The 140773-nt window shown below is 50.8% G+C and overlaps 5 protein-coding genes across 14 annotated transcripts in view; 3 read left to right on the forward strand and 2 right to left on the reverse strand.

Moving 5' to 3' along the window:
* Positions 1 to 11271: 11271 nt before the first annotated feature.
* Positions 11272 to 50501, reverse strand: LOC119567729. The gene is made up of 15 exons (XM_037914971.2): positions 50386 to 50501; positions 48826 to 49492; positions 46839 to 46934; positions 45087 to 45317; positions 44753 to 44775; positions 43919 to 44034; positions 42226 to 42285; positions 40806 to 41317; positions 22469 to 22939; positions 20321 to 20416; positions 17240 to 17470; positions 16900 to 16922; positions 16134 to 16249; positions 14102 to 14161; positions 11272 to 12596 (listed from the first exon to the last, which is right to left on the reverse strand). Exons 2-15 carry the CDS (start codon positions 49240 to 49242, stop codon positions 12082 to 12084), a joined length of 2967 nt encoding a protein of 988 aa, XP_037770899.2. The 5' UTR covers positions 49243 to 49492; positions 50386 to 50501; the 3' UTR covers positions 11272 to 12081.
* An 8954-nt stretch (positions 50502 to 59455) lies between these two features.
* On the forward strand, positions 59456 to 82244 carry LOC114021759 (zinc finger protein RFP). Its single transcript, XM_037914909.2, has 8 exons — positions 59456 to 59960; positions 61138 to 61661; positions 66174 to 66269; positions 69696 to 69926; positions 72792 to 72814; positions 73373 to 73488; positions 75762 to 75812; positions 80671 to 82244. Exons 2-8 carry the CDS (start codon positions 61239 to 61241, stop codon positions 81207 to 81209), a joined length of 1479 nt encoding a protein of 492 aa, XP_037770837.1. The 5' UTR covers positions 59456 to 59960; positions 61138 to 61238; the 3' UTR covers positions 81210 to 82244.
* Positions 82245 to 97532: 15288 nt separating this feature from the next.
* LOC119567704 (zinc finger protein 850) lies at positions 97533 to 112771 on the forward strand. Of its 6 annotated transcripts, none has more exons than XM_037914738.2 (5): positions 97533 to 97778; positions 107516 to 107603; positions 109107 to 109233; positions 109836 to 109949; positions 110275 to 112771. In XM_037914738.2, the coding sequence occupies exons 2-5, from the start codon at positions 107580 to 107582 to the stop codon at positions 112266 to 112268; spliced, it is 2259 nt and encodes a 752-aa protein (XP_037770666.1). In that variant the 5' UTR covers positions 97533 to 97778; positions 107516 to 107579; the 3' UTR covers positions 112269 to 112771. The 6 variants fall into 6 exon arrangements, with proteins under 6 accessions (XP_037770666.1, XP_037770667.1, XP_043384634.1 ...); XM_037914739.2 differs by lacking the exon at positions 97533 to 97778 and adding an exon at positions 98129 to 98552; XM_043528699.1 differs by lacking the exon at positions 97533 to 97778 and adding an exon at positions 105761 to 106038.
* On the reverse strand, positions 100181 to 126922 carry LOC102936998 (class I histocompatibility antigen, F10 alpha chain). Of its 4 annotated transcripts, none has more exons than XM_043528846.1 (7): positions 126516 to 126922; positions 123782 to 124042; positions 121752 to 122027; positions 119413 to 119691; positions 118843 to 118959; positions 118426 to 118501; positions 100181 to 100225 (listed from the first exon to the last, which is right to left on the reverse strand). In XM_043528846.1, exons 1-6 carry the CDS (start codon positions 126682 to 126684, stop codon positions 118461 to 118463), a joined length of 1143 nt encoding a protein of 380 aa, XP_043384781.1. In that variant the 5' UTR covers positions 126685 to 126922; the 3' UTR covers positions 100181 to 100225; positions 118426 to 118460. The 4 variants fall into 4 exon arrangements, with proteins under 4 accessions (XP_043384781.1, XP_037770865.1, XP_043384782.1 ...); XM_037914937.2 differs by lacking the exon at positions 100181 to 100225 and adding an exon at positions 117229 to 117921 and having other exon boundaries at positions 118469 to 118501; XM_043528847.1 differs by lacking the exon at positions 100181 to 100225 and adding an exon at positions 117229 to 117921 and having other exon boundaries at positions 118469 to 118501; positions 126506 to 126891.
* Positions 126923 to 133916: 6994 nt separating this feature from the next.
* Positions 133917 to 140773, forward strand: part of LOC102937225 (zinc finger protein RFP) — a 16947-nt gene continuing 10090 nt past the window's right edge. The window contains exons 1-2 of one of the 2 annotated variants that reach the window (XM_027832412.3): positions 133917 to 137887; positions 140370 to 140465. In XM_027832412.3, coding sequence (XP_027688213.2) covers positions 137471 to 137887; positions 140370 to 140465 — 513 coding nt within the window. In that variant the 5' untranslated portion in view covers positions 133917 to 137470. The remainder of the gene's footprint in view (positions 137888 to 140369; positions 140466 to 140773) is intronic. The other variant, XM_027832411.3, reaches the window with a different exon arrangement.

The raw sequence follows: 140773 nt of genomic DNA on the forward strand, positions 1-140773 counted from the left end.
AGTGCCCACAGCCCTGAGCAAATGCCCTGCAGAGAATCAGGCATCCTGCCAGAAGCCATGTTCTGGGCTTCTTTATCTTGCTAAATCTGTCACTCGTAAATGGGAGATTTCCTCTCACAGCAACCCCTTGGGAGCCTAATGAGTTTCCACATTGGGAACAGATTTCCATTGAGCGATTTCCTCAGTATCTACTTATCTTAATTTTAATACTTCCTAAGTCACACAATGTATGAGATCTGTACAGTGGAAGTGGGCTGCAAGCCAGGTTACTTGACGTACCTCTGATGGCAGGACGGTCAGAGACACTGGGGTCAATGAAATGCTCCACCTTTAGAGAGACAAGGTCCATGGGTGAGGTGGTATCTTTCGTTGGACCAAATTCTGTTGGTGAGAGAGACACGCTTTCCAGCTACACAGAGCTCGTTTTCAGGTCTGGGAAACTGAAGAAGAGCTCTGAGTAAGCTTGAAAGTTTGTCTCTCTCCCCAACAGAAGTTGGTCCAATAAAAGGTATCAAGGTGACCAGATAACAAGTATGAAAAATGGGGATGGGGTAATAGGCACCTATATAAGATAAAGCCCCGAATATTGGGACTGTCCCTACAAAATCGAGACATCTGGTCACCCTAATATCACCTCACCCACCTTGTCTCTCTAATATCCTGGGACCAACATGGCTACAACAATACAGCCTGCTGAGTCTTCGAAATGTGTTAACGAACACAGGAATCACTTGGTTACATTTTAAGTATTTAGCGAAATGTTTCGATGAAAATCAACGCCGGAGAAAGAAAAGGAGGATTCAAGGGGGACTTAAAAGGCTGCACGGGTCTTGTAGGGCCAAGTAGTTGCACAGAGACAGATTGAAGGATGGAAATATAGAACATGAAAGAGGAAGATGGGGACTGAGGCTGGAGAATCAGAACAAAGGATAATAGCAATATCTAGTTCTTATAGAGCATTTTTTGTCCATAGATCTCAAAATACTTTACAGGTGGGGAAGAAGAGTCATAAGGAGGGAAATTGACTTACCTGAAAGTCACGCAGTAGCCCACTGGCAGAACTAGGATTAGAACCTCTATAGCCCAGGGCAGCATGCTATGCCACGACACCATGCTTACACGCCTCTGGAGATGTAGACTAAAGGGTAAGGATAAGGAAGGGGCTGATGAACCTGACACACGCTCTGTACCAAGCATAATATGAGCACTTCAACAGCAACAACCGGAGAATCGCTCCCTTTTTCTCTATTGCAATAAAACGTGCATCTTACTTTGGTGGAGACGCCCTGGGCTGTCAGGCTGTTGGAAAGCAGAGCGCACTCAGCAGAATCCGCGCAGCGGAGAGCCAGACAGCAAGAGGAGAAGGAGAATTAAAGAAGAAGCTGGGTGTATACACTGAAGTCTGGGCTGCCTGCCAAGCCTGTTTATTACAAGACCCAAGCCTGCGGTAAGATGACTAGAACCCTGCGAGTCTTCGGATAGCCGGGGAGATCCACTTGGCAGCCACGGATGCGGAGGCAGATATCCATGGCCCATGTTTGTGGATGGCGGATCAGATGAGGATACAAAGTTTGTATCCACACTGGGTTCTAAAGATGACTCAAATCTCACCATGTTTACTTCGTCTGGCTGCAAACACAGCTCCAGGGCACAGTGGGATATTCCCATCACCCTTTCATTGAGTGAGACTTGAGTGACATGCAACCCCCACCCTGATCACTTTCCCTGTGCACCCTAAAAGCCTCCCCCCAGCTCCTTGCTTTGATGGGGCGCCTGCAGATGTCCCCAGCAGGGTGGACATGGGGGAGAATGAGCCCTGCACAGAGAGCAGAGTGACTGGGCAAAGTCACTTTGCAGACACTGCTGTGGGGAAGTGTCTCTTTAAAGGGCCTGGCACAAGCTGAGTGGAACCAGAGCTCAGACTGTGCAGAGCTGATCCGTAGAAGGTCATGGTCACTGAATAAAGCCAAAACAACGAGGAGTACTTGTGGCAACCTGATGAAGTGGGTTTTAGCCCATGAAAGCTTATGCTCAAATAAATGTGTTAGTCTCTAAGGTGCCACGAGGACTCCTCGTTGTTTTTGCTGATACAGACTAACATGGCGACCACTCTGAAACCTGCATAAAGCCAGTGTCCCGCAAGTGCTGGCTGAGTGTTTACTGAACACCACGGCTGCCCTCCCAATTGATGCAGGGGGAGAAGGGGGTGTAACCCTCAGGAGGAAGGACACCTGGAACTCATTGGGGGAAGAGAGGGGAGAAGTGGGGTAAATACATCCTGCATTTTCTTCTCTCCAGACACCCTGTGTAACCCGCTGCTCAGCCCCTCCAGCTGAGCCCAGCCGCAGAGTACTGAAGAGTATTACAGGTAGTGACCCATAAGCCTGACTCTAGCTCAAGGTGTGCTGGGTCGTACCTTTTAGCTCTGGAAGTACCCAGTTCAATCCCCGGCGTGTCAGCCAATCTGGGGCGGTCACACCTGTTTGCAGCGCTGGGGAATACCGTCCCTCAGAGCCAGTGCAAGCAAAGGGGCCAGTAACACACTTCCTGTGTCAGTCTACACATGTACATGGGTCGCTCCTGCTGGGGAAGGACAGTTTTGTGTTCAATGCACAGGACTGGCCTGTGGGAAACCTAGATTCAATCCCCAGCTCTGCCACAGATTACCTGGGCGATCGTGGGCTAGTCACTGCATCTCTTTGGGCCTCAAGTATCCATCTGTAAGGAATAATAATCCTTCCTGTTCGTAAGCTCTTCGGGGCAGGGACGGTCACTCGCTGTGTGTCTGTGCACAACTGGGGCCTCTAGGTGCTAAAGGAACACACACAAACACTAAGCCTGGTTTCCACACAAACAACCTGAATGATGTTCAGGAAGCGAGCGCCTGTACTTTGCAACATGTGACCGACAGTGGTGTGTGTGCTGAATGAACCCAGCCCTGCCAGTCATCACAGTTTGCTGCACAGCTGTAAGCTACAAGCTGGCAGCCAGCCCAGGAGAAACAGGCGATTCTGACATCGCAACCGTTCCAGCGGGTCTCACCGACAGCCGGTGGCTCTGCTGAGGGAGGGAGCAGTGGCCATGTGGAAGCTCAGTCTCTCCGCTTGACAGCCATGGACCCCAATGCTGCAGCCCTTGGGAAACCTGAGAAACCAGCCTGTGCAGCGATGGTCCTCCCAGCCCCGCATAACTAAGCAAACCCCAGACATTAACAATCACATTTTTCTGGTGAGGTTTTTCCACCTCTCCCTGCCTCCCTTATCGTTGGCTAGCCCTGGGACCAGCACAGGTGCAGATGGGGGAAGAGAGCACCCTATGCCGGACTCACCCTGGGCTCAGCGCAGGGACGGAGGAGTTGGAGGAGGAAGGGCACTGGACTTCCCTTCACTTCCCTCTGTTGGAGCAAAATCTTAATGCCCCACCCCCCTCACCACCACCCCACCCCTGCCATTGTGCAGAAGACCCAGGTCTTACCGGTCCAGAGGGAGACCTGGTGGGGCAGGAGGGAATTTCAGTGGCTGCTGCACTCAGAGAGAACCACCCGCGATGCCTGAGGCCCAGCAGAGCCTGCACTGAGGGCTCCTTGTCCACGACATGCTGGGAAGGCTGCCCTGGAGTGAACAGGAATAGGTTCCTCCCAATGCGGGAAAGTGAAGATCAGGGCCTTGTCACCAGCATCGATAAATGTCACCTGCCCCCAGTCACAGTCCAGACAAACCCGGATCCTGCTGTGGGGCCCGGCTCAGGGGAGGTGGGAGCTCGGAACTGACCCCACCACTACCCAACAGCCCAGATCCCCCCCTCAGGGCTATGACTGATCCCTCCCCATAGACTCTCTGGCCACCCCCAAAGCCCAGAATTGCCCATCCCCCACCTCCCAGCAATGTCTCCCCGAGGTGAATCCCTCACAGCCCAGCATGCAGGGATCAGAGCTGCCTCTGTCCTGGGCACCTGAGACTGAGCAGAGATGTCACTGCAGTTCTTCAGTCTGTGTAATAGGAGCCACTTCACTGGTTTCTCATTTTGTTGCAGAGGCTTCAGCTCCCCGTGCTGGAGCTGCTCCATTCCCAGCGTCAGAGACACAGCAAGGAAGGTATCAGATGTTTTGGTGAGAAAGGAGCAGAGGAGACAGGTACCAGCTTTAAAACCCAGAGCTAAGATAAGCTTCGTCTGCTAAATGCATCCTCCACTCCTTGGCCAAGTAACAGCGAGGAAGATGCAACATTGGGGAAGAGCCAATTAAGACCAGAATAGGAGGTGGCATTGGGTGGGGTAGCCCCATCCTCAACCCAGAGAGAAGGGAGGAGCTGCCAGCATCAGAGGAAGAGCATCTCCCCAGTCCAGGAAGCAGTGAGCAGCTGTAATGGGAGGGCCCAGCCCTGCCCAGAGGAAAGGCAGGATGTTGGAGAAGAGCGATGGGGAGACTCCCTGCCCTGGGGTGAAGCAGAGGAATGTGTCAGTCCTCAGGGCAGAGAGCTCTTTTCTGGCCCTGCTTGGTGGGAGTGTTTCTGTTCGTCAGCATAGGCATGAACTCAGCACCAAGGTAACTGTCAGGAGTGTTTGTGTGACTTCAGCTTGGGATCTCCTCACTTTGCAATAGGTTTATTTGTTGGGCTGTGTGTCATGGCTGCTGTTGCTTCGGTTGGTAACTTTAGCTACAATCTCATAAAGCTGTTTTTACTGGAATTTTCTCATAATTTAAAGACAATCTCCACCTGCAACCTCACCCTGTCTGAATGTTCCTAGAGATTCCCTTCTTTGTGTCACCAGTGCAGACGGCAGAGTGTCTGAAGGGGAAAGAATGAAAGAGACGCAGTTTCAGGCTTTCATATTTATAACATCTTTCCCACTCTGAACTCCTAGAATTGTGTTTCCATCATGACAGAGAAACAGAGAGGCCCAGAGACACACAGAGGTATTTAATATAAACTAATCTGAAACCTTCTCTTTCCTCCCTCATTCAGGCACCTCCCAGCAAAGGAACCAACACCCTTGCAGCCTCAGAACAATCCCAGGACCCACAATCTGTAAGTGAGATCTACTTTTCCCTCATCAATCCCTCCCGCCCTTCAGACTCCAGTTGGTTTGTCTCATTCACTTACAGCCTTTTGTCGTAACCTAGATTCAGATCATGCAAAGACTTTGACATAAAAGTAACTTTACGCACTTTGGGCCCTTGGACACTAATGGGATATTGAGAGTTTGTGAAATCCTGGCTCTAATTGTGAGCTGTTGGGTCTGTTTACTCAGCGTCTCTACAGAGAGCAGCACGATGGGGCCCTCGTCCTCCATAGACAGAAATAGGAATAATAACAAAATCATTTTATTCGTGTGAAAATTGAGGCAGGGGGAAGGTTGACTCCATGAGCCAGATTCACCCCTGTACCGGCAAAAGGAGAGAGGGGAGGGGCCATTTGTGACTCCGCTGTTCAGTGGCTGCAGGGGCCGGTGCAGACCTTGGCAGAGGCTGAGGAAGTTCTGAAGCCAGCCAGAGCTACCTCCCTCTGACAGTGGCCCCCGTGTGTCTTGCCCAGCGTGCAGAGTGTCAGAGGCCCAGCTTTACACTGCCCACGTCCCTCTGTCCCTGCTCCACTCCCCTGCCTCTTCCACCCGCCCTCACCACCCCCACCCCATTCCCAGCCCTGTCAGGAACCCGCCTTGTGCCTGCAGCTGCTGGGGAGGAGGGACAAGAGGCTGCTGTGCGGGAGGGATCCCTCACGTGGGGGAGGGGCTTTCTCCCTCCCTATGGCCCCTTTGGCCCAGACTAGCTGCCGTGCGGCACCAGAGCCCAGTGATGGGCTGGGGCCAGCTCTAACAAGTGGCTTTTCATGTAGAGTCTAGATTTTGAGTGTCAGCCTTTATATCCCTGGGCTTGGTTCTCAGAGGGGTTGGGCACCTGCAGCTCCCACTGACTCCCCCTGCAGCTGTGGTGGCTACACAGCTCTGGAGCACCTGCCCTGCAGTTCTCTAGTTGGGAGAGAGAAACTCAGGTGCCCCAAATTAGGCCATTTTGCTAAATTGGGGCCTTAATACTGTAAACTTTGGTAGGTCATGAATTGATGTGAGCCATCCTGATGCCTGGGCTCCTGCTACATCTGCTCCGTTTGTCTGCTTTCCATCCACTAGTTATTATGCTCAGTATTGAGAATTGGTACAAGGGTCATTTCTTATGCATAAGTTTGGAGAGACTGAGATTGTGTGTTTATACTGAATGACTTGGCTTTGGCCTGGTTATCAGTTTGCTTGACATAAGGGACATGTCGCTTTAAGAGACCTTCTTATTAAGTGATGGGTTCCTAAGTTGCTATGTTGAACAAAGAAAAGTTTTGACCACACAATGTGCTTAAGGACAACAGACACCCAAATTGTACTGCCCGGGAGCAGTTAGCGAAGTCCAAAAATCCCTATGAGGAGAAAGAAAAGGAGTACTTGTGGCACCTTAGAGACTAACCAATTTATTTGAGCATGAGCTTTCGTGAGCTACAGCTCACTTTATGAAGTGAGCTGTAGCTCACGAAAGTTCATGCTCAAATAAATTGGTTAGTCTCTAAGGTGCCACAAGTACTCCTTTTCTTTTTGCGAATACAGACTAACACGGCTGTTACTCTGAAACCTATGAGGAGAAAAGAGTCAAAGTGAGTTATGCATAATTAGCAGTAATAAACCAATCAGAAAAGAGAATAACATGAAAATATCTTGGACAGCAAAAGACCTGACAATAAAAAAGTTCATGAATGTGAATTGTATGAGTTATATAAGATACAAATATTAAATAACACTCAAAGGTGATTGGAAAAGAACTAACAAATATGTAATTTGGATGTGTATAATATGTCAGACATTGTAAGGGGTAATAAGAGCTTCATAGTAGAAATCCCCCATGACCCGCCTATGCCCCAGGAGAAGGGAACTGGCCAGCACTTCTTTCTATATGCAATGGCAAGTATCAAATGTCCCCATGGTTGGTGGTGGGGCACTAGACAGGAAGGCTCTGAGTTACAGAGAATTCTTTGCCGAGTGTCTGGCTGTTGGGTCTTGCCAAAATGCCCAGCGTTCAACTGACCACCATATTTGGGATCGGGAAGGAATTTTCCTCATGTCAGATTGGCAGAGAGACTGCGGTTTTCCTGCTTTCCTCTGTGGTATGGGGCACAGATCACTTGCAGATTTAAGCTAGAGTAAATTGTGGATTCTCTGTAAATTGAAATCTTTAAATCATGATTTGAGGACTTTAGTAACTCCGCCAGAGTTTAGGGGTGAATTGCAGGAGTGGGTGGGCGAGGTTCTGTGGCCTGCAATATGCAGGAGGTCAGACTAGATGATCATGATGGTCCCTTCTGTCCTTAAAGTCTATGAGTCTAAATTGTTTAAATAAGGAGTGGAGTCTTTCTAAAAGATTTGCTGTAGCTCAACAAGACTGTATGGGCTCAATGCAGGAATTATGAGGGGAAATTCTCTAATCTGTTATCCAGGTCAGACTAGATGGTCCACATGGTCCCTTCTGGCTTTTGTAGCCAATTAGTTCATTTTATTATCCATCTAGTGTTGTGCTGTGTGATGTTATGATTAACTCACATGCTATGTTACATATAATTAATGTAGGCTAAACAGATTTCAGTTGTAGGATAATAGAAGTATAAGGTTGATAAGTATTTAGGTGTGATAAGTATGCATTAGGTATATAAGTAAAGCACAGCAGAAATGCTTTCATACAGTGAAGGCTACACACAGATGAATGACACAGTGAAACCTGTGTCGGGCAACTTGTGATGCCGTTAATCTGTAATTAAAATCCAAAGTTATTACCCATTAGACTGGACAGCAACTCGGTACCTTGTACTCCTGGGCAGCTTCCTGTATGGGAACCACCGTGTGAGCACAGTGAGCCCAGGACTCTCTGCAGATCACACAGATGGGGGTTTGATCCTCTTCACAGATCAGTTTCAGAGCCTCCTGGTGTGTCTCACACACCCCGTCCCCTCCTGTTCCCTTTGCTGCCTGGAAACTCAGTTGCTTAGCGATTTCTACGACATTTGCCAGCTGCCTGGTTTCTCTGTTGCACAGTTTCTCTGCACTGAGGGCTCGGCAAAAATTGTGCCAGCACTCCAGAGTGACAGGTTCTGTGAAATACTCCAGACAGATGGGATGGCACATGTAGACAGGGGCGGCCCTAGACTAGCCGCCAGTGACTGGCGCCCTAGGTGAACCATGCAATCGGCGTTCCTACCCCCAAACCCCAAGGGCAGATCTAGGCTGAGGTTTTTGGTAAACTGGGAAACATTTTGCCCCTTTTTTCCTTTTAATGTTTTTAAGCATTTTTTTTTAAACAGAGGCTTAATTATTAAAAATGTTAATTATAATTTTTATTATTACAAATCCAAAAACATCCATTTACACTATCCTGCTTTAACTGCCATTGCCACCACATCCAATATAGAAAGAAATAAGAAAACTCTTCAATGAACTTTAACCTGTATTTACAAAACACTCCGAATAAAAAACACTCTGTGCTCTTAAAACATGACTTTTCTTGCTTTTAGTTTTGAAAATTCAGTCACTAATTGTTTTAGATCCAGTTTTCCAGCTATTTCATGCTCTATTGACATTGTGGCAAGTCCAAGAAGTCTCTCTTGCACCATTGTTGAACGCAGATATGTTTTTATCAATTTTAACTTTGAGAAGCTATGTTCTCCACTAGCTATGGAAATTGGCAAAGGTAAAAGAATGCGTAGAGCTATAAAAATGTTTGGAAAACTGTTATACCAATAAAATAAAAACCAGCGGGATCTTATTAAAGGGGAAAAGGCAAAATACCACATTTATTGTGAATACAGAAAGAATCATAGTAAGCAGTTAGTTATAGCTATAACATTCCATTCAATTTCATATTTATTCACACATTCATTCATACACACACACAGACACACACACACAGGTTCTGCAAGGTTGTTACCATAGTTACCAGCCTTAGAGTTGCTCATGCCAAGCCACTGGCCAGGTGGCCTGGACATGAGGAGGGAGCAGGGCCTCGTCAGATGCACATCGGATGCTCCTGGAAGTTGGTTTGCAGAATCAGACCCCAAAGTTCTCACTTTCTAGAGTCCATTTTTATAGGAGTTTCTTCCTATGCCAGTCTATGGGAATTGCTTCATCATGCTGTTGCTGAATCAATCAGCAGATGTCACATTCCTGACGGCTCCGTGCTGCCGGATGTTATCTTGTTCTTTGGTTCTCCCATCCTTGTGGCTGTTGGGTGGATTCCAGTCTGCCCTCCGGGGGTTCTCTGGTTATTTCCACTTGACGCCTTCTTCAGCTGATGGACACTGCATTCTTAGGCTGGCACCTCCCTGATCATTCAGTTATTATCCACACCAAGCATCCATCCACATACATCCTCTATCTCTATTTTAATCACAGTTGTTAACAAAGCGAGATGAATACAACAAAAGGGCGGGGAGTCTCTGGGTGCTGTTTCTATTGTTACAGAGTATTGCTTTGAGTCTCTCTCTGTGTGAGTGGTTGTTGATACAAAGAATTGCTTTGAGAACAGACTCTGTCTTAGAATGTACTAACACAATTAGCAGCTTGCAAGTTTCACACAGAGAGGGAGAGAAACAGTACCAAAAACCAAGAGACCTCTTAATTAGTAATACCCTGAAATTTAAACTATGGGGAATCAAACCATTTGTGATTTTAATACAGAACTTCTTTAATATTATTGAACGCAGATATGTTTTTATCAATTTTAACTTTGAGAAGCTACGTTCTCCACTAGCTATGGAAATTGGCAAAGTTAAAAGAATGTGTAGAGCTATAAAAATGTTTGGAAAACTATCTGTGAGTTTATTTTAACAGTCAAAGTTCACTACTTCTTCAGGAGCGGAATGTTTCTTAAGTTGTCTTGAAAAAGCCTGAAGCTCACTACACAAATCTGTAGCATCAACGTCTTTTGAATTTTCATGAGTCAATGCCAGCTCCAGTTTTATACAAAATTCTCTTCTCTGTTTTGCTGTTTTCTTTTGCAAGCTGTGGATATCATAAAGAAAGCCAAATACTGACTCTGCTGCATCTGTTGAAATCTTTCATCAACCGAGTGAACAGCAGTATCAAGGACTGTGAAGCAGAAATTCACTTTGAACCTTTGTTTTGGGTTCTGAATGGGTGTGTCTCGTCCTTCATATGAAAACTGCTGTTTCTTTTGCCAAATGTGAACTGGCTCTGGTTCAAATTCTGTTGGAAAGTCTATTTCTGCAGCAAGCTCGAGAGAATCTACCAGTGTTCTTTCGAACCCTCCATCACTTCTGAATTCCACCAGAATATTTTTAGTTTGCTGCAGTTTTTGAATAGCAAAATGTATGTTCAAGTTCTTTTCCTGAAGCTGCTTACTAGTGAGGTTAATCTTGAAAAGGATATTATACCACAAAATGAGTGAAGTCACAAATTTGAACTTGGAAAGGCCATTTGCAAGAGCTTTTGCATCTGAACGTGCCGTATTGCCAGATGATCCAATAAAAGTAAGTATCATCAGAAATTTCAATTAGGGCATCATAAATGTTTCCAAGTTCATAGTGAAGAGGCTTCAAAGCATCAGTGCGACTCTCCCATCTTGTCTGTGCTCTCTCCTTTTACAAGATTACGATAAATGTTGTGCAAAGTCCGCCCTGTGAGATATCATTTGAAATGAAGGTCTTGTCTACACCCCAGAGTTAGGTCAACACAAGGCAGCTCCAGGTGCCCAGCTCTCTCTGCTGAATTTATCCCCTACCCTCTCAGTGCCCACTGAGCATTTCGCTTCTGAGAATGGTTTTGCTTTCACTCATCTCATTTCAGCTTCCCTACTTTCCCCAGGCTTCTCTCCTTACTCTTGTATTACTTTATTTTCACTTTTTCCCATTTCATTTCTTCTCTCCCTTCTGGTTAAACCTGCCCTGTACCTGACTCTCCCCTCCACACAGCCACCTCTTCTTCATCCAGGTGACATCTCCCCACCCACAACTCCTTCCCTCCGCAGCATCCCTTCCCTGGTGGCCTGTAGGTCACACTCCCCAGTCCCTAGGGCTCCCTCTCCCAGGCTCCCTGCTGCTGTGGAACCTCCAGTTTCTCCCCAAACCCTCAAATCGTAATTAATTTAGTCTGTGTCCCTGCCACCCCTACCTTTGCCTGTCCCCAGCCTGGCTGTTAATTCTTCTCCCAACCCCACATAACTTCTGCCCTCAGCCCCTCCCTCAGTTCTGACCTTGCAGCCCCCACATCTGCCCCTCAGGGCCCCTCTGCTCCTCCTGCAGCTCCAGGGGTTCTCCCCCTCCTCCCCCCCATCCCTGGTTCTGCACAGAGGAAGGAGGAGAGGCTTCCAGGGGCCAAAGAGATGAGGTATGGCGGCGGGGGGGGGTTGGGTAGACAGGGGTCCACCAGGGGCATAGGGATGAGCTAGAACGCTGGGTAGATGGGAATCCCCCAGGCCATAGGGGAGCTAGGATAACTGTGGCTAGAGAAGCTCATTTTTTCATCCCATGTTTTATTCCCAGTGAGCTGTTCCCCCCATGTCTCAGTGCCACTGTCTGACCCAGGATCCCCAGAGTCCTCCTGGATCATAGAGGACAGTGGCAAAGAGGCTGCACAGTCCCTGGGGCAGTGATGACATTGGCTTCTCTACCTTGCTCACTCAATGCGCTCTATGGTTTGACAGGCCAGGGGCTGCACAGAGATGTAGGGTGACCAGATGAAACGGACAAAAGATCGGGACACGTGGGGGAAGCAAGCCGGGGTGGAGTTGCCGAAGCAAAAAAAAAAAAAAGAAGAAACGGCCGGTGGGGGCCAAAGCCGCAATATCGGGACAAATGGCGTCCCGACCGTGCATGGGTCGGGACGCGGGACAAAGAACTAAAAATCGGGACAGTCCCGATTTTATCGGGACATCTGGTCACCCTACAGAGATGAGACCAGAAGCAACCTCCAGGGACAGAGAGGCAGCATGTTAGACAGTCCACAGGGAGAGGTCATGGAGACTAGGGTGTGTGAGGCTAGAAAGGCTGATTTCAGGGCCCCAGTGGGATATTCACACACACACACCCCGCCCAACTCTCAGGGACACAGTCTGAGCTGGGATTTCCACCCCACCCGGAGCCAGGGGCGGATTCTCTCCCCAGGGACGGAGCCCAGCGGGAAAGTGAAAAGCGGGGCCTCGTCACCAGCATCGATAAATGTCACCTGCCCCCGGTCACAGTCCAGCCAAACCCGGATCCTGCTGGGGGCCCAGCTCAGGGGCAGGGGGGTCACAGGGGAGGTGAGAGCAAGGAACTGACCCGGCCACCGTGCCACAGCCCAGATCCCCCTGTCAGGTCTACGGTTGATCGCTCCCTTCCTCTCCACAGCCTCTCTGGCCACCCCTACAGCCCAGCCTGTCCCACCCCCCACCTCCACCTCCCAGCAATGTCTCCCGGACGTGAATCCCTCACAGCCCAGCACACAGGGCTCAGTGTCAAATCTCTCAGGGTTGTTGGGCAGTCGCTGGCGTGTGTCTCCCCGTCTCACGCTTTTCCGATCCTCAGACAGGACGAGCTGGGACTGAGCCGTGTCTGGATCCAGAGTCACATTCACTGGGGAGAGAGAGAATCCGAGCATTAGGGGCAGAGCTTGGCCCTGGGGGAGGCTGGGACCATTTCTCACACTCCCCAGCATCCCTGATCAGCCCTGGATCCCAGGGAGCTGCCTCTGTCCTGGGCACCTGAGACTGAGCAGAGATGTCACTGCAGTTCCTCACTGTTTGATAGGTTTCAGAGTAACAGCCGTGTTAGTCTGTATTCGCAAAAAGAAAAGGAGTACTTGTGGCACCTTAGAGACTAACCAATTTATTTGAGCATGAGCTTTCGTGAGCTACAGCTCACTTCATCGTAGGAACCATTTCACTGGTTTCTCATTTGTTTGCAGAGGCTTCAGCTCCCAGCTCCCCCTGCTGGGGCTGCTCCATTCCCAGCATCAGAGACACAACCAGGAAGGTATCAGAAGCTTTTAGTGAGGAGGGAGCAGAAGAGGAAGGTACCAGCTTTAAACCCCAGAGGCAACCTCCCTCCCCTAATGCAGCCTCCACCCCCAGGCCAGGGAAGAGAGAGGAAGGTGCAGCATTGGGGAAGAGCCACTTTAGACCAGAGAGTAGGAGGTGGCATTGGCTGGGGTAGCCCCATCCCCAGCCCAGAGAGAAGGGAGGGGGGCAGCATCAGCAGGACAGCACCTCCCCAATCCATGAAAGAGTGAGACGCTCCAATGGGAGAGCCAAGCCCTGCCCAAAGGAAAGGTAGGATGTTGGAGAAGAGCGATAGGGGAGACCAGAGACGCCTACTTTGTAATTTTCCACGGGGGTGCTTGACCCTCCGCTCCGCCCAAGTCCCTGCCCCGACTCCACCCCTTCCTCCAAGGCCTCACCCCACCCCATCTCTTCCTGCCCCCCATGCACCCTTGCCCCGCCTCTTCCCACCCCCTCTCTGCCCCGTCTCATCCCATTCTGCGCCCTCCCCTGAACACCCCCCGCCCTAGCTCCATCCCCTCCCTGCAGAGCCTCCTGCACACCGCTGAACAGCTGATTGCAGTGGGCGGGAAGTACTGGGAGGGAGGGGGAGGAGCTGATTGGAAGGGCCACAGGCGGGAGGGAGGCGCTAGAGGAGAGTGGGAGCAATGGCCGCCAGTGGGTGTTGAGCACCAACTCTTTTTCTGTGGGAGCTCCAGCCCCCGAGCACCCACGGAGTCGACGCCTATGGGGGCAACCCCCTCAGCCAGGATAAAGGACAGGGATGTGTCAGTCCTCAGGGGAGAGAGCTCTCCACTCATTCCTCTCAATATAATATTAAAAGTCCTGTCAACGTCTATGAAAACCCCAGGGTCAGAGTTAAGGGTGTTTGGATGCTGTTCAGGGAGAGTGTTTTTGTTCATCAGCGTGGGCATGAACTCAGCACCAAGGTAACTGTCAGGAGTATTTGTGTGACTTCAGCTTGGGATCTCCTCAATGTTCAACATGTTTATTTTTAGGGATCTGTGTGTCATGGTCTCTGTCAGTTTGGTTGGTAACTTTAGCTACAATCTCATGAAAATGTTTTCTCTGGTTTCTCACCCTGTCTGTTTGCTCGTACAGGTTCCCCTCTTCTTGTTTCCAGTGCAGACGGCAGAGTGTCTAGAGGGGGAAAGGAGAAAAGAGACGAGATTTCAGGCTTTCTTATTTATAGCAGCATTCCCACTCTGAACTCCTAGAACTGTGTTTCAGTTATGACAGAGAAACAGACAGAGAGGCACAGAGACACACTCAGGTATTTAATATAAACTAATCTGAAACTTTCTCTTTCCCCTCTCATTCAGGCATCTCACAGAAATGGAAGCCTCACAACCATCCCAGGACTTACAATCTCTACGGGATGTTGAGACTTTGTGAAATCCTGGCCCTAATTGTGAGCTGTTGGGTCTGTTTACTCAGCGTCTCTACAGAAAGCAGCACGATGGGGCCCTCGTCCTCCATAGGCAGAAATAGGAATAATAATAAAATCATTTTATCCATGTGGACATTGAGGCAGGGGGAAAGTTGGCTCCATGAGCCACATTCACCCCTGTACCGGCAAAAGCAGAGAGGGGAGGGACCATTTGTGACTCTGCTATTCAGTGGCTGCAGGGGCCGGTGCAGACCTTGGCAAAGGCTGAGGAAGTTCTGAAGCCAGACAGAGCTACCTCCCTCTGACAGTGGCCCCCGTGTGTCTTGGCCAGTGTGCAGAGTGTCAGAGGCCCAGCTTTACATGGCCCATGTCCCTCTGTCCCTGGTCCACCCCCTCCCTCGTCCACCCGCCCTCACCATCCCCACCCCATTCCCAGCCCTGTCAGGAACCCGCCTTGTGCCTGCAGCTGCTGGGGAGGAGGCACCAGAGGCTCCTGTGCTGGAGGGATCCCTCACCGTGGGGGAGGGGCTTTCTCCTTCCCTATGGCCCATTTGGCCCAGACTAGTTGCCATATGGGACCAGAGCCCAATGATGGGCTGGGTCCAGCTTTAACAATTTGCCTTTAATTTACAGGCCTGTCTTTTAGGCACCTGGGGCCTGGTTCTCATAGGGGTTGGGCACCTGCAGCTCCACTGACTCCACCTGCAGCTGTGGATGCTACACAGCTCTGGAGCACCTGCCCTGCAGCTCTCTAGTTGGGAGAGAGAAACTCAGGTGCCCCAAATTCGGCCATTTTTACTAAATACGGGCCTTAATATTGTGACTTTTGTTAACTCATGAATTAATGGGAAACATCCTGACACCTGGGCCCTGCTACATCTGCTCCATTTGTCTGCTTTTCACTAGTTATTATGTTCAGTATTGAGAATTGGTACAAGGGTCATGCATAAGTTTGGAGAGACTGAGATTGTGCGTTTGTACTGACTGACTTGGCTTTGGCCTGGTGAGCCGTTTGCTTGACATAAGGGAAAAGGTGCCTTAAGTGACCTTGTTATTAAGTGACATGTTCATAAGTTGCTCTGTAGGACAAAGAGATGTTTTGATCACACAAAGTGCTTAAAGACAACAGACACCTAAAATGTAGTGCCAAGGAGCAGTTAGCAAAGTCCAAAAACCCCCATGTGGAGACAAGGGTCAAAGTGACCTATGCATAATCGGTGGTAATAAACCAATCAGAAAAGAGAATAATAACATGGAAATTGCTTGGGCAGCAAAAGCACTGAAAATTTAAAAGTTCGTGCATATGTATTATATGAGCTATATAAGATACTTAATAGTCATAACACTCAAAGAGGATTGGAAAAAAACTAATAAATATTTTAGTTGGCTGTGTATAATATGTCAGACATTGTAAGTGTAATGAGAGCCTCATAGGAGAAATCTACCATGACACACCTATGTCCCAGAAGAAGGCAACTGGCCAGTACGTCTTTCAGTATGTCTGTCATTTCTTACTTTCATAGTAATTGCAATTGCAAGGCATGCCTTTGGTACAAAGGTTTCAGTTAATGAACCTGAGTGACTTGGACTCCGTGTGTGGCGTTCTCATCCAACAATTAAATAGAGGCATTATCTAATTATGAACCAATTGGCCAGAGTCATTCTCCTCCAACAGTCCCAGAGGCTTATCCCAATTTCCCATTCTAGATCCCTTCCAGGTACCTTTGAACTTTCTCAGAGTCTCCATTAGAGCAAGAGTTTTCTGGGAGAAATCACTGAGTCTCTTATCCTGTTTAGGAGAAATCTCCACTGGCTGCTGGAACTTCCCTTTCTCACACCTGGACAGAAACAATGTCACATGGTTATATTTCATTTAGTGACACATTATAAGTTCTTGGCATGGCAGTTAAACTTTCTCCTCAAAAATCCCATTAACATTCTTCAACTCTGGCCTGGAGAGATGAGCTCTGGGGATAAAAGGGGAATTGAGTCTCTATGGCCAATTCATTCCTTGGCCTCCATGCTCTGAGGGACAGGAGGTTCCCATGTGAAGTGCTGTAGAAATCGTCCACTAAGAACTAGACTGAGACACCAACTCCCCACTCCCCAACTTATTCCACACAGTCTCAAAACAGTCGTCAGGCGGGAAAGACTCTTGAGCTCTGCTGCCCTGGGCTGAATGGTGACCAGGGCCCCAGCAGTGACAGGCCCATATTCCATCCCCACAATGCTGAGGCAGACAGTCCCCCAGGGAGGTGACATCTCTAGGAAATATTTGAGGTCAGTCCTTCCCATTGAATGGATAATTCCAGAGTCTTCTATAAAATGGTGAGAACCTCAGAATAAAGTTTATCAAAGAGATTTGTATCCAAAATGTGACCTTCCCCACACATTTTGCTGTAGAGCTCTGGGGGGATGTGGTGCTAACATCATCTCCAAGGTCTTTCCTAGCATTGTGAAGTGTAAGGGGAATGAGAGAGCCATGTACCTGCTCAGGGTGCTTCTGATATCCTAGAGGAGAGAGAGAGAGAGAGAGTATTTCAGTCCCACCTGACACACACACAACATTCCAAAGAAGGGATATTGCAAGTATGGGGAAAAGAGGCTCTGCCCTGGCTCCAGGGCCATGTGTTCGCTGAGCTAATGGGGCTTTTCCATCTCTAATATCAAATTGTCTGTCACTCTGCAATCAACAATAGTAATTCACATTTCAGGAATGCACACGCTGAGTTACACTGAGATCTCTGACTGCTGGACCCCTGTGCGTATAATTTAGGAGCAGTCCTGTCCCTGTGTGGGGACCTGGGATGTTTCTCACTCAGTCTCACCTGCAGGAATTCACTCACTGGCTTCTGACACTTGCCCTCCATCTCACTGATCAGCTCACTGACACGCGAAATCTCTTCAGAGAGTTTAGTGACACTTTCCCTCCGTATCCTCGTAACCTCCTTTTCCAGCTTCTCAAGCTGGGCCAACAGGAGTCGCTCTTGTTCTTCCAGGAACTGCCGCAGTTGCTGAAATTCAGACACAATCTTCCGCCTCTCGGTTCTTGTCTTTCTCTGTAAACAAAAATAGGGCAAGGCTGGTCATGGACATGGCTGGAGCCTGGGGTCCTTTCACGGAGCGCTGAGTGTGCAGGAGGGAGAAAGTCTTTACAAATTCTAAATCATCTTACAGTGAACAATATCCTGTAGTTACTAGAGAGAGGATTTTCTCACCCCTTTCCACATTGCCATGTCTGACCTGGTTTGGATCATGCGTTATCGATGCCTCGGAGACACAGTTCCAAAGCAGCAGGAGGCAGGACTCAGCACTAGAGCTGGGTAACATTTTCTGCACTAAAATTTTTTTCCAGGGAAAATGCAGATTTGTCGACTTTGAAACGTTTTATTAATTCCTGTCACTGTCTCCCAGTTGTTTTGTTACAAAAAGAAATCAATGAAAAATCAAAACATTTTCTTGTTTTAATTTTTTCCCAGGGTTTTATATTTCAAATTACTTCATGTTTGAAAATGTCCTTGTTTTTATATAATTATGTATATGTGTTTTAAAATGGTCTAAACTGAAACAAAATATTTTGATTTTGTCAAAATGAAACATTTCATTTGACCAAGAAAAAGACAAATTTGTGATTTGCTGAAATTTTTATAAAAAAATAAGCTTTGATTCAACCCAATTCTTTTTAATAGTCAGCCTGTGAAACAGATCTGGTATTTGCTGAGCTCTACTCAGAACCACGTTGACAGAGACAGGTGGGGAGAAAAAAAACAAATGAAACCATGACACAAAAAACTGCAGACTCAGGCAGAGAGCTCTGCATTGGATACATTCAATTCACATTGGTAAAATGTTTATTACAGCCACTGTCCAGGCTAATTCCCCCTCTGGCACTTGGAGTGCAGAAGGTGGGAGCCCGCAAGGATTCTAAAAATTAATACTGGCCACTCCAGGCTTGTATTATTTCCAAGGTTACAACTTTTCTCTGACCTTGGATGGGTAGATGCTGCCACCACCCAAGTGCAGAACCCCTTTGAGAGCCCAGGAAGGTGCACTTGGGAATTCTTCCTGTGGGGCACCCTCAAGCCCTTTCACCCCACTCCGGGGAAGAGCTGAGAAAGAAAGGGGAAATCAGCTGTTGCCACCAGCTAATTAAACACCACATGCACAAACCTCTTAACACACAAAAATCCAATCCTGTTCTGAAAAAAGTAAATGTTATTAATAAAAAAAAGAAAGAAAATACATCTGGGAACTCAGGCTATTGCTAGATTTTAAAAGAGCCACTACAAGGATTAAGCACCAAGAACAGCTTTCTTCAGGTTCAGCTTAAAGGTGACAAGGAAAACAAAAGCACCTGGGGTTAGCAGAGTGGAGTCGACAAGCCATAAAGGAATAAAAGGTATAAACCTAATTGCATCTTCCTAGACATTTCCTGATCTACTTACATATCTGGGGTTTCAAATGAGTAGTTTCTAGGTATGAGACTAATGATTTTTTCATACCTGGCCCAAGCTTCTTACAGCAAAGCTGCTGCCCTGTCCGCCTCTCCCCGGGAGAACAACAACAGACAGACAAAAGGGGAGTCTTTTCTCCATTTTAAAAAGTTCTAGCCTTCCCATTGGCTCTTTTGTCCAGGTGCCCATTCACTTCCTGTTACCTGGGCATAGCAGTGAGACTTTTTAATCCTTTACAGGTAGAGCAATTAGAGAACAGCTACTAAGAAGGATTTTACAGCTACTGGCTGGCTGGGTGTCCATAAAATGGAGACCCCCCCCCCTTCATTTATCACAGCCACAAAAGCTGGAAATTAATTCATTAATAGAAATGAAAGCTTAGAATCCGAAGAGGATCATGTTGTCCTTTTCTAGGGAGAGGATTTTTCAGGCCCTCTACGGATGTGTGCACATGTACACACACACGCACACCACACAGTATCTCAGGATCATGAAGCAGCAGACAAAAGTCTGCATTCCCAAAGGCCACAAAGCAATCATTCACAAGAGTGAAATGTGAAGGAAATAACCTGGAATAAAAGAAAAACTGTATTTAAAGAGAAACTGACTTAAGAAATAAGGAGGATGTGAGCTGTTGTGAAAGTAAGAAAATCAACATCGCTGGACAGCACCCTCAGGCATACAAGTGAATGACAGAAATGGAGAAATTGTCAGAGCACAAAGAGACTGTAAGCCAGAAGAGAACGGAGGGATAGAACCCAAGACATCACAGCCAGGAATACGTGGCTTTATTTAAGCTGGAACTCAGAACAGTAAACAAAGATTGCACAAGAGGATTCATCAAGATATAACTAAACGTCCTCCAGACTCTGGGCTGACAGAGGCAGAGAACTGTGAAATAAGAAGTGAACGTGTAACAGTGGTGGTTTGTTCTGGGTTGGATTTTCTAATTCAAAATTCTGTTATTTCATTCGTGTTAATTGTTACCTATGAAGTGAGTTTAATTAAGGTAACAGTCGTTAATATACAGTAGATAAGAATAATAGTTTACAGTTGTTTATGGCAGTATTTTCAACCTGTGGTCCGCAGACCCAGACAATGTCTAAGAGGTCCGCAAAAGAAAACTGATTGCACAGAATTCAACTATACATACAGACAATTGATTTCCAAAGGAGTCCGTCCACACCTCCACACCTTCGAAATCTGCAAATGAAAAAAGGTTGATAACCACTCATTTATGGTGTAAGTCTAAGTAGTAATTCCTGCAAAAAACCCCTCAGTTTTGATTTATTTGTGATTATTCCCCACTGAACGAATTTCTGCTTTACCCCCAACTCATTGAGATAAAATATAATTTGGCCTCTAGATTGCCCCTGCCTCTCCTTATTGCTCTGATGCAGAACGCCCCTCCATCCGGCTCACTACACATACAGGTTAATAATGACAGGCACCTACCAGATATTCCTGGCTTCTCTTTTCTCCACTCATTTTACATCCCAGGAGCTTTTCTCTCTCTTCCCTCAGAGTATTCAAATGGGCCTGAATCATTTCCTGAAGAAACAGAAAATGATTTGAGTGGTGTTATTTTTAGTTTTAGGAGTGGGGGTGGCAGGCGGGCAGGTGCGGGGGGGCGGGGGAGGCTTTTCCAACACAAACAAACACTCTGCAGATGAGTGGAGAACTCAGTAGGTTTATGATATTAAGGAAGTGGAGTCATATTAATGAACTCTGGGAGTGTTTCATTTTCAGACTCTTTGAAGTTGTTTGACCTTGTTACTCCATTGATTTACGCCAACAGGAAACTGGAATCACATACTTGGACACAGTGAGTGGTGTGGGTGGGGGGAGAAGTTTGAGGGGGAGGAAGTCGGGGAGAGGAGGGACGCAGTGAGCGGTGAGGACCTATAGAGAGGGGGTGGAGTGGAGGAGAGGAGCGACTCACCAGGCAGTGGTGGGTGGAGGGGGTCTCGGGGAAGGGGCAGAGCATGGACAGGAAGAGGTGGAGCACAAGCAAGGCCACCACGGCCCAGGCATCCAGCAGCAGGTTGGCAGTGGCTGCGCCAGGGGAGACTAAAGCCTCCCCCGGCCTATTATACCCGCCGACTATGGGAGACTGGGCCATAGACTCCTCCTCCGCCTGCTGCCACTCAAGCACCTAAAACATTCCCCATAGAAAAGTACGGGCACCTAAGTCTGCACCAGAGAAAATGGACAGCTTTGAAATCTGGAATGGTGGCCACCCACGATGACCTAAGTATCGTGATTGCCAGTGTATGCAAACACAGCGCTCTTTACTTGTCCCGCACTCCAACCCCTGGTTGTTTCTTTAGCCACCTGCTGCATATCCTCTTCGTTAGACTGTGACTGTGAGCTCTCTTTGCCTGACTTCTCTGTACGGTGCCTGGGACAATGGGGCCCTAATCCCTCACTGGGGACCAGAGATGCTACTGCAATAGAAATCAGTACATTCTATTGATTATGAATTATTATTATTGTTATTTATGTCAACATGGAAACTTTAGGGGCACTGAAATCTACGGCTAAAATTTCCAAACAGAAATCTTCAGGACTGGGACTCTCTCCCTGTGCCCTCAGGAGACGTGGAAGAGGGACGATGCCGGTCAGAGGGTGGCTGGCCCTATTATGGGAGAGGGGTCTCTGCCCCACCTGTCACATGCCAGTTCTCCTCCCCAGGTGGGGAAAATGGCGAGTGGTGACCGGTGGGATCATGTGATTCAACCAGGCCTGAGGTAGGTAAAACAGAGGCCTATAGAGAGCCAGAGGGAGGAGGCTTGTGGAGAAGGCAGAGGAGGCCTTGGAGCTTCCTTGGGGTGATAAGGCCGAACTCCAGACTTGAAGTCCTGCGAGTCGCTGCTGAGAGAGCAGGGGTGTTACTAGCCCCAAAAAGCCTTTGTGGATTATTTCTGGAAACTGCAGAGGGAAACTGAGGCAGAGCCCCAGGCCAGGAGGGGGCACTCTGGAGGCAATGACCCTGCTACATGCCCCGTTGCTCTGCTGCCCCCTCCAACTCAGTCCCCGCTTCCTGCATCAGACAGATTTGCTAGGCTCTGCAGGATGGGAGCTCCACTCCAGTGCCCTCCTACGTCTCATGAGGGTGCAGCGCAGCTCCCTTGGTTCTCATCTGGGTGAGGAGCTCTGCAGGAAAATGATGAAGGGGATGTGGGCCAAGAGGACAGCCCCAGCTACACCTTCTGCTCCCTCAGCCCCAAGGACAGGAGCAGCATGGACATGGTGTTAATAGCTTTGGGAGATGGTAGAAGTGGGGAAGGGCAGAGAGGGGGGGTCCTTCACTGCCCAGGACTCCACATATAGGAAGCAGGAGGGGGTGGGGTGCAGGTTACTCACTCCCCCACACTCCAGCATGTTAGCCTTAGAATATTTATTTAGGGCCACACTTCTCACCTGCACAAGCCTTTGGAGGATTCCCAGTTGCTGGGAAACCTACTTAGGCCTGAAGTCCCTCTTTCCTCTCCAGTGGAGGCTCATTGAGTGGCTATCTGGGGCTCAAGGAAACCCTAATGCTGGGGGAAAGTGAGTTTCCCAAGGCTCTGGCTATAAAAATAACAGTTGGTCATTTCCTACCTTTAATTCTTCGGCAGCTTCTTCAGCAGGAATCACGGTGTGATCTCTGTGCTCCTTGGATCTGTCACACACCAGGCAGATGAGGATTTCGTCCTCTTTGCAGAAGAGTTTGAGAGGCTCCTTGTGTTTCTCACACAGTCTCTCTGGTCCTGGTTCCCTCCCTGTCTGCAACCTGAGTTCTCTGGCTGCTTCCACAATATTCCTGAGCTGCCTGTTCGGCCGGAGGTTCCTCTCGGGAAAGATCTCTCTGCACTGAGGGCAGGAGATGTCTGTAGCGAATCCCCACCAACACTGGGTGATGCAGGATCTGCAGAAACTGTGATCACAGTCTAGAGACACCGGATCTTTAAAATACTCCAGACAGATGGGACAGGTCATTTCGTCCTGGAGAGTTTTTGCTGGATTTGCAGCAGCCATGGCTTCTAGTGCAAGAAAGAGACCAGAGAGGTATTTAGTTTCGTTTCTTTCTTGTCAGGAATGGGCTGACTGAATTTGGCACAGTCATTAGGCATTTCTTTTCTGGGTGCGGTCTCATGCTGTTTGTTTTTTGTAGATTGAAAAGAATCATAGAATCATAGACTCATAGAATATCAGGGTTGGAAGGGACCTCAGGAGGTCATCTAGTCCAACCCCCTGCTCAAAGCAGGACCAATCCCCAATTAAATCATCCCAGCCAGGGCTTTGTCAAGCCTGACCTTAAAAACTTCTAAGGAAGGAGATTCCACCACCTCCCTAGGTAACACATTCCAGTGTTTCACCACCCTCTTGGTGAAAAAGTTTTTTCCTAATATCCAACCTAAACCTCCCCCACTGCAACTTGAGACCATTACTCCTTGTCCTGTCCTCTTCTACCACTGAGAATAGTCTAGAACCATCCTCTCTGGAACCACCTCTCAGGTAGTTGAAAGTAGCTATCAAATCCCCCCTCATTCTTCTCTTCTGCAGACTAAACAATCCCAGTTCCCTTAGCCTCTCCTCATAAGTCATGTGTTCCAGACCCCTAATCATTTTTGTTGCCCTTTGCTGGACTCTCTCCAATTTATCCACATCCTTCTTGTAGTGCGGGGCCCAAAACTGGACACAGTACTCCAGATGAGGCCTCACCAATGTCGAATAGAGGGAGACGATCACGTCCCTCGATCTGCTCGCTATGCCCCTACTTATACATCCCAAAATGCCATTGGCCTTCTTGGCAACAAGGGCACACTGCTGACTCATATCCAGCTTCTCGTCCACTGTCACCCCTAGGTCCTTTTCCGCAGAACTGCTGCCTAGCCATTCGGTCCCTAGTCTGTAGCGGTGCATTGGGTTCTTCCATCCTAAGTGCAGGACCCTGCACTTATCCTTATTGAACCTCATCAGATTTCTTTTGGCCCAATCCTCCAATTTGTCTAGGTCCCTCTGTATCCTATCCCTGCCCTCCAGCGTATCTACCACTCCTCCTAGTTTAGTATCATCCACAAATTTGCTGAGAGTGCAATCCACACCATCCTCCAGATCATTTATGAAGATATTGAACAAAACTGGCCCCAGGACCGACCGCTGGGGCACTCCACTTGACACCGGCTGCCAGCTAGACATGGAGCCATTGATCACTACCCGTTGAGCCCGACAATCTAGCCAACTTTCTACCCACCTTATAGTGCATTCATCCAGCCCATACTTCTTTAACTTGCTGACAAGAATACTGTGGGAGACCGTGTCAAAAGCTTTGCTAAAGTCAAGAAACAATACATCCACTGCTTTCCCTTCATCCACAGAACCAGTAATCTCATCATAGAAGGTGATTAGATTAGTCAGGCATGACCTTCCCTTGGTGAATCCATGCTGACTGTTCCTGATCACTTTCCTCTCATGTAAGTGCTTCAGGATTGATTCTTTGAGGACCTGCTCCATGATTTTTCCGGGGACTGAGGTGAGGCTGACTGGCCTGTAGTTCCCAGGATCCTCCTTCTTCCCTTTTTTTAAAGATTGGCACTACATTAGCCTTTTTCCAGTCATCTGGGACTTCCCCCAATCACCACGAGTTTTCAGAGATAATGGCCAATGGCTCTGCAATCACAGCCGCCAATTCCTTTAGCACTCTCGGATGCGACTCGTCCGGCCCCATGGACTTGTGCACGTCCAGCTTTTCTAAATAGTCCCTAACCACCTCTTTCTCCACTGAGGGATGGCCATCTACTCCCCATGCTGTGATGCCCAGCGCAGCAGTCTGGGAGCTGACCTTGTTCGTGAAGACAGAGGCAAAAAAAGCATTGAGTACATTAGCTTTTTCCACATCCTCTGTCAGTAGGTTGCCTCCCTCATTCAGTCAGGGGCCCACACTTTCCTTGGCTTTCTTCTTGTTGCCAACATACCTGAAGAAACCCTTCTTGTTACTCTTGACATCTCTTGCTAGCTGCAGCTCCAGGTGCGATTTGGCCCTCCTGATTTCATTCTTACATGCCTGAGCAATATTTTTATACTCTTCCCTGGTCATATGTCCAACCTTCCACTTCTTGTAAGCTTCTTTTTTATGTTTAAGATCCGCTAGGATTTCACCGTTAAGCCAAGCTGGTCGTCTGCCATATTTACTATTCTTTCGACTCATCGGGATGGTTTGTCCCTGTAACCTCAACAGGGATTCCTTAAAATACAGCCAGCTCTCCTGGACTCCTTTCCCCTTCATGTTAGTCCCCCAGGGGATCCTACCCATCCATTCCCTGAGGGAGTCGAAGTCTGCTTTCCTGAAGTCCAGGGTCCATATCCTGCTACTTACCTTTCTTCCCTGCGTCAGGATCCTGAACTCAACCAACTCGTGGTCACTGCCCCCCAGATTCCCATCCACTTTTGCTTCCCCCACTAATTCTTCCCGGTTTGTGAGCAGCAGGTCAAGAAAAGCTCCCCCCTTAGTTGGCTCCTCTAGCACTTGCACGAGGAAATTGTCCCCTATGCTTTCCAAAAACTTCCTGGATTGTCTATGCACCGCTGTATTGCTCTCCCAGCAGATATCAGGAAAATTAAAGTCACCCATGAGAACCAGGGCGTGCGATCTAGTAGCTTCTGCGAGTTGCTGGAAGAAAGACTCATCCACCTCATCCCCCTGGTCCGGTGGTCTATAGCAGACTCCCACCACTACATCACTCTTGTTGCTCACACTTCTAAACTTAATCCATAGACACTCAGGTTTTTCTGCAGTTTCGTACCGGAGCTCTGAGCATTCATACTGCTCCCTTACATACAGTGCTACTCCATCACCTTTTCTGCCCTGCCTGTCCTTCCTGAACAGTTTATAACCATCCATGACAGTACTCCAGTCATGTGAGTTATCCCACCAAGTCTCTGTTATTCCAATCACGTCATAATTCCTTGACATCACCAGGACCTCCCGTTCTCCCTGCTTGTTTCCAAGGCTTTGTGCATTCGTATATAAGCACTTGAGATAACCTGCTGATCGCCCCTCATTCTCAGTATGAGGCAGGAGCCCTTCCCTCACAGACGTTCCTGCCTGTGTTTCCTCCCGGTATCCCGCTTTCCCACTTACCTCAGGGCTTTGGGCTCCTTCCCCCGGTGAACCTAGTTTAAAGCCCTCCTCACTAGGTTAGCCAGCCTGCTAGCAAAGATGCTTTTCCCTCTCTTCGTAAGGTGGAGCCCGTCTCTGCCCAGCACTCCTCCTTCATGGAACACCATCCCATGGTCAAAGAATCCAAAGCCTTCTATCCGACACCACCTGCGTAGCCATTCATTGACTTCCACGATTCGATGGTCCCTACCCAGGCCTTTTCCTTCCACGGGGAGGATGGACGAGAACACCACTTGCGCCTCAAACTCCTTTATCCTTCTTCCCAGAGCCACGTAGTCCGCAGTGATCCGCTCAAGGTCATTCTTGGCAGTATCATTGGTGCCCACGTGGAGAAGCAGGAAGGGGTAGCGATCCAAGGGCTTGATGAGTCTCGGCAGACTCTCCGTCACATCGCGAATCTTAGCCCCTGGCAAGCAGCAGACTTCTCGGTTTTCCCGGTCAGGGCGGCAGATAGATGACTCAGTCCCCCGGAGGAGAGAGTCCCCGACCACCACCACCCGCCTCCTTCTCTTGGGAGTGGTGGTCGTGGAACCCCCAACCTCAGGACAGTGCATCTCATGCCTTCCAACCAGCGGAGTCTCCTTCTGCTTTCTCGCCCCAGATGTATCATCTGGTCCACTCTCCGCAATGGTACCTGTGGAGAGAACATGAAAGCATGAATCTTTGATTGAAGTGTGATGAGCAGGGCCCTACCAAATTCACCACTGTAAAAAATGGGTCAAGGAATGTGAAATCTGCTCTCCCCTGTTGGGGACACGGGGCATGGCCACTAGGTAACTCGAGGGGATGGAAGACCACGAGTGTTGATGAAGCCCCCTCCCACTAGGCCCAGGTGTCCTTGCCCCCCCCCCCACCCCCTCCGCCTGGAGGCACTCGCAGCAGCTCTGCGTACTAGGCCCAAGTGTCCTTGGCCCCCCCCGCCTGGAGGAACAGACAGCAGTTATGCTGAGAATCTGCAACAATATGCTGCAGAGTCAGATTGCCTGAAACTAAGCAAGGCCAAACAGGGCAGATATGGAAGAACAATGCGAAATAAAGCAGCTTTATGTATAGTTTAACAAATGATACAGAGAACCAGGGAACTAGCTGGGAACTGGATTGCCTGGCTATATGGATACTTAGGGCAGCTTGCTATTGGATAAGCATGCTGGGAAAAAGGATGTATAAAAGCCTGTGTAACTTCCTGCTCTGTGTGCAGGATTTGAGATTTTATTCTCCCTGTACCTTTTTGCAGCTGCAAATAAACTTTTCTGCTTCTCCACCCCATTGTGATTATTGGGTGTAGCACACCGGGTAATGAACTACTCAAGCTGTTGTTCAGCCTCTCGGCACTGGGTGCCAGCAACAGCTTTTGGCGTCCCTGGGTGGGCTCGAGGCTGCAATTTAGCCTTGCCCGGACTCCTCCTGGAGGTCGAGGATTGCGGCGAGAACCGACGCCCAGTGCGCACCGGTGAGTTCACCGGGGCCTCGGAGGAGACGCGATTTGATCGACCCCGGAGGGCACAATGGTGCAACGCACTCATATAGTGGAGAAGCAGTTGTGGTGGACAACGGTGAAGAACTGGTCCCTTGGATAAGGTAGGAACCTTTTGAAATCCGGATTGTATGCTCTGTTGGAACCTGGGGACGCCCAGAGTTACCCTGTAGGTATGGGACAGGGACAGAGCTCAGGCGTTAGGGCACGGTGTACGCCCCTAGAGTGCATTCTAGCAAACTGGAAGGTATTTGGTGCGGATCCGATGACTAAGAGCCAATTAAAACGATTCTGTACAGTTGACTGGCCTCAATATCAACTAGAGGACCAGGAGTGGTGGCCACCAGAAGGGTCAATTAATTACAACACAATCCTTCAGTTACTCCTGTTCTGTCAGAGAACAAGGAAATGGAATGAACATATGTATGCGCATTTGTTTCTGACTTTATGTACTCGACCAGATATTTTACAGCACTGTAATCTGACTCCGACTGGTTCGGTAGCAGCTAATGTTAGTCCCCAGACCCCCACCCCCACTGTAATGGCAGAGCCGGTGTCCCCTTCGGCCCCTACACCCACACCTTGTAAGTCCCCAATGGTTGGCCTATACCTCTTAATCACCGAAACGAAAGTCGCCTGGTCTGGATCGGACAGGCGTCCGGCCACGACTATGCAGGTTTATACTCATGTGCCCTTTAATCCTGTGGATTTGGCTGCTTTCAAAGCACAGGCAGGAGAGTTTTCCACCAACCCAAGCAGGTTTATATCAGTCTTTGAGGGGTGCCTCAGTAGTCACAAGCCAGACTGGGATGATTGTAACATCCTCCTGCGAACTCTATTGTCTGAGGTTGAAAGACAACAGATTGTGTCCAAGGAAAGGGAGGAGGCGCAGAGACGGTACGACTGGGATCATATTAATGTCCCTGACCCGGATGCACAAGTCCCCCGAGCAGACCGCAGGTGGGATCCAAATGATCATGGGGATATGACCCGCCTTACCTCCTATAAGGAGTTGCTTTTGCATGGACTCCGTCACTCGGCTGTCCGACATAATAATTGGGCAAAGCCATATGAAGTAATGCAGGATTTAAAAGAAAGCCCAGGGGCCTTTCTACAGCGTATTCGGGACACCACTCGACAGAACACTAATGCAGACCCCGATGATCAGGCAACTGAGTCAATTATTAAGGGAATTTTTACGAGCAGAGCAGCCCCTGATATTAAGAGAAAGTTACAAAAAAAGGAGGATTTAATGGGCATGACCATGGCACAAATCTTAGAGTCTGCAAACCGAGCTTAGAGTCTGAGAGACAGAGAAGGAGAGAAAGCAAATCAGATTGATGGTAACAGCGGTACAGGCCGGCACTAAGAGAAGTGGCCGTGGAGGAAGGGGCCGTGGACGCGACCGTCCAGGCCCGCAGGAGAGACGACTGGGTTGCAATCAGTGTGCCCTGTGTCGACAGGAGGGACACTGGAAAAATGAGTGCCCAAAGAGGAAAGAAAAGGGGGGTGCCCCTATGATGGCGATGGCGGAGCAGGAAAAGGGGTGTCAGGGGAGACGGACCACCCTACCCCCGGAACCCCGAGTAAAGATGTGGGTGGGAAGCTCAGAAATAGATTTTTTAGTGGACTCTGGAGCGGCCCGAACTGCCGTAAATCAGCCTCTTCAGTTGCCAGTAGCAGATTCCCTTACTGTGGTGGGAGCCACAGGCAGGGACACCAAGTGCCCAGTGTATGCCCCAGTGGAATGCGCTTTGGGAAACAGGACTATATCCCACAAGCTGGTATACCTCCCTGAGTGCCCAACACCTCTGCTGGGACGGGATCTACTTTGTCGCCTCGGTGCCACCCTGCATTTTACTGAGGACAAAATAACCCTTACTTTACCCCCTGAGAATGCATGGATCATGACCCTTGCAGTTGAGCCCTCAGCCCTGCAAGCCCCAGAATGGAGCCCTTTGGAAGACCAGGTGTACCCCCTCATGTGGGCATCAGGGATTCCAGGAAAGGCCACCCACCAGACCCCCATTACTATTCAGCTCATACCAGGGAAAGGCCCAGTGCAAGTAAAACAGTATCCAATCAAGAGGGAAGCCAGAGAAGGTTTACAGGAAACTATAGATCGATTCCTAATGTATGGTATTCTCTGGGAATGTCAGTCAGCCTGGAACACTCCCATTCTACCCGTACAGAAGCCTGATGGCACGTATCGGCTGGTACAGGACCTAAGGGCAGTCAATGAACGGGTTAAGACTCTGCACCCTCTTGTCCCTAACCTGTATACCTTATTGGCTTCTATAGGGGGACAGTATACCCATTTTTCAGTCCTTGATCTGAAAGATGCTTTCTTTACCATCCCAGTTGCCACCCCGTCACAGGAGATCATCTCCTTCGAGTGGGAGGACCGAAAAAGGGTTAAAAAGCAACTTTGCTGGACAGTGTTGGCCCAGGGATTTAAAAACTCCCCCACCCTCTTTGGCCAGGCTCTGGCCAGGGACCTAGAGGAGTGGGATAATGAGGAGGCCCTCCTTCTGCAGTATGTAGATGATTTGTTAATTGCCACTGTGGGCCAAACACCCTGCCTTAAAGCCACCATGAGCCTCCTGAATTTTATTGGACTCCGGGGATATCGGGTAGCATGGAGTAAGGCTCAAATTGCCCTCCCAGAGGTACGGTACCTCGGGTTTCACATACGGCAAGGGGAGCGTCAGCTTTCAAGTGAAAGAAAGGAAGCTATCTTTCAAGTTCCTACCCCAAGTAACCGTAAGAGGCTCAGGGCATTTCTGGGTATGGCAGGCTTTTGCAGGAAATGGATCCCAGAGTTTGGACTGTGGGCTAAACCCCTGTACGACTGTGTAAAAGGAGCAGATCATGACCCCTTCTATTGGACCCCAGAGGCTGACAGGGCATTTAAAATCCTGAAAAGAAAATTGATGGAAGCCCCAGCTCTGGGCCTGCTGGATCTCTCTAAGCCGTTTCAGTTGTATGTACATGAACGAAGGGGGGTGGCCCTAGGAGTGCTCACACAGCTGTTAGGAGCATGGAGACGTCCCGTGGCTTATTTTTCTAAGCAATTGGATCAGGTTGCAAAGGGTTGGCCGGCATGTTTACGGGCGGTCACAGCTACTGCCCTAGTGCTTGAGGAAGCGGAGAAGCTAACATTGGGAAGGGTTATGCAAATCTATACTCCCCATATGGTCCGAGCCGTATTGGATGCAAAGGGAGGGCTTTGGCTCACCCAGGCTCGGATTGCTCGGTACCAGGCTAAGCTGTTAGAGAACTCTGAAGTCACCTTACAGCCTTGCCCCTCCCTTAACCCAGCCACTCTCTTGCCAGAAACAGAGGAACAGAAACATGACTGTTTAGAGATCATAGATGTCCAGTACTCCAGCCGTCCGGATTTAAAGGATGTACCCCTCCCAAATGCAGATGATGAGTGGTACACTGATGGTAGCAGTACTGTAATAGATGGGCAAAGGAGGGCGGGTTATGCTGTTGTGATCCTGCATGACACTGTGGAAGCTGAAGGTTTGCCTGCTGGGACCTCTGCCCAGCTTGCCGAACTGACAGCCCTGACCCGTGCACTTGAACTGTCAAAAGGAAAGCGGGTCAACATTTTTACTGATTCAATGTTTGCTTTTGGGGTGCTGCATGCTCATGCTGGCCTATGGAAGCAAAGGGGAATGCTGACAGCCCAAGGCTCCCCAGTCAAGTACGGGCCCCAAATCTTCTGGCTCCTAGATGCCGTACAACTTCCCTCGGAAGTGGCGGTGGTACACTGTAAAGCCCATCAAAGGGAAGATCAAGATGTGGCCAAAGGTAACGCCCGGGCAGATAGAGAGGCTAAGCATACTGCCACCCTGCCATCCCCTCAGACTGAGAACGCCCATATGCATGCCCTTATCCCATCAGTAGGGGAGCTTCCAGCCCCTCAGTACTCTGGGGAGGAGAGACAGCTAACTGACAAACTCGGTCTCCGGGAAAAGGAGGGATGGCTCCATTCCCCGGAAGGGAAGGTCCTCTTACCAAAGGCCCTGATCCGGCCAGTGCTGCAGAAACTACATCAAACCACTCATGCTGGCAGGGAAGCACTTATCCAACTTATGGGAAAATACTTTATCACTTCCGGACTCCGACCCCTGGCTGCCCAGGAACAAGCGGACTGCTTAGTCTGCCAAAAGAATAACCCCCGACCGGGACATCCTGTGCCACCAGCTGCCCTAGAACCCACTCCGGGCCCTGGACAAGTGTGGCAAATAGACTTTACTGAGTTTCCCCAGACCCAAGGGTTCAAATATCTCCTTGTTATAGTGGATCGGTTCAGCGGATGGCCAGAAGCCTTCCTATGCCATAACTGCACTGCCAGAACAGTGGCCCTCAAGTTTGTTAAGGAGATCATTCCTCGCTTTGGACTCCGCCGGTGGATGGAATCTGACAACGGGACACACTTCACGTCAAAAATCATTCAAAGCATCTCACATGCCTTACAGATCCCCTGGAAACTCCATACGCCCTGGAGACTGCAAGCCAGTGGTGTAGTGGAGCGTACCAATCAGACCCTTAAACGGCATCTCTCAAAAGTGTGCCAAGAAGCCTCACTGCGATGGCCTGATGCTTTGCCCCTCGTCCTACGGAGTAGGGGAATGGGAGTTGGGTAATGGTTTTTTGTCACAGTATATGTGTTCCCTGTCTGCTGTTCTCTTGTCTCTTCACAGGTATACCAAGGATTCCCAGCCTCTCCCCTTGGACTCTCCCGTCCACTCCTTACAGCCCGGTGACTCCGTGCTTGTTCGTACCTGGAAAGATGGGCCTCCCCAGGAAAAGTGGAAAGGACCCTATACCGTCCTGCTGATCTCCCATACAGCGGCAAAGATCGAGGGACACAAGAACTGGATCCATCACTCTCGTCTGAAGGCAGTACCCGCCCCCTCGTCAGCAGAACAGTGGACCGTCCAACCTGCTGACTCCTCATCTAGTGACGATCTCGGGCTAAAGCTACTGTTTAAAAGACACAAATAGCGGGCATCTTAATGCTAAAATGGGCCCACCCAGGGTATTGGAGACCCTGGATTGGGAAGACTCTGGTGATAATTAATTGGGTAACATTGTTATTCTCTGTATTGTTATTTCCAAACTGTGCATATCGGGAGCATAACTCCTTTGTTTTGCTTGCGCACCATGTTGCTAATTTAACAAACCAGACTGATTGCTGGGTATGTGCTCCAACTCCACTGCTCCCCCCAAACGGGAATGCCCCTTGACATGCTTGACCCTAGCAGAATTAGCCACCACCAAAGAGCAGGAAAGAACGGACTCGCCGTTCTGGAATAAGACCTTTACAGCAGGCCACCTATCAGGACCAGGAGTATTCAGTTGCAGTACTCACTGAGGAAGTGTTATGTTTTACCCTAAACCAATCTGATCACTATGGGCGTCCTGTGGGAAAAAGCTCCTGTGTTATTACACAGTGGGCTGATGGGTATTGGATAAAGACCAACAGGGGAGGCCAACAGTGTGGGTGTAATGGTTCCTCCCCTTTTAGGGAAACTCTTACAAATAATCTTACCACAAAAAAGGGGTTTGGAAATGTAACTTGCCGTCCAGTTAACATCTCCAATGTAGCAAGCCAATGGTGGGTTTGTAGTGGTCCCTATGGCGAGTGTAATTTGAACGGCACAATTAGAAATGCCCCCACTTGTACCCAATCAGGAGGATGGGATACCCCCCTAGGGGCATATGAACTGTTTGGAAAAGCAGCCTTAAATATCCCAGGAATCCCCTTAAGAAACAGTACTTACTGGGCCCTACAGGGTCACTATTTTGTATGTGGCCGAAAGGCTTACAAGGTGCTGCCAGCCAACTGGACAGGTAGCTGTTATATAGCTCATGGAGTTCCTCATCTTTCCCTAACTGCCACACTGCCCAAAGGAAAGATTAGAAATGCCCGAGACACCTCTGTTGAGTCACGAGAAAAGACCCTGAGGCGACTGACTATGGCATTGGAGGGCAATATGAAGAATCCCCTCACAACCGAGAAGCTTGTAGGGTGCTCTGTACTGGGAATAGCGCCACTGGTTTCCGGACCAGCCATGGCATGCGTAGGCTGCTATACTATAAGGCTGCAGATGGTACTTGAGAAGGTGGCCTTAGAGTTAGAGGACTCGGTTAGTGATTTAGGGTCAGCAGTAAAAACATTAAATAAAGAGGTACAGCAGCTCAGGACGTTTTCCCTCCAAAACAGGCTGGCTTTGGACTATCTCTTGGCATCCCAAGGAGGGGTTTGTGCCCTTGTCGGGCCCCGATGTTGTGTATATGTAAATGATAGCAGTTATGAGATCTATGAAAAGGTGGTACAGGCTGAGGCCCATGCCCGAGCCGGAGCACAGGTTGCCTATACTGCCCCAGAGAACGATTGGTTGCAAACCTTGTTTTCAGGCTGGGGTTTGTCGTCTTGGCTTGGTGGTTTATTTAGCCTGCTATTGAAAATTCTCTTTCCTGTATTGCTTATATTACTGGTATTATGCTGTGCAATATCATGTGTTAGGGCCCTTTTGCAAAAGTTAATAAGTCATTCTCTTCAGGGCTATCACAAAGTGCTTATGCAAAGAAATTGTATTGTAAAGAAATAAGTAGCCCAAGTGAGAAAACTCAGAGCCAAGGTTGTTGAGTGTTCTCAAAGGGGGGAGTTGTTGGGGACACTGGGGCATGGCCACTAGGTAACTCGAGGGGATGGAAGACCACGAGTGTCGATGAAGCCCCCTCGCACTAGGCCCAAGTGTCCTTGCCCCCCCCCCCCCCCCCGCCTGGAGGCACTCGCAGCAGCTCTGCGTACTAGGCCCAAGTGTCCTTCCCCCCCCCGTCTGGAGGCACACACAGCAGTTATGCTGAGGATCTGCAACAATATGCTGCAGAGTCAGACTGCCTGAAACTAAGCAAGGCCACACAGGGCAGATATGGAAAAACAATGCTGAATAAAGCAGCTTTATGTATAGTTTAACAAATGATACAGAGAACCAGGGAACTAGCTGGGAACTGGATTGGCTGGCTATATGGATACTTGGGGCAGCTTGCTATTGGATAAGTATGCTGGGAAAAAGGATGTATAAAAGCCTGTGTAACTTCCTGCTCTGTGTGCAGGATTTGAGATTTTATTCTCCCTGCACCTTTTTGCAGCTGCAAATAAACTTTTCTGCTTCTCCACCCCGTTGTGACTATTGGGTGTAGCACACCGGGTAACGAACCACTCAAGCTGTAGTTCAGCCTCTCGGCACTGGGTGCCGGCAACAAAATGAAACATTTCAATTCACCCCAAATTATTAATTTTTGTTTACCATTGCAGGATGGGTTTTTTTCATTCTGATTCAGTACAAAAAATAAAAATGGAATTTCTCACAAAAAGGACATTATTGTTCCTGACCCACTCCAGTGCAAAGCACCAATTCCTTCTCCATGTTACTAGACATATCCAGCACACGAGCCACATAGACAGAAACATCTAAAGACCTGTGACTGAAGTTCCGAGCCCACATCTCTAGCTACTCCTTTGCACCTCCTTCAGTGAGACAGCCATGGAATCCTTTCCAGTAACTACACTGCGTGCAGATCTGGTCACCCCTTAGCAAAAAATATTTATTTGAATTGGAAAACGTACAGAAAAAAGCAACAAAAATTGGGCAAAAAAAGTGATTAGGGGTATGGAATGGCTTCCATATGCGGAGCGATTAATAAGACTGGGACTTTTCAGCTTGGAAAAGAGACAGCTAAGGGGGGATATGATAAAGGTCTGTAAAATCATGACTGGCATGGAGAAAGTAAATAAGGAAGTGTTATTTATTCCTTCTGGTAACACAAGACCTCGGAGTCACCCAATGAAAGCAGGTTTAAAACAATCAAAAGGAAGTATTTCTTCACACAACGCACAGTCAACCTGTGGAATTCTTTGCCAGAGGATGCTGTAAAGGTCAAGGCTATAATAGGGTTCAGAAAAGAACTAGATAAGTATGGGGAGAATACATCCATCAATGGCTATTAGCCAGGATGGGCTCGGATGGTGTCCCTAGCCTCTGTTTGCCAGAAGCTAAGCATAGTTCTTAATGAATTGATTTGGTTCCCCTGTGAAATAAATGGAAAGATTCCTAGTCACTTCCAAGGGTTTTGGATCAATCCCTAAGTGACTTGGTCAGTCACCCAGAGTGAAATTTACTTCACTCCAGCAACTGGGCTCTCTGTAGATAAAGCACGGGGATTAGGAAGGTGAAACACACTCCCATAGGACTGCAACGTTAGAAGGCTGAATGCAGCCCATTTGTACTTGTTGGCAGTGCTGGGTTCCCACATCCATGGTGCACTGAGGCCGCTTCCCCCCAGGTTTGGGGTTAAGTCAGGATGGGGGTTGCACTGGCTCTCCAGGGTGTGGGTGGGTTTCACCCAGGGGGGCAGAGCAGGAACCAGCACCCAGGGGATCCTTCGTCCTGTGCTCAGGTCGATACAGCAGAATTCCTCCTGAACAGAGCACAGACTCAGCTTACAAGCCCAAGGGACGGGAAGATGGAGAACTCGTTAGGTACTGTACTGCCTGAAAGTGCTAGAAACTCCACAGTAGTTACAAGCTCCCTAGAAGATCAAGTCGGTCCAGAAGTTATCATGTTAGTGAAGGTATCAGAGTAGCAGCCGTGTTAGTCTGTATCTGCAAAAAGAAAAGGCGTACCTGTGGCACCTTAGAGACGAACAAATTTATTTGAGCATAAGCTTTCGTGAGCTACAGCTCAGCTGTAGCTCACGATGAGCTGTAGCTCACGAAAGCTTATGCTCAAATAAATTTGTTCGTCTCTAAGGTGCCACAAGTACTCCTTTTCTTGTTAGTGCAGTCTTTCACTTTTATCCTGAGCTGTAAATTGTCTCAACTGAGCGTCCGGGTCCATCTGTGCTCAGGATTTTACCTCTAATGACTTTAATCAGCGGGTGAATGCCCCTTTTGTACTGCAGCTAGTGCGGTGAGTGTGAAACAGCAAAGATTGAAATCAGAGTTAGCCAGCGTTATCCTATGACAATCCTGGTAGGAAATACCAGCCTTTGTTATAGAAACACTAATGTTTGGATGTTTTTACCATATGTTCTGGTTACGAATGAACAGCTGCACTAGGGGACAGACGGATGTGGGGTGGCAGGAACACAGAATACAACAATTATTTCGATGTAGTTTGGGGAGAAGGTGGAGTCCCCCACACCTGCCCCTCAAGTCCCCTCCGCTCCTCCCGGATTGAATTGGCCTCGTTAGCACTGACCCCCACACTTGGTAAGGCAACTCCCATCCTTTCATGTGCTGTCTATTTATACGTGCCTACTGTATTTTTGACTCCATGCATCTGATGAAGTGGGTCATAACCCAACAGAAGCTTATGCCCAAATAAATGTGTTAGTCTCTAAGGTGCCACAAGGACTCCTCGGGTTTTTTGCTGATACAGACTAACACGGCTACCACTCTGAAATCTGCTCCTCCTGCAGCTCCAGGGGTTCTTCACACCTCCCCCTCCCATCTCTGGGGCTGCAAGAAGGGAGGGAGTGGGGCTTGCAGAGGTCATAGAGCTCAAAGGTTGGGTAGACAGGAGTCTTCCCGGGTCATAGAGATAAGCCAGAAGGCTGGGTAGATGGGAATGCTCCAGGTCACAGGGGCTAGGAGGACTGTGGCTGGAGAAGCCTATTTTTCCACTCCCAGTGGGCTGTTCTCCCCATGTCTCAGTGACACCGTCTGACCCAGGATCCCCAGAGTCCTCCTGGATCATAGAGGACAGTGGCGAACAGGCTGCACAATGCCTGGGGGGGACAATGAGATCAGCTTCTCTACCTCGCTCAATGAATGCTCTCTGTGGATTGACAGTGCACAGGCTGAGACCCAAAGCCATCTCCAGGGTCACAGAGACGGCGCTGTCTGAGAGTAGAGAGGCTGATCTCAGGGTTCGCAGTGGTATCTTCACCCCCCTCCCCCAGTACCAGGTTTACCATGGCTCCCAGCCCACGCTCCAAAGGGGCCCCGGCCCGACCTGCTCTTCTCCGCCTCCGCCCACCCCTGGGGCTTCTGCTGCAGGCCACGCACCGCTGGCAGCCAAGCTCCCCCCTTGGGGGAGGAGCCGGAGATGAGGTGTGGGCGGGGCCATGGCAAAGGGGGTGGAATCAGGGAGTACCCCCTCCAGCCCCCTGCTGTAAGCCGCTCAGGGCAGGGGGCTGGGAGCACCCCCATGACCCCAGCCCACACCCCCAGCCCTGACTCCTGCACCCCCCCTCACACACCCCCACGACCCCATCCCTGACTCCTGCACCCCCCACATCCCCACCCCCACCCTGAGCACCAAACAGGAGCTCCTGCACCCTCCCCCGACATTCCCATCTGCACCCCTCACACCAAACAAGAGCTGCCCCAGGTAAGCGCTCCACACCCCAACCTCCTGCCCCAGCCTGAGCCCCCTCCCTCACCCTAACTCCTGGCCAGACCCTGCACCCCAACCCCAGCCTGCTCCTGCACCCTAACCCCCTCCCAGACCCTGCACCCCAGCCCTGACTCCTGCATCCCCCCCCACATACCCAGCCCTCCCACACCCCATGCCCTGACTCCTGCACACACACCCCACATCCCCACACCTCGCACCAAATGGGAGCTCCTGCACTCCCCCACCCCCCGACATTCCCACCTGCACCCCTCACACCTAATGGGAGCTGCCCCAGGTAAGCGCTCCACACCCCAAGCCTGAGCCCCCTCCCTCATTCTAGTTCCTGGCCAGACCCTGAACCCCAACCCTGCACCCTAACTCCCTCCCAGATCCTGCACCCTGCGCTCTGATCCCCCTTCTGCACCCTAAGTCCTGGCCAGACCCCACACCCCAATGTTTTTTTACATTTTTTTTTATAAAGGGCTCTTATCCAAAGCGTTTTACACTAGTTAGCTAACGGTACAAACAATATTTGGAAAGATCATAAGTGGTCCGCCGAGGCCTGCAGCGATTTTCAAGTGGTCTGTGGAAAAATAAGTTAGCCTACAAAAACAATCGAGGTACCGCACTTTATTTTCATTGACTTGCTATTACTTTTAGGAGGAGGATGAAGAAAGAAAGAATGGAAAACGGGGGCAGGGAGGAGATAAGAGAGAATGTTCTTTTTCTTGGCAGGGTCCTAAGGAGGGAGCCCCCAAAATGAAGCTGAGCACAAGGCCGGGGGCCCCACTAACTCTAAATCCACCACTGGCTGTCACGCCACCTGGGCTGGGGATACTGTGTCAGCTGATCCCCACAGTCTTCAACCTACCTGGGCACTACAGCAGACATGGCCCTGCCCACTAGCGCCTCTCCACTCCCTAGCCCACCCACCACTTGCTTCCCCACCCCCACCCCCGGTTGACTGAGTGTCCGGTTAGCAGGGCTGACTGGAAACTAGGAGTCCGGTTATAGGAGTAACCACATTAGCCACCTGATCTCTTAGTTCTCTAACACCTTCAGTTGGCACCTTGCAGGGGAGGGGCCCAGGCCATCAGTTGCCAGGAGACAGGGTGTCAGCCATTCTCTGTGCAGACAGCATCACACCTGCCTAGGGCTCTGCAACAATCACACACCCTTATCCCACCACCTAGATACTTAAGAAATGCATAGGGGAAACTGAGGCACCCATACAGTATTCAGAGAAAACATTAAGAACTTTCCCACTTTGTCACACTGGAGGAGGGGCAGCTCAGGCAGAGAGAGACAAAGAGAATGGGCTAGAACCAGGGAGAAGGTAGGTACCCGTTCTATGTGGGCAGGGGCGGTGGGGTGGGATCCTGTTTACCTCCTCCCCAGCCCTGCTGTGCTTGCAGTTTACTCCCAGCCCCTCCCTTGCTCCAGGGACCAACCCTAGCTCCCACCCTGCTGAGCTTTTGCCTCCGGCCCCTGCCTTGCTCCAGTCAGCAGGGACTAATCCTCCCCCCATGACCCACTGTGCTCATCTTGCCCCTGACCCCTGCCTCGCTCCAGCTGGGGACCAATCCTTCCCCCCCTCCCATGCCCCTCTGTGCTCTTGCCCCTGGCCCCTGCCTCACTCCAGCTGGGGACCAATCCTCCCCCCCACCCCATGCCCCGCTCTCAGGGTGGATAAAAATCAATGATTGATTTTTTTATTTAAATCAGATTCTTTTGATAAAATGCTTTTTGAGGGGAAAAAAACCTATCTAAAGATAGTTTTAATTAAGATATCTTTGAGCCATAATGTATCTCATCATGGAATAGGGATGATAAATTCTAATTCTATCGTATGAGTATATTATTCATGTAATGTTTAAGAAAAGTTGTGTAAATGAGTTCTAATAGTTCAAGGATTAGGGACCCAAACGTATGGGGTTCCACAGGCTTCTGTATAGATTATTTAGGTTAATCTTTCTATCTATCTCAGTGCTCAGTCTAGAAGATACCATCAGAGATGCTTAGTTTTGCAGTTCTCAAAGTGTGGATTTGTGTCTCCAGAGGTAACATGCTTGTTAACAGCAAAAATGTTTTAAAATAAATAAATAATATATAGAGGTGAGAAATAACAGACCTCAACTCTATTGTCCCTCTGCAAATTTGTGTACACAAAGTCAATCCCTTACCGCTCTCTAAAAGTGAAAAGTTTAAAAAAGTTCAATGAATAGATGATTGTTGGGGGTGGAATAGATCTGGACCAGGACAAGAAGGCTGGAGATAAATGTGAGAAGTGAGGGATATATGCTTTTTTGTTAAAATATTATATGTTTTCTGTTGAAGAAAAAAAATCCAGAATACTTAACTTTGTTCTTTTAGTTAAATAAAATAATTTAAATGTCTGTCTGGTGATGTCCTCCTCCTAATACAGCCTTGCAAGAAAATCCTCCAAATATTAATGATTAACCTGTTGAACGGGAGATAGTTCACCTTCCAGTGACTTCACAAATATCTGCTTCAATTACCTTTGGAAAATGAAATAACCAAACAATCATTCATTGTCTGAGATAGCTGTAAAACTCACCTGAAAAGTTTTCAAAATAAATCACTGTTTACAAATGTATAGTGCGTGCCTTCTGAAAATGAAACCTGCATCTATCTCTGAGTTGTGAAGAATATGTATTAAGGTTGTAACAACCAACAAGAATGTACTTTTATGTAGAAACCATGATTAAATTGAGTCTTCCTGAGTAGTGATTTAAATCAAATCCACCCTGCACGCTGTGCTCTTGCCCCTGGCCCCTTCATTCCCAAGGGGGCCCCACAAATAGGTTTGGTGCTGGCACAAAAAGTCAAGCCGGCCCTGCCCACCCCATCTCAGGAACACAGTCTGAGCCGGGTGTCTGGGTCCCAGACCTGTAGCCAGGGTCGGATTCTCTCCCTATTGAATGAGGCTGGGGGGAAAGTGAAGATTGGGGCCCCATCACCAGCATCAATAAATATCACCTGCCCTCGGTCACAGTCCAGACAAACCCGGATCCTGCTGGGGACCTGGCTCAGGGGCAGGGGGGTCACAGGGGAGGTGAGAGCCCGGAACTGACCCCACCACCGCCGCACAGCCCAGATCCCCTCCTCGGGGCTACAGCTGATCCCTCCCTTCCTCCTCACAGATTCTCTGGCCACCCCCACAGCCCAGAATCGCCCATCCCCCACTTCCACCTCCCAGCAATGTCTCCCTGAGGTGAATCCCTCACAGCCCAGCACACAGGGATCAGAGTCAAATCTTCCAGGGTTTTTGGGCAGATGCTGGCGTGTGTCTCCCCATCTCACACTTTTCCCATCCTTAGACAGGATGAGGATGGGATGAGCCGTGTCCAGATCCAGAGTCACATTCACTGGGGAGAGAGAATCAGAGTGTTAGGGGCAGAGCTCAGCCCTGGGGGAGGCTGGAGCCATTTCTCACACTCCCCAGCAGCACCGTTCTGGTTGGGACAGGCCTGGATCCCAGGGAGCTGCCTCTGTCCTGTGCACCTGAGACTGAGCAGAGATGTCACTGCAGTTCTTCAGCCTGTTAATAGGAGCCACTTTATTGGTTTCTCATTTCCTTGCAGGGGTCCCCTGCTGGGGCTGCTCCACTCCCAGCATCAGAGACACAGCCAGGAAGGTGTCAAGAAGGTTTTAGCGAGAAAGGAGCAGAGGAGGCAAGTACCAGGCCAGCTATAAACCCCACAGCAGAGGGAAACTATAAACCCCTAATGCAGCCTCCACTCCCAGGCCAGGGAACAGCAGCATTGGGGAAGAGCCGCTTAACACCAGTGAGCAGAAGGTGGCATTGGGTGGGGGAGCCCCATCCCCAGCCCAGAGAGAAGGGAGGAGCTGACAGCCTCGGAGGGAGAGCGTCTCCCCAATCCAGGAAGCAGTGAGCAGCTCCAATGGGAGAGCCCTGCCCTGCCCAGAGGAAAGGCAGGATGTTGGAGAAGAGCGATGGGGAGACCCCCCTGCACCAGGGTAGAGCAGAGGGATGTGTCAGCCCTCAGGGCAAAGAGCTCTGTTCAGGTGCTGCTCCGTGCCACTGTTTCTATTCATCTGTTTGGGCATGAACGCAGCATCAAAGTCAGTGTCACAAGTGTTTGTGTGACTTCAGCATGGGATCTCCTCCCTGTTTAATGTGTTTATTTATGGGGCTGTGTGTGTCGTGGGCGGTGTCGGTTTGATTGGTAACTTTAGCTACAATCCCATGAAGATGTTTTCACTGGAATTTTCTCATAATTTAAAGACAGACAATCTCCACCTGCAAACTCACCCTGTCTGTGTGCTCTGAGGGGTTCCCCTCTTGGTGTCTCCAGTGCAGACAGCAGAGTGTCTGGTGGTGGAAAGGAGAAAAGAGACGAGATTTCAGGCTTTCATATTTCTAACAGCATTCCCACTCTGAACTCCTAGACAGTTTTCAACATGACAGAGAAACAGACAGAGAGGGCCAGAGACACACTCACATATTTAATATAAATTAATCTGAAACCTTCTCTTTCCTCTCTCATTCAGGTATCGCTCAGCAATGGAACCAACATCCTTGCAGCCTCACAACCATCCCAAGACACATAATCCATAAAACAGATTTACTTTCTCCTCATCAACCCCTCCCACCCTTCAGATTCCAGCTGGTTTGTCTCATTCACTTGCTTGCTGCCTTTTGTCGTAACCTAGACCCAGATCATGCAAAGACTTTGGCATAAAAGTAACTTTATTCCCTTTGACACTAACAGGATGTTGAGAGTTTGCAAAATGCTGGTTCTAATTGTGAGCTGTTGGGTCTGTTTACTCAGCGTTTGTACTGACTGACTTGGCTTTGGCCTGATGAGCAGTTTGCTTGACATAAGGGAATCGTTGCCTTAAGTGATCCTCTTATCAAGTGAAGTGTTCCTAAGTTACTATGTGGGACAAAGAGGAATTTGGACCACACCATATGCTTAAGGAGAACAGACACCCAAAATGTACTGCCCGGAGCGGAAAGCAAAGTCCAAAAATCCCTATGTGGAGGAAAGGGTCAAAGTGAGCTATGCATAATTAGCGATAATAAACCAATGAGAAAAGAGAACAACATGAATATATCTTGGAGCGCAAAGCCCTGCCAATAAAAAAGTTCATGGATGTGAATTGTGTGAGTTATATAAGATATGAATATTAAATAACACTCAAAGGTGATTGGAAAAGAACTAATAAATATGTAATTTGGATGTGTAGAATATGTCAGACATTTTAAGGGATAGTCAGAGTTTCATAGGAGAAATCCCCTGTGACCCGCCTATGCCCCAGGAGAAGGGAACTGGACAGCACTTCTTTCTATATGCGATGGCAAGTAGCAAATATCCCAAGGGCTGTTGATGGGGCAGTAGATGGGGAGGGCTCTGAGTTATAGAGAATTCTTTGCCGGGTGTGTCTGGCTGTTGGGTCCTACCAAAATGCTCAGTGTCTAACTGACCACCATATTTGGGTTCGGGAAGGAATTTTCCCTGATGTCAGATTGGCAGAGAGCCTGGGGGTTTCGCCTTCGTCTGCGGTGTGGGGCATGGATCGTTAGCAGATATTAAACTAGAATAAATGGTGCATTCTCTGTATCTTGCAGTTGTTAGACCATGATTTGAGGACTTCAGTAACTCAGCCAAAGGTTAGGGGTCAAGTGTAGGAGTGGGTGGGTGAAGTTCTATGGCCTGCAATGAGCAGGAGGTCAGACTAGATGATCATGATGGTCCCTTCTGGCCTTAAAGTCTATGAGTAATTTCTTACTTTAACAGTAATTATCATTGCCAGGCAGGCTTTTGGTAGAAATAAAGGTTTGAATTAATCAACTGAGTGTCTTGCACCCAAAGCGTGTGGCATTCTCACCCAACAATTAAATAGATCCATCATCTAATTATGAGCCAATTGGCCAGAGCCATTCTCCTCCCCCAGTCTCAGAGGCTCATCCCAATTTCCCCTCCTAGATCCCTTCTCGGTACCTTTGAACTTCCTCAGAGTCTCCATTACAGCAATAGTTTTCTGGGAGAAACCACTGAGTCTCACTTCCAGTTCAGTAGAAATCTCCATTGCCTGCTGGAACTTCCCCTTCTCACATCTAGACAGAAACAATGTCACATGGTTTTATTTCATGTAGTGACTCATAAGTTCTGACTATTGAGTCGCTGCTCTAATGGGCCTGGAGTTACAATTCATCTACATCTCCCAGCCTCGGAGCAGGTGCAACACATGCCATGGCCATGAAACATTCCCACTTAAGGTCCCATTAATATTCTTCAGCTCTTGCCTGGAGAGACCAGCTCTGGAGATAAGAAGGGAATTGAGTCTCCATGCCAATTCACTCCTTGGCCTCTATGCTCTGAGGGACAGGAGGTTCCCATGCAAAGCGCTGTAGAAATCTGTCCACTAGGAACTACACTGAGACACCAACTCCCCCTTCCCCCCGCATCATTCCATACAGATATCAGGGGGGAAAGTCTTGTGACCACTGCTGCCCTGGGCTGAAAGGTGACCAGTGCCCCAGCAGTGACAGGCCCATATTCCATCCCCACAATCCTGAGGCAGCCAGTCCCCCAGGGATGTGACATCGCTAGGAAATACTTGAGGTCAGACTTTCCCACTGAATGGAGAACTCCCGAGTCTTCTATAAAAGGGTGAGAACCTGAGGATGAAGTTGATCAGAGAGATTTGTACTCAAAATATGACCTTTCCTCACACATTTGGCTGCAGAGCCCTGTGGAGATGTGGCTCAGAGCTTGGAGCTGGTTATTCTCAGCATTGTGAAGTGTGAGGGGGAGTGAGGGAGAGCCACGTACCTGCTCAAGATGCTTCTGACATCCTAGAGGAGAGAGAGAAAAGAATCTCAGTCCCATCTGACACACACAGGGGATCCTAGGGAAGGGATTTAGCAAGTACGGGGAAAAGAGCCCCTGCCCTGACCCAGAGCCATGAATTAGCTGAGCTAATCGGGCTTTTCCATCTCTAATATCTCTGTGTCTGTAACTCTGTAAAGAACAATAGTCATTCACACGTCAGGAATGCACACGCCAAGTTACATCGAGATCTCTGACTGCTGGACCCCATTGCTTATGATTCAGGAGCCCTCCCTTCCCTGTGTGGGGATCTGGGATGTTTCTCACTCAGTCTCACCTGCAGGAATTCACTCGCTGGCTTCTGACCCTTCCCCTCCATCTCACTGATCAGATCACTGAGATGGGAAATCTGCTTGGAGAGCTTACTGACATTTTCATTCTGTATCTTCACAATCTCCTCATCCAGCTTGTCCAGCTGGGCCAGCAGGAGTCGTTCTTGTTCCTCCAGGAACCACCGCAGTTTCTGAAATTCAGACACAATCTTCTGCCTCTTTGTTTCTGTCTGTTTCTAGAATAAATAAGGAAAGGGCTGGTCAGGAACATGGATGAAGCCTGAGGGCCTTTCATACAGTCTTACAAGAGAGAGTTTCTTTACAATCACTAAGACATCGGTGTAGGGACCAGGACATGAGCCATCAGGCCTATTGCTCAGAGGTGCAGTTGGAAGTCAGGAACTACAGCCAAAGTCAGACCTGAGTCAAAGTCAGGATCTCACCAAGGGCTGATGATGGAGTCAAGACCAGGAGTCATGGCAAAGCCTGAGCCAGAATCAGCATCTGGAGTCACACGGGGGATCAGGACTGGAGTCAGAGTCAGGCACCCTCGCGAAGGGTCAAGCTGGAGTCAGATAGCAGTACTGCAGGTCAGACCTGAGTCAGGAACAATGCCAGGGCCAAGCCAGAGTCAGGGGCCAGTCCAGCAGCAGATCAGGAGTTCACTCAGTTGTTTGGACAACTTTCCATGACTCCTGCTGGCGTAATTCATGCATCCGAACGTCTGCTCCAATCAGGAGCTTCGTAGGCAGATCTTCTGGTGGGCCAGAGTTCCACTAGCCCCTCCCCTGCTGGCTCTGGAGAGCAGACGGGTTGTGGTGACCATCTGGGACCTGTGGACTGGGGTTCAAAATCGGGGGTTCAAAATCTTTCACATCGTGGCACTGGACTCTACATTCTCATCACACGGGAGAGGATTTTCTTACAGCTTCCCATTTGACCCCAATGTCTCTTAAAGGGATGTCTCCATATCTGATGTGGTTTGGACACTGTGTCTGATGGCCTCAGAGGGTACATCTACACAGCAGCCGGCCTCCAAGCCCAGGGCAACACTCAGGCTCTTGCAGCTCACGCTACCGCACCAACAACAGCTGTGTAGACATTGGGCCTCCGGCTGGAGTGCAGTGTGGGAGAAGTTTTGTAAACGTCACAAGGAACAGTAATTACCTCATTAATTAAAACACATCTTAGATGCTGCAGAAGATGCTGTTGTCTTTCTCTGGGGAGAGAACATTTGTGATACACACACTTGTTTACACACACACACACTTAGAGTATCCCATGATCATGGAGAAACACACACAAGACCACATTCACCAAGGCCACAGAGAAATCGACCAACAAACAACCCTCCCATCTCCGTGTCCCGGCAGGTGAAGAATTGAAGGGTTCATGCACTAGGAAAGATTCAGGGCACACCCTGAATGTTGTGTAGGAGCAGTGCACACGCTGCTCCTTCCAAGGACATGAACCATGGGAAGTCGCCCAGAGGACATGAACCGTGGGAAGCCTCCCCGGACTGGGCTCAAGGCCCGAGAGCAAGGAATGTAGTAGATAGAAGCTGGTAAATAAGAATATTAATCAAAGTCATTATTCCTTTTGCTGTTTTCCTTTTGCTGTTGGAGTATGTAATGCGCATGAGTAGAAGGAGAATAAAAGAGAGGGTGGAAAGCCGACACGGCAGACCAGCCTGTTTGCTTGCTAAAAGCTTTGTTTGTCTTGCATTTGAACCACAACAAAGAATAACTGGCACCTACCAGATACTCCTGGCCTCTCTTCTCTCCAGCCTCTTTAAATCCCAGCAGCTTTTCTCTCTCTTCCCTCAGAGTCTGCAAATGGGCCTGGATTTTGTCCTGACAAACAGAAATGATTTGGTGGGTTCATTTTGAGGCTGACTGTCCCTTTGTAGGGGGCGTTTTTCCACCTAAAACGCAAGATACGTCCGTCTTCCTAGCTAGGCTAGGTGGGGGAGGTAACATCTTCTATTGGCCGAACTCCTGTTGGTGAGAGAGGCAAGCCTTCGAGCTTACACAGAGCTCAGCTCTGGGGAACATACTCTTTCCTAGACCTGAGCTCTGCCAAGCTCGAAGGCTTGTCATTCACCCACAGAAGCTGGCCATGAGCGGATATTACTTCACCTACCTTGTCTTTCTAATATCCCAGGACCAACATGGTTACAACAACACTGTGTACAACAGTGGGTTCTTCTAGATGTAGAACATCAGCGACACCAAGGAAATGAAACTTTATTTGTGGAAACTGGGAGTGTTTTATATTCAGAGTTGAGTTATTACGTCCACTTTTGCCATCGATTTAAACCGGCAGGAAACTGGTATCACATGGTGGTAAATCTATAAAGCTGTTTTTGAGCAGATCTAAGAAACAGTGATATCAATCCCAGAAGCCTCCGGGGCAGCCATATAAGCTGGGATGCTCAAAGGAACCCAACTCCATTGGCTTTCAGCCCTGAAGCCTGGGGATTGGACTGGTTGGACAGCACTGATCTAAGGCCTAGGGCAAACCCCATTAGATGTGTTGATTTGTGTTAGGAATAGCTGGGGTTTGCTCTAGTGCTGTCCTAGCCCCTTTCCCTGGCAATGGCCTCTGGGTAGCTACCCCACCGTCCGCAGCAAAGGTCCCGGAAGCGGTGGATTCTGAGAGATTTGCATAAACTGCAGCATGGGACTAACAGAACTACTCTGGCTAGTCCTTGCCCACATACACAACAGAACAGGTCAGACTGACACCGGTCAGCTCCAGCCTGGGGTTAGTTTTGCTGCAACCCAGTGTAATCCCAGTGGTACTTGGCATGGACCTGAGCTGTTTGGAGCCCTTTTGTGTGTGGACTGAAAGTGCTCGGGGTCCACACGGTGTTTAGCCCAGTGATCTGCTTTAGTGCAGGTTGGCAGCATCTGAGTTTAACCCCTCATGGAGCAACACGGGAGTTCAGAATCCCAGTGGGAAATCTCCTCTCCCTGCTGGACCTGGGGCCTTTATCAAGGAGTCTTTCCCTGCTAATGGCCGCACTTCATCACTGCTCAGTGCTGCTGGGGGGGCACTGTAGCCTAGTGGTTAGGACGCTGGACTGGGCCTTGGAAAAGCGGGATTTATACCCAGCTCTGCCACTGACCTACTGAGTGATCTTGGACAAGGCACTTCCCCTCACTCTGCCTCGGTTTCCCCTCCCACCCTTTGTCTCTCTTGTCCAGCTAGACTGTAAATGGCTCGGGGCAGGGATTGTCCCACACTGGGGTTTGTGCAGGGACTCCCACAATCGAGGTCAGCGCTCATCTGGGGTCTGTAGGGGCTGATGGGATGCAAATAACAATAATAAACTCTGTGATAAATCAGTAATAACAGCCACAGCTTGTAACTCCCGCTTCTCCAGCCTGAATGCAGCACTGTCACATAGACCGACCGGCAGCTCTTGTGAGTCAAACCTCACTGATCATTTAACAGCTTCCAGGCTACAGAAAGTTCCCTTAGTTCACTGGTGGGAGCCGGGTTTGAAAAGATTCAGCTGCTTAAAGAAAACTTTCCCACATCAGACAAATTTAAAATCCTCCTCTGTTGCCTTTCTCGTCAGGCTGGAGTCTCATTAATTTGTACAGCCTCTTTCATGCAGTGAAGGTCTACACACAGCTGAATAACACAATTACACCTGTCTCAGGCAACTTGTGATGCCAGTAACCTGTAATTAAAAGCCTAAGTTATTACACATTAGACTGGACAGCAACTCGGTACCTTGTACTCCTGGGCAGCTTCCTGTATGGGGACCGCCGTGTGAGCGCGGTGAGCCCGGGACTCTCTGCAGATCACACAGATGGGGGTTTGATCCTCTTCACAGAACAGTTTCAGAGCCTCCTGGTGTTCCCCACACACCCCGTCCCCTCTTACTCCTTTCGCTGCCTGTAAACTCAGCCGTTTGGCGATTTCTACGACATTTGCCAGCTGCCTGTTGGGCCTGAGGTTTCTCTGTTGCACAGTTTCTCTGCACTGAGGGCAGGAGGCGGCTGTATCAGATCCCACCCAGCACTGGGCGATGCAGGCTCGGCAGAAATTGTGCCCACACTCCAGAGTGACAGGTTCTCTGAAATACTCTAGACAGACGGGACATGTCGCTTCCTCCTGGAGACTTTCCACAGGGTTCTCTGCAGCCATGGCTCCCTCTGGGCAGTGGAACAGGGTAACTTATGTTTCAATTTCCTGAGTTCACACTATGCCTCACCTGCAGCAACAACTGGGTGTTTCCCTTCCTGGAACTGACTTGTGCTGTTGGCTAAGCAGGAATGAGCCCATTGTGAATTTCAGCCCTGGAGGCTTCAGTGAAAAATGTGCCACTAGGGCTTTGGTCCTGCAATCAGTCCTTTAGCTTGTGTGGGACTTGACAGGGGCATCCGTGGTGCTGAGCCTGCAGAAGCAGGGGAAAAGATCTTACTCTTTATCGAAAAAGATAAAGGAGAATGTTTGTTTTTATATTTAGGTTCTTAGACCTTAGCTGGAGAACTCAGGCCAGAAAACATAAACTGTTCCTTTTGTTTCTGAGTGACGAGGTTTCACTCTGGTCACGTTCTCGACCTTTTCTACTCTGCCATGTGACCAAGAAGCTTCCCATTTTATTCAAACGGGAGCTGAGATTCTCATGGTATCACAGGATTCTAGGAGCTGGGGATTTTTAGGAAACACACCGCGTACTGAAAGACTCAAGATGAAATCATGAGAATTTGTGGCAACCCCAGAGTGATTTGATGTGGAAAAGAAATGACTCTATTTCTGACTATTGAAGGTCCTTCTCTGCCTCCCATCCCTGTACCATATGTTTAGCCTCACAAGACTGCTGTGAGGTGGGGAAGTGCTGTGACCCCATTTCAAAGAGAGGAACATCCGGCGCAGAGCAGAGAAGTGACTGCCTGGAGCCACGCAGGAAGACTGTTACAGAGCAGGGAATTGAACCTGGGTCTTCCAAGTGAAGAGTTAAACCACCGGACCAGACTTTCTGTCTGCATTAGGAGCCTGGGAAAGGAAGTGTTACGGTGTATGGAAACCCCTTTTGGGGCAGGGTGTGGTTGTGATGCTACAATCTACCCAACTATCCCTAGGCTGAGAGCTGCATGACCAGTGGCCGGGGGAGGTGACTGCCGGGATAGGGGGCCCTGAGCCCCCCCTGCTCCCCCGGGTCCTGGCCCAGGGCCCAGTCAGCGGTGAGTGTGGTCACCCCCCAGTCAGCAGGGGTCCCACCGCAACATGCTGACCTTCCTCGGGTGGGAGATACCACTCGCACCACCTCCCTGGGCCACTTCCTACCGTGTCCCCTGAAGCCGGCGTCCATATGTCATCGGGGTCTCTGAGCTCTTCAGTGAGGATAGCTCCCTAGGCTTCCGAGTCCACTCCTGGGCAGGATCCTCAGCCACATGTCCTCCCTCCTCGGTGGTCAGCCTCGGATGAGCTGGGCTGCTCCCTTTTATACTGAGGCAGCACTTGGCACATGCCCAGCATGGTCTGAGGGGTGAGACTTCCACCATCCATAGTGTTGGGTTAACTCTTTCTTGCCTAGTGGGGGGTATGCACGCCCCATCACAGGAGGATAAAGACAAAGATACACGCAGGGAAAATATATCAACAAAGTTTGTCTAATAAACCTCTCACTGACCCTCCCACAATCACTGGGCCAGCCCTGTGCAAAGTCAGGGGATCACAGTGGACAGGAATCGAGTACATGGTGAGATTGAAAATAGATGATTTTCTTAGGCCTGCTGTACAATGCTCAGGCTGCCTCTGAATGCAGTCACAGTCTGTGTTCAGGGCCCAGCTGACCACAGCCCTTCCCCTCTCCTGGTCTGTTTGTGTTCCCAAGAGAAACTTCTCCACCTGTGACCGCTGCTTCTAATCAGATCCCTTGGGAGGACGAGATGAGAAACAGAGAAACAAACATCTCTCCCTCGCCCACAATCTCTGCCAGTCCCTGCTCCTCATCTGGTGGGGAAATACAGTAAAAAAGAGTCTGTTTGGATTCTAAGCTGGTGACATTGCTTCCTCCCCAGCAGCTCCCCCAGCTGGTTGGCTCAAGTTTAATAACCGAAACCCCACCTATGTGGGCAGTGGCTGAAAGTCCCTGTGTGGCTGTTCAGGCCCCTGTGGGGAATGTGCTGGGATCTCGGCCTGGTCCCTAGCAGGGCAGGTCTCCCTGTCACACATAAACGTAACCAGCAACTTCTGCGCTGATTGGCCCCTTTGTCAGCTGTGTCAGGGGAGAAGCCAAGGGCTCAATGGAGTGAGGAGCTCCTCTCGCCCCCAGGCAGGGGTGGCAGGGTTGTATAATTTTTGGTGAGGCCCAGAACGGGTCGAGTTTCCTTCCCCGCCCCCACCCGCCTAAGGCTCTGGGAGGGAGTTTGGGTACTCGGTGTGGGCACGGGGCTGGGACAAAGAGTTGGGGTGTGGGAGGGAGCGTGGGGCTGGGCCATGGATGAGGAGTTTGGGGTGCAGCAGGCAGGCTGCCCCAGGGCTGGGGGCCAGAGAGGACTCCCCACAGCCCTCTTCCCACCAGCAGCAGCGAGCTCTGGGGAGCGGTCCCCCTCCTCTCCCGTCCTGGCACGACACTCACCCAAGGCCCCAGGCTGCTGCTCAGGAGGTCCAGCCAGGATAAGCCCCCCACCCACAGTCAACTTGGAATCACCTGCCGGGCGGATGGAGCTGCCATGCGCCTTCTCCCTCCGCAGGTGTAGCAGCCACCTCAGCCTGGCCCTGGCGCTGCTCCCTTGTAGCCAGCAGCAGCAGTGGCCGGCCAGGGAGCGCAGCCTGGAGCTGCAGGGGGCAAGCACCCGCTGCCCGGGGAAGGCAGTGACGCTTGGGGGAAGTACGCAGGGATGGCAGGCAGGACCGGGGGAGAGACCTGGCCCCGAATGAGGGTGAAGCCGCTCCGCCCCGGCTCTGAATTTGCTGGAGCCCGGGCACCACGGGCCCCAATAACTCGCACCTCTGCCCCCAGGCCAGGCTGGGGCCTTTTGGCTGAGGGCAGCATATGTGAGGGCAGCTGGCATTGGGTCTCCTGCGTTGCCCAGGTAAACAGAGAACTGCAGACCCCAAGGGGCTCAGGCCACTTGTCCATTGCGGCTGCAGGGGAGGGCGGGGTGCGTCTGGGAGCCTGGAAGAAGCCACCTGAGAAGAGGAAATTCAAGTGTGGTGGAGAAGCCGTGATAGCTAGTGAAGCTTCTGGGGATGTAGCCAGTTCCCTGGAAACGATGTGGCAGGAACTGAACAACGTGGCTCACGGAGATCGTGTAGCAACTGAGGTGAGTAAAGCAGAGCCACACCTGTGACTACCCCAGCCCAGCTGTTCTCTGGCTGCTGTTGGCTGAAGTATTTTCTTTAAGGGGAAGGAAATCGCTGCTGCTCTGTTGCTGCTGAATGTATTTCTTCAGCTGTGTAGTGAGCCATCAAACACGTTCACCCTGCTGCTGGGTCAGGTACCTGGATCTTTCTCTCCGTATTTCAAAGCAGAGCAGAGTTATAATAGTGATAAAAAAAATCACAAATGTCAGGATACAATATATAACTCCTCTGACTGTAGGATGCAGAGTGCCCAGCTGGTTAGAGAAGTGCCATAGCAGCATGGTGTAATTTTGTAAATTTGTAGCGTAGAGCTGCCCTGAGATAGGCAGTTGGGGATGGCCCCTTTGCACCTTTCTGAGTAAATGGTGGCTCTGTTGATGGCTGTCAGATCTTATGTCACTCCACAAATGTAGGCTAAAGATTAATACAAAGTCTAGGTGAAATGTTACTCTTTATTTAGCTTCTTTAATCAGGTGGATTTTTACATGTCCACAAAACTGGAGCCCAGCTGTGGGACTTGTCACTAAAATTTCACCGCAACATTAATCAATATATTGAAATAGCTACATAGAACCACAACTCTGTATGGAGCTTTTCAGGATTGATGCTGCAGTGATCGATCCACCGGGGGACCCATCAAATCAACCCCTTGTCACTCTACCAGAATGAGATGAGTCAGGGGAGTCGACCGGAGAGTTTCTCCTGTCAACCCAGTGTGGTGTGGACCCCACGGTAAGTAGATCGAAGCTACTTCCACTTAACAACTTGCGTAGCTTAGGTTGACTTTTCCTTGTGATGTAAACCTGACCTCAGAGACAAGATCTTGTCTCCATCCCCCGTTGATACACAGATTGCTGGATTCTGCTGCTCGCCCACAACGCGTGGGCATTCTGACACCTCCTTCAGATCCTTGCTTGAAACACTCCTCTGCCAGGATGCCTACAAAAAACCTTTGCAGTGGTGAGGCAGCTGGTGTGCTGAGAGCACGGCTGATCATGCTGCCCAGGGCTGTCTCACTGTGTTCCTTGGTTCCCGCCATGTCTGTGTGATGGGCTGTACCTCTGTGTTCTCCCCTTTTGCAGGATTATGATAAAGGTTGTACAAAGTCTGCCTTGTGAGATATCATTTGAAATGAAGGTCTGGTCTACACCACAGAGTTAGGTGAACACAAGGCAGCTTACAGTGCTGTGTTGACACAACCAATTTGGGGCGGGATGTGGGGCGGGGGGGAAATCCCATGTCTGCCCTCAAAAGTCACAGGTGGGAAATTAAAGGGATATAGACAAGAAGCATGTTTTATATGTTTCATTGACCTTAAGTAAATGCAGGCTTACAAGGAGCAGAGAGGGAACTTTCATAACCAGACCACACGGCAAAAACATCCACAAATTTGAAGTGTTGTTCTGAAACGGACTAAAGTGGAGACACTGTCCATGAATTAAGGGGTGGAATTACGGTCTCACTTTCAGAAACATTTTATACACCTCTATCTCCATCTCCCTCTCACGTTCCCTTTCCTGTTCTCTTTTCTTTCATTTCATCCAGTTTTCCACAGCGTTTTCTCTAGCACTCGTTCTCCATCGGTTTAGTTCTCTGAGGGTATGTCTACACTACCCGCCGGATCGGTGGGCAGCGATCGATCCAGCAAGGATCGATTTATCGCATTTAGTGTAGACGCGATAAATCAACCCCCAGCGCTCTCCCGTCGACTCCTATACTCCAATCCCACGAGAGTCACAGGCGGAGTAGACGGGGGAGCGGCAGCAATCGACTCACCACCGTGAAGATGCCGCAGTAAGTGGATCTAAGTACGTCGACTTCAGCTACGTTATTCTCGTAGCTGAAGTTGCATATCTTAGATCGATCCCCCCTCAAGTGTAGACCAGGCCTGTGTCTCCCTAACTCTTGTCTAATCCGTGTCACAGATCATTCCAACGCAGGTGCCCTGTTCTCTCTGCTGAATGTATCCCCTCCCCTCTCGGTGCCTCATGAGATTTTCCCTTCTCAGGATTGTTTCGCCTTCACTCTTCTCATTTCAGTCTCCCCACTCTTTCCCTGGGCTTCTCTCCTTACTCCCATTTTACTTTATCTTCACCTTTTCCCACTTCATTTCTTCTCTCCCTTCTGGTGAAACCTGCCCTGTACCTGACTCTCCCCTCTCCACAGCCACCTCTTCTTCATCCAGCTGACATCTCCACACCCCCAACTCCCCAGTCCCTTGGTCTCCGTCCCCCAGGCTCCCTGCTGGTGCAGAGCCTCCAGCTTCTCCCCAAACACTAATTAATTAATTAATTCTGTGTCCCTGCCACCCCACATCTGCCTGTCCCCAGCCCAGCTGTTAATTCTGCCCCCCAACCCCCATAGCACTTCTGTCCCCAGCTCAATGTTCCTATTTTGCTCTGTTTAGGTATTTGGATGCTGTAGATTCAGATGAGTAAATTCACAGAATAAAGTTTATTTCTATCTTCTGGTCTTGGACTTTGTCACAAGGGTACTAGACCTGTACGGCTCTGCCCTGAAAGGCTAGACAGACCCACCAGCAAATGCCTTGAGGGGGCTTGAAGAAAAGCAGCTGTCAGAGTAACAGCCGTGTTAGTCTGTATTCGCAACTCAAATAAATTGGTTAGTCTCTAAGGTGCCACAAGTACTCCTTTTCTAAAAGCAGCTGGGTAACTCTAATCGAAAGCTCTAAAGGCAAAGTTTGAGGAATGAGTAAATAAAATCAAAGCATCAAGCGATGCTTTCCCCTGGCCACACTATTCTCCTTCCGAAAGAAATCTGTTAGCAACCTCCAGCTGCCAGGGAAGAGAGAGAAATGTGCCCGAAGGTAGCCAGCTCACATCATCAACTGCAGTAATATTATGGGCTGGCACCTGGCTGCACCATGGTGCTGCAGCAGCGTTTCTTTCCCAAACCAAATTATCCCTTTTTCTTTAAGTTCACATTCACAGTCTGAGTGCCTAGAAACCTGTTACACCTGCAGAGGGTAGGGTCAGGGGTACAAATCTGGAGTCATTTGGTCAAGGGGTGTGTGACATACAGCCCCTCTCAACACGAGCTGTTTCTAAAACGCTGTGAACTAGGTGTGGAATACCAGCAAAATCCTGTCCATGGCCGGTTGAGGGTTTGAGGACCTTGATAGCTCAGTCACAGGTGAGAGGTTTATCGCAGGAGTGGGTGGGTGAGATTCTGTGGCCTGCGTTGTGCAGGAGGTCAGACTAGATGATCATAATGGTCCCTTCTGACCCTAAAGTCTATGAGTCTATGAGACTCGCCCAACACACCCTGGAGACTGCCCTGGGCTGGGAGGCAGAAAAACACAAATTAATCTAACAGATTTATTTGAGCATAAGCTTTCGTGAGCTACAGCTCACTACTGTCGCTCACGAAAGCTTATGCGCAAATAAATTTGTTAGTCTCTAAGGTGCCACAAGTACTCCTTTTCTTTTTGCGGATACAGACTAACACGGCTACCACTCTGAAACCACAAATTAATCTGTTCTGTTGCGGCTGACCCCTGTTAATATGTCTGTATTTCTCAATCACTGAACCCCACGGCCTTTTGAAACGAACCTACCCGATCAGTTAGCTACACCTGCTAGAATTTTAGGCTTGGTGCATGGCCGAGCCGCACAACACTGATATTAGGGTGAGTTGATTCAAGCTTGGAGCATGGCATAGACACCCAGCCCTGAGACTGGCTTGACTGCTGAGAGCAGGTGAGTTCAGTGCATGGAACAAGCACAGCCCTGAGACTGGGGGCAGGGGAGGTAGCTGAGAATAGGTCGGCTCCGTGTGTGTCACAGGCACACAGCACTGCGAGCAGGCAGGGAAAGCTGACAGCAGGCCAGCTGAGCGTGCACACAGCTGGGGCATGACACGGAGGTAGCACTGACTGGGGCTGAGGAGATGCAAACATGTCTAGTATACAGCAGTGTGGGGACTGGGGTGGGAGCTGGCACACTGCGCATGGCACAGACACACAGAGCTGGCAAAAGGAGAATCAGGTGAGATTGGGGCGTCTGATGAGAATGGGCAGGCTCGGTGCATGACACAGATTGTGCCTTGGTTTCCCCATCTAAACTATGTGGGCTCTTCTAGGGTAGAGCCAACTTACCTTTGGCTTGCTTGGAGGTCAATAAATAAGTTTGTCCTGTACAGGGCTCTGGCAGGGGTTGCACAATTGCCCCCCGTGAGGGGCAGACGCTGTGAGGTGCATCAGAAAGGAGGACACTGCAGGGTTGTGCTTGGCGAGACGAATTTTGATTGATCTTCATGGGGCCTTGATTCCCGGTGGCGAGGAAGGGAAGTGAAGTCGTGTTGGAACATTGTATCCTGCTGCAAAGCCAGCCTCGTAACCAGCCACATCCCCAGCAGAGTTCCAGTCTCTGTGCTTTTCCCACCACGGTTAAGTTCCCTGTTCTGGTCCCAGGTGGCTGCTTCTCCCTCAGTCTGTGCCCAGATCACCCTCCTGCAGCCAGGATAGACAAGGGCCTTGGAGACTCTGTGTAACCCTTTACTAGGGTGACCAGATGTCCTGATTTTATAAGGACAGTCCCGATATTTGGGGCTTTTTCTTATATAGGCACCTATTACCCCCCACCCCCTGTCCTGATTTTTCATTTGCTATCTGGTCACCCTACCCTTTACCCTGAACAGGACAGGGGACCCCAGTGCCAGCTCCCTTCACATGCTGTCCTGGGCCACTGGCCCTCTGCCCTGACCTGGGATGAATCTCTCTAAAGGGGAGAGAGAAGCTCCATCTGCACGCTCCATTGATCTCCTGGCCTCTCATGAGCCTCACGTGGAGGGGGACGACCAGTGCAGACTTTGCTGGTTACCTCAGTGTGTGATGGAGATGCCTACGCCCCAGGAACCAGGGTGAGATCCCAGCACATTCCATGCAGGCCCCAGAGCAGCCGCCCAATGGACTTTCAGCCACTGGCCCCATGGACAGAATGTGGGTTATTAAACTGAAACAGACCAGCCGGAGAGAAGCATCTTTACTTGACCCCAACCCCCAGGGCTTTGATGCTCACTTTGTTCGCGAATGCCCCGGAGCTGCGACAGGCGTACCAGGAGGCCAGGGAGGCAAGCAGTCACTCTGATGGTGTGCCACGGACGTGCTGCTTTTACGAGGAGCTGCACGCTATCCTCTGCAGCGACCCATCCCTCCCCCCCCCCCGCCCCATGGAGACATCAGAGGAGTCTGAGTCATGGGCCGAGGAAGAGGTGGATGAGAATGGGAGACAGGCGAGCGGGGATCCATTGTTGGATTCAGGGTTTAAATTCAGCTGGAGCTGTCCGGAGCAGAGCTCTAGTCAATATTTTCAGCCACCCTGGAGGTTTCATAGCATGTTGGAGGGGGCCATGGGAGGCTCCAGGAAATAATCGACAGGAATTTAAACCCTGATCAGATTAAACTCTGTGGCCTAATCTACAATGGAACGAGACGAAGAAAGAAATAACGCTGCCTTCATTCTGGGGTTTACATACCCTACCCCTGAGGTTTAAAGACGCTTTCCCCGATCACAAAGGTACGTCCTTTATTTGTGTCCAAATTTAAAATAGAAATGTTACACTCCTAGCAAATGGCGACAGGAATGCCCCCGTCTGTCATAATGCGCTGCCCCTGGACCAGAGCATGAGGAAAGGTAGAGAGGTAGGACAACAACTGGGCTAGGTGAACCCGTCATCACAATTTGCTACTCCTGGGCCAGGAGATGGGGAAAGGTGGAGGATGGGGAAAAGGGGACAGGTAGCACATTGTGCAAGCAGCAGTTTGTAATGTTACACTGGCCAGGAGTGGGGCGGCAGGTAGCCCTCGTGACAAGGGGGATGGTGGATATGAGGGGGAGTTGCCTAGGTGGGTTAATTCAGCCCTACAAATAACCAGAGGAACCTAGGATTACCCAGGAAGTGTGTGGCAGATCCAGGTCTCCTGGGCTAGCACCCTACCCACCGGACCCACCCTTTCACTCTACAGGGATACTTGGGACAAGTAGCTATACACAGGGATTCAAAGATATAACAGATTTAAATCCCCTAGCATCAGGGCATGAGCCAGTGACTAACTGAGGGGGTCAGAGGTGTGAGGAGTAGAGATTTATTAAGGGGGGACTAGTCGGCTTTGACTTGACCACCCCAGGCCCCCCAATGCTGAAGGAAATAAATGATCAACGCATAGGTCATCTTTCCCTCGAAAGCCAGCAGGTTCCAGGTCTGGTGCCCGTCCCTGGAGGACTCTGGGGCAGTTCTAGAGACCAGCCTTCGGTGGGGCTTGGAGTCTCCTCCAGTCCCCTGACATCTGGGGGAACAAACAGCCAAACTGCCCACAGTACATATTTAACCAGCTCAATAACCGAAACACGGAAAATGAAAGAACGTTAGTAACCTGGGTGAGTACTGTAACTGGTGATTTAAACCACCCCAAATAAATTAACAGCACCTTCTAAGTGCTACATAACACTCCAGGAAGGTGGCAGAACTCTGTAGCCAGCAATATCACCGTAATATGGCATCCTTAACCTTAAATACTAAGTGATGTGTTTTTGTTCCAGCCCAAGAGCTGATAGAGGGAGGGTCAGATCGCACCCTGATTGAAGTGAATATCGCCATTAGAGCCGTCGGTTCCATGAAGGCAGCCTGCCCAAATGATGGCTGATTAGGTAATCTCCCACGTCACACAGTAAGTTCCAATAAGGATGGTGGTCGTAGGACTGTTCAGTGCAAACACAGGTGAAAACAACAGGATTTCTCAAGGTTCAATGTACAGACCCTAACCTCTGAAATCCCGGCACGCGTGATAGCAAGGTTGTTTGACATAGGAACTTGAGCAACGACTTGATAGGCGCTACGCTCGTGAGCTCACATGCGTGGGCGCCAACGCTGTCATTTCCAGCAGGGGGCTCGCCCTTGCCCCATGCTGCCTCCTCCCCTGAGCACTCGCCACCCTCGCTCTGCCCTCTCCCTCCCTGCGCACTGTGGAACAGCTGATCATGCAGGCGCTGGGAGGGAGGGGGAGGAGCTGATCCAGCCCCAGAGGGAGCACCCACAGAGTTAGCACCTAGCTCACATGTAGAGCAGTGGTTATCAAACCGTGGGTCGCGACCCAGAACTGAGTCACGGAATGGAAAGGACTGGTTCACGGTGGCTCTGGTCAGCACCGCCAACCGGGCTGTTAAAAGTCCCATCGGCGGTGCTGCCCAGCTAAGGCAGGCTCGTCCCTCCCTGTTCCGAGACCGCCCTGCGCCCTGGAAGCGACCAGCAGCAGGTCCGGCTCCTCCGTTGGGGGGGGGCGCCAGGGGGCTCCATGCACCGCCCTGCCCTGAGCACCGGCTCCGCACTCCCATTGGCTGGTTCCCGGCCAATGGGAGCTGGGGAGGGCGATGCCTGCAGGCAAGAACCGTGCGGAGCCGCTTGCATACCTCCGCCTTGGAGCTGAACCTGCTGCGGGCCGCTTCTGGGGCGCAGCACGGTCCGAGGTGCCAGGACAGGTGGGAAACCTGCCTCCCCACTCCGGCTGTGCCGCTGACCGGGAGCCACCGGAGGTAAGCCTGAGGCACGCCCCAACCCCGTGCCCCAATCCTCTGCCCCAGCCCTAAGCCCCCCCAAATCCGGAGCCCCCTCCTGCACCCCAAACCCTTCATCCCTGGCCCCATTCCAGAGCCTGAATCCTCAGCCCAGAGCCCTGACCCCCCCTGCACCCCAACCCGCTGCCCCAGCCCAGAGCCCCCTCCCACATCCTGAACCCCGCATTCCCAGCCCACAGCCCTCACCCCCGCACCTCAACCCTCCCCCAGCCCTGAGCCCCTCCTACATCCCAAACCGCTCATCCCCAGCTCCGTTGGGTCATGGGCATCAACAATTTTCTTCAACTGGGTCGCCAGAAAAAAAGTTTGAAAACCACCGACCTAGAGTAGCGTGTGCAGTCCTGGTCACACCATTTGAAAAAGGCTATTGCAATATTAGAGAGGGTTCAGAGAAGGGCAATGAGAATGATGAAGGGCCTGGAAAGACTCTTTTGGTAAGAAAGATTCAAAAGAATGGGACTGTTTACCTTAGAAAGGAGATGAATAAGAGGGGATAGGATAAAAGGATATAAAATAATGAATGGGACAGAGAAGACTGGAAACTTCTTTTCTGCCTGTCTCATAACGCAAGAACAAGAGGACAGTCAATGAAATGGAAAGGGATCAAATTCAAAACCCATAAGAAATACTTTTACACAAAACATGTAATTAAACTGTGGAACCCATTGCCACATGGAGTTTTTGTGGCCACTAACTTAGCAAGATTCAAAAAAGGGATGGGATATTGATGATATGAATAACTAGAAACCCCAGAGTTATAATAGTTAAGTTAATGCAAATAAAATTTTTTGGAAGGAATAAATTGGTCAAGGCTTAAAATGATCTCTAACTATTAGGGATTAGTAACACTCTTATATAGTGTTTTCCCTCAAAGCGCTTTACAAAGGAGGTACAGGAAGGGTCTTGACCTTAAACCTGAATCTGAGCCTGGGTTTATTCTGTGGTGTAGAAAGAAAGCTGCCAAGCCCGCTCCCAGCAAGCTTCTATTGGCTTCTTTGTGTATGTAATTGCCTATTCATTTCTTTAAGTTGCTTGTTTGGGGGCTCTGCTGGGGGGTGGGGATGCGTGGCTTCTGGGGTGTTGTGTGTGTGTTGATGGTTTTTTGTTTGTTTGTGTGTTTTTAAATTCCCGCCAGACAGCGTGATTGGCTCCCGGTTGGGCAATCTGCTTTACAAGGCTGCTTGCTGGGTCCGGCAGGAAACGAAACTTTTCCTGTTACGGTGTCTGCAGGGAGCCATGGCTGCAGCCGTGAATCCTTTGAAGAGCCTCCGAGAGGAAGCTACTTGCTCCATCTGCCTGAGTTTTTTTAAGGATCCAGTGTCCTTAGATTGCGGGCACAATTTCTGCCAAGCCTGCATCACCCAGTGCTGGGAGGGACCAGATACAGACATCTCCTGCCCTCAGTGCAGAGAGACCTTTCCCCAGAGGACCCTCAGGCCGAACAGACAACTGGGGAACTTTGTAGAAATCGCCAAGCAGCTGAGTTTCCAAACAGCGGCAGCAGCAGCAGCAGGAGGAGATTTGTGCAAGGCGCACCAGGAGCCTTTCAAACTCTTCTGTAACCAGGACCAAATGCTCATCTGTGTGATCTGCAGGGAGTCCCAGGCTCACCGCGCTCACAGGGTGGTCCCCACAGAGGAGGCTGCCGGGGAGCACAAGGTAGGACACAGCTGGGCCCGGGGCTGGGAGCGGAGCTGCGCCCCCCCGGGCCGGGAGCGGAGCCGCCCTCTCCCCCCCCCCCAGTGCACCCCTATTTCCTGCGCCTGTGTGTGGGTGGCACTCCCCTTCCCCCTGTGGGGCTTGGCCCGGGCCCCACCATGGCCCCCCGAACTTTCCTCTGCACTCCCCTAGAGGGGCACGCTCCGCAGTTTGGGGACCACTGGTCTAAACAGTCAAGGTGGACAAAGTGCAGGAGAGGGAGCGGAGGTACAGGGAGGCAAAGGCTGGGGATTCACAAAAGTACTTAGGTGCCTAAACCCCAGAGTGAGGTGCGTAAATCTGGGGTTTAGGCACCTAAAATACCAGTTTTAGGCTCCACTGCAATCCCCAGAGCTACTGCCAAGCCCTGTAGAAGCCCAAACTCACTCAGTGCCTGTGTGTTCAAGGTACAAGTTCTCTCAGTGCCTTGGTTTCTGCCTCTGGGCATGTGCACAGCTGCCCCTCTAGAAGCTTTTGGCTGCCTATTTCCTGCCAACCCATGAGCTGGGTGAGGACAGGTGTTCGCCTGTCTCTCCCACCTGCAGGGCCTGATCTGCTGGGCACCCTCACAGACAAAGGAATGGGAGGGACAGAGAGGCACGGAAGGGGCAATGACTTGACCAAACTCACAAAACAGCTCAGTAGCAGAACCAAGAATTAAACCTTGGCCTCTCAATGCCCATCCTAGTTCTCTAGCCAATAGGCCACACCACCTCTCATCACTCCTGCAACACACTGCTTTACAATTGCATTATAAACCTCTGAGCACAGCTGAGTTTCGGCATAGCCGGTGCTTGGTGTAGTGCCCAGCTTGAGCATTTCATATCTAATGACCGCTGGCAGCTTCCTGGAAGCAGCGGTAAGGTAACCTTGTCAGCAGTGTTCTCAGTGGGTTCGTTTCCTGCTACTTTCTGAAGCATAAGATGCACTGAAAGATTTCTGCTTAAAAAAAACAAGGTTAATCTGCTTAATTTTTTTCTCAAGGTAAAACCAGGATGACAAATTCCTGTTTTCTCTGGCTTGCTGAAGGCTGGTCACTTTGCTGCTCCTGAAGCAGAGCAGGGAGTCAGGGGAGGCACAGCCCTGCATGGCCCTGCCCACCCACAGGTGCCGTCTTTCTTCCCGCCAGTATGCTGCATCTCTTCCCCCCTGGCTGGGCTGGAGTTAGCGGGGGCCTGCCCTGCGGCCCAGGACTGCGGGCCGCTGGGGCCGGTGCTCATGCCACCCGGCGCTCCTGGGGCTGGGGACGCTGAGGGCTGCACTGCCTGGTGCTCTGGGGCGGAGGGGCTGGCTGTCACTGTGGGGGGCTCTGGTGGGGGTGGGAGGGGCGGGGCCTCCAGCTGAAGGGGCTGGACTGGCAGACAGCCTCCCCGAGCCAGTGATTCTCATCCCGCCCATGCATACTTTGGAGTTTTGCTTTGGGTTTATGCGTCCATTTGAACCACAAACTCGATGCAGCATTCTAGGGCCCATGAAGCCCAAGTGGATTGGAACCTTAAAAAGCCTGTTGGACAGAGCAATCCCCTCGGGGCAGAATCCGCTGTGCTGTACGCCACTCTAGCTGTAAGGACGAAGTGGGCTGTATTAGTGCCACAATAAGATTAAAGGAAGAAAATGGCTGATTCCCAGGACCACGTTGAGTCTCAGTACTGGAGCACCTCGGAAGTGCTTCTTTTCCCCCATGCCAATATTTATGAACCTTGGGAGTGTTGTATTTTAACCAGGAGTCCCTTTCTCCCAAGTGTTCATTAGGCTCCACAGTTTAATATACACTTTTTTAAAAAGTGTTTTAAACAACTCTTACCAAAACTCCCTTCCCTGTAAGTTGCTCGGCTTTAACTCTCTGACATCCAGATCTCTTCATATACTGTTCCCTGTCATTGTGTGGGAGCAGGACACTCTAGTCTACACTGCTGGAAAATGGATACAACTTCAACCCAGTGCCCTGCAGCACTTGGAGGATTTGCTGGAGGCAAAGGGCTGTCTGAACCAGGGGCTCTCAAACTGAGGGTTGGGACCCCTCAGGGGGTCGTGAGGTTATTACCTGGGGGGTCACGAGCTGTTAGCCTCCACCCCAGACCCTTCTTTGCCTCCAGCATTAATAATTGTGTTAAATATATCAAAAAGTGTTTTTTAATTAATAAGGGTGGTTCGCACTCAGAGGCTTGCTCTGTGAAAGGGGTCACCAGTACAAAAGTTTGAGAACCACTGGTCTAGACAAAGTCCCTAATCCTCTACATCAAGTCTGGTGCCCCCAAGGCCTCTCTGTTCCCTGGCAGCATGACACATACAGCATAGAAGGAAAGCAAGCAGGGCTGAGACTGGAGACTGAGATGCCCAGCTGCCATGAAATGAATGGAGCTGTGTTTTTAAATCCTTTGTGTGGCTCTGCAACATCTCACCTTGGGTGAATTACAGAATAAGATCCTCGGACCATATTTTCAAAAGCACCAACTGACTTTAGAGCCAAAGTCCCATTTTCAAAGGAGATTTAGGTCTGAATCCCCAAAGGGACTTGGGTGTTGTGATGCTCAGCATTGCAATACCTAACTTTTAGGCATCTAGAAAGTCACTAAGGACATAAGAACCGCTGCACTGGGTCAGAGCAAAGGTCCATCTAGCCTAGTATCCTGTCTTCTGATGGTCGCCAATGCCAGGTGCTTCTGAGGGAATGAACAGAACAGGGCAATTATCAAATGATCCATCCATTGTCATCTGGTCCCAGCATCTGGCAGTCAGAGGCTTAGGGATCTCTGGAGCCTGGGGTTGCATCCCTGACCATCTTGGCTAATAGCTATTGATGGACCTATGCTCCATGAACTCATCTAATTCTTTTTTTGAACCCACTTATACTTTTGGCCTTCACAACATGCCTGGCAATGTGTTCCATGGACTGATTGTGTGTTGTGTGAAGAAGTACTTCCTTTTGTTTGTTTTTTAAACCTGCTGCCTATTAATTTCCCCTGGTTCCTGGTATGTGAAGGGGTACATAAACTTCCCTATTCGCTTTCTCTACACCATCCAAGATTTTATAGACCTTTCACATCTCCACCCCAATCCCAGTTGTCTCTTTTCCAAGCTGAACACTCCGTCTTTTTAATCTCTCCTCATATGGAGGCTGTTCCATACCCCTAATAATTTTTGTTCCTTTCGCTGTACGTTTTCCTATTCAAATATATCTTGTTTGAAATGGGGCCAATAGAACCGCATGATGTATTCAAGATGTACCATGGATTTATATAGTGTCTGTCTTCTTATCTATCACTTTCCTAATGGTTATTAAAATTCTGTTAGCTTTTATGAACAGATGTTTTCAGAGATGACTCCAAAATCTTTCATGAGTGGTAAGAGGTCCTTAGACCCCGTCATTTTATATGTATAGTTGGGATTATGATTTCCAATATGCATTACTTTGCATTTATCAACAGTGAAATTCAGCTGCCACTTTGTTGCCCAGTCACCCATTTTTGTGAGATCCCTTTGTAACTGTCCGCAGTCTGCTTTGACTCCACTACTTTGAGTAATTTTGTATCGTCTGCAGACTTTGCCACCTCACTGTTTACCTCCTGTTCCTGATCATTGATGACTATGTTAAACAGCACTGGTCCCAGTATGGATCCTTGGGGGACCCTGGTATTTACCTCTCTCCATTGTGAAAACTGATCATTTATTCCGATCCTTTGTGTCCTATATTTTGACCGGTTACTGATCCATGAGATAAACAGTCATGGGGTAAGAGAGAAGGTTAATTTCCTTAAGAGACTTCAGTGTGGGACCTAGTCAAAGGCTTTCTGAAAGTCTAAGTACACTATATCCAGTGGATCATCCTTGTTGACACCCTCAGAATTCTAATAGATTGGTGAGGCAGGATTTCCTTTCACAAGAGCCGTGTTGATTCTTCCCCCAACAAATCATGTTCATCTGTGTCTGACAATTTTGTTCGTTACTATTGTTTCAACCAATTTGCCTGGTGCTGAAGTTAGGCTTTGTCTGCAATACAGCCTATGTCGCCCAAACTTACGTCGCTCAGGGCTGTGAATATTTCACCTCCCTGAGTGACCTATGCATTCATGTGCACAGTGCTATGTCCGCAGGAAAGCTTCTCCCGCCACCATAGCTTCTGCCGCTCGTGGAGGTGGGTTTATTATGCTCCCGTCCGCATAGAGCGTCTCCACCACATGCCCTGCAGCGGCACAGATGTATGGGTACAGCTGCAGCACTGTACTTATCAACAAGCCCTTAGGCTTACTGGCCTGTAATTGACAGGATTACAACGGGAGACGCTGCTGAGAGGGGCTGATGAGGGGAAGAGATTTGAACTGGAATCTCCCACCTCTCAAGAGGCAATTGTGACATTGCCATGAGCACCGTCTGCGGGACAGCCTGAGAGGAACATGAAATGTATATACATTGCGTCTGTGAGGCAGACTCCTCAGCTCCTGAGCCTCCCAAGCATTGTCTTTCTTGTCTCAGGAACAAATTCAAACCCGACTGAACACCCTGAAGCAAGAGAGAGAAGAACTTCTGGAGTGGAAACAGGCTGGAGAGAAGCAAAGCCAGGAATATCTGGTAGGTTCCCATTGTTATGGTCCAGCAGTTGCATCAATCAGAGTTGGTATCTCTCTGTGTGGGGAGAGTGTCAAGCTTGCTCTATACTCAGCAGTGCCTGACTCAGCTATGGCTACATCTACACGGCACAGCCCTGGGGGCAACCTGTAAGGACTGTGTAGTGACACAGCACAGTGAAAAGCGGGCTGTGTCCACGCTGTGGTGTGTAGCTACAGGGGTGTATGAAAGGCTCCAGCAGGGGGAGGCAGCAGACCGGCCGGAGCCTTTCCCCACTTCTGGAGCCTTTTCCTGGGGTGGGGAAAGGCTCCGGGGCTGGGGAAGCAGCGGGACACTGCAGTGTAGATGGGGGAGGCCCTGCTTGGAGGCGTATAGAGCCCTGTGTGTAGGGTTTATACCCAGAGGGTTCAGGCATATCGTGACTCTACTTGCTTAAGCCATGCCTCGCCATCTACACTGCTATTTATGCCCATGTTAGCAGGGGCATATAGTGTACGTCCTCTACACACCGCTGTAACATCTGTGTAGTACAGATGTACCTCAAATCACTTTTTAAAGTAACGTCTTTATACTGGTGTAAGCCCCTGACCTGCAAACATTTTAAACCTAATTTAATTTGACTCTAGTGTGGTGTGTAGGGTTCACCTTGTCCAGTTAAACTGAGATAAAATGTGCTAATTAGGAGCAAGGTCGAGCTTAGATCAGGGTTAGCTGTGATGTATTAGGTAACCTCAAGCACTTTGCCTCTTGTAGACTCACCCTTTCAGGGTGTGATCCTGTTGGTCTTTGTTATTCATCCCTCTGGGCTGATTCCTCCACTGGCTTCCAGTTTCAGCTCTAAGCACTGATCTTATTCCCCACACATCAGTGGGTCCAAATCGAGCTACAAACAGTGATTTGAGGGGAAATTTTTTCAAAGGCATGTATGGTGATTAGGTGCCTAATTCACATTAACAGTCAATAGCACTTACAAAACAGCCAGTGGGTACCTATCTCTGAAATCCTCCCCCTGAATCTCCATCTATAACCACCAGACACAACTGGTTTCCTCTGGGACAATGTAATTAACAAAATGCCAGATGAAACATGTAAGAGCTGGAGAAAATGCATTTTGCACAGTATATGTTGTAACTGGTGTTTTGTGTGGGTAACCAGCAAAACTTTCCTTCCGTCTTCTCCACAACTCTCTGCCAATGTATTTCTGATTCTGTGTTAGACCCCCCCTCTTCCAACCTTTCTGCTATTGGAACAATCTAGATGATCAGCAGAATACTAAGCCACTCAGACCTGAAGACTCATCATTCTTGAGATATTGGGTGACATTTTCAAAAGTGCTTAAGTGATTTTGGAGCCTAAGGTTTACAATTTTGCGAGTGGTTAAGGGCCAGATTCTCACAGGTATTTAGGGGTTTAAAATGCAGAGAGAGGCCTAGTGAGATTTTTCAAAAGCAACTAAGTAGCACCTGACGTCCTCTGGCTTTAAGATTAAACTCGATAAGTTTATGGAGGAGATGGTATGATGGGATAACATGGTTTTGGTAATTAAATATTCATGGTAAATAGGCCCAATGGCCTGTGATGGGTTATTAGATGGGGTGGGATCTGAGTTACCCGGGAAAGAATTTTCTGTAGTATCTGGCTGATGAATCTTGCCCATATGCTCAGGGTTTAGTTGATCGCCATATTTGGGGTCAGGAAGGAATTTTCCTCCAGGGCAGATTGGAAGGCCCTGGAGGTTTTTTGCCTTCCTCTGTAGCATGGGGCACGAGTCACTTGCTGGAGGATTCTCTGCTCCTTGAAGTCTATAAACTACGATTTGAGGACTTCAATAGCACAGATATAGGTGTGAGGTTTTTTTGTAGGAGTGGTGGGTGAAATTCTGTGGCCTGCGTTGTGCAGGAGGTCAGACTTGATGATCGTAATGGTCCCATCTGACCTAAATATCTATGAATCTAGTCAAGGCGTCTTAGGCACCTAAGTGATATTGAAAATCCCTCTAGGGGCTTATATGCCTCTTTAGACACCTAAATATCTTTTAAAAGCAGCTCCTTATACCTTTTTTTAAATGGGTTTCAGCTCCTAAATGATTTTGCTGTTTCTGAAAATTTACCCTCAGTTCTATTTTCAAAAGTCACTTTCAAGGAAACTTCAGCTCCTCAGCACCAAAAGTCACTTTGAAAATGGGAACTGGAGGCGTAAGTCCCCAAGACACTTGGGAACGTGTTAGTCTCAGCTGGCCTGAATGAACATCAGGCATGTTCTCCTGAAATCTCAAGCGTGTGTTTGTAGCAGGGTGAAATGAAAAGAGGGCTCTAAGAACTGTTCCCAGACTCTCCCCCTGGCCCTGATAGGCTGTCCAACTTTCTCATTTGTGAGAACCGGACGCTGAACACTGGAACCTGCCCCGTCCCATGCTCCACCTCTTTCCCTCGAGGCTGCGCCCCCCACTCCCAGGGCCGGTGGAAGGATGTTTTGCGCCCTAGGCGAAACTTCCATCTTGCACCCCGCCCTCTGCCCTGAGGTGCCCCCCCGCAGCAGCTCCCCACCGCCCCTTCCCCGCCCTGATGCGCGGCCCCCCCACCCCCAGCCTCCCAGCAGCAGCTCCCCGTCTCCCCTCAGGGAGTCGTGCGGCAACTCCCCCCCTCCCCTCGGCCCAGGGAGCCGTGCGGCAGCTCCCCGCCCCAGCTCACCTCTGGTCCGCCTTCTCCCTGAGTACGCTGCCGCCGTTCCACTTCTCCTGCCTCCCAGGCTTGCGGCGCCAATCAGCTGTTTGGAGCCGTTAGCCTGGGAGAGAGAGAGGCAGCGCGGGGTGGTGCTCAGGGGAGGAGGCAGAGCAGAGGTGAGCTGTGGCAGGGAGCGGTTCCCCTGCACGGCGCTCCCTCCCCTCCCCCCCGTTACTTGCTGCAGGCGGCCCTCCCCGCGCCCCCCTGCCCCAGCTCACCTCCGCTCCCCCGCCTCCCCGGAGCGCGCTTTTGGCCGCGCCCAACCACTTGGCGCCCTAGGCAACCGCCTAGTTCGCCTAGTGGTTGCACGGCCCTGCCTACTCACTGTCACTTGCTGCTCTCTCCACCTCCCTCCCCCTGCCAGCTGAGCAGAGCTCTAGGGGTGTGGTGGAGGTGATTGGGGAGGGAGAGCCACGTTCTGGGGGTAGAGGGGTGATTGGGGCAGGACAGGGGAGCTGCCCATACTTTTCTCCCCCCGGAGCCATCCCTGCGTGCTCCTCCAGGCTCCCAGCAGCAGCTGCTGCTCTTCCCACCCCCTGGTGGTAGAAGCCAGTTACTGTGGGTAACCCGACTTCTAACGTCCAGTCAGCAGTGCTGACCGGACACTGCCAGGTTCCCTTTTTGACTGGACTTTCTGGTTGAAAACTGGACATCTGGCAACCCTAGTCCCTGACCTGTCCTTTCCCTGTTTGTCTCTTCATTACAGGGAAAGATAGAAGCTGAGAGGCAGAAGATTGTGTCTGAATTTGAGCAACTGCGGCAGTTGTTGGAGGAACAAGAGCAACTCCTGCTGGCCCAGCTGGAAGAGTTGGACAAGGAAATTGTGAAGATACAGAATGAAAATGTCACCAAACTGTCTGAGGAGATTTCCCGTCTCAGTGACTTGATCAGTGAGATAGAAGAGAAGTGTCAGCAGCCAACGAGTGAATTCCTGCAGGTGAGATAGTTAGAGACACCCAGATCCCTGCCCAGGGAAGGGAGAGATTCTGATTGATTAACTTCGGAGTTTACTAAGTTCTTGGAGAGCTCCCACTCCACAATGGAGACTGTCAGTGTGTCCTTTAGCAAAGCAAGGGAAAACAAAATGTGACATTTCTAATATTTCCCATGTGGAAACAGCTTTGCTGTTTTAAAGGCAGACATCTCAGGCCTTTTTGATACATCCTATGTAAACCCCTTCGTTTTCAGTTTAAACCAATTTTGCCAAAAAATGTCTGGGTTTTACAAAAAAGTATTATTCAGTTTTTTCTGATTTTCATCCTACTTTTGTATCATTCAAATATATATAAAAAACTTGTTTTATTAAGAAAATACAATACATTGCATGAGATCTCTGTATTCCGATAATACATTAGTCTGTGTGTATATGCAAAGCTGCCTGCTGAAGTAAGAACGTATTGTTCTGGAAGATGCACACAATAAACCAACAGGCACACGTAGAATCATAGAATATCAGGGTTGGAAGGGACCTCAGGAGGTCGTCTAGTCCAACCCCCTACTCAAAGCAGGACCATCCCCAATTTTTGCCCCAGATCCCTAAATGGCCCCCTCAAGGAATGAACTCACAAGCCTGGGTTTAGCAGGCCAATGCTCAAACCACTGAGCATGCAAGCTCTGAAGTGCGTGTGTGTCTGAACCTACTGATAAATCTCACGCCCACCACGTACACATTTCAAACTGTTAGCAGACAATGGGTTAAAGATTTGACGCACTAAAATGGGAAGAAAATGAAAATCTATATCAGAATACATTTCAGAACACAAGGAAGTATTCAAAAGGGTTAAAGAAACAAAAATAGGAGAAAAGGATGAAGTTGAGTGTATGCGCTGCAAATGGTGTGGCCCAATTATCGAATGTGAATATTTATAGGCTAATCGTTCTAAGCAAAGCTTTTGATACGGTCTCCCACAGCATTCTTGCCAGCAAGTTAAAGAAGTATGGGCTGGATGAATGGACTATAAGGTGGATAGAAAGCTGACTAGATTGTCGGGCTCAAAAGGTAGTGATCGATGGCTCCATGTCTAGTTGACAGCCAGTGTCAAGCAGAGTGCCCCAAGGGTCGGTCCTGGGGCCGGTTTTGTTCAATATCTTCACTAATGATCTGGCGGATGGCGTGGACTGCATCCTCAGCAATTGCACCTGCAGATGACACTAAACTGGGAGGAGGAGTAGATACGCTGGAAGGTAGGGATAGGATACAGAGGGACCTAGACAAATTAGAGGATTGGGCCAAAAGAAATCTGATGAGGTTCAACAAGGACAAGTGCAGAGTCCTGCACTTAGGACAGAAGAATCCCGTGCACTTCTACAGACTAGGGACCGAATGGCTAGACAGCAGTTCTGCAGAAGAGGACCTAGGGGTTACAGTGGACGAGAAGCTGGATACGGGTCAACAGCGTGCCCTTGTTGTGAAGAAGTCTAACGGCATTTTGGGCTGTATAAGTAGGGGCATTGGCAGCAGATTGAGGGACATGATCATTCCCATCTATTCGGCATTGGTGAGACCTCATCTGGAGTACTGTGTCCTTGTAGTGTGAGGGCCAGAACTGAAGGATGTGGAAAAATTGGAAAGAGTCCAGCGGAGGGCAACAAAAATGATTGGGGGGCTGGAGCACATGACTTATGAGGAGAGGCTGAGGGAACTGGGATTGTTTAGTCTGCAGAAGAGAAGAATGGGGGAGGATTTTTGATAGCTGCTTTCAACTACCTGAAAGGGGGTTCCAAAGAGGATGGATCTAGACTGTTCTCAATGGTTCCAGATGACAGAACAAGGAGTAATGGTCTCAAGTTGCAGTGGGGGAAGTTTAGGTTGGAGATAGGAAAAAAATTTTCACTAGGAGGGTGGTGAAGCACTGGAATGGGTTACCTAGGGAGGTGGTGGAATCTCCTTCCTGAGAGGTTTTTAGGGTCAGATTTGACAAAGCCCTGGCTGGGATGATTTAGTTGGGGATTGGTCCTGCTTTGAGCACGGGGTTGGACTAGATGACCTCCTGAGGTCCCTTCCAACCCTGATATTCTATGATTCTACACCAGTAAACTGTTTGTTCAGATGAAACGTTTTATTTGGGGATTACAGATATATTGTTTTCTTAAACTCAGGGGGGGCATTGTGCTTTGAGTTCTGTTTTAGTTCTGCAGAAAACCACAGGGATGAACAGAATTCAAAGCATTAATCTACTGAATACTTTTTCTCCCTGTCTTTCCATCCACCAAAACAAACCCTGATATTTACCCAGAAAACTTAATAGTTTTCTGCACTGATTTCACCTGTTTTTATTGTGGTAATAAACACTGATAAAATCCCAGGAAAAATTAACTAAAATAAAAACTGAAAATGAAGGGCCCTAACGATATGAAAGCAATAAAAGGCACAACTCCACTTTCTAGGAAGTGGGAGATTAGGAAAGCAAAGTTCTTAATAGGCCCTGCAAAGAAATGGGAATGAATCCAGCTTCCAGAATTGCTGAGCAGAATTGCATACATGGAGCTTTTAGACTGAGAAAGGCAAACGCTCTGGACACAGCAGTTGCATGTGGCAGTCAGGGATTCTTGTGTCTGATCAGTCTGTTTGAGCAAATGCCATTGGCACAGGCAAAATAGAATTTAGAAGGAGAAAGCACACACCGTGATTGAGGGTTTAGGGGTCCCATTCCATCGAAATCTGTGAATGGACTTTTGAAGTTGCTAACTGCAGAGAACTGGATCTCGAGCTCAACTAGGGATGGCAAAGCAAGTCCCCTGCAGAGCAGGAGCGATCCCCATCTTGTGGCATGTGGGACTGAACTCTCTTTCTCTTTTCTAGGACATCAAAAGTACCTGGAGCAGGTATGTGACTCCTTCCCACTCCCCCTCACGTGTCGTGATGCTAGAAGGGGATTGTCCCCCCAGGGTCAGATTTTGCAGGGCATTTAGTCACCTGAGGCGTAGTTAGGCACTTGGTGGGGTTTTCCAAAGCAGCTAAGTGAGCTAGGCACCTCCCATTGTGGTCAATGGCAGTTGGGAGCCTGACTTGGTTAGGTGCTTTTGAAAATCCCAGGATGCATCTTTAAAAATCAGGTCTTAAGTGACTTGCCCAAGGTCATGCAGGGAGGCTGTGGCAGAGCAGGAGTGGAACATAGGTTTCCAGAGTCCTACAGCAACCCCTTAACCACTGGAGCATCCTTTCCCATGAGATTAGGCCCTTCTCTCTGAGGGGCAGCCTGTGGACCCCTTACCCTCTTTAACTCCCATTTGGAGGAGCTAGGCATTTAAAAACTCCAGCGAGGAGATGAATTGTCTCACCAGTGGGAGTTAGAGGCTCTCATTGAGCCCCCAAGAGAGCAGTCTCTGGTAGCTCATTCTCAAGAAAGAAAAGATTTAGGGTGTTTCCCCCTTCCCCCCCAGGTGTGAGAAGGTGAAGTTCGAGAAACCAATGGCTGTGCCACAGGATGTGAGCGAGAGAGTTGGTGTCTCTTCCCAAAGAAATGTTTGTCTACAGGAGGCTCTGAAGAAATTCAAAGGTAACTTAATAGTTATTTGGGCTCATGGTATGGTGATGGCACATCGAGATGTGCCTCTGACTGTGGAAGGAGATGGACTCTGGGCTATTAGTTCTCAGCTCGTCCCAGCTAGACGTCTTTGTGGGTGGGATGGGGAGGGCTCAGGGCTGATGCCAGTTCGCCAGGCCTCCACTTGGATTGTCTCAGACCCAACCATGGGTGTCAAAATTGGCCACTCAGAATTTCAGAGAGACACAATCACCAGATGTTTTAGAAAATGCTGAATTTAACCTCCATGGCTGGGATTTTCCAAGGGACCTAAGGGATTTAGGCCCCATCTCTCTCTGACTGTCAATGATAATTGGCCACCACGTGGCCTCAGCCCTTCTGAAAATCCCAGAATCTGTACCTCAAGTTCCTCCATCTTGAAAAAGGAGGAAATAATGGCCAACCTACCTTGTTGTGCTAATTAGTGAATGCCACCGAGTGCTTTGAGATCGTTGGAGTAAGGCAGGAGATGGAGAGGTGCAAGATATATTTTGGACGATGATTTCACTTTAGTTTGGTCTCACTGGAAAGGTCTCTCCATTCCAATCTGCCTCTCGTTCTACGGTCTTTTCCTTTGGGCTCTCTCTCAGAATTACAGCACGGTTCCATGCCGTGCTGCGACAGCCGTGTCAGCCCCAGGATATTAGACAGGGTGGGGGAGGTCATAGCTTTTATTGGACCAACTCCTGCTGGGGAGAGACAAACTTTTGAGCTACACGGACCTGAAGAAGAGCTCTGAGTAAGCTCCAAAGCTTGTCTCTCTCAATCACGGTTACATTAATTAGCAGTAGGAATGTCACCAGAGTCAAGACAACATGAAATCACCTCTCTTCCAGTCCTTCCTTTCTCTTGAGACCCGGCCCTATGAACTGAGCTCAAATGCAGAGAGAAAGGGTATGGGCTAGATTCACAAAAGGACTTGGGGTGGGCGGGGGTCTACTTGCCATTTTAGGCACCTAAATCCCAGAATCAGACTACACTGGGATTCACAAAGACCCCCCACTCAGCTGCAACCAAACCTTGTAGGTGCCTAAAATCACTCATCACTTCTGTTTTTGAGGTAAAAGTCCCCTAGGCACCTATGTTTCTGCTTCTGTGCATGCACTCTGCAGTTCCAGTCCAGCTGCCAAGACACCTAAGCCCCAGAGAGATACATGAACTGGGGAAAGAAAGGGGTTCCTCCTCCTAACTCACCTACAGGGACCCAATCTGAGATGCCTGCTCTGAGCACACTTACTGACTCAGGCTTTATATGCGAACTTACCCAAAAGAACCAGGCTCTAGGGAAAGAGGAGCTCCCTTATAATGTATAGCTCTGTGATTAGGGTACTGACCTGGGATGTGGGAGATCCCCAGTTCCAATCCTCTGTCCCCCCGAGGGGAAGAAGGGATTCCAACAGGGGTCTGATATAGGCCTCTCTGTTGCCCCTTTTGAATCTGATCCATAATTGAGCAGCGGGACAAGCTTCTGGGTCTCCAACGTCCCAAGAGCGTGCTCTAACCACCTGGGACGTTCTCATGATTTCTCTCTGCCTCTGGCCCAATGAATTATTGATTATCCCCAGTGGAACCTCTCTCACAGGAGAGCATGTGGGCACCCCGCATCAGACAATCCTGCAGCCCAGAGATTAGGGTGCTCCTTGAGAGGTGGTAGATCCCATTTCAAATCCCTGCTCCCTCTGCGGCACAGAATTGACTTGAACCAGGGGTCTCCCAAAGGCCAGCTGAGTGCTCTAACCACAGGGCTAAAAGTTATGAGCTGGGTGGGTTTCCTTCCCCCTCTCCCCCCCCCCCCCCCCCCCCCCCCCCCAGGCTTCTTACAAAAAAATGGCACAGGTGCCGGACATCAAGAGAGGGCTCGCAGCTGAGAATCCCATGCCGAGGGAGGTGCCTACGGTGCTGCCCAGATTCGGTGGCCGAACTCCCTGAGAGGGCCGGGGCTTAGCACACCCCCACACCTTGACATTTCCCACTGGCTGGCGTAAGCAGGGAGTCGCCTAGCATGCTGGCTTTTATGAAGCTCATTCCAAGGCGCATCTCTCTCCCCATTCATGGTGCAGATTGCCTGGGTGTCTGACTCTGGTTTTGTAAATCTCAGTGACTTTCTAGGTGCCTAAGCGTTGGGTGTTCTGATGCTAAGCGTCACCTTGCCTAAGTTTGTTTGTGAATCCAGCCCCATTTTCATGAGGCTATTTTCCCACAAGAAAGGGGGAAATCACCTCTCCTCTGATCTTTTCTTCCTCTAGAGACCCTGCCCTATCAACTGAACTTTCTGATCTCAAAGGCAGAGAAAGAAGGTAAGTTTTAATAAGGATATTTTCCTACAACAATTATTAATTAAAATCTCAGGATTAATTTTTTAGAAGACACTTCTGAATTCAAACGAGAGGTTTCCACCAATACAGAGCCATGGATTCCAAGGTTAGAAGGAACCATTATATCATAACGGCCAGACTGGGTCAGACCAAAGGTCCATCTAGCCCAGTATCCTGTCTTCCGACAGTGGCCAATGCCAGGTGCCCCAGAGGGAATGAACAGAACAGGGAATCATCCAGCCCATCGCCCATTCCCATTTATGTGCACGTTCATACATCACTACTATTTACAATTGGAAAATAGGGTACATTTTTTAGGTCCAATAATCAGCCTTTAGGGCACACTCAGGTCACATTTTTCTGCTTCTCTCGGCAATTATAAGGACTAGAAGTTTGCTCTATTTTTATTTTTTATATGAAAGACAAGCTTCACTGCTGGAAAACATCATTAACACAGAGTGCAGGTTGACCATCAGTGCCTTGTACTCTCCCAGAACGTGAAAGGAACCCATATTTCAACCTCTGAAAACGGGGAAATAAAGAGTTAAGGAAGCGTCTCCCACCAGTTCCTGTGCTATACTTCCCTCTCACCCTAGCGTCAGGAGCATGGACTCATGTGCTGGGCTCCATCCATCCCCACCTGGTGGAAGGTCCCTTGGTGGGAGACCATGCTAAGGCCAGCACTGAACCAGGCAGAGGATCAGGACTGCAGCGGCAGTCAAAAAAGCAAACAGAATGTTGGGAATCGTTAGGAAAGGGATGGATAATAAGACAGAAAATATCATATTGCCTGTATATAAATCCCTGGTACGCCCACATCTTGAATACTGCGAGCAGATGTGGTTGCCCTATCTCAAAAAAGATATATTGGAAAAGGTTCAGAAAAGGGCAACAAAAACTATTAGGGGCATGGAACAGCTGCCATATGTGGAGAGATTAATGAGATTGGGATTTTTCAGCTTGGAAAAGGGACGACTAAGGGGGGATGCGATAGAGGTCTATAAAATCATGACGTGTGTGGAGAAAGTAAATAAGGAAGTGTTTACTTCTTCTCATAACATAAAAACGAGGGGTCACCAAATGAAATTTCAGAGTAGCAGCCATGTTAGTCTGTATCCGCAAAAAGAAAAGGAGTACTTTTAGCACCTTAGAGACTAACAAATTTATTTGAGCGTAAGCTACAGTTCACTTTGAGCTGTAGATCACAAAAACTTATGCTCAAATAAATTTGTTAGTCTCTAAGGTGCTAAAAGTACTCCTTTTCTTTTTTCAAATTAAATTAATAGGCAACAGGTTTAAAACAAACAAAAGGAAGTATTTCTTCACACAATGCACAGTCAACCTGTGGAACTCCTTGCCAGAGGATGTTGTGAAGGCCAAGACTATAACAGGGTTCAAAAAAGAACTAGATAAATTCATGAAGGATCAGTCCATGAATGGCTATTAGCCAGGATAGGCAGGGATGGTGTCCCTAGCCTCTGTTTGCCAGAAGCGGGGAATGGCAACAGGGGCTGGATCACTGGATGATGGCCTGTTCTGTTCATTCCCTCTGAAGCACCTGGCACTGGCTGCTGTTGGAAGACAGGACACGAATAGCCAGTGATGGATAAATTCATGGAAGATAGGTCCATCAGTTCAAGGAGTATTGTCTCTCCCTGGGGGCTAGTGCTCCCTGTGGTACTGGGAACTGTCCCTTTAAGTGGTTTGGCTTCCCAGACAGGAAGGAGGAGCATAGCAGAAGCTCTGTGATACAGAACCCTGGATAAAGAGGGTTTCATTCAAAAATCATGCTCCCAGCAGGATTACTGAACACCACACTTGCAACTGTGTTGTGTCCCCATCCTTGTCCCATGAGCACCACTGCAGGCTGGGGAAGGGGCTCTCTTCGGATCTCATAGTTACCTATCTGGCCCCCCACAATAGCATCTGAATACCTGGCATCTTTTATGCCCATTTGAGAAAAAGGGAAGCTGGACTGCAGAGAGAGGAAGGGACATGCCTGAGGTCACACAGCATGTCAGTAGCAGAGTGAGGAATAGAGCCCAGGAGTCCTGGCTTCTAACCTCTAGACCATGCTCCCTCCCCAAAATGAGTGTAGTGCATTGGATGACTGTTACACATCCCTCGGGTGTGGACATTTAGTGCCACCGAGAAGTCGAATTCCCAGTTCACCAGATAGCCCAGTGTCTCTCTAGCAGGGCTGCTCGCTACTTTCTCCTGATCCAAGTGGGTGGAGGGGTTCTCACCCCATGTGCTGTACTCTTGGGCTGGGGACTTTCCACCAGGAGATGAGGGAGGAATAGGGCAGCATGGAAATGCATGAAAAGCTGAAGCTGGTGCCTGCTGCCTCCCCTGCTCTGTTCTGTTGCTGGATGTGGAGCACCCCAGCAAGGGAGAGGGATCGGGGGAGGAGACCGAGATCCCCTCTGCCACGGATCCACAGGATTCGTGCTGCAGCCCCCGCTTTGGAACAGTCTCTGGGAGGAGCCCCTTCGATGGGCCAGACCCCCACCATCAGCCCCCTCTTCCTCCAGGGTAAGCCGCGTGGCTTCACCGACTCCTTAGGCTGGACCTCTGGGCCTTCAGCTCTCCTGCCTCACAACATGAGCTGTGCTCAGTGCGTCCAGCTGAGACAGACCCCTGCGGGAGCCCTCTGTGATCTTAGGGAGCAGCACGGCTCTGCAAGCACCTGCAGTGACACTCAGCCACCGCTGTCACTGTCAAGCCCCTGGGTTATTAGTCCCCTGCTCTGCACCACAGCACAGGAAGACCTTGGTTAGCTCAGAGAAATGAAGGTTACAGTATAGTCCATTCTGGGGAGCCGGTGCCCAGCCCCGCAGTGCAAACCCCGTGGTTCAAGCTCTGTCTCCCTGCCCATCTGATCTGCTTTCTCAGACTCCCAGGTGTGCCCCCCACCATAGGTGCCGATTCTGTAGGTGCTCCGGGGCTGGAGCACCCATGGGAAAAAAATAGTGGGTGCTCAGCACCCACCGGCAGCCCCATGGATCAGATCCTCCCCCTCCTCCCCTCTCACCCGCTGGTGGCCCTGCCAATCAGCTCCTTCCCCTCCCTCCCAGTGCCTCCTACCCACCGCGATCAACTGTTCGGGCAGGGGCAGGAAGAGGCGGGGTAGGGTGGAGACTTGGGGGAAGGGGTGGAGTGAGGGTGGGGCCTGGGGCAGAGCGAGGGTCAAGCACCCCCCAGGAAGTCAGCTCCTCTGCCCCCTACTGCTTCCTGCAGCCAACACGTAACTTCCGCTTCAGCCCTCCCCCACCTCGAGTCCCTTGTTCCCGAGCCGGGGCGATGCAGCTCAGCCACAGAGGCGGGGAAGGCCGTAGGTCTCCGGGTTGCTGATCGTTATGTTTCTATGTCCGGGCAATTGGATTTGCCATTGTCTGCTGAGGACCTCAGGCCCCAGATAGTGACGTGGGCAGCTTAGCCTGCCCTGAGAGCAGACACTCCCGTATCACCCACTGGGTAACAACGCTGCATATTGGGAAACTGAGGCACATATAGGCTTCATAAAAAAATCCCAGTGTCTCACACCCTCCTAAAAATACCTCCTTGATGCCTGGCGGGAACGATGGGGAATTTCCTGCTCAGCTTCCGCCAACAGGCAGCTCCCCAGGACTGACACTCAGGGCCCACCCCAGCCAGCCCGGGGCTACTGGGGAGCATGAGAAATGGTCCTAGCCTCCCCCAGGGCTGAGCTCTGCCCGTAAGGGTCTGTCTGCACGGCAGAGTGAACTCTGGGGCTCAGCACCCAGGTTAGCCTGGACTGGGTGCAAGGAGCCATGCTGCTGAGCCTGACCTCACTTACTGGGTCCTCACGGGTGCTGCTGAGGCTCTGGGACTCTGGGAGCACATCCCCTGGCTGACCAGCTATTCTGAGTTTCTTTCCCAGTGATTCGTGGGGTACCCGGTCTGTCTTTCACGGGGGAATTGAGGGAAGGCACTGGAGGGCTATTTTCCCTCAGGTCAAGCTGGCAGTGGCGTTAGTGGGGAGGCTTTTCACCTTCCTCTGCAGCATGTGGATGCGGGTGACGTGCCAAGATTATCTGGGGGTATCTCACGAAATCATTTCCCTGCATTGCCGGGGCCTCGGGCACTGGTGACCCTCGGTGCCTCCTCTTCTCTGCCTGTGGCACATCATAGCACGGTCGGCTGTAGGCTGTCATGCTTTGGGCTAATGTTGGTTGCTGGGTTAGGTGGGTGCTGTGTGGGGTTGGTGGCCTGTGATATATGTGGGTCAGATTAGATGACCTGATGGTTCCTTCTGGCCTCAGACTCTCTGACTCTCAGCACTGGAGTGGTTTAGCCTGCACAGAGGTGCCGACTTCCCCAGTTCCCAGGGGGGTACTTGACCCTTGCTCTGCCCCAGGCCCCGCCCCCACCCCTGCTCCATCTCTTCCTGCCCCGCTCCATTCTGCCCCCTTCCCCTGCCTCTTTCTGCCCCCACTCCTCCCTCTCCCCCCGCCCCCCCCCGCCCCCCAGAACCTCCTGAACAATGGATCCGTGGCAGGAGGAAGGCGCTGGGAGGGAGGGGGAGGAGCTGATCGGCGGGTGGGAGGTGCTTTGGGTAGAGGGGGAGGAGCTAATCAGAAGGATCTGCCGGTGGGTGCTGGGCACCACTATTTTTTTTCTGTGGGTGCTTCAGCCCCGGAGCACCCACAGAGTCGATGCCTATGCTGGGTGGAAAGCACCCCTGAACTCAGATGAGGTGTTTATGCATCTGGACAGGAAGAGCATTAGAGTTAGCAGCTGAGTAAGCGCCTGGGTTAACTCTGCAGTGAGGACAGACCTTAATACTCTCCTCCTCTCTCTCTCTCCCCTCGTGCAGTGCAGGCCACTCCGGATCCAGACCTGGGAATTCCCTGTTCCGTCATGTCCACAGATGAGAGTGTGATACAGAAATACCAAAACGTGGGATATGTAGGGACACAGAACAGGTTTCACCCTGCTGCCTGTGTGCTGGGCTATAAGGGCTTCACCTCAGGGAGATGTTACTGGCAAGTGGAGGTGGGGAACAAACGTAATTGGGTTTTGGGCATTGCCAAAGAGTCTGTGATACATGAGGGAGCGAAAAGCCGTACACCGGAGGAGGGGATCTGGGCTTTGCAGAGTACAGGGAATGGGTACTCGGCCCTCACCTCCCCTGAGACTCCTCTGGCCCTACCTCGTAGCCCCAGTAACATTGGGGTTTATCTGGATTATGAAGGGGAGAAAGTTACATTTTATGACGTTACATCTTCTGGCAGAGAGCCTATCTTTACTTTCACATCTTCTTTCACTGGGAAGATCATCCCCTTCTTTGGGAGCCGGCGTGTAGTATTTCTGAGTTCACTACCGTTTAGTGGTCACTGTCCGACATATCATTAATCCCTGTGACAGAGGAGCAGGGATCACTCAATATGAGATATCTAAAGTGGAGCAAAGACATAGGTAATATATAAATTACAGCTATCACACTTTGCCATTCTAATCACAGTCTTGTCAGCCTCAAGCATTCAAAAACTGTGTCAGGCCCCCCAGAATCATGAGATTGGCTTAAACATCTTTTTAAATATTGTGTTATTTTCTTTGCCTTCTGGTTTCCCAGCTTTTGGGGTGTTCTTGTTTCTGATTTTCAATCTTTGCTACACAAACGTGAAGGCTGGAAATGTATCTGTAGTATAATCTGAGATTGCCTTGCAATCTATCTACTCCTGCTGCTGGGACTTTAAGAAAAACACCAAGTGCTGCGAGACTCACAATAAAATGATGAGAGAGGACAAGACTGACTTGCTTAGCATTATACTGGTGAATGGAGTTTCTCGACCCTCTTACATGCATGTCTCTGTAACTATGTGATCCTCCAGGCACACAAAAACTGGCCAACCAGCAGCCACCAGGAGCCATTCTCAGGGTCACAGCAGAGCCTGCCTGTCTTAGGGCAGGTCTACACTTAAAATACTGCAGCAGAGCAAATGCACCGGTGCTGCTCCGCCGCTGTAATGCTTAAGTGAAGACGCTCCGATGCCGACAGGAGAGCTTCTCCCATCAGTGTAGTTAATCCACCTCTGAGAGAGGCGGTAGCTATGTCCAGGGGAGAAGCTCTCCCGTCAACGTACCGCTGTCTACCCCAGGAGTTCAGTCGGTACGACTGCGTTCACTGAGGGGTGTGGATTTTTCACAGCCCTGAGCGATATGGTTCTGCCAATGGAAGTTTATAGTGTAGACCTGGCCTAAGTTCTGACTCACTTCGGGTCATCCATCAAAGTCCTCTGCTCTTTACTTGTGAATATGAAAACCATAGTGGTGTTTCCCTCTCCCTCCAATTCCCTAGCTCAATGCTCCTATTTTGCTCTGTTTAGTTATTTGGATGCTGTAGATTCAGAGGAGTAAATTCACAGAATAAAGTTTATTTCTATCTTCTGGTCTTGGACTTTGTCACAAGGGTACTAGATCTGTACAGCTCTGCCCTGAAAGGCTAGACAGACCCACCAGCAAATACCTTGAAGGGGCTTGAAGAAAAGCAGCTGGGTAACTTTAAACGAGAGCTCTAAAAGCAAAATTTGAGGAAAGAGTAAATAAAATCAAAGAATCAAGTGATGCTTTCCCTGGGCAAGAAAAGAAGCAACAGCATCCTCGCTGTGAAAGAAATCTGTTGACAACTTCCAGCTGCCGAGGAACAGAAGGAAACTGGCAATAAAGTAGCCAGCTCACATTATCAACTGCAGTAATATTATGGGCTGGCACCTGGCCACACCATGGTGCTGCAGCAGCGTTTCTTTCCCAAATCAAATTATCCCTTTTTCTTTAAATTCACATTCGCAGTCTGAGTGGCTAGAAACCTGATCCACCACCTGAGGGCAGAGGGAAGGGTCAGGGGTACAAATCTGGAGTCATTTGGTCAAGGGGTGTTTGAGATGCAGCCCCTCACAACACAAGCTGTTTCCAAAACTGAGCTAGGCCTGGAATACCAGCAGAATCCTGGCCAGGGCTGGGTGAGGGAGACTCCCAGCACACCCTGGAGCCGGCCCTGGGCTGGAAGGCAGAAGAACTCAATCTCTTCTGCAGCGGTTTCTCAGCAGTTTGTCTTGGCTGAAGCATCGCACCCTGGGGGAGGTACCTGTGCTTTGCAGATGTGGTAAGAGGCTGTAGAAGGTGAACTCAGGGTATGTCTACACTACGAAATTAGGTCGAATTTATAGAAGTCGGTTTTTTAGAAATCATTTTTATATATTCGAGTGTGTGTGTCCCCACAGAAAATGCTCTAAGTGCATTAACTCGGCGGAGTGCTTCCACAGTACCGAGGCAAGCGTCGACTTCCGGAGCGTTGCACTGTGGGTAGCTATCCCACAGTTCCCGCACTCTCTGCTGCCCATTGGAATTCTGGGTTGAGATCCCAATGCCTGATGGGGCTAAAACATTGTCGTGGGTGGTTCTGGGTACATATCGTCAGGCCCCCGTTCCCTCCCTCCCTCCGTGAAAGCAGCAGCAGACAATAGTTTCGCGCCTTTTTTCTTGAGTTACCTGTGCAGACGCCATACCACGGCAAGCATGGAGCCCGCTCAGGTAACCGTCACCGTATGTCTCCTGGGTGCTGGCAGACATGGTACTGCATTGCTACACAGCAGCAGCAACCCATTGCCTTGTGGCAGCAGACGGTACAGTAGGACTGGTAGCCATCATCGTCATGTCCGAGGTGCTCCTGGTCGCCTCTGTGAGGTCGATCCGGAGTGCCTGGGCAGACATGGGTGCAGGGACTAAATTTGGAGTGACTTGACCAGGTCATTCTCTTTAGTCCTGCAGTCAGTCCTATTGAACCATCTTATGGTGAGCAGGCAGGCGATACGGATTGATAGCAGTCCTACTGTACCATCTTCTGCCGGGCAGGCAAGAGATGAGGATGGCTAGCAGTCGTATTGCAACGTCTTCTGCCAAGCAGCCATGAGATGTGGATGGCTTGCGGTCCTTCTGCACCCTCTGCTGCCAGCCAAAGATGTAAAAGATAGATGGAGTGGATCAAAACAAGAAATAGACCAGATTTGTTTTGTACTCATTTGCTTCCCCCCCTGCCCCGTCTAGGGGACTCATTCCTCTAGGTCACACGGCAGTCACTCACAGAGAAGGTGCAGTGAGGTAAATCTAGCCATGTATCAATCAGAGGCCAGACCAACCTGCTTGTTCCAATAAGAACAATTACTTAGGTGCACCATTTCTTATTGGAACCCTCCGTGAAGTCCTGCCTGAAATACTCCTTGATGTAAAGCCACCCCCTTTGTTGATTTTAATTCCCTGTAAGCCAACCCTGTAAGCCGTGTCGTCAATTGCCCCTCCCTCTGTCAGAGCAACGGCAGACAATCGTTTCGCGCCTTTTTTCGGTGCGGACGCCATACCAAGGCAAGCATGGAGGCCGCTCAGCTCACTTTGGCAATTAGGAGCACATTAAACACCACACGCATTATCCAGCAGTATATGCAGCACCAGAACCTGGCAGAGCGATACCGGGCGAGGAGGCGACGTCAGGGCGGTCACGTGAGTGATCAGGACATGGACACAGATTTCTCTGAAAGCATGGGCCCTGCCAATGCATGCATCATGGTGCTAATGGGGCAGGTTCATGCTGTGGAACGCTGATTCTGGGCTCGGGAAACAAGCACAGGCTGGTGGGACCGCATAGTGTTGCGGGTCTGGGACGATTCCCAGTGGCTGCAAAACTTTCGCATGCGTAAGGGCTCTTTCATGGAACTTTGTGACTTGCTTTCCCCTGCCCTGAAGCGCATGAATACCAAGATGAGAGCAGCCCTCACAGTTGAGAAGCGAGTGGCAATAGCCCTGTGGAAGCTTGCAACGCCAGACAGCTACCGGTCAGTCGGGAATCAATTTGGAGTGGGCAAATCTACTGTGGGGGCTGCTGTGATGCAAGTAGCCCACGCAATCAAAGATCTGCTGATATCAAGGGTAGTGACCCTGGGAAATGTTCAGGTCATAGTGGATGGCTTTGTTGCAATGGGATTCCCTAACTGTGGTGGGGCCACAGATGGAACCCATCTCCCTATCTTGGCACCGGAGCACCAAGCCGGCGAGTACATAAACCGCAAGGGGTACTTTTAGTGCTGCAAGCTCTGGTGGATCACCAGGGACATTTCACCAACATCAATGTGGGATGGCCGGGAAAGGTACATGACGCTCGCATCTTCAGGAACTCTGGTCTGTTTCAAAAGCTGCAGGAAGGGACTTTATTCCCAGACCAGAAAATAACTGTTGGGGATGTTGAAATGCCTATATGTATCCTTGGGGACCCAGCCTACCCCTTAATGCCCTGGCTCATGAAGCTGTACACAGGCAGCCTGGACAGTAGTCAGGAGCTGTTCAACTACAGGCTGAGCAAGTGCAGAATGGTGGTAGAATGTGCATTTGGATGTTTAAAAGCGTGCTGGCGCAGTTTACTGACTCGCTTAGACCTCAGCAAAACCAATATTCCCACTGTTATTACTGCTTGCTGTGCGCTCCACAATATCTGTGAGAGTAAGGGTGTTCATGGCGGGATGGGAGGTTGAGGCAAATCGCCTGGCTGCTGGTTACGCACAGCCAGACATTAGGGCAGTTAGAAGAGCACAGGAGGGCGCGGTACACATCAGAGAAGCTTTGAAAACCAGTTTCATGACTGGCCAGGCTACGGTGTGAAAGTTCTGTTTGTTTCTTCTTGATGAAACCCCCCGCCCCTTCGTTCACTCTACTTCCCTGTAAGCTAACCACCCTCCCCTCCTCCCTTCGATCACCGCTTGCAGAGGCAATAAAGTCATTGTTGCTTCACATTCATGCATTCTTTATTCATTCATCACACAAATAGGGGGATGACTACCAAGGTAGCCCAGGAGGGGTGGTGGAGGAGGGAAGGAAAATGCCACACAGCACTTTAAAAGTTTACAACTTTAAAATTTATTGAATGCCAGCCTTCTGTTTTTTGGGCAATCCTCTGTGGTGGAGTGGCTGGTTGGCCGGAGGCCCCCCCACCGCATTCTTGGGCGTCTGGGTGAGGAGGCTATGGAACTTGGGGAGGAGGGCAGTTGGTTACACAGGGGCTGTAGTGGCAGTCTGCTCCAGCTGCCTTTGCTGCAGCTCAACCATACACTGGAGCATACTGGTTTGATTCTCCAGCAGCCTCAGCATTGAATCCTGCCTCCTCTCATCACGCTGCCGCCACATTTGAGCTTCAGCCCTGTCTTCAGCCCGCCACTTACTCTCTTCAGCCCGCCACTTACTCTCTTCAGCCCGCCACCTCTCCTCCCAGTCATTTTGTGCTTTCCTGCACTCTGACATTGTCTGCCTCCACACATTCGTCTGTGCTCTGTCAGTGTGGGAGGACAGCATGAGCTCAGAGAACATTTCATCACGAGTGCGTTTTTTTTCTTTCTAATCTTCACTAGCCTCTGGGAAGGAGAAGATCCTGTGATCATTGAAACACATGCAGCTGGTGGAGAAAAAAAAAGGGACGGCGGTATTTAAAAAGACACATTTTATAAAACACTGGCTACACTCTTTCAGGGTAAACCTTGCTGTTAACATTACATACATAGCACGTGTGCTTTTGTTACAAGGTCGCATTTTGCCTCCCCCCACCATGTGGCTACCCCCTCAACCCTCGCCCCTCCCTGTGGCTAACAGCGGGGAACATTTCTGTTCATCCACAGGCAAACAGCCCAGCAGGAACGGGCACCTCTGAGTGTCCCCTGAAGAAAAGCACCCTATTTCAACCAGGTGACCATGAATGATCTCTCACTCTCCTGAGGATAACACAGAGAGATAAAGAACGGATGTTGTTTGAATGCCAGCAAACATACACTGCAATGCTTTGTTGTACAATGATTCCCGAGTACGTGTTACTGGCCTGGAGTGGTAAAGTGTCCTACCATGGAGGACGCAATAAGGCTGCCCTCCCCAGAAACCTTTTGCAAAGGCTTTGGGAGTACATCCAGGAGAGCCGCGAATGCCAGGGCAAATTAATCCTTTCACATGCTTGCTTTTAAACCATGTATAGTATTTTAAAAGGTACACTCACCGGAGGTCCCTTCTCCGCCTGCCGGGTCCAGGAGGCAGCCTTGGGTGGGTTTGGGGGGTACTGGCTCCAGGTCCAGGGTGAGAAACAGTTCCTGGCTGTCGGGAAAACCGTTTTCTCCGCTTGCTTGCTGTGAGCTTCTACAACCTCATCATCATCATCATCTTCTTCGTCCCCAAAACCTGCTTCCGTGTTGCCTCCATCTCCATTGAAGGAGTCAAACAACACGGCTGGGGCAGTGGTGGCTGAACCCCCTAAAATGGCATGCAGCTCATCATAGAAGCGGCATGTTTGGGTCTCTGACCCGGAGTGGCCGTTCGCCTCTCTGGTTTTCTGGTAGGCTTGCCTCAGCTCCTTAAGTTTCACGCAGCACTGCTTTGGGTCCCTGTTACGGCCTCTGTCCTTCATGCCCTGGGAGATTTTGACAAAGGTTTTGGCATTTCGAAAACTGGAACGGAGTTCTGATAGCACGGATTCCTCTCCCCATACAGCGATCAGATCCCGTACCTCCCGTTCAGTCCATGCTGGAGCTCTTTTGCGATTCTGGGACTCCATCATGGTCACCTCTGCTGATGAGCTCTGCATGGTCACCTGCAGCTTGCCACGCTGGCCAAACAGGAAATGAGATTCAAAAGTTCACGGTTCTTTTCCTGTCTACCTGGCCAGTGCATCTGAGTTGAGAGTGCTGCCCAGAGCGGTCACAATGGAGCAGTCTGGGGTAGCTCCCGGAGGCCAATACTGTTGAATTGTGTCCACAGTACCCCAAATTCGACCCGGCAAGGCCGATTTAAGCGCTAATCCACTTGTCAGGGGTGGAGTAAGGAAATCGATTTTAAGAGCCCTTTAAGTCGAAAAAAGGGCTTCATCGTATGGATGGGTGCAGGTTTACATCGATTTAACGCTGCTAAATTCGACCTAAAGTCCTAGTGTAGACCAGGGCTCAGACAAAGCTGGGACGATGGATTCCATGGATTCCAAGGCCAGAAGGGGCCACTGTGATCTTCTAGACCGATTTTCTCATCTCCCGTGTCACACAGGCCACGGAACTTACCCCAAATAATTCCTAGAGCATCGTTTTGATTTTTTTTCCTGAATCTTGATTTAAAACTTGTCAGTGACAGAGACTCTGCCACGCCCCTTGGCAAATTGCTCTAGTGCTTAATTACTCTCACCATTAGAAATGTACACCTTCGTGCCAGGTCTCTGTCAAATACAGCAGACCCACACCTCAATCACTGAACCCCGCGGCCTTTGGAAATGAACCTACCAGCTCAACTAGCCACACAGGCCAGTGGTGCATGGCCCAGCTGCACAACACTGAAACAAGGGTGCAGTTGATTCAGGCTTGGAGCATGGCCTAGCCACCCAGCCCTGGGACTGGGGGCAGGGGAGGTAGAGGAGAATAGGTTGGCTCTGTGCGTGCCCCAGGCACGCAGCAGTGCGAGCAGGCTGGGAGAGCCGACAGCCGGCCAACTTGGGGCATGGCAGACACACAGCGCTGAGAACATGCAGAGTTGGGGCATGACACGGACATAGCACTGACTGGGGTGGGGGGAGCTGCAAACAGTCATGCCTAGTGCATGGCAGAGACACGTGGTGCTGGAAGTGGGGTGGGAGCAGCCACGCTCTGTGCATGGCACAGACACGCAGTGCTGACAACAGAGAATCAGCTGAGACTGGGGTGGCTGATGAGAATGGGCAGGCTTGGTGAATGACACAGACTCTGTACCTCAGTTTCCCCATCTGTAAGCTAGCTGGGCTCTTCCAGGGCAGGGCCAACCTCCTTTGACTTGCTTGGAGGTCAAGAAATAAATTTGTGTTGTACAGGGCTCCGGTGGGGGTTCCATGTTCACAATCGCCCCCTGTTGGGAAGTGAGGGGAGGGCGCTGTGGGGTGCATCAGAAAGGAGGACACTGCAGGGTTATGCTTGGCGAGAGGAATTTTGGATGATCTTCATGTGGCCTTCATTCAGAGTAGTGAGGAAGGGAAATTGCATCTTGTTGCAACATTGTATCCCTCTGCAGAGCCATCCTTGTAACCAGACCCATCCCCAGTGGTGCTCCAGTCACTGCCCTTTTCCCACCATGGTTACATTACATGTTCTGGGCCCAGGTGGCTGCTTCTCCGAGGCCCCCTCAGTCTGTCCCAGGATGCCCCCTCCTGCAGCTGGAATAGACAAGGGAGTTGGGAGACTCTGTGTAACCCCTTACCTGTACAATGCAGGGGTCCCAGTACCAATTCCCCTCACATACACTTTCCTGGGCCATTGGTCCTCTGCCCTGACCTGGGATGAATCTCTCTCTAGAGGGGAGAGAGGAGCTCTGTCTGCACGGTCCATTGAGTCCCTGACCTCTCCGCTGAGCCTCACACAGAGGGGCACGATCAGTGGAGAGTTTGCTGGTTACCTCGGCATGTGATGGAGACGTCTACACCCCGGGAACCAGGCTGAGATCCCAGCGCATTTCACGCAGCCCCCTGAGCAGCTCCCCAATGGACTTTCAGCCACTGGCCACGTGGACAGGATTTGGGTTATTAAACTGAAACATCCAGCCAGAAAGAAGCATCTTTACTTGGTCCCAACCCCAAGGCTTTGACAACTCACTTTGTTTCTCCCCAGAACAAGGGGTTTGGGGACGGCTGAATCTTTCTCAGGTGCCTCTCTGAAGGGAATCCAGAGAGAACTAGGTCAGATGTAAGTTGAGCAGGGGAAAAGAGGGGAGGTGGGCAGCGGGGCCAGGAAGATGAGCCCAGGAAACTCCTGTTTACAGATTGGCCTTAAGATGTTTGTTTGGGCCTGCAGAGCTATGTCTTGCTGCCCCATGGCTGTTCGCTATTGCCTAGTCTTTCTAAGGCTGCTCTGCAGGTGGATGGACTAATGATTTTGCATCTGCCCAAACAGTGCTCACTGGGGCCTCACTGGTGTAACTGTTCTCTCTTTTCCCCTGGCTTTCTAATGAGTTTGTCTTTTAAAAATGCCACCATCCTAATGGGGATTTTCTGAGCTGTAGCTGACACTAGAGATTGACAACATTAGCTCCAGCATTTAGTCAAGCTTTTCCCTGTGAATTTCATAGCACTCCTAGGGCATGCTGGGTTACAATTCTTACCATAGCCTGCAGGGGCTGTAACTTTAACTATGGTCTGATTCCAGCTCAGCAAATGTGAGTCTCTTCCAGGGTGTGGGGAAAGCCCAGTGTTTACTGCATACGGAGTTTGTGTCCCCAGCAGAGGTTGCATGGGATCCATGAACAGCTCACCCTGACCTTAACCTGTCTGCAGATCAGAAAAGTGTCAGACATGAACACACACGACAGGACCTGCCCAACAATTCTGAGAGATTTAATTCCGCTGTGTGCACTGGGCTCTGAAGGATTACTGGCAGGGAAACATCACTGGGAGGTGGAGGTGGGGAATAGGGAAAGCTGGACCACTGATGTGGCCAGAACATCAGTGAAGAGAAAGGGATGATTCTGTGTTAAACCTGAAGAGGGCATCTGGGCTCTGAGGTTCTGCTGGAACCAATTCCAGGCTCTCACCTACCCAAGGACCTCTGTGACTCTGAGCATAAGACTCACAAAGATCAGGGTTTATTGGGGCGAGTGACACTTTACGATGCTGATCACAAGACCCCAGTCTTCATGATCAATTATGCTTTCACTGAGAAAATCGTCCCTTTCTTTTCTCTTCAGCCTCCGAGATCATACCTTAAAACTGTGCCCCTGAAAGCCAATAAATGGATTTCATTGGGTGTCATTTTTCCCTACTGTTTACACAAGTCTCCAAGTTACTAAACTGGAAAGAGAAAGGATTTGAGCAACGTTAAAAGAAAGGCTCAGATTCACAAAGGGACTTAAGCAACTAAGGCCTGGTCTACACTACAGAGTTAGGTCGAAGTCTGGCAGCTTACGCCGACCTAATAATGTCAGCGTCCATACTACAGTATCCCACCGACATAACTCGCCTGCTACGTCGACTGAATAACTCCCCCTCCAAGAGAGGTGCAGCGCTTACGTCGACATAGTTAGGTCAACGCAGTGTATACGCTGCGTTGCCTACATCAGCTCCAGGAGGTGTCCCACAATGCCCCATTGTGACCCACTCTGGTCACTGTTTTGAACTCCGCTGCCCATCAGCCAGGGTCACAGGAACAAGCCCCTCCTGTTTAAGGACTGGGAGTTTTTGAAATTCCATTTCCTCTTTGCTCTGCATGGAGAGCTCACCTAGCAACTGCCCAGCTGAGCAGGCTCCAGGCTCCCAATGCTCTGCTGCCGACACCGCTCAGGGGGTGGTGGATCTCCTGGGTCTGTGGGGAGAAGAGGCTGTGCAGGCCCAGCTCCGATCCAGCGTAGAAATGTGGACGTCAGTGAGCAGATTGCTCGGAGCGTGGGGGAGAAGGGCTAGAAGAGGGTCCCGCAGCACTGCCACGTGACAGCCACGGAGCTGCGCCAGGCGTACCAGGAGGCGAGGGAGGGAAGCAGTCGCTCTGATGCGGCTCCACAGACATGCTGCTTTGACAAGGAGCTGCACGCTGTCCTCTGCGGTGATGCCGTGCCACCCCCGAGCCCCATGGGTACCGGAGGAGTTGGAGTCATGGGCCACCGCAGCCAACCCTGAGGATGAGAATGGGAGACAGGCGAGCAGGGGGTTGATTTTCAGATTCAGGGCTTAAATTCAGCTGGAGCTGTCCAGAGTGGAGCTCTGGTAAATATTTTCAACCCCGATGGAGTTTTTATTGCATATTGAAGGAGGGCACGGGGGGCTGCGCGAAATACACGACAAGAATTTAAACCCTGATCAGATTAAACTCTGTGTTCTAAGCTGTAATGGACGAAGATTAATAAAGAAATAACACCGCCTTCGTTCTGGGGTTTACAAACACTCGCCCCGAGGTTTAATGCTGTCAAACACTTTTCCCAATCACAGAGGTACTTTATTTGTGTCCAAATTTAAAATAGGAATGTCACACTCATAGCAAATGGTGACAGGAATGCCCCCGTCTGTCATAATGCGCTGCCCCTGGACCAGAGCATGAGGAAAGGGAGAGGTAGCACTACTGTGATAGGGGAACCCCCATCATCGCGCTTTGTTACCCCTGGGCCAGGAGATGGGGAAAGGTGACAGGTAGCAAATTGCGATGGGAATGCTCCCTCTGGACGACAGGATGGGGAAAGGCAAAGGCAGCAAATTGTTTCATGGCAGTAAAAGAGAAAATAGAGATGTCAGTAGCAACTACAGGTCGCAAATTGTGCAGGCAACAGTTCGTAGCGTTGAACTAACAACTTAAAATGCCTTGTTCCAAAATTTTAAGTAACACTTAACTTTCAAACGCCTGAATAGCAAATGTAACTTTTCTTGTCTGCAGAGTAAACACTGGCATTTTTATCTATTTGAATAATCAAAGTGGTGCTTTCCGTGCCTTGTTGGCTGCAAAGATTTGAACTGCTTCCTGCTGAAGGTTCACAGTCTGGGCTAGCTCATGCTCTGTTGAGAAGGTTGCAAGGCCGACCAGCCTCTCCTGTGTCATTGTGGAGCATAGATGTGTTTTTATTAACTGCAGCTTGGAGAAGCTGAGTTCTCCACTGGCAACTGCTACAGGAAGTGTTAGAAGTATGCGCAGAGCAACAAAAGCATTTGGAAAGAGGTGGGTCATCTTCTTTGTGCACATATATTCCAGGACAGCCTTCGGAGTTGATCCTGCTGAAATGTATCTTGAAAGGGCTTTCAGTTCATCACCTAAATCACTTGCATCAATATCGCGCATGTCATCATGTGTCAACACTGTCTCTAGTGCCCTGCATTGCTGGTGTAGGTCTTCTTCAGGTACAGTGAGGAGTTTTGGAATATCATACAACATCCCAAATATATTGCTGTGTTCCTTGAGCCGCATGAAATGTTCTTCAACTGACTGTATTGCACAATCTAGCACCTGGTCAAAGAATCCAATTATGGGACTATCCCGTGCCTCGTCATCAAAATGTCTTCTTCTGCGGTGACTCTTGTATCCTTGAATGGGTGGGAAAATAGCTCCAGTGTCAAGTTCCTCTAACAACTTCTCTGCACTTTTCAAACATTTTGAAATCCCTCATCTGACTGGTAAGACTGTAGGTATGACTTTGCTTTGTCCAGTTGTTCCATTGCTCCAGATATATCAAGGTCAACACCTTGGAGTCTCTTGCTTACAACATTTATTTCAAACAGTATGTCATGCCACAACACTAAGCCACACAGACATTTGAAGTGATGTATGTTTCTGGTGATTCCATTTCCCTCTGCCACTGTTCTCCCATGAACAGTTCCTGTCACAGCATTATCCTCCATAATGGCAACTATGGCATCATCTATCTTCCCAATTTGGTGGTTGATAGGCTTTATCGCCTCCACTCAACTTTCCCATCATGTGGCACTCACTGGTTTCAGTGTCAGAGAGGATGTTCCCAGATGTTGCTTCAAAATTTGCCACCGATGAGTTGATGCCAAGAAAAATACATAGATGCTTTGAATTACATTAAAAAATTCAGCAGCCTCACTAGAAGCTGATGCTGCATCACTCACCACCAAGTTCAATGAATATGAACTGCATGGGACAAAAAAAGCTCGAGGGTTTAACTCTCGGATCCATGTCTGTACTCCTCTGTTCTTTCCTCCCATGTTGGCACCATTATCGTAGCCCTGACCTATCATGTCAGCTATCGCAATTCCCGTATCTTCCAGCTTTTTAAGATGCACATCTGTTGTCATAAATATAAAGGGAAGGGTAATCACCTTTAAAATCCCTCCTGGCCAGAGGAAAAATCCTTGCACCTGTAAAGGGTTAAGAAGCTAAAGGTAACTTCGCTGGCACCTGACCAAAATGACCAATGAGGAGACAAGATACTTTCAAAAGCTGGGAGGAGGGAGAAAAACAAAGGGTCTGTGTCTGTCTGTGTGATGCTTTTGCTGGGGACAGAACAGGAAAGGAGTCTTAGAACTTAGTAAGTAATCTAGCTAGATATGCGTTAGATTATGATTTCTTTAAATGGCTGAGAAAATCGCTGTGCTGAATAGAATGAATATTCCTGTCTGTGTGTCTTTTTTGTAACTTAAGATTTTGCCTAAAGGGATTCTCTATGTTTTGAATCTAATTACCCTGTAAAGTATTTATCATCCTGATTTTACAGAGGTGATTCTTTTTTACTTCTATTAAAAGTCTTCTTGTAAGAAAACGGAATGCTTTTTCATTGTTCTTAAGATCCAAGGGTTTGGGTTTGTGGTCACCTATGCAAATTGGTGAGGATTTTTACCAAACCTTCCCCAGGAAGTGGGGTGCAAGGGTTGGGAGATTTTGGGGGGAAAGATGTTTCCAAACGACGCTTTCCTAATAAAAATAAACCCAGATAAATGTTTGGTGGTGGCAGTGGAAGTCCAAGGGCAAAGGGTAAAATAGTTTGTACCTTGGGGAAGTTTTAACCTAAGCTGGTAAAAGTAAGCTTAGGAGGTTTTCATGCAGGTCCCCACATCTGTACCCTAGAGTTCAGAGTGGGGAAGGAACCTTGACATCTGTCATACCAGCTCCTGTAGTATCATCAATGTCAATAAATTCTAGAAAATGCTCTCTGACAGTCACCATTGCAGGGGCATTTTCACTAGGTTCTGTTGTTGTTACAAAACGCACCATTAAAGTCATTTGTTCTGTATGGCTGATGTCAGGTGTGCAGTCCAGAATAACAGAGTAATATCTTGCTGACTTCAGATCTGCCACCATCTTCTGTTTGACTTTTGTTGCCAGTAACTGTATGATCTCATTTTGAATTGTTTTTCCAAGGTAGTGGTGTGTACATGTTTCTTGGGTGGTGACTCTTCTTAGCTGCTCCTGGAATACAACATCAAACTCAGCCATCAGCTCCACAATTTTAAGGTCAATTAAGGTTAATTTCCATTGTTTGGCACATACAGCTGATCTGAAGTGCCATGCAGTGCTAGGCTTTGGGTAGCAAGCATTCTCACAATGGCAATGAGCCTTTTCAGAACATTTTGCCAGTAAAGAGACTCTGATGCAATCTTCTCTTGATGCTGATCATCTATGGTGGCCTTTAACCTTAGTCTCATCTCATGCTCTTTCCACCTATGGAATGCTCTCTGGTGATTTGCTGCCTTCTCATGGAAAAATTTCTAGCCAGATTTTTCCAGTCCTTTGTTCCTGTAGAACCCACTGTGGCTGGAACATTAGACTGGAAGAGTTTGCAACAAAACCAGTATGCAGCATTCTGGGTTTTTGAGTACATAAGCCATGGCCTCTCCACTGAGTCACCACTGGGGATTTCACGCCAGTAATGTGTTGGATGGAAACTTCTCTTTTCATTGTTTTTGGGGAACATGAAGTTTTTCACTTGCTGAGGCCAGTGCAGTACAAGGAAGTCCCTCGGGCTACTGCTCAAGTGGGTCCACAGTCCTGGATCATCTAGACTTCAGGAACTAAACTCAGGAGGAGCTGTTTCTTGCGCCTCCACCACACTCTTCTCTGATCTACACTTTTCTTCAGCAATGTGCATGGTTACACCCATTTGAGATGGAGATAGGGATGCTGCAGTAGCTGCCAGGTCACCTGCACTCCGACTAACTGGAAGATCAGGCATCTCCTCACCACTCACATCCTCACTGGGGCCGGAAGGCTCACCGTGAACATTTGTGTCTGTGTATCTCAGGAGAGCTCCTTCCCGCTTAGATAGAAAAGCTTCCTTCACTTTCTTTCTTTTTCTGAGTGCTGCCCCAGAGGAATGTTTTCTTCTTTCACTCATGACTGCTGTTCTGTGCCAGCTATAGTGGCTCTCAACACCCAGTTGAAGGGGACAAATAAGCAGGCTGGTAACAGGGCCTGAGTGAGGGAAGATATCAGTGTGTTAAGGGCCTAACTGGCTCCTACTGCTTCAGTTGACTGCCTGTTCTCCTCGAGTGGGTTCAGGGAAGCAGCAGGAAACAGGAAGCTCCCTGAGAAGCTGGTGTTAATCAGTCCAGGCTCCTGGAGGTGCTAGAGAGGTACATAAGAGGCTCCTTCTCCTCTTTCTGCCTGCAGCTCCTGCTGCTTTCTGCTGTTCCCCTCACCTTTTCTCCTGCCCGCCTGTTATGTCTCCTGTGCCCTCCTTCCTCCAGCACAGCACTCCCCCATCTCTGGGCATCTCAAGCAGAGAATACAGATGCACCAGCAGCAGACACAGTTTTCTACACTCTGGGTCCTAGTGGTGCCTCCCCACAGTCTGGCACCTGAGGCAGCCGCCTCAGTTCGCCTCATGGTCAGGCCAGCCCTGCACCCTGCCCACCTCCCATCCAGGGCTTAATCTGTCCCCCAGCTTGCTGGGTCTGAGGAAGGCTGCTGTGCAAAGTGATATTTGTATGTTTGTGAATCACTTTTCGCTGCCTCCCAGCTCGCTAGCAAGTCTCCTGCTGTGAGACGTGATATTAACAAACGTACAAACATCACTTTTCACAGCAGCAGACTTACTCGCTAGCAAGTCTTTAAAAAAGCAACCAAAAAAGCAAAAGAAACAACAATTAAACAAAGACAAGAACATGCAAAGCACCTTACTTGTGTTTCTATTCGGTGAAGGTCCAGTAAAGAATAGAGGCAACTGTACATTATTTTTATTATTGAGTATGAAAAAAACCCTACATCAATAAATTGCAATGATTTGGGCATGGATAAGGGCAGATTTATTCATTCCTAAAGTTAATTAAGTATTTTAGACCAAATTGTCAGAGTGGCCACCAGTGGTAGTTGGTGGCCATGCTGTGAGGCCACCAAAACATTTGTTGTGTGAACCCCTGCACTAGAGAGCTAACTGGGGCGTGGCTGCGTCAGTGGCCATGACCTAAGAGTGCTATCGAATATCTTGATTTATTTTTGGCCGAGCACTTAACTCGGTGGCACTGGTCTGTTTCGATGGCTGCAGCGGATCAATTCCAACATTTCAGGGGACTTTCTAGGTGGCCATCAGGAGAAGGCGGATGATTTTGGTGACAATTGGGAAACGAGGAGGGGGAAACAGGTGACAAGCCTGAGCGGGCAGAGCACCAGTCCCTGACCCAGAGCAACAGGAGCTTCGCTGCCGACATCCAGGTGCCCGATGGGGAGCTGCAGTCAGTGCCCACAGGGGGAGCCAGCCAGGACATGGGCAGAGGGGATCCCTGAGAGGGGGCAGACACGAGGGGGGTTTAAATAGAGCCCAGGGATGGGTTCATCTGGACCTACAGGTAACCAGAGGAACCCAGGGGCAAAGCTCTGACAGCTCCATGACCCGAGCGAGGGGAGCAGAGCTGGGAGCCCAGGGCTGGTCGCCAGTGAGCCTGGTGTGGAGAGAAGAGACCAGCTCTGACCACCTGCTCCCTGTGCCAGTCTGTTAGCAGAGCGGATCACACACAGAGTGTCCCCGGCTCCCGTCACCCCTGGATCCTCTGGAACAACCTGGAGTCTCCCTAGAAACCCCCCTTCTCCCCCCGCCCGGGATCTGCACGTCTCCTTTCTGTCCCCCCAGTGATCCTGTGGCTCCTAGGCAGGACGCCTACATAGGGCTGGGAGAAGCTGCCGGGGCCTCCAGGGGGCAGGGTCTGGGGCAGGCGGCTGCAGATCGGTGGGTTGATCGCTAGGACCCAGGAGCGGCTGGGGGGCGGCTCTGGGGGGAGGATCGCGGGGCTCAGGCCCGGCGCAGGAAGTGACTCGCGGCCGCTGCGGGGACTCTGGCTCCCGGCGAGATCCCCGCGCCCCGGCGGCTGGTGCTGGGAGCCCGGAGCCCGGGCTGCAGCCGGGAGAGGGGAACCTCCAGCCGGGCCCTGCCCGCTGCTCCCCGGGAGCCTCTCCCAGGGCAGAGCCCCCAGCCCGGCCAGGGCCCCTTCCCGGCCCGGCCCCTGCCCCGGGGGCCCCGCTCGGAGGGAAGGTAAGAGAGACCCGCCCCTCCACCGTCACCCCCGGGCTGCTCCCCGCGGAGCTGGCTGCGATTCCCGGGCCCGGGCAAGCTGCTGCAGCTCCCGGTGTGTGCGGGGCGGGGGGGGAGCCCGGCCGGGCCGCGCTGGGGCAACACGTGGGGGCAGCCGGGAGGGGTCTGGAGAATCCGAGACTCTCAGGGTTGGACGGGAGCTCCGGAGGGCAGCTAGTCCACCCCCTGCTCAAAGCAGGCCCAATCCCCAACGAAACCCTCCCAGCCAGGGCTTTGTGGGCTGTAGATAAGGGGAATTGAAGGGGGGGACAGGGATGTGTGAGGGGGCAGGAGGCGGGTTGGGGCCGCACTTCTCAAGGGGCCACGCTCCGGGGGGAGGGGGGCGGCACTTCTGAAGGGAGGGCACTCCTCCCCCCCCCCCCTTGGGGCGGCAAAAAAACTAGAGCCGGCCCTGGTGCAGGGGGAGTCCAGGGCAACTCATTCATCAGGTGTTGCCACCAGAAGACCCCGGCTCTTGCTAAGCGGGAGGAGGAGGCTGGTGTGTCTCTCTCTGCTCAGGATACAGCTCTGGAGTTGAGCTGCCTGGATCAGAAGCTGCCTCCTGCATTTTGACCTGGGAACCCAAACTGAGAAGCTGCTGCTTATCCAGCAGAGGCGCGACCTTTGTTAAAGCCCCCTCAGTGCCCCGCTCGGGTGGGGACTTTCTCTGGTGCCTGGAACCAGCCCCGGGGCAGCCCCAGGCTCTGCTACCAGCCCCTGAGCCGGAGCCTGCAGGTGAGGGGAGAGACCTGGGGCAAAGTGCTGGGGTGGGTGTAGTATGAGAAACTGCTCCCTGTGGAAATTTGCTACATGTAGCAGACAAGTCCTACTTTGCTAAAAACTGCTAGCTGACTTAGTTAATTTCACACTATAGGGTGTGAGAAACTGCTATCTGTAGAAATTTGCTACTACTCACCTTTCCTGTCTTCTGGGACAGAGGTAGCAAATTGTTAACAGTAGCAGTTACTCATACCTAAGAACATTGTTCTTATGGGCCGACTTGTCATAATTTGCTAAAACTTGACAGTGGCAAGGCATGGAAGCCTAAAGTCGTCGGCTTCCAAATGACCCTGCCTGGTGTACAGATGTATCAATTACCTCTTAATAGAGGATTGTAAAAAATAGGGAGGTCATTGAAACACCACTCATTTTGCAGCGTCACTTACTGTGCTAACAATGTAGCATCCTGATATTGATATTTCCATGCAAGTGACCTGTAGGTTGGATTCATTGTGGTGGGACGTGGGACACATGGAGGATAATTTAAACTCTGGGCTGGTGCGATCTCTGACCATGACCGTTCATCGGCTCAGCGGGCAGGCCCAGGCAGCAATGCCCTTGTCCTGTTGCCTTGACTGAGAAAGGTTCCAATCCAAGGGAGGGTAGATTCCAGCCAGCTCCTGGGGTAATGTCTCACTGGCGATGAAAGGGCTTGTTCAGACAGAGATTTTGAAATCTGTAGGATAAAGATGAGCCAGATGGGTTTGTCTTCATGCAGGTGTATTTTAGTCTCTGGGGGTTGGGTAGAAAGGAGAGAGAAGTATGTTGGATTTCGTGTTTCCCTTACTGAGGACCACCTATGCTCCCCTGACATTTTTCCTGGCAGAAACAATTCCTATCTATTTGTTACAGGGTCAAAATATGGCTGCCGTCACACAGAGCCATTAGTGGTGGTGGAGGTGAGAAGAGGGCCAAGAAGTCCTTTCCCTCCCCAAACACTCCCATGCATGTGGAAGCCGCAATGTTGCTGCTGCCGAAATACCCTGATGGCAAGCGGGTGGGGGCAGAAGGCACTGCCAGCTGTCCTGAGCAGCCCAGAGGAGCCATGCACTGTGTGGAGTGTATGCTGCTATACCTATTCTGTGCTGGTGAGGGCAACCCTCACTCCCCAGTGCTCCTGGTGGCCCCAGGGCTTCCCCTGGCTTCCACCAGCACAAACACCGCGCCTACCACCATTGCTCGAAGATGTATCATCTTCTCCTCCTCTGGAGGGAGGGGGGGAAGACCGATGACCGGTGAGATTGTTAGGGTGAAGATGGGCTGTATGGCACCATACTAAAAACTGAAAAATGTTTCAAAACCATTTTATTAGATTTAGCTCGTTTTTTAAATAATCACACAAATTAAAGTTTGCTATACAAGCTGTCAAGGTTCCTTCCCCACTCTGAACTCTAGGGTACAGATGTGGGGACCTGCATGAAAGACCCCCTAAGCTTATTCTTACCAGCTTAGGTTAAAAACTTCCCCAAGCTACAAACTTTGCCTTGTCCTTGAACCGTATGCTGCCACCACCAAGTGTGTTAAACAAAGAACAGGGAAAGAAAAGGAGTACTAGTGGCACCTTCGAGACTAACCAATTTATTTGAGCATAAGCTTTCGTGAGCTACAGCTCACTTCATCGGATGCATTCAGTGGAAAATACTGGGGGGAGATTTATATACACACAGAACATGAAAAAATGGGTGTTATCATACACACTGTAAGGAGAGTGATCACTTAAGATGAGCTATTACCAGCAGGAGAGCGGGGGGGTGGGGGAGGGGGGGGTGAAGAAAACCTTTTGTAGTGATAATCAAGGTGGGCCATTCCCAGCAGTTAACAGGAACGTCCGAGGAGCGGGGGTGGGGGGGGGGGGGTTATGGGGCAAATGATGCTGCTTTTCCACAATTTCAGCCCGTGCACGTCAGCGGAAGCACTCTATGTAGAAGTCCAGTCTGTTGTTTTGACCTTCAGGAGGAGTCCATCTAGAATCCTTCTTTTTGTAGTGTTGGTAGGAAGGTCTCTGTGGATTAGTATGTTGTTCAGAGGTGTATTGGAAATATTCCTTGAGTCGGAGACGTCGAAAATAGGATTCTAGGTCACCACAGAACGGTATCGTGTTCATGGGGGTGGAGGGGCAGAAGGAGAGGCCCCGAGATAGCCCAGCAGAAGAATCTGTCCTAAGAGTATAGTTGGATAGATTAACAATATTGCTGGGTGGGTTAAGGGAACCATTGCTGTGGCCTCTTGTGGCATGTAGTAGTTTAGATAGTTTAGTGTCCTTTTTCTTTTGTAGAGAAGCAAAGTGTGTGTTGTAAATGGCTTGTCTAGTTTTTGTAAAGTCCAGCCAGGAGGAAGTTTGTGTGGAAGGTTGGTTTTTTATGAGAGTATCCAGTTTTGAGAGCTCATTCTTAATCTTTCCCTGTTTGCTGTAGAGGATGTTGATCAGGTGATTCCGCAGTTTCTTTGAGAGCGTGTGGCACAAGCTGTCAGCATAATCTGTATGGTATGTAGATTGTAATGGACTTTTTACCTTCAGTCCTTTTGGTACGATGTCCATCTGTTTGCATTTGGAAAGGAAGATGATGTCTGTCTGTATCTGTACGAGTTTTTTCATGAAGTTGATAGATTTCCACTCCATACTGCTAAATTCAGTGCCTTGCATAATGACAGGTTTCAGAGTAGCAGCCGTGATAGGCTGTATTCGCAAAAAGAAAAGGAGTACTAGTGGCACCTTAGAGACTAACCAATTTATTTGAGCAAAAGCAGCATCGCTTGCCCCATAACCTCAGCCGTGCAGAACACAACGCCGTCCACAGCCTCAGAAACAACTCTGACATCATAATCAAAAAGGCTGACAAAGGAGGTGCTGTCGTCATCATGAATAGGTCGGAATATGAACAAGAGGCTGCTAGGCAGTTCTCCAACACCACTTTCTACAAGCCATTACCCTCTGATCCCACTGCGGGTTACCAAAAGAAACTACAGCGTTTGCTCAAGAAACTCCCTGAAAAAGCACAAGAACAAATCCGCACAGACACACCCCTAGAACTGCGACCTGGGGCATTCTATTTCCTACCCATCCTGGACGCCCCATCATCTCAGGCATTGGCACCCTGACAGCAGGATTGTCTGGCTATGTACACTCCCTCCTCAGGCCCTACGCTACCAGCACTCCCAGCTATTTTCGAGACACCACTGACTTCCTGAGGAAACTACAATCCATCGGTGATCTTCCTGAAAACACCATCCTGGCCACTATGGATGTAGAAGCCCTCTACACCAACATTCCACACAAAGATGGACTACAAACCATCAGGAACAGTATCCCCGATACTATCACGGCAAACCTGGTGGCTGAACTTTGTGACTTTGTCCTCACCCATAACTATTTCACATTTGGGGACAATGTATACCTTCAAACCAGCGGCACTGCTATGGGTACCCGCATGGCCCCACAGTATACCAACGTTTTTGTTGCTGACTTAGAACGACGCTTCCTCAGCTCTCGTCCCCTAATGCCCCTACTCTACTTGCGCTACATTGATGACATCTTCATCATCTGGACCCATGGAAAAGAAGCCCTTGAGGAATTCCACCATGATTTCGACAATTTCCGTCCCACCATCAACCTCAGCCTGGACCAGTCCACACAAGAGATCCACTTCCTGGACACTACGGTGCTAATAAGCGATGGTCACATAAACACCACCCTATACTGGAAACCTACTGACCGCTATTCCTACCTACATGCCTCCAGCTTTCACCCAGACCACACCACACGATCCGTTGTCTACAACCAAGCTCTACAATACAACCACATTTGCTCCAACCCCTCAGACAGAGACAAACACCTACAAGATCTCTATCAAGCATTCTTACAACTACAATACCTGCTGAAGTGAAGAAACAAATTGACAGAGCCAGAAGAGTACCCAGAAGTCACCTACTACAGGACAGGCCCAACAAAGATAATAACAGAACGCCACTAGCCATCACCTTCAGCCCCCAACTAAAACCTCTCCAATGCATCATCAAGGATCTACAACCTATCCTGAAGGACGCCCCATCACTCTCACAAATCTTGGGAGACAGGCCAGTCCTTGCCTACAGACAGCCCACCAACCTGAAGCAAATACTCACCAGCAACCACACACCACACAACAGAACCACTAACCCAGGAACCTATCCTTGCAACAAAGCCCTTTGCCAGCTGTGTCCACATATCTGTTCAGGGGACACCATCACAGGGCCTAATCACATCAGCCACACTATCAGAGGCTCGTTCACCTGCACATCTACCAATGTGATATGTGCCAGCAATGCCCCTCTGCCTTGTACATTGGTCAAACTGGACAGTCTCTACGTAAAAGAATAAATGGACACAAATCAGATGTCAAGAATTATAACATTCATAAACCAGTCGGAGAACACTTCAATCTCTCTGGTCACTCGATCTGAGACCTAAAGGTCGCAATATTAAAACAAAAAGACTTCAAAAACAGACTCCAACGAGAGACTGCTGAGTTGGAATTAATTTGCAACCTGGATACAATTAATTTAGGCTTGAATAGAGACTGGGAATGGATGTGTCTTTACACAAAGTAAAACTATTTCCCCATGTTTATTCCCCCGCCCTCCCCCCCGCCCCGTGCTCCTTGAACGTTCCTGTTAACTGCTGGAAATGGCCCACCTTGATTATCACTACAAAAGGTTTTCTTCACCCCCCACCCCCCTGCTCTCCTGCTGGTAATAGCTCATCTTAAGTGATCACTCTCCTTACAGTGTGTATGATAACACCCATTTTTTCATGTTCTATGTGTATATAAATCTCCTCACTGTATTTTCCACTGAATGCATCCGATGAAGTGAGCTGTAGCTCACGAAAGCTTATGCTCAAATAAATTGGTTAGTCTCGAAGGTGCCACTAGTACTCCTTTTCTTTTTGCGAATACAGGCTAACACGGCTGCTACTCTGAAACAGGGAAAGAGCCCACTTGGAGACGTCTTCCCCTACTATATCCCCCCCAAGCCCTACACCCCCTTTCCTGGGGAAGGCTTGATAAAAATCCTCACCAATTTGTACAGGTGAACACAGACTCAAACCCTTGGATCTTAAGAACAATGAAAAATCAATCAGGTTCTTAAAAGAAGAATTTTAATTTAAAGAAAAGGTAAAAGAATCACCTCTGTAATATCAGGATGGTAAATGCCTTACCGGGTAATCAGATTCAAAACACAGAGAATCCCTCTAGGCAAAACCTTAAGTTACAAAAAGACACAAAAACAGGAATATCCATTCCATCCAGCACAGCTTATTTTACCAGCCATTAAACAAAAGGAAATCTAATGCATTTCTAGCTAGATTACATACTGACTAACAGAAGTTCAGAGACTGCCTTCCTGATCTGTTCCCGGCAAAAGCATCACACAGACAGAGAGAGCCTTTGTTTCTCTCCCCCTCCAGCTTTGAAAGTATCTTGTCTCCTCATTGGTCATTTTGGTCAGGTGCCAGCGAGGTTATCTTAGCTTCTTAACCCTTTACAGGTGAAAGGGTTTTGCCTCTGGCCAGGAAGGATTTTATAGCACTGTATACAGAAAGGTGGTTACCCTTCCCTTTACTTTTGTGACACAAGCCTACTATGAAGCGCTATATCTACATCCTTCTTGTTTTCTTGTTGTAATTTTGCAAACTCTGTTAATGAACTTCTCGAATGCAGGGCATTCATTTTTGGAGGCTTCTCATGTGTCAGATACTTCCTCCTTCAAGATATGCTCATGCTCAGGCAGAAGGCGACTTCTTTCAGAACACACAATTCTATTCAATGAGGAACAAGAACACTCAGCTGTAGCTGTTGTGACTGAGAGTAGGAAGAGGTGAATTCCTACTTCTTTCATCCCAGGAAACACAGCACAAAAATTGGGTCAAACCATTCGTGATGATGATGATGAAGTTGAAATCAAATCTTCATTTGTTCATCATGTGATATTCCACCCTGTGTTCAAATTCTCTATTCTGTCCTGATCACATGGCAGCCCCATTGCTGGGAGTGCCTCACTCCACTCAACTGTCGGTGTTTTATAAGACAGGCATCTGTAAAAGCTACGTAGAGGTTGATAGAATCCAAAAGTTGTTGTTGTAGAGATGTAAGAATCAAGTCAATGTACTTTACTTTTCAGCTGGACAGTGCACTTAACATTGGCCCCCAGTTTGTAGCATGTGGTATCTCTTGCTTAAAGAGAAAGTATGATGTGACAGCCATGTTTGTTCGCATAAACTGTGGTGTGTCTCCAGCATTCTTAACACCTCACTAAGTTCTTCTCAAATTGGCTTTGGCAATGACTGGCTTTTGAGGCTTTCTGCATGTCGATGCAGTCCAGAGGATTGGTGTTTTGCAGCCTTTTCACATAGTTTGTCAGCATTGGCTTTGCTGATCAGTCTGGCAAACCAAGCTCCTCCACTTTTACTCTATAAATCCATGGAACGCTCACATCTTGAATACTGTGTGCAGTGCTGGTCGCCCCATCGCAAAAAAGATACACTGGACTTGGAAAAGGTACAGAGAGGGTAACTAAAATGATGAGGGGTATGGAACAGCTTCCATAGGAGGAGAGATTAAAGAGACTGGGACTTTTCAGCCTGAAAAAGAGAGGACTAAGAGGGGATATGATAGAGGTCTATAAAATCTTGACTGGTGTGGAGAAAGTGAATAAGCTCCCTCACATAACCAAGAACAAGGGGTCACCCAATGACATTAATAGGCAGCAGGTTTAAAACAAACATGAGGAAGGACTTCTTCACACAACGCACAGTCAACCTCTGGAACTGTTTGCCGGGGTGGGGGTTGTGAAGGCCAAAACTAGAGTAGGATTCAAAAGAGACCGAGATCAGTTCATAGAGGATGTGTCCATCAATGCCTATTAGCCAGGATGGGCAGGGATGCAACCCCATGCTCTGAGAGCCTCTTGTTTTCCAGAAACTGGGAGTGGACGGCAGGGGATGGTCACTCAATAATTGCCTGTTCTGTTCATTCCTTGTGAAGCCTCTGGCCTTGGCCACTGTCAGAAGACCGAGTACTGGGCTAGATGGACCCTTGGTCTGACCCAGTCTGGCCGTTCTTATGCAAAAATTAATTATAATATAATAAAAATGTTTAGTACAGAAACTCCCGACACCAGCCAAAATTGATCACTTGGGCACCGCAGCTCTGTCTGCTGGATACCTCGGCAGAGTAGGTGAGTTCATGTAAATACAGTCTGGTCCTGAAGCTTTCCCCCTACCCCTGGCTCATCACGAGCTGTCAGGGGAGAGCTCATTCACACCTTGCTTACAAATCATCATTTTAAATGATAAGGTTGGCCAACATTGCCGAAACCAATGTGCCGACGTTGTCAGAAAAAACAACGGCTGTGTGAGGAAGCCAGTCTTTGTTCAGACTTTTCAAACCTATTATACTTTCAGGTACAATTATTTTATCATACACTGTATGTGTATTTTAAAGTGTGCATTAATGTTTCAATTTCTATTCCAATTTCCAACCAATGACTAAATTGGCAACACTGCGGGTAACTAGTTGATCACTGCGGGGCGGGGAAAGAATGGGGCGGGGGGGGGAGGGAAGTCCCTGCTTCACTGAATTAAGTCTCCTGCAGCACCTTAGTAGGTTACATCAGACAGAGAGGAGCTCCAGTGGCTAGTCATTGGGATGCCTTTAAGAACCCAGCCCTGGGAAGCCCATGCTGATAGGAGCTGTCTGTGAGAGGAGAAATAAAAAAGACCCTCTCCCCCCCATACACCCTATTTTTGGAAACACTGGTGTCTCAGTCCACCGGGGTAACTCTTACCCCGTCTGCCCCTGCCAGGGTTTTACCCTCTGTTACCTTCTGGCAGCACCTTACCCCTGGGCTTAACCCCAGCTCCTTCCCCCCCATCCCTGATTTTGCCCTTCAGCCCCTATCCTAACCCTGCTTCCAGCTGCTTGACTCCCGACCAATGAATTTTTGCCCCCTGCTCAGAATCTGGCCAACACCTCCCTCCTCCGATTTGCCCCCTTTCCTCCTTTTTAACCCCTGTAAAAACAGTCTGCAGAATCTTATGGGTAATAAGGGCAGGGTGAAGGGCAGTGACTTCAGCAGATGTTACTGAGCGTGCTCAGTTCACGTCAGCATGCTCAGTGCACCCTAAGTAGCAAATTCCTACAGGGAGCAGTTTCTGCTCCTCCACATGGCAGGAAAGTGACTCTGCACAAAGGGCCCCTTTCAGGGACCTGCTGGCGAGTTTGAAGTACAGGGAGGAGGGGCTCCCTGTGTGTCTGTGAGTCCCAGAGCTGCTGTCCTCTTGGATACTGCTACGGTTCAAACCCCTGTTAGCAGTGTCAGTGGCTGATCTCCCGAAGGAGAGCAAAGGCCCACGTCAGTGGAGCAGTCACCAGTTCTCCAGGGAGAGGGAAGATGATAAAAAGGGAGAGTGGAGAGACTGGAAGGAGCAGCAGGAAGAGAAGTTCCCAGACCTGCCCAGATCCATTCACTGCATTATCCCGGGCAGACTGACTCTCCTGGGCACAAGGAGAGGAGCTGAGAGAGGAAAAGCCAGTTGCTGACTGCCTGGAATCGCTGCACTGCTTGTAGAGTGGGGGGACAGGCGCTGCCTTTGGGGACAGTGTCAGAGGGAATCCCCAAAAGTGGCTTCTCTGGTTCTGCTCTTTTTGCAGCATTTGGCTCAGAGACACTGTTACAGGGAGAGTTTCAAAGTGTCCCGGTGGGTTCAGTTCTCCTGGGAGGGGGCTGGCCTGGGTGGTAATAACCTAACTGGGTTTCTTCCCAGCATGGCAAAGTCCAGAGCGTCTGACTCAAGGGAAAGAGCCTGGGGGGGAATCGGGGTGCGAAATGGACTCAAGCCCCTTCTGAAACCTCCCCCATCGCCCCTCTCACCCCGACAGGCTGAGGAATCACGTCCAGATTTCGCTCCAGATCAACCCATCTTCCAGGAGAAAGGGAAGGGAAATGGCTGTGATGGAGCCAGCTCAGGTAGGGGATTTTAAGGGAGCTGCTGGGGGGAGGGGAGAAAGGGAGAGGCAGGGAGGAAACAGGGTGTGGTAAACCTGCTGTTAGGGGGCTTATTCCTTCACCCACTTACTTCCCTGGTCCTTCTCGCATGAAGAGAGAGCAACAATACCCGAAGTCCAAAGGTGCAAACGATTTGATGTTTATTGGGGTGAACTTCCAGCAAGCATGATTCCAGTTTCCTTCCTTAGTGTCCCCCTTCCCAGCTCTGACACCACAGAGCCTTACCTGTGTCCCTGTTCCCATTCCTGCCCTTAGCTAAACATGATTCCAGTTTCCCCACCCCCATTTCCCCCCTTAGCAAAACATGATTCCAATTTCCCCAAACCCATTCCCTGTTCCCATTTCCCCCCACCCCACTCGCTTCCTGATTGACTGCAGACTATACAGTAAAACTTGAGTTCTGCTTAGCTATACCTTAACCAATCATTTTCCTGAAATTTAACTAACCAATCCTAACATATTGTAACATGATTATGTAACCAATTATATCCCACGACCTTAATTAGTTTACACCCAGCAAAATTAATTATACAGCAGACAGAAACAATCACAGAACCAGACAGAGACCATCCAAATGAACAATAGCAAAGTGGGAACTATAATGACAAAACAATACAGAAGTGAGGATTTCCCATCCCAGCTGTTGATAAGTGGGTTCTTGCCAGACAGGATGCTATCAAACTAAGTTTCCTTTTACATTTCTAGGCACTTCCCTTTCTCTGGAGGCGATGGGCACTATCAGGACAGGACTGTATTCCTAACAGCCCAATAGCACCTTATTTCAATATGACTAGGTTGGAATGTGAGGAGGTGACCGGTCGCTTCCCGGCTTATGGCTGCCTCTGCTGCTTAGCCAAAGGCCTTAGCCTAAGAACAGGGCCTCAGACGGTCACAGTAAGAGAAGGCCCTTTACACCCGCAGACAGTGATTTTGATTCTTTCTTTTACACCGCTAGAACTAGCTAAGTGATAAGAATACACCTAAATTCTTAGAGTATCGGCCTTTACAGCCAGGCCTGCATGTCTCCATCCTCACACCTGCTGCTTTTCTGAATAGGCCCATTGGCAGCAGGGGAACTTTCCTCATTTATGAAACAGGAAACAGGGCTTGGAACATTTTCCAGACTCCCAGTGCTGGAGCCTGACCCCACTGGCCAGAGGCTGCTGTGAAATACGAAGGGAAGCTGTCGGGATTCCTGTCCCCGCCCCCGGCTCAGAGCTCTGCTTCCCGTATCTGTGGCTGGCAGGCGTGTGGGAAATGAGAAGACCCTGCTCTGCTCTGTGTGCTGGGGGGACAAGGAGCTCTCACCTTCTCCCCACCCCCTGAAGCCACATGGCTGCTGCAGGGTGGGAGAGGGATTCTGCTTCTCTGGCCCTCCCAGAGCTTTTTTTTCTTCCTTTCCCGTGACTAGTGGGATTGTGGCTGGAGCAGCAGGTGCTGAGTGGGGGACTCTTGTTGTTCCAGCTGCCGGTGACCTTCGAGGAGGTGGCTGTGTATTTCACCCAGGGGCAGGGGGCTCTGCTGGACCCCGGTCAGAGAGCCCTCTACAGGGACGTAATGCAGGATAACTACGAGACGGTGACCTCGTTGGGTAAGCGATTCCTGTCCCCTCGGTTATTAGAAAGTGTAGGGACTGCATTTCTGACTCTGGTTACGTTCTTCCCTGGTCAGTTAGATTGGAGGAGAATTTGTCCCATAGTCCACAGCTGCGGCAAGAGAGACTTGCATCTTTGTACCCTCTCCAATGGGACCACAGTGTCAAAACCTAATGGACATGCAAAACCATTCCCACCCACCCCCAGCTTTCAGTGGGGCAGAACTCATGAATTGTCCTATTATTTCTCATTCACACACAGCATCTCTGTTCACCTCCCTCCGTGGGTCTAGCTCTCGCCATGGGGAGGGCTCTGGGCTCTGCAGGTTTAGAAGGAGGCAGGGGTTTAACTCTAGAGCTGTGTGTTTTTCAGCAAGGCCCGCAGAATGCACAGATCCTGCAAACTCCTAGTGAGGGCATGACAATTTCCCTCACCTCCCCAGATGTCTGCCTCTCCCAAGGGGGCTCAGTGACCATGTTTCCGTCCCCTTGGATTCCACGTTCCCCCAGCACAGCACCGGGACATGGAATGCCCTTTGTGACAGACTCTCTCAATCCTCCATGCACCCTGATCTGGTCTGATTTCACCCCCTGCGCAGGGTTTCCCATTCCCAAGCCTGAGCTAATCACCCAGATGGAACGAGGGGAAGAGTTGTGGGTCCCGGATCTCCAGGCCTGTGAGGAAAGAGAGATCCCGAGAGGCACCCGCACAGGTGAGGACTGACACAGAAACCATGTGGTGAGTGAAGGAAAAAGTTGAGAATCCCAAATGTGTGGTGTGAGTAAGCGCCCTCTGTTCTTCCTCATCTCAGCCAGGGCAGGGCCGTAGTCAGCAGATATCGCTCACGCCATTCCACCCACCCTGTGAGCTGCTGGAGCTTCCTTCCCAACTTTCCTTCCCTGTGAGTGTTTGGGTGGGATGTGGAGTCAAAATCCAATTGCTGATTCTTCACGACTTTAGTGTGTTGGGTTTTCCCTGTGTGCTATTCCTCTTTCTCCCCAGCACGATGACTCCTGTCTGGATTATCTCTCTCCCAGCAGGTGCTAAGAGAGTGAGTGAGAGTGAAGATGGGAATCATCATGAGGACGTTCCTGGGGAAGTTGATGGATCTGTTATATGTGGTGGAGGACACAAGGATCCCACAGCCCAGCAGAGAAATCCCAATGAAGAGAAACCCTACCAGTGCCTCGACTATGGGAAAGGATTCATTCTGAGCTCACACCTTGTGACACATCAGACAATCCACACTGGAGAGAAACCCCTTCAATGCTTGGACCGTGGCGAAAGCTTCATTAATCGCTCAGACCTGAATAATCATGGGAGAAGCCACACAGACGAGAAACCCTCTCAATGCCTCCAGTGCTGGATATCTTTCTACTCGAAGTCAGCACTGATTAAACATCAGAGAACCCACACAGAAGAGAGACCCCATAAGTGCTTAGACTGTGGGAAAAGTTTCACACAGAAATCAGGCCTTCTTACACATCGGAGAATCCACACAGGAGAGAGACCCCATAAGTGCTTAGACTGTGGGAAAAGTTTCACACAAAAATCAGGCCTTCTTACACATCGGAGAATCCACACAGGAGAGAGACCCCATAAGTGCTTAGACTGTGGGAAAAGTTTCACACAGAAATCAGGCCTTCTTACACATCAGAGAATCCACACAGGAGAGAGACCCCATAAGTGCTTAGACTGTGGGAAAAGTTTCACACAGAAAACAGGCCTTGTTACACATCAGAGAACCCACACAGGAGAGAGCCCCCATAAGTGCTTGGACTGTGGGAAAAGTTTCACACAGAAATCAGGCCTTGTTACACATCAGAGAATCCACACAGGAGAGAGACCCCATAAGTGCTTGGACTGTGGGAAAAGTTTCACAGAGAAATCAGGCCTTGTTAAACATGGGAGAATCCACACAGGAGAGAGACCCCATAAGTGCTTGGACTGTGGGAAAAGTTTCATACAGAGATCTTCCCTTGTTTCACATCAGGCAGTCCACACAGGAGAGAGACCCCATAAGTGCTTGGACTGTGGGAAAAGTTTCATACAGAGATCTGCCCTTGTTTCACATCAGGCAACCCACACAGGAGAGGTTCCCTATAAGTGCTTAGTCTGTGGGAAAAGTTTCACGTGGAGATCTGCCCTTGTTTCACATCTGAGAACCCACACAGGAGAGAAACCCCATAAGTGCTTGGACTGTGGGAAAAGTTTCATACAGAGAGCTGCCCTTGTTTCACATCAGGCAACCCACACAGGAGAGAGACCTTATAAATGCCTCTGCTGCGGAAATGGTTTCCTTTGGAAGTCAGCCCTTATAAGACATCAGAGAATCCACACAGGCGAGAGACCTCATAAGTGCTTAGACTGTGGGAAAAGTTTCACACACAAATCAGGCCTTGTTATACATCAGAAAATCCACACAGGAGAGAGACCCCATAAGTGCTTGGACTGTGGGAAAAGTTTCAAGGATAAATCAGGCCTTTTTAAACATCGGAGAATCCACACAGGAGGGAGACCCCATAAGTGCTTAGACTGTGGGAAAAGTTTCATATGGAGGTCAGGCCTCCTTAAACATCAGAGAAACCACACGGGAGAGAGACCCCATAAGTGCTTGGACTGTGGGAAAAGTTTCACATTGGGATCAGACCTTATAAGACATCAGAGAATCCACACAGGAGAGAGACCCTATAAGTGCTTGGACTGTGGCAAAAGTTTCATATGGAGGTCAGGCCTCTTTAAACATCGGAGAATCCACACGGGAGAGAGACCCCATAAGTGCTTGGACTGTGGCAAAAGTTTCACATTGAGATCAGACCTTATAAGACATCAGAGAATCCACACAGGAGAGAGACCCTATAAGTGCTTGGACTGTGGCAAAAGTTTCATATTGAGATCAGCCCTCATTAATCATTGGAGAATCCACACAGGAGAGAGACCCTATAAGTGCTTGGACTGTGGGAAAAGTTTCACACAGAAATCAAACCTCAATAAACATTGGAGAATCCACACAGCATTTAAACTTCCGTGACCCATGGCCAGAAAGGGTGAAGCAACTTGCAGGCTAATTGATCTAGATTCAACCTTTAGAGACATGCTTCTAAGAGTGTAAATGGTATTTAGGGCCATTGGATGTTCTATAGGCTTGAGCTTTAAAATGTAAACTTGTATTCCTAAAGAATTGGAAGATGGTAACCGTAGTAGTCTCTGTTTACCTATATCTTGTTAGAGGTTAACAATGTAATCAGACAGTTCCTCTCTAGGGCTGTATTCTGTTAACTTGGAGATCAAAAGGAAATATTAACATTTAGATAAAATTTAGGTGTAATAATATCCCTGTCTGCATGTCTCTTTAAAGTTTGTGGTAAACAGTCCATGAACTGCTTAATGGATAATCACCTTCTGTTAATCCCTGTAGTTAATTGTCGGTGATATTTAGGAAATACAAGGTTATTTCAAAAGCCTATTTTTCACCCCAGGACTGCGTGCCATCGAGAGGCTGCAAAAATCTGTATAAAAACTCTTGGGACCTGATCCTTTTCTCTCAGATCTTCTCAAGCTTTATTCGGGGGGAGTTTGAGTCGTAAGACTGAGATCTCCAGTCCCATCTGGACTGCCCTGATAGTGAACTGCCCTGATTTGGACATTAGACTAGAACGGGGGTGGGCAAACTTTTTGGTCTGAGGGCCATGTTGGGGTGTCAAACTGTATCGAGGGCTGGGTAGGGAAGGCTGTGCCCCCCAAATAGCCTGGCCCCCGCCCCCTATCCGCCCCTTCCCACTTCCTGCCACCTGACTGGCAGCCTCAGAACCCCCGACCCATCCACCCCACCCTGCTCCTTGTCCCCTGACCACCCCGTCCCAGGACCCCTGCCCCAAACTGCCCTCCCCCGGACCCCACCTCCTATGCAACCCCCCTGTCCCCTGACTCCCCCCCGAGCCCTAACCACAACTGCACCACCTGACAGGCCCTCCAGGACCCCACCCCCTATCCAACCCCCCCCCCCCCCCCCGCTCCCTGTCCCTGGACTGCCCCGACTCCTATCCACACACCCCCCCCCCCGCTCCCTGTCCCCAGACTGCCCTGACTCCTATCCACACCCCCACCCCCTGACAGGCCCCCCGGGACTCCCATTCCTATCCAACCCCCCCTGTTCCTCGACCCCTGACCACCCCACCCCAGAACCTCTGCCCCATCCAACCGTTCCCTGTCCCCTGACCGCCCTCCCGCACCACGTCCGTTGCCGCCACCGTCACTCCCTTACCATGGCGCTCAAAGCGGCAGGAGCTCGCTGCTCGCGGGGCGCGCTGCGGCTGTGGGGGAGGGGGGCTACTTCCCCGGCCAGGAGCTTGGGGGCCTGGCAGGATGGTCCCGCGGGCCATAGTTTGCTCACATCTGGACAAGAACCTGATGAAATGATTCTAAAAAGGACCCTTCAATTCTAAAGCACCATCTCTGCTGTGAAACTGCCCTAAGGACTCTATTCATGTCTGTGTGTATAATGATCAAGACTCTCTCTTTTCTTCTTTTAATAAGTGTTACTTTAGTTAATAAGAATTGGCTGTAAGCATGTATTTGGGTAAGAACTGAAGTATTCCTTAACTTCTTGGGTAATGTATCCGATCCTTTGGGGTTGGCTGAACTTTTTAGATGATGAACAAGATTTTCAGTAATCCGCATTATATTTAACTGGGCTGTCTGGGCGGGAGCCCAAGGCTGGGTGTCTTTAATGCAGGGGTAGTCAATAGGCAGACATGGGCCAAATCTAGACAACCAGGTGCTTTCGAATGGAACCCTGAAATGTTTTTATTTATCTATTATCATTACTGTTGTGGTTTCTTTATTATTATTTTCTCTGGAGTGTGGACTTTGTCTATAGCTTGACAAGGAAATTTTGACCTTGAAAAAAAGAATTGACTACCTGTGCTTTCAGGGAACAGTGTTTTGGCTTCTGGGTAACCAGTAAGCTAGGCATAGAAGGTGTTTTGTTGCTGGTTTGGTGAATCTAAGTATTGGAATATCCACCAGTTCGGGGGATTGTCTGCCCCATGCTTTGCAGTTTGTCCTAATTGATCAAGTTCAGCGTGCTGCTCCCGGAGTATCAGGCATCTGCAAATCTGCACAGGGAAGTAACCTCTGAGATGTTCTCAGTGTGGAAAATGCTCCAAAAGAAAGTAACCCCACAGTGGGCATCAGAGACGCCTCCATTTCCTCATTCCCACACACATCAGGGGCATTTGGCTCCCAAGGACCCAGCTGCCCATCACTCGGGTAAGGATCCAGCAGCAGCCGAGCATCAGATGGTCAGTGACCCTCTGGCTCTGCCTGGCCTAAGCAAACCACAGACAAAGGAGCAGAAGCCCTGATCAGTCCCTCCTCCCTGCTGCAGCCCTGGCTGCTGAGCTGATGGGGCACAGGTGGGGGAACGGAGAGAGGGAAACTCCTCCAGAGGCTCCCTGTGCCTGGCTAAAGTTCCCCCTTCTCCCTTCCCCTCCAGCCGGGATCCCCGTGCCATGGAGATGAGGAGAAGGACTGTCATAACCATACAGCTAAGGGTAGCCTAGAATTCCTCCTTACCTGTAAGGGGTTAAAAAGCTTAAATAACCTGGCTGGCACCTGACCAAAAAAACCAATAAGGGGAGAAGATACTTTCAAATCTGAGGGGAGAGAAGGCTTTTTTGTCTGTGTGATGCCTCTGCTGGTGACACATCAAGGAAGCAAGCAATCCAATGCCTATAGTGTTAGTAAGTAATTTAGCTAGAAAATGCATTCGATTTTCTTTTGTTTTTGGCTTGTGAAATTCTCTGTGCTGGAGGGAATGTGCATTCCTGTTTTGGGGTTTTTTTTGTAACTTTAAGGTTTTGCCTAGAGGGGGATTCTTTATGTTTTGAAGCTAATTGCCTGTGAGATTATCTTCCATCCTAATCTTACAAGACTAGTTCTTTGTTTTGTTCTTCTAATAAAGTTCTGTTGTTTTTAAAAAAGTCTGATTGGGGTTTTTAGGGTCCTAAAAACCCAAGGTTGGTCAGTGCTCATCTTGTTTATTCTCAAGCCTCCCCAGGAAAGGGGGTGTAAGGCTTGGGGGGGATATTTTGGGGGAACAGGAACTCCACAGACATGCCGCTTTGACAAGGAGCTGCACGCTGTCCTCTGCGGTGATGCCGTGCCACCCCCGAGCCCTGTGGGTACCGGAGGAGTTGGAGTCATGGGCCACCGCAGCCAACCCTGAGGATGAGAATGGGAGACAGGCGAGCAGGGAGTCGGTTTTCAGCTGGTAAATATTTTCAACCCCCCTGGAGTTTTTATAGCATATTGGAGGAGGGCATGGGGGGCTCTGGCAAATACTCTATAAGAATTTAAGCCCTGATCAGATTAAACCGTTCTAATCTGTAATGGAATGAGACTAATAAAGAAATAACACCACCTTCATTCTGGGGTTTACATACACACTAACTCCTCACTTAGTCGTGCCCAGCTGTGGCCTACCTTATGCTCCCGGGCAGCCTCCTCTGTGGGGACCACCCTGTGAGCACGGTGAGCCTGGGACTCTCTGCAGATCACACAGATGAGCATTTGGTCCTGGTTACAGAAGAGTTTGAAAGGCTCCTGGTGCGCCTTGCACAAATCTCCTCCTGCTGCTGCTGGGACATTCAGCTGCTTGGCTATTTCTACAAAGTTCCCCAGTTGTCTGTCCCGCCTTAGGGTCCTCTGGGGAAAGGCCTCGCTGCACTGAGGGCAGGAGATGTCTGTATTCGGTCCCTCCCAGAACTCGGTGATGCAGGCTTGGCAGAAACTGTGCCCGCAATCTAAAAACACGGGATCCTTAAAAAAACCTCAGGCAGATGGAGCAAGTAGCTTCCTCTCGGAGGCTCTTCAAAGGATTCACGGCTGCAGCCATGGCTTTTTGCAGACAGTGTAACAGGGTAAGTTTCATTTCCTGCCAGACCCAGCAAGCAGCCTTGTAAAGCAGATTGTTAATGTTATGTTGTTACCTTGCTGATCAATTAGAGAACATGCTTGTTTAAAGTTGCGCAATGCTCCCTTATAATGTCCTTTGGCAGCCACCTGCTTTGTCCACTGCTTGCAGGAAGAGCAGCCCATTGCAGCTAGCTGGTGGGGGCTTGGAACCAGGGTGGACTGGCAGCCCCCCTATCAGCTCCCTGCTCCCCTAAGTTCCCAGTGTGGCAGCCGCCCAGCAGGCTATCAATTGCCAGCAGTTCAGCTGTCCCTCCTCCCACTGCCATATGCTGCTCCTGCCCTCTGCCTTGGAGCTGCTCCCCAGAGCCTCCTGCTTGCTGTGCTGAGGGAGGGGAGGGGGACTAATGTCAGGGTGTCCCTCTCCTCCCTGCACCCCACTTACCCCATCTCCATAGAATGGGTGTGTGGTGGTGGGGGAGACACGACAGGGCTCAGGATGGAGGGAGCTTCCTGGCTGCAGCTCCCATCTCAACTTGCCGATCTCCTTAAAAAGGCAATGTACTGAGAGTGGGGTCAGAGTACTTAAAGGGGCAAAGTGCATCTCTCTCTCACACACACGGTGTGTGTCTCTGTCTGCCCTGCTGTCTCCCTTCCCTCCATTGGTGCTGCCTTGTAGAGTGTGAGGCTACATTAACAGCAATGTGTTAACCCTTGAGGGCTCAGCTGAGTGCTAGTTCATCATTTAGCAGTAAGGCATTCCCTGGGAAATATCCCTTCCTCTTCCACCCTCTAACTTCACCACCTCAACCAAGCTTCACAATCATCATAGCTGTGAACAGTATTAAATTGTTTGTTTAAAACGTATAGTGTGTGTGTGGGTACAGTCTTTTGTCTGGTGAAAATAATTTCCCTGGAACCTCACCCCCCCCCTCCCCCCATTTACATTCATTCTTATGGGGAAACTGGATTCGCTTAACATCATTTCACTTACAGTTGCATTTTTCAGGAACATAACTACAACGTTAAGCGAGGAGTTACTACACTTGCCCCGAGGTTTAATGCTGTAGAACACGTTTTCCAATCACAAAGGTACTTTATTTGTGTCCAAATTTAAAATAGAAATGTCACACTCATAGCAAATGGTGACAGGAATGCCCCCATCTGTCATAATGCGCTGCCCCTGGACCAGAGCATGAGGAAAGGGAGAGGTAGCACTACTGTGATAGGGGAACCCCCATCATCGCACTTTGTTACCCAAAAATCCACACAGTCTGCAGGTCTGTAGGTATCTGAGACATTGGAGGTCGTGTGTCAGTCCCCAGAAATCATTTCTTAAAAATGAAAAGCCAGCAAAAAGTTAGAACTGGAAAAGAAATAGGGAAAAACCCGTTCCACATCCCCTCAGCCACAGCCAGAGAGGGATAGATCCTCATCTTTCCGCAAGTTCTGCTCCACCCAGACACGCTAGCCAACCACCGTCTGATATCTGGAGACTCAGTGGCTCAGTTTGGAGCAGATTTTTGTGTGTCAGAAAAGCTGGTGGCATCTCAGACTGGAGCTCGATGAGAGCAAAGAGTCTTCTTCCTACAAATCACAATTTTTGCATTCAGTTTTTTCAAGCGGGCCCATTTGCCTCACAGATGGAGGTGGCATCCCATAATTCCTCACTGAATGGCCAGGGCCACTCTGAACCTAGCTCCGGGCTCCCATGCTCTGGATGTCTGTTCCCGATGAAGACCTGGAAGCAGAAACTTCTCCAATTTTTGCTGCGGTACAGAGAGAGAAGACACTTGTTTAGAGGTGGCTTTACCTGTTGGGAACCCCAGCTAGGGAAGGAGGATGGGAATTCAACTGTGGGTTTCCCCCCGCCATGCCCCCTCATGGACCCCAAACTAAGCTCTGCACAGAAACCCCTGGTCCTGACAATGGGCAGGCCTCCAGGAGAGAGCATAACAACCCTACGCACCATCTCCCGGGGCTCCAGGTACAGGCCTGCACTCCTGTCCCTAGAGTCATGCTAAGGGGCACCCAGTGCGTGCTGGGATGCTGGCCAAGGTTTACTCTGGGGGGTGACCTTTGGATGCTGTTTCCGCTCTTTGGGGTTCCCCAGCTTTTAAGCGAAGGCAGCGCGTGTGTCAGAGATTCCCGGGGAGCCAGGGAAGGGTGATGGCTGGGGACGGCCCCGCAGATTTCCACAGGCCCAGGAATTGTCAGGCCTAGAGTAAACAGCAATCGGTGCTCATCTCCAGTCACTGCTCCCCTCCCCCTATGATGCACTGGAGCATCTGGGCCCCATACCCCGGATTTACTCACTGGCTGCCAGAGCGTAGCTGGGTCTCCATGGACCTGAAACACAAGCAGAGAATGAGGATCAGTGCAGGGGAGCAGGGTAACCCCTCCCCCATGGTGACCCCGACTCCCCCTTCCCCAGACACAAGGCCCCCCGTGACCCCGACTGCACCTCGCCGAGGCCAGCCCTACCCCAGTGACCCCCCCACAATAAGATGCCCAGTCAACGACAGAGCCCACTCTGCCCCCAGCGGGACCAGGCTACTGTGATCAGCGCTGCCCCACCTCTCCTTGGGGGTGGGGGTGGGAGGACCCATTCACCCTTGGCTGGCTGGGCCACCCCATTCCCGAGCCCTCCCCCCCGCATACATCCCAGCTTCACAGGCACCAGATGTTACCTGCTGATTTTCTCCTCCACAGGATAACGCTGGCTCCTACGGCTCCAGCCAGAACCAGCGCAACCAGGGCGATGGAGGCCAGGACCCAGAGGGGCAGGGAGCCCTTCTTCCCCGGGGCTGTGGGATGGAGAAGGGCTCAGGTCAGCGAGGGGAGCACCCACTGGGACATCCTCCTGGGTCAGCCACAGGCCCTTGCCTTGAACCTCTCCCCAAGGGCCTATGCAGAGACCTGGCCTCCAGAGGAGAGGAAAGTCTGAGGCAGGAGGTGGACAGGGATGGGGCACAAGACCGGGCACTCTGCCGGGCACTGCCAGCCATTCACACCACACAGTAGCTGGGCTTTTCACTTGTAATAACATCAGCCTGTGGAACTCACCGTCACTGGAGGCCACCATGGCCAGAAAATCAGATTCTCTGAGGGATCGGCCATTTCTGTGGATCACACAAATCCCCAGACTAGAAGAGTTCACGCTAATGATGGGCAGGGATATTGACCCTTCTGCTACAGGGGCTCACCCCATCTCTGAAACTCCAAGAGTGCTGTTTCCCTGCCATTCGCCCCACCCTTACCCCAGACAAGCGCAGGCTCTGCCAAGCTGCTGTGCTCTACCCGGCAGGCATAGCGGTGCCTGTCCTCCTCCTGCAGGGAGATCTCAAGAGACGACTGCATGTAGTAGGTGCCGTCAGCGTTGGGCAGGATCCCGCTGGACTCTTTCTCCACCAGGATGTCTTTTCCATCCCGCATCCAGGAGATGTGGATGGGACGGGGGTAAGAACCCCTGGTGTGGCAGGAGAGGGTGATGGAGCCGTCGGGGGCGTCTCTGCGGGAAACTGAGACCTTGGGGGGCACTGGGAGGAGACACAGGGCGTTAGCCAGACGCCAGGGGCTGGGACCATGTAACAGAACAGGTAAAGGCCCTGCAGCATGTCTGATAGACTAAGGCCAGAAGAGACCATTGTGGTCATCTAGTCTGAGCTCCTGCACATTGCAGGCCACAGAACCTCACCCACCTGCTCCTGGAACCGCCCCCTAACCTCTGCCTGAGCGACTGGAGTCCTCAAATCATGATTTAAAGATTTCAAGTTACAGAGAATTCACCATTGACACTAGTTTAAAGCAGCAGTGACTCGTGCCCCATGCTGCAGAGGAAGGCAACAACCCCACCCTCCAAGGTCTCTGCCAGTCTGTTCTGGCGGAAAATTCCTTCCTGACCCCAAATCTGGTGATTAATTAGACCCTGAGTATGTGGGTGAGACCCACCAGCCAGATACCTGGGAATTAATTCTCTGTAGCAACTCATAGCCCTCCCCATCTAATGTCCTGTCTCTGGCCATTGGGGATTTTTGCTACTGGCAGTCGCCAATGGGCCACACACCATCGTAGGTGGACCCATCATACGCTCCTTGATTAGGCTAAACAAGCCAACCTCTTTTGAGTCTCCTCTCATAAGATAGAGCTCTCCATTCCTCAGATCATCCTAGTAGCCCTTCTCTGCACCTGTTCCAGTTTGAATTCAGGTAGTATTCACATGTGAAAGAGACCTGGTCTGCACCCATTTGCACTGATTTGTAAATGGAGTTAGTTCATCTGGTGTCAATCCCCTCTGTTCTAATCCTTTCTCATATTGGTGTAGCTGAACTGGATAGTTACCAGCAGAAGCCTGGGCCCAGGTCTCCTTCACTGCACACGCTCCTGCACTGTCACCCAGCTACATCCAGGCAGGTTTTCACTGGGCCCGCCAAACACGCATGTGCGATTTAGGGGGCTAAGGGCCAGTTGGATTTCCAACCCCCCTCGGTGCCTAACCCCGGTGATTTCACAGGGAGTCAGGCGCCTCCCTTTGGAAATCCCAGCAGGCCCCTATCTGCATCCTCGGGCACTTCAGTCCTGCTACCACACTGCCCCGAGTCCCTGGCCCTTTCCACGTCTCTGCCCTCGACTGAGGAGGTGCTAGCACTGGGCAAAAGAAGCTCAAGACAAGTGTTTTTTCTTTGTCGAATGACAAAATGCATCCCCCGGCCCCACTCCCAGTCTGCTGCCTTCACACGCACAGACGGCTGGGCCTTTTCCTGCTCAAACTTGCCAAAATTAATCAACTCACAACCCAGGGCTGAAACGGTTCAGCCAAAAAAGGAGATGCTGGAGGGAGCTGGAAGCCAACAGGAAAGGGCTTGCAGAATGGAGACACCCAGGCAGCCAGAACTGCTAGTACCAGCTAATAATCTGTCTGCACTGGTAACAATTGAGAACAACCCGCAGTTCTCGACAAGCTCGCCATTGCTCCATCTCCATGCACTTTACAAAAAACGGTCAGCTTCATTATCCCCATTGTACAGATGAGGAAACTGAGGCACAGAGAGGGGTTGTGACTGGCCCAAGGTGACCCAGCAGGCCAGGGACAGAGCTGGAATAGAACACAGGCGAGCTTCATCACAGTCCATCTGCCCAGCCACACCACCCTTTCCGGAGATACCCAAGCATAGGTGTCGGCTCCGTGGGTGCTCCGGGGCTGGAGCACCGACAGGAAAAAACATGGTGGGTGCTCAGCACCCACCAGCAGCCCTCCCGATCAGCGCCTCCCCCTCCCCCGCAACGCCGTCTGCCCGCCACGATCAGCTGTTGTGTGTCATGCAGGAGGCTCACAGGGGGACGGGGAGGAGCGAGGGGGCGGCGCATGAGGGGGAAGGGGCGGAACAGGGTGGGGAGAGGCAGAGGGGTTGGAGTGGGGGGCGGAGCGGGTGTGGGAAGAGGTGGGGCAGGAAGCGGTGGAGTGGGGGGAGGGCCTGGGGCAGAGTGGGGGTCGAGCATCCCCTGGAGCATTGGAAAGTCGGCACCTCTGTACCTAAGTCCCATTGGTGTGACTATGCCCCTCCCGCACCCCCTGCTAGCTCCTTGCAGGCTCACTCACCCTGCTGCCGCAGGACCCCACTTCCCTGCTGCACCAGGCTCTGCAGGGTGTCCAGACACTCTTGTTTCAGGTACCACCGGACGTACTGAGTCCACGTCTTGCCCGTCTCCCAGCTCTGCTTCTGAGGGAAGGCCGGCTGCTCGGCCGCGACCCACGTCCCCGTCTGGTCGTCAAAGCTGATGAAGTCCCTCCCATCGTAGGCATACTGGAACCTCGGGTCCACGAGGGCCTGGCCGCTCAGAGCGCAGCCCACGTGAACCTGCTCGGTGTGAAACCCTGGTGGCAGGGGAGGGAGAGAGCTCAGACCGGGCATTGAGATCTGGGAAATGTGTCCATAGGGTGGGGTGGGGTCAGTGGGGCGCTCGGCTGGAGCAGTGACACCGGCGCTTTGCTATCTCTGACCGGTGCTGAGCGAGCGACCAGTTCCAGAGGACGCTGAGAAGCAGGAGGGTTCAGAGCAGAACCATGAGAAGGACTGAAGTGTTGGAATCCTGCTGGACAGTTACTCAGCTCCTGGCGTCTCTCCAATAGTGAGCATAGGGCTCCGTGTCTGCCACGGAGAGTCATGGAATCCGTGACTTTCCGCAACTTCTGTGACTTCTACAGGGGCCAGTGTGGCTGACCCCAGGGCCGCCCAAGCAGCTGGGTCTGGGGCCCCAGGGACAGCCACACCGGCCGCTGCCGGAGTGGCTCTGCAGCCAGCTGCTCGGGCAGCCCCAGGACCAGCCGCAGCGGTCCTGGGAATGGCTGGAGCAGCAGCTGCTCAGTGGCCCCCAGCAGCTCGTGCTGCTGGCTCCATCCCCCCCACCAGCAGCACCCCTCCGCCGCAAGATTTAGTCAGGGGTATTTATAGTGTAAGTCATGGACAAGTCATGGGCCATGAATTTTTGTTTACTGCCCGTGATCTGTCCACGATTTTTACTAAAAATACCCATGACTAAATCGTAGCCTTAAACATAAGAGGTGCCATACTGGGCAAGACCAAGGTCTCCAATTGTAGCCAATACCAGAGATTCAAGGAAAGTTTTCAGAACAAGGCAACTTTGGAGTGATCCACCCCTGCCTTCCCCTCCCAGCTTCTGATAGTTGAAGGCTTAGGGTCGCCCCAAGCATAGGGTTGCATCCCTGCCCGTCCTGGCTACTAGCCATTGATGGATCCTATCTTCCAGGAACTCCCTAGTTCTTTTTTCAACCCAATTATACTTTTGCCTTCACAACATCCCCTGGCAAGGAGTTCCACAGGCTGACTGTGTGTCGTGTGAAAAAGTACTTAGTCTTGTTTGCATTAGACCTGCTACCTATTAATTTAATCGGGTGACCCCTGTTTTTTATTATGGGAAAAGGTAAAGAACTCTTTTCTATTCATTTTCTCCACACCCGTCATGATTTTATAGACCTCTATCATATCTCCCCTTACTCATCCCTTTTCTAGACTCATCAGCCCTAATCTTTTTAGTCACCTGGAAGCCATTCCATACCCTTGATCATCTTTGTTGCTCTTCTCTGAAGCATTTCCAGTTTGATTCTACGCTTTTTGAGATGGGGTGACCACAACTGCACACAATATTCTAGGCATGGGCATACAACTGATTTATATTGAGGCATTATGGTATTTTCGGTTTTATTTTCTATCCCTTTCCTAATGGTTCCTGACACGGTTAGCCTTGGAAAAGGCTGTATCTGCACAATTATAATTTTTTGTGAGAAAGTTGCAATTTTGCCAGAAAACATTGGTTTTGTGTTGGGGAAATTGAAAGGGAAGATCCCACGGCTGCCCGGATCTCTGCCAGGGATTCTCCCAAGATGGAATCTCTGAAAAATTTCCTTCCCAGGGAAACCTCCCATTTCTGACTTTTCCTTCCGATCGGGAATGAAAACACTTCTGGGAATACCAAATTTTCTGTGGGAAGAAAATTCCTTTTTCCAGCCAGCTCTGGTGTGGCCAGCGAGGCTCCGATCCCCCAATGGGAGTGATTCTGAGCAGGCAGCTCTCGTGTGTCCATTCATAACAATATCTCTCAGACACTCACCGCCCGTCTGGTTGTGCAGCTGCATCCACCATCTGGTATGACCTTTAGAGCCCTCCTCGTACCTCCAGAACTTCTGGGTCTTTTCCCGGAGATAGTCAGAGCCCACGGCCTGAGCCACCCACTCCTGGGTGGTTCTGACCTCTCGCGTGTCGCTGCTGTAGTACGCAATCTTAACATCATCCAGCTTGGCGATCATGAAGTACTGATTGGTCCCCTCTTCGTCAATGACTCCTGTGACTAGTATATTCAGGCTGTGGCGCCCTAAAGTAACAGGAGAGAGGTTGAGTTAACCAGAGGCTTCCTCCCTTGCTCAGGGGACAAGAGGGTCACCCAGTGGGGACCAGCAGATTTCCCTCCCTCAACCCCATCCTGGGCAAGGGACAAGCTGGGATCCATCAGTAACTCACACGGCACTGTGCCGAGGAGGGATCAGGAAGGATGATCTCTCAGCCTGCGCCTCTGAAAGTCGGCGGCTTGATTAGGGGAGTCAATTGGCGTGGGGGGGCTAAGTGCCCCCTGTAGAGCTCCTCGCACGGCCAAATGCCCTGAGGATGGGAGGGGGGGATGGGCAAACTGCTTACAGCGGAACCTGGGGTGTCTGTGGCCTGTGTGCATGTCTGTGGTGTGCATGTAGGGCGCTATTTGGTGTTTACCCATTTTCACCCAATTTTGTGCCAGCAGGAGAGTGAGTTTGTGTGTGGGGGGGGGTGGAGGGGGGTGAGAAAACCTGGATTTGTGCTGGAAATGGCCCACCTTGATTATCATGCACATTGTAGGGAGGGTGGTCACTTTGGATAAGCTATTACCAGCAGGAGAGTGAGTTTGTGTGGGGGGGGCCGGGGGGGGCAGAGGGTGAGAAAACCTGGATTTGTGCTGGAAATGGCCCAACTTGATGATCACTTTAGATAAGCTATTGCCAGCAGGAGAGTGGGGTGGGAGGAGGTATTGCTTCATGGTCTCTGTGTATATAATGTCTTGTGCAGTTTCCACAGTATGCATCCGATGAAGTGAGCTGTAGCTCACGAAAGCTCATGCTCAAATAAATTGGTTAGTCTCTAAGGTGCCACAAGTCCTCCTTTTCTTTTTGTGAATACAGACTAACACGGCTGTTACTCTGAAACCTGATTAGGGCAAGAAAATCCATCCCGTGACAGGAAGTCGATGTGTTTCTGTTAACAATAAATTAGACTAACTGTAAAGGCGAGGCTGTCTGTTAACGTCAGGCAATAGAGAGAAGATACAAACACCCGCGCACAGAAACCAGGGCCGGCCTTAGGGGTGGGCCACCGGGGTGACTGTCCAGGGGCGCTGGTGGGCCAGGGGTGCTGTGCAGCAGTGCAGAGGTGCACGCTGCTGGAGTAGAGTCAGAAACTGCTCCCAGCTGGCAGGGGAGCACTGAGGGGGGCGCCCAGCAGTAGCGTAGCTGGGGGGGGAGCGGGGCAGCGGCCGCTCCCCCACTGAGCACAAGTGGCTCCTGGTCAATGTCTTGGCGCCTTTTAAACTTTCCCCTGTTGAGGAAATTTTCCCGCTGCGGCGCTTTTACTCACCCGGCGGCGCTCCGGGTCTTCAGCGGTGGGACTTTCAGTGCCGCCGAAGACACCCGGTGCGAGTGAGGGAGCGCCACCGGGTGAGTAAAAGCGCCGCAGTGGGTGGCGCCTTCTTTATTGGATAGCTCCCCCTGTTCCCTCCACCTGGCTACGCGGCTGGCGCCCAGATTTCTCCCTGCTCCCTCCCAGCGAAGAACATGGGGGGGGGGGCATGAGTGGTGATGCACAGATACTGCTTCCCCCCACTCCATATGTTCCTCCATGCCCCTAGGGGGCTATGGGGGTGGGGTGGGGTGGGGGAGAGCAATACCAAGTGCTCCATGCATCCAGGTCACTTTCTCCCCCCCCCCCCCCGGGGCTGTGCTGTGAGGCATCAGGAGCTGTTGCTTTCCTGTGCTGACACAGCCCAGGTGGGGAAAAGTGACCTGGATGCAAGGAGCCCTGATGTCGCTCTTCGCTCCCCGCCTCACAGCCCCCTAGGGGTGCGTGGAAAAGCAGTGTTTGAGTGGGGGGAGTGAGCAGCAATGCCAGCCGCTCCATGCATCCAGATCAGGCTCCCCACGCGGGTGCAGGAGGGGCGTTAGGGGTGAAGGGGGCACAGTGCAGCGGTTGGGGGCGCAGGGAGCCGGGGGCACCAAAATACAAGTTTGCCCAGGGCGCCATTTCCCCTAAGGCGGGCCCTGAACACACACCCCTTCATGTACATACCCCGCAATGCAGATCATGAAATAACCCACCGCATGAGGCTCCTTTGACTTTCAATACTCAGATTTCCCCCTTTGTTGCTTCCCCCCCGTCCCCCCCAGTCCTCACCCCGATACTGACCCAGAAGGTGGGAAGTTCGTATTTGGCACTGGTTTGCACCGCCTTTTGTATGTAACACGGATACACTCCCAGGAAAACTCACACGAAATAAAATCTCAAGATCAAGAGCTTTGGGCGTGTGAGTGTGTTGGGGGGGGGGCGGAAATGTGCGCACACGCCCCTTCCCAGGGGCCAAACAGGCCAGGCCTGCAGGGAGGGGGGCTTGGCAGTGGGGCTCTGCTAGGGCGCCCCGCTATTATGCCTGCGGGACCCCCGGGACCCCAGTCTCCCCCCCCGCGGAAGCGGCCCAGGCTGCGCACCCCGGCGTTGAGAGCGAGACGCGCGGTGCCTTACAGCGGCCCCCCAGCCCCACCTCTACTCACCGCCGGCCGCGGCCGCAGCCAGCGCCGCCCCGCAGAGCGCCAGGAGCAGCCCCCGCCAGCGCATGGCTCCGGCGCCGCACTGGGAGGGGCACCGGGGAGCAGGTGCGATCGCCCAGCTGGCCCTTTGCCCCAGCCTCCAATCAGCACGCAGGCAGCGGCCGCTCGTCATCGGTATCCGGGCAGAAGTGGCTGTGCCAGGTTAACTGTGGGGCCGCGCCCCGTGTCCCCCGGGCTGGCTGCAAGCGGGCAGGGGCAGGGCGGCTGGGCAGGGGCAGGGCGGCGGCAGGGCCTGGCTGCGCAGAGGAGACCGGCTCGTTGAGCCCAGCAAAGCGCAAGCGGAGAGGGGCTGGAATCGTTCTCCAGGGTTGTCAACTTTCTGAAAAACAGAGCCTCCCCCGCCCCACTTCTTCCCCTAAGCCCCGCCCCTGCCCCGCCTCTTCTCTGAAACCACGCCCCCACCCCCCACTTCTTCCCAAAGCCCCGCCCCTACCCCGCCTCTTCTCTGAAACCACGCCCCCACCCCCCACTTCTTCCCAAATCCCCGCCCCTACCCCGCCTCTTCTCTGAAACCACGCCCCCACCCCCCACTTCTTCCCAAAGCCCCGCCCCTGCCCCACCTCTTCTCTGAAACCACGCCCCCACCCCCCACTTCTTCCCAAAGCCCCGCCCCTGCCCCACCTCTTCTCTGAAACCACGCCCCCACCCCCCACTTCTTCCCAAAGCCCCGCCCCTTCCCCGCCTCTTCTCTGAAACCACGCCCCCACCCCCCACTTCTTCCCAAAGCCCCGCCCCTGCCCCGCCTCTTCTCTGAAACCACGCCCCCACCCCCACTTCTTCCCAAAGCCCCGCCCCTGCCCCGCCCCTGCCCCGCCCCTACCCCGCCTCTTCTCTGAAACCACGCCCCCACCCCACTTCTTCCCAAAGCCCCGCCCCTGCCCCGCCTCTTCTCTGAAACCACGCCCCCACTCCCCACTTCTTCCCAAAGCCCCGCCCCTGTCCCGCCTCTTCTCTGAAACCACGCCCCCACCCCACTTCTTCCCAAAGCCCCGCCCCTGCCCCGCCCCTACCCCGCCTCTTCTCTGAAACCACGCCCCACCCCCCACGTCTTCCTGAAGCCCCGCCCCACCCCGCCTCTTCTCTGAAACCACGCCCCACCCCCCACGTCTTCCTGAAGCCCCGCCCCTGCCCCGCCTCTTCTCTGAAACCACGCCCCACCCCCCACGTCTTCCTGAAGCCCCGCCCCACCCCGCCTCTTCTCTGAAACCACGGCCCCACTCCCCACTTCTTCCCCTAAGCCCCGCCCCTACCCCGCCTCTTCTCTGAAACCACGCCCCCACCCCCCACTTCTTCCCAAAGCCCCGCCCCTGCTCCGCCTCTTCTCTGAAACCACACCCCCACCCCCCACTTCTTCCCAAAGCCCCGCCCCTGCCCCGCCTCTTCTCTGAAACCACGCCCCCACCCCCACTTCTTCCCCTAAGCCCCGCCCCTACCCCGCCTCTTCTCTGAAACCACGGCCCCACTCCCCACTTCTTCCCCTAAGCCCCGCCCCTACCCCGCCTCTTCTCTGAAACCACGCCCCCACCCCACTTCTTCCCAAAGCCCCGCCCCTGCTCCGCCTCTTCTCTGAAACCACGCCCCCACCCCCACTTCTTCCCAAAGCCCCGCCCCTGCTCCGCCTCTTCTCTGAAACCACGCCCCCACCCCCACTTCTTCCCAAAGCCCCGCCCCTGCCCCGCCTCTTCTCTGAAACCACGCCCCCACCCCCACTTCTTCCCAAAGCCCCGCCCCTGCCCCGCCTCTTCTCTGAAACCACGCCCCCACCCCCACTTCTTCCCGAAGCCCCGCCCCTACCCCGCCTCTTCTCTGAAACCACGCCCCCACCCCACTTCTTCCCAAAGCCCCGCCCCTGCCCCGCCCCTACCCCGCCTCTTCTCTGAAACCACGCCCCCACCCCTCACTTCTTCCCGAAGCCCCGCCCCTACCCCGCCTCTTCTCTGAAACCACGCCCCACTCCCCACTTCTTCCCCTAAGCCCCGCCCCTACCCCGCCTCTTCTCTGAAACCACGCCCCCACCCCCCACTTCTTCCCAAAGCCCCGCCCCTGCTCCGCCTCTTCTCTGAAACCAAACCCCCACCCCCCACTTCTTCCTGAAGCCCCGCCCCTACCCCGCCTCTTCCCCGAAGCCATGCCCCTCCACTCCCCCTTCCTCCTCCCTGGTTCCTTTCCACTTCCCTGCCCCACAGGAGGGCTCCCTCTATTCAAGGGCTGGGGCAGGAGCTGCAGCCCATTGCACGGAGCCTGTCTGCCCATGACATACAGGTAGGAGGCAGTCCTGGCAGAGCAGAGGCTAGTGCAGATTGATAACCCCGTGTCTCCCCACTCCTACTGTGGTAACTGGACTTTTGGTACATTTGACTGGACGCTGGACAGGTCCCCTTTCGACTGGACTTGCCAGTTGAAAACTGGACATCTGTCAATACTAGTCAGGACATTGGGGTACAGCTACCAGGGTGGGAGACAAGCAGCTGGCACTGAAGGACCATGTGGGCACAAGCACAAATGGGGCTAAAGTGGCCAGGAACCAATTCCTGCTGGAAATGAGAAGAAGGTTTATAACCATCCGAGGGGCGAGACTGGAGCAGGCCCCAGTAGGAGCTGGGGGAGGGGGTGGGGAATGACTTAATTCAGAGCAAGCTGGACAAATGTATCAGTGGGGTTGTATGGCAGGGTGATACGAGTGGTGTGGGGCAGGGCTCAGCAGCTCTGGGGCTCATGTCCTGTTTACAGCTTATGTTCCTAATGCACATGCTTCAGGGCTTCAGCCAGCCACCAGCAGGGGTCAGGAAGGGATCGTCTCCCTCCCCAAAATGTGCTCTGGGGTTTGTTTGTGTTTTATCTTCTTCCTCTGAAGCATCAGGGGTGGCCATGGCTGGACATGGAACCCTGGCAGAGGGAGCATTAGCATTGTCTCGCTGAGGTGCGTGGCTGGCTGGTCCTTACTCAAATGCATAGACACTGACTGCACGGGTGCTCCAGGGCTGGAGCACATAAGGAAAAAATAGTGGGTGCTCACCACCCACCGGCAGCCCCATAGATCAGCACCTCTCCCTCCCCCAGCACCTCCCGACTGCTGCCGATCAGCTGTTCAGTGGTGGGCAGGAGGCAGTGGGGGGAAGGGGAAAGAGCGGCGGGCGGGGGAGGTAGGGCAGGGGCGGGAATAGGCGAAGCAGGGGTGGTGGGGGGTCGAGAAGCCCTGTGGAAATCAGAAAGTTGGTATCTCTGACCAGAGAGGAGCAGGCCAGGGATTTGAGGTGGAGGCAGAGCAGCAGCAGTGCTGAGGCAGAGGGGAGCTGGAGCTGGAGCAGTCCAGAGCTGGGTGCGGTAAACAGCTGGGGAGAGCGAGGGGGGACCCTGGGCAGAGGGCCCAGTGCAGGGAGATGCCGCCAGCCAAGAGGCCTTGCAGGCTGGATTTGGAGTGGGATCATAACCCCAGTGGGGGGCGGGGGCTTGACGCTGGAAAGAAGGGCCCTGCCACCTTGAGCCTGAGGGCGTGGGGCCACTGCCAGAGCACGTGTCCGACCCACAGCATCCCTGCAGTACCGCCAGGGCCCGGGCAGGAGGCCTGGGACATGTGAGGAACAGACTGTGAACTGCCCTTACATTCCAGAGACACTGTTTGTGGTTCCCCCATGCCACGGAGCAAGGTGACATGTTTTCCTTTCACCCTTCCCATTTTTTCCTTCAATTTTTTAAATTAGTTGCTGTTTAATAAATTGTATTTGTTCTGAACTCTATGCAATGAGTCAGAAAAGAGGTCAGGGAAGCATCAAAAGCGAAGAGAATACCCTGGAGCGGTAACACCCTAGCCCTTCTCCTCAGTGATCACAACAAGATTGGGGAGTGAGCCCCTCGGGAATCCTGAGCCCAACCTTGTTGGTGTTACAGGGAGAAGACTAGAATGGAAGGGGAGTCCTCGAGGTCATGCAGGCCTCTGGGTAAAGGGAATGGGAGTGAGGACTCAGATCCTTTCGTTAGCCAATTCCACCAGGGCCATGTACAAGCCAGGAAAGTTTCCCACAATAGTGGGACCACTCCCACACTTACCTATGTGCATATTTATTGGTTTTTCCTAAAGTTAATTAAGTATTTTAGGGAAAAGTGTCAGAGCAGCCACCAGTGAGAGCTGCTGGCCGCATTCTGAGGCCACCAGAAATTTAGTCATGAGAACCTCTGGGCTAGATGATGATGATGGTCCCTTCTGACCTTAAAGTCTATGAGTGTAACAGAAGCCAGAAACAAAGAGGCAAAGCGCAGTGCGAGGGATATTGCTATGACCCAGGAGCAGCTGGGATGCGGCTCTGGGAGCAATCGCTGGGGTCAGTCCTGGCATCAGGAAGTGAATTGTAGCCGCTGCGGTGACTCTGAGTCCCAGGCTCCTAGCAAGATCCCTGAGCCCCAGAGGTGGCAGCTGGGACCCCAGAGCCCTGGCTGCAGCCGGGAGAGGGGAATCTCCAGCAGGGCTCTTCCCACTGCTCCCCAGGAGCCTCTCCCAGGGCAGAGCCCCCAGCCTGGCCAGGGCCCCATTCCCAGCCTGGCCCCTGCCCCGGGGGGCCCCGCTTGGATGGAAGGTAAGAGAGACCCGCCCCCCCCCTCACCGCCGGGCTGCAGGGGGTGGGTTTGGCCCCAGGCTGCTCCCAGCAGAGCTGGCTGCAATTCCCTGTCCTCAGCCCAGGAAAGCTGCCACCAGCTCCCAGTGTGTGCAGGGCAGGGGGAGCCAGCCCATGCCATGCTGGGGGCTGGGACAGATACACATGGGAGCCAGAGGGGGGGTGAGCTGGAAGGGGGCTCAAGAGGGGCAGGGTGTAGATAAGGGAGGACTGAGGTGGTGAAGGGGGATGCAGGGGACAGGATGGGATGGGGGGCAGGGGGTGGCTGAAGGGAGCATGGGGGGATGCAGGAGAATCTGGGGAGACTTCTGGGGCAGATGGGAACAGGGCTGCAATAGAAAGAAACTCTGAGTGGGGGGCACTGCGAAGGAAAGGAGGGATGTGGGGTGGGGACGCTGGGGGAGACCGTGAGTGCAAGAGCAGACTGGCTGAGGAAGGAGGAGAAACAGGGTAGGGGTCCGGGATAATGAGAGGGAGAGATACAAGGGCAGCTCCCCCACCCCATGGGGCAGGAGAGGGGGAGGGGCTGCCCCACCCACCAGCCAGAGAGGAAATATTTTACCCCAAATACTCATTGAAGCTTAGGGGGTAGGTGGAGGCATCCACCTAAGGGCTCAGAAGTTACAAGGCAAATATCCAGGTTTCAGAGTAACAGCCTTGTTAGTCTGTATTCGCAAAAAGAAAAGGAGGGCTTGTGGCACCTTAGAGACTAACCAATTTATTTGAGCATAAGCTTTCGTGAGCTACAGCTCACTTCATCGGATGCGCTGTAGCTCACGAAAGCTTACGCTCAAATAAATTGGTTAGTCTCTAAGGTGCCACAAGTCCTCCTTTTCTTTTTAAGGCAAATATCCAGACACCCTCCCTGCACGCACACCCACAGACACCCTGCTCCCAATTTATGATTTTCAGACATACTCATGATTTTGGGGTCTGTCTCCTGAGTGTTGGGGGCTGCCCAGGACTCTGGTCTGATTTCCGGGCAGGATTCAGATCTCAGCCACGCTGACCGGAGTCACTGCTGGCTCTGGCAGGGGGGGAGCGCGGATGGGCCCATGGGATCAGCCTCTGCCTGCCTGTCCCTGGGGGCTGCAGGGGCAGGACAGGGAGGCTCAGTCATTAGCTGCAACCACCAGAGGACTCCGGTTATTGCTCAGGGAGAGGAGGTGGTTGGTGCGTGACTCTCTCTGCTCCTGATATTAGAGCCCTTGAATTGAGGTCCCTGGGTCAGACACTGCTGCCTCCTCTACCTGAGGGCCCAGACTGTGAAACTGCTGCTCCCCAGCGGGGTCTGTGCTTCATTAACCCAACCTCTCTGCCCAGCCCAGGTGGACACTTTCTCCAGAGCCTGGAACCACCCTCTGGGGTAACCCAAGTGCTGCCCACATCGGAGCCGGAGCCTGCAGGTGACTGGGAGAGACCTGGGGGACAGGGCTGGGGCCAGGCAGGACAGTGACTCTGCACAAAGGGCCCCTTTCAGGGACCTGCTGGTGAGTTTGTACCGGGGGGAGGAGTGGGGAGGAGGATCCCCTGTGTCTGTGGGTCCCAGAGCTGCTGCCCTCAGTGACACAGCCAGGCTCACACTGGAGAGCGAGTGCCCATGGGAACGGGACAGTCCCCAGTTCTCCCAGGCAGAGGGGAGAGGGACGGAGACAGGAAGGGGAATGGTGAGACCGAAAGGGGCAGCAGGAGCCAGAAGTGGGGAGGGAGGTTCCCAGCTCCCAGACCCGCCCGGATCCATTCCCTGCATCCCCCTGGGCAGCCTGACTCTCCTGGGAACAAGGGGAGGAGCTGACAGAGGAAAAACCAGATCCTGCCTCTACCCAGTCCCCCCGCTGCTGGGGGGACCCGCTGCCCTCTGGGGGGGATTCCCCCTGATATTGGCGCCAAGTGGCTCCTTTGATTCTGCTCTTTTTCTAACATTTGTTCAGTGCTGGTGGGAGGAGCCGGGTCTGTGTTGGAATAAAGTGACTGAGGGTTTTCCCAGAGTGGCAGAGCCCAGAGCGTCTGTCTGCAGGGAGGGAGCCTGGGGGGAATCGGGGTGTGACATGGACTCAAGCCCCTTCTGAAACCTCCCCTGTCACCCCTCTCGCCCTGACAGGCTGAGGAATCACATCCACGTTTCGCTCCAGACCGTCCCAGGGGACAGGGAAGGGAAATGGCTGTGATGGAGCCAGCTCAGGTAGGGGATTTTCAGGGAGCTGTGGGGGGTTGGTGTAGAGGGGGAAGGGACAGCGTGTGATAAACCTGCTGGGGCACATTCAACTTGGAGCCTGATTTTCTGAATAGGCCCAGTGGCAGGTGGGGGGAGGGGGGAACATTCCCCCATTTCTGAAACAGGAAACACCCCCTTGGGCAGGGCTGGGAAAACGGACCAGACTCCTAGTGCTGGAGCCTGACCCCACTTGCTCGGGGCTGCTGTGAAATACGAAGGGAAGCTGTCGGGATTCCTGTCCCTGTCCCCGGTTCAGAGCTCTGCTTCCCGTATCAGCCTGTGGCTGGCAGGCGAGTGGGAAATGAGAAGACCCTGCCCTGCTCCGTGTGCTGGGGGGGGACAAGGAGCTCTCACCTTCTTCCACCCCCTGAAGCCTCCTGGCTGCTCTGAGCAGGGTGGGGGTGGGATTCCGCTTTTCTGGCCTCCTCCCCCATGAATACTGAGATTGTGGCAGCAGGTGCTGAGTGGGGGACTCTTGTTTCAGATGCCGGTGACCTTCGAAGAGGTGACTGTGTATTTCACCCAGGGGCAGGGGGCTCTGCTGGACCCCGGTCAGAGAGCCCTCTACCGGGACGTCATGCAGGAGAACTATGAGACGGTGACTTTGCTGGGTAAAGGATTCCTGTTTCATCACCTATTAGAAGCCATGGGGTCTGCCTCTCTGGATCTGGTCAGGTTCTTCCCTGGTCAGTTGTATTAGGGGAGGAGGGTCGCATAGTGCACAGCTCCAGTGTGAGAGAGACTTGCATCTCCATACGCCATTCAAGGGAACAAGGGAGTCAGAAATGTAATGGATATGCTAATTCACCCCATCTCTCCAGCTGTCAAGTCACAATGAAGAGAAACCCTAGAAATGCCTTGACTGTGGGAAAAGATTCTGTTTCAGTGCAAACCTTCTTACACATTGGAGAACCCACACAGGAGAGAAGTCCTATAAATGCTTAGACTGTGGGAAAAGCTTAAGTGAGAAGTTAAACTTTATTAAGCACCCAAGACTGCACACAGGAGAGAAACCCTATAAATACCTTGAGTGTGGAATAAGTTTAAGCAAATTTCATCCCTTATTCAACATGGACGAATCCACATGGGAGAGAGACCCTATAAATGCCAAGAGTGTGGGGAAGGTTTTATTGAAAGTTCATCCCATTCTAAAAATGGAAGAATCCACACAGGTGAAAGATCCTATAAATGCCTTGAATGCGGAAAAAGTTTAAGTTTGAAATCAACCATTAATACACATCAGAAAACTCTCACAGGAGAGAAACCCCATAAATGCTGGGACTATGGGAAAAGCATCATTCAAGAACCTGTGGCAGTGGATTGCCCAGTATTACTCCATGAGAGTTTCATGGAGATCTCTGAGGCAGATTCTCATGAAGTGTGGGAGTCCATCAACACCGTTCTGCCGCTCTTCCTAGGCATGTGGTGATAAGCGCATCGCACAGATGCAAGGCAGCCTTCTGCATATCTCTCCCGCAAGCTCAGTGCACAGACACAAGACGGCCTTCTCCAGCCCTCCTCCCCTCCAACAACTCACTTCAGCGATTCCCAAAATCAAAACCACTTACCAGGGGCCTCCTGTCCTGTTTCCGCTTTGCCAAACTCCGACTGCTGTGACTGGCTAGCCTCCTCCTGGGTAGAGAAGAGCTCCTGGCTGCATGCATCTGTGAACACAAAGTCATCCTCTGTCTCTGGGTCCCCCTCCCCCTCCATATCCCCATCCACGATTTCCTCCTTCTGGTTCAGTCCACTCTCAATGGTCCCCTGAGCCACCGAAGTATCCACGGTGGTTTCTGTGGTGGAGGTGGGGTCACCGCCGAGTATCATATCCAGCTCTGTGTAGTACCGGCAGCTCGTGGGCACAGCAACGGAGCGGCAGTTTGCCTCCCGCTCCTTGAGGTAGGCGTTCCGCAGCTCCTTCACTTTGACCCTGCATTCCAACGTGTCCCGGTCATGGCCCCTTTCCATCATGAAGCGTGATATCTGTCCGAAGGTATCATAATTCCTGCAGCTGGAGCGGAGCAGAGACTGGACAGTCTCCTCTCCCCAAATGCCGATGAGATCCAGCAGCTCGGCATTGCTCCAAGCGGGGGATCACCTGGTGCGTGGAGTAGGCCTGGTCACTTGCAAAGAGGTGCTGAGACCTCTTTGCATCACTGAGCAAACAGGAAGGAGACTTTCAAAATTCCCAAGGAATTTAGAGGTTGGGGCTGACGGTTGGTCACCTGAGGGCAGGACAGTAGAGTTCAAACCGATGACCAGAGAGGCGAGAACAGGCGTTATGGGACACCTCCCAGAGGCCAATCGCAGCGCTGTAATCGACCAGGGTGTCTACACTGGCACCGCGGCACTGTAGCCCTGGCGCAGAAAGCTGTACGCCTCTCATCGGGGGTAGTTTTCATACAGCGGTACAACAGCGCAGTTTCTGCACACAAAGTGGCTTGGCAGTGTGTGCACCTCCGGAGTTTCACCGCAGAAAGCTGTTTTATTGTGCAGAAACTTGCTAGTGTAGACAGAGCCTCAGTGCTCACTTCAACAAAGGTCAGTTTCTTGCTCTTCTAGCTCTCTGTGCCCCACCCCCCAACCTCAAGATTTTTGATTACATGCTGCCGGCAATACTGCCTTGGCAGTGATCAGTTCCTGTTTTCAGGCCTGGCTTCTCCAGCAAAGGCTCGAAGGACGTAAACATAAAAATGAACGTTCTAATTTGTCTCTTTAGTTCACCTCCGACTCGGGGGGGGGGGGGGGGGCTGTGCTCATTTGCTGCTTGGGCCTACAGCCTGGCTCCATGCGCATTCCCACACCTTGCCGTCTTTGTCTATTTCCTTTTCTGTTAACCATGCTAAATTAGGGGGCTTTCCATGGGTAGCGGATAGAGATTTAAGGTCTGAATTCTCAGTGGCACAGTCCCGCCAATCCCAAACCTTTAAAAATCATGAGTCAGGACCCCCAGAATTACGTGATTGCCTTTTATGAGACATAAAAATAATAATAAATGTTGAGTTCTTTCTATTTGCATTCTGGTTTCTCAGACCTTTAGGCTTCACTCGGATCACATTTTTAAGTTTTTCTCTGCAACCAAGAGAGCTAGCAACTTCCTTTGTTTAGGAAATGAAAGCCAAGAGTCTCACCTCATCACATGCTTCCAGGAGCTGGGGCTTTAACAAACCCACCAAATATCATAAGACTTATTGTAAAATCATGAGTGTTGGTGACACTGTGGCCCCTTTACACTGAGCCAGAGCAGCGTTAGTGTAAATGAGAATCAGGCCTTTGAAACATTGATTCCAGCTAAACCAAGTTTTTGGCCAGTGGATTTAATATGACTAGACTTGGAAGGGTTAGATTATAGCAGCAGATGTCTGTAATCATTGATTTCACTTTGCACACACAAACTGATGAAAAAAATTTCCATTGACGATCATTTAAATTTACAAATAGGGACAGTAAGAAAAATGCTGCATGAGAACTTATTAGAGTTTGATTTAAGGATGTTTACTTAGTATATTTTGACATGTGATGCTGACAATTTGTGTTTTAATGGTTACAAAGTTTTCACTTGTTGAATCTTAGTATCTACTGCCATTAAATAATTATTGCGTGACCAAAATATTGTCTGACCCCCCTCCCCATAAATTCCCACAAATGTGAACATTTAAATTGATAAAAACTGTGAAAGTTGAAATAGATAAATATAAAAAAATACTTAAAAATAAATTGTATCTGTCAAAATGATATATTAAATCAAATGAATTCTGCCCAAGCCTAAATATCACTCGTTAGTTCTGCAAGCTCGTCAGGACAGGTGGATGGATTCTGATGTCCATGTGAAGCCCCAGTGACCCTCCACACCAGCACAGGGGGCTGATTGCAGGACCAGAGCCCTAGAGGGGTACATTTTTCATGAAAGCCTCCAGGGCGGTAGTGTTACCAGTTGGGAGTTGGCTCTTTCCAATTCAGCAAACAGAGTGAATCAGTTCCAGGAAGGGAAACACCACCTTGCTGCTGCAGGCGGGGCATTGTGTGAACTCAGGAAATTGAAACTTACCCTGGTACTCTGCCCAGAGGGAGCCATGGCTGCAGAGAACCCCATGGAAAGTCTCCAGGAGGAAGCGACATGTCCCATCTGTCTGGAGTATTTCACACACCCTGTCACTCTGGAGTGTGGGCACAATTTCTGCCAAGCCTGCATCAGCCAGTGCTGGGTGGGATCCAACACAGCTGCCTCCTGCCCTCAGTGCAGAGAAACTGTGCAACAGAAAAACCTCAGGCCCAACAGGCAGCTGGCAAATGTCGTAGAAATCGCCAAACGGCTGAGTTTACAGGCAGCAAAAGGAGCAGGAGGGGACGGGGTGTGTGAGAGACACCAGGAGGCTCTGAAACTGTTCTGTGAAGAGGATCAAACCCCCATCTGTGTGATCTGCAGAGAGTCCCGGGCTCACAGAGCTCACAGGGTGGTTCCCATAGAGGAGGCTGCCCAGGAGTACAAGGTAGGGAATTGCTGTCAAGTTTAATGGGTAATAACTTTGGATTTTAATTACAGGCTAATTTCACTGAAAGTTACCTGGCACTGGTGTGACACATCATTCAGCTCTGTAAAGCCGTCATTGTACGGGAGATGCTATAACAAAATAAATGATCAGCTAGCATGGGAAGAAAGGCAAAAAATGAAGTCTTTAAAGATATCAGATTTGGGAAACTTTTCTCTAAGATTTTCAATTCTTTTCAAAACACCTTCCACTGTTAATTGAAGCTGTTAATTGATCAGTGAGGTTTAAATCACAAGAGCTGCAGGCCAGGCTATGTGAGTGTGTTACCTTCAGCCTGGAAAAGGGAAATTACAAGCTGTTGTTACAGATTTATTTAATAGAATTTATTATTATTATCTTTATTTGCATCACAGTAGCCCTAATAGACCAAAAATGAGATCTGGGCCCTGCACAAAACACAGTGAGGGACAATCCCTGCCCTGAGCAGTTTACAGTCTAAGTAAGCAAGACAAACAAAGGGTGTTAAGGGAAACTGAGGCACAAAGAGAAGCAGTGAGTTTCCCAGGGTCACCCAGCATGTCAGTGGCCAAGCTCGGCATAGAACCCAGCTCTCCCCTGTCCCAGTCCATGGCCCGAACCAGTAGGCCATGCTGCCACCTCAGCATCAGCCCCCTGTGAAGAAGTTTGTCCATCAGGAGGGAAAGACTCCTCGATAAAGGTCCCAGGCCCAGCAGGGAGATGGGGTTTCTCACTGGGATTCTGAACTCCTGTGTTGCTCCATCAGGGGTTAAACTCTGATGCCAGCCTGTACTAGAGGAGATCACTGTGCTAAACACTGGGTGGACCCCAAACACCTTGAATCCACCCACAAAAGGGCTCCAGACAGCGCAGGGCTGTGCCAAATACCATGGGGATTAGAGTGGATTGTAGCAAATAACTCCTTGGCGGTGCTGACCTGTGTCAATCTGAACTGTACTAGTGTGTATGTGGGCAAGGACCAGCCAAAGGGGTTCCATTAGCCCCACCTGCAGCCTTTGGAAATCTCCCAGAATCCACTGCTTCTGGGACCTTTACCAGGGAATGGTACCTACCCAGAAGACATGGCCTCTGAAAAGGTTTAGGACAGCACTCGGGCAATCCCCAGCTGTTCTTCATACAAATCAGCATTTCTCATTAGGGTGGCCAGAGATACACCCCCAGAATACGGGACATCCCCACGCCTGCCTGCATGGGCCCACCCTGCCTTTGTCATTCTGCATGGAGGTGCCCCCCTGCTGGTGTCCTGCATGCGTCCTCAGTTTCCTCCCGGGGCCGGATTTCCCATTAGCGCAGTAGGCATGTGCCTAGGGGCACGAGCATTCTAGGGGCACCTAAAATTTCAAATGTTGCTGCTTCCGGGTCCCAGAAGGGGGTGGGGCCAGCTGAGGGAGAGACGGCCCCACGCAACCCTGCTGGAGGGCTCCTCGCTCAGCCCTGCAGACACCTCCCATTAGGGCCGGTGAGTAGGGGCAGGGCACAGGAGAGTTGGGTGTCTGGGAGGGTTTGTGGAGTGGCTCTGTGCAGTGAGGGGGTGGGGAGGGCTAGGCAGTGAGGTGGCAGTGGGGGGTCTGTGGGGGGCACTGGGAAGTCGTAGAGGGGCTGTGCAGGGGGCACTGGGGTGCCCAAACATTAAAAGTGGTGGTATCCCTACTTCCCACGGGGGTCAGGAGCTCGGAGCCGCTGCAGGCGGTGGGGGTACTCTGCAGCTTCCAGATGCCACAGGCAGCAGGGGACCCTAGAGCTCCGAGTCCCTGCAGGCAGGGGAAGGGAGCTCGGACACAGGGCCCCACAACTGCCCAGCTACGGGGGCGGTGTGGGGACCCTGCCGGGAGCACGCAAGCTGTAAATCCAGCTCTGTTTCCTCCTCTCTCTCATTTTCACCGGACAAAGCCACGTCCAGTGCTAAGTCCCTATGGACAGGAATAGTGCTCCACCAAACTGGGACTGCACAGCTTCAGACCAGACGAATGGCCTCCCGATGTCTCATGGGGTTTGCCCTGGGGTTTAGACCAGCTCTGCCCAACCAGTGCAATCCCCAGGTCTTCAGGGCTGAAATCCCAGCCCATATTTAAACCCTGGTGGCTTCTGGGATTTGTATCACTTTGTTCATTAAGCCTTCTCGAACACAGGTTTATTGATCCATCCCTAAGTGACTCCAGAGTCCTGTTACGCGCTACACTACTAATCTATTCATAAATACCAAAAAGGCTTGGTTACAAATGAGATCTCTCTCTAATTAAAAAAAAATTGAACCTGAATTGCTCACAAGTCTGAATACGACACACTCCCAGTCTCCACTGAGAAGGTTTCATCTCCTTGGTGGTCCTGATGTCACAAAGTGATTAGAACCAACCAATCTGAGGGTTTGGATGGAAAAACACCCAGCTCCACACCCTTCTCAACCCTCCAAATAAAACCTCCCAAATCATTTCTGTTTCTTCAGGAAAAAATCCAGGCCCAATTGAAGGCTCTGAGGGAAGAGCGAGAAAAGCTGCTGGGATTGAAAGTGACTGGAAAGGGGAAAAGCCGGGAGTATCTGGTAGGTGCCTGTTATTAACCAGCAGGGACTGGCAGTGGGAGGTCTGTTTGGAGGCAGATTCCTCTTTGGCCCTGATGAACATTGACGTGTGTGTGTTTCCCTATGATCGTGGATTCCTGGGTTAGATTCATGTCTAGACAAGCCCTAAGCTTCCATTTCAGTTAATGAGTGAATGTCTAGCCCTTGTGGCTTTCATAGAAATCCCCACAAGTGAACTGAATGTCACATATGAAGTGGTGTCCACTGTGTCTGGTGATTGCTTGGCATTGTTAAAATGTTTGTTTAACTCCCCTGGCATGTCTGTCAGT

Source organism: Chelonia mydas, chromosome 14 (genome assembly GCF_015237465.2).
Source record: "Chelonia mydas isolate rCheMyd1 chromosome 14, rCheMyd1.pri.v2, whole genome shotgun sequence".
NCBI classification, from domain to species: domain Eukaryota; kingdom Metazoa; phylum Chordata; order Testudines; family Cheloniidae; genus Chelonia; species Chelonia mydas.

Coding starts and splice junctions, on each gene's coding strand:
- LOC119567729 (XM_037914971.2), bottom strand. CDS start 49,242: ATGGCTGCAGAGAACCCTGTGGAAAGTCTCCAGGAGGAAGCGACATGT. Junction 44,776..45,086: donor CAGCGAGTGAATTCCTGCAG/GTGAGACTGAGT, acceptor TCTCTCCTCTAG/GATGTCAGAAGCATCTTGAG. Junction 41,318..42,225: donor CCTCAGAGCACACAGACAGG/GTGAGTTTGCAG, acceptor CTCTCTCCCCAG/TGAATGTGACTCTGGATCTG.
- LOC114021759 (XM_037914909.2), top strand. CDS start 61,239: ATGGCTGCAGCCGTGAATCCTTTGAAGAGCCTCCGAGAGGAAGCTACT. Junction 66,270..69,695: donor AGCAAAGCCAGGAATATCTG/GTAGGTTCCCAT, acceptor TCTTCATTACAG/GGAAAGATAGAAGCTGAGAG. Junction 72,815..73,372: donor ATCAAAAGTACCTGGAGCAG/GTATGTGACTCC, acceptor CTTCCCCCCCAG/GTGTGAGAAGGTGAAGTTCG.
- LOC119567704 (XM_037914738.2), top strand. CDS start 107,580: ATGGCTGTGATGGAGCCAGCTCAG. Junction 107,604..109,106: donor CTGTGATGGAGCCAGCTCAG/GTAGGGGATTTT, acceptor TTGTTGTTCCAG/CTGCCGGTGACCTTCGAGGA. Junction 109,950..110,274: donor CCCGAGAGGCACCCGCACAG/GTGAGGACTGAC, acceptor TCTCTCTCCCAG/CAGGTGCTAAGAGAGTGAGT.
- LOC102936998 (XM_037914937.2), bottom strand. CDS start 126,684: ATGACGAGCGGCCGCTGCCTGCGTGCTGATTGGAGGCTGGGGCAAAGG. Junction 124,043..126,515: donor GGCTGCGGCCGCGGCCGGCG/GTGAGTAGAGGT, acceptor CTGTTACTTTAG/GGCGCCACAGCCTGAATATA. Junction 119,692..121,751: donor TGGGGTCCTGCGGCAGCAGG/GTGAGTGAGCCT, acceptor GTCTCCTCCCAG/TGCCCCCCAAGGTCTCAGTT.